We start from the raw sequence: 144,179 nt of genomic DNA on the forward strand, positions 1-144,179 counted from the left end.
ATCCAATGCCGCGTAAACAACCAAACTTTCATAACATTTTTTATTTCATACACACAATTCATTTGCATCAAGTTCCATTTTTATAATTTAAGAGTCTATGACGTACAACAACTAAAAATGCACTTATAGAATAATGAATAAGTTTCATAAAATGTTACTTTATATTCATAAGTTTTTTTGATGGACATTTAAATCTCTTTTAAAATCACATATATTTCGATATTTCGATCACATATTACATTTTCAGAGTTAATTTAATTAATGCATGGCTTTTTTGGACTTTTGTTTCTAGAAGGATAGGGATTGCCTAATCTTTTGATTAGTGATTAGAACCCTTATAGTTTAGATATGCCTATCTAATAATATATTTGCCATGCATTCAAGCTATTTGATATCAATAAAGGGATTAATGTCTTCGCGCTAATTCAATTCAGCGCGTCTTTATTTGTAACTAAACAAGTTTAGTTTTGTAATATAAATATGATTGATTTTTAATTTGGGTAAATTATTAACTCCCTAATAATTTCAGCTTGGGAAAAATGTTGCGGCTGCGTCGTGACCTTGCTCTGTCCGTGAAGCGGGCTGTGGCAACACAACGGACAGCCACTGTAGCGGCTGCAGCTCCTTCCACAGCTGCCTTTGGCAAGCAGAATGACCAACTCGTGTTCCTTATTCCTTCAAGATCAATGTCAAGTGCCCCCAAGCTAAAGTAAGTAAAAAAAAACTATTTATTTCAGACTATTAATTTTTGCTGAGTGTATAATAAATAAATATTTCGTAAAAAAATACTAATGATGTGCTTTTTGATGTTTAATTGAATTTTTACTTTGCCGTATCTGTAGTAAAGTTGTAGAAGCCAATTATTTACCATTCATGTTTGTATTTAAGGTATATTTTGTTGTTGTTGTAAAGGTTTATGTATATAACAAACCTAGAGACATGTATTGATGTTGAAATTTAGGAACACAATGAGCCCAGAAGAGATCCGTGCAAAACTGTTGACTCCAGCCTTCCCTATCTCTAAACTTACAGAGCTTCTTGATCATGACAACCATCAGATGAGACAAGACTTCAGGTAGTCTTAAAATTTTTGTTCTCTTTTCATCGACAGAAATTATTACGTTAACAGTTAAAGGGGGGGGGGGGGCACAGTGGTCTATTTTGGCCTTTTGGTGGACATTTCACCTACCTCTACTCAAAGTCAATTTTCTCAGCTTGTAGTTGATAGAATCGTTCAAAATAAAAAGCATGCGCCTTATTATTACCCAATACAACTCGTATGTGCATCTAGAGAAGAAAAACAAAAGCCAATTGGTCTAGAAAATACTTTGAAACTTTCTTTTTTCTTGGGTCGTAGAGAGCCTAAATTCGATGTTTTAAAGCAAAAAAAACATTTAAAAACCTTAAAGCATTAATAAATATTACTCTAGAAATGATTATATAAGTTTTATACACATGTTATCTTGTTTGTTGGCCCAAAAACTTTGGGTACTTTTTATTTAATTTGATTGGTTGGTTCCAAACTAGAAGTGTTCAAATTGGTTTACCAATAATAAAGGGATAATTTGTTTAGGGATGGATATCATTATCAATTAATCATTCATTGTCTTATCCCTTTAGATTACTTATGCAATAGTACTTTAATTGGAAGAAAAAGGATTAAATTTGATGACTGAAAAGTCTGAGGCATTGTTCCTTAGATGCCATGTCTTTGACGAAAATAAAAGTTCCAAGTGGTTTTTAGTCTAGCAATGGATTTATTATTACTTGAATGTTACACCAGATTTTTATGTTGTCAAATAAAGGGAAACTCCCACCGGACTAAAATAACGGTACCCCCCCCCCCCCATAACCCTCCTTTACCCCATCCCATCTCCTACTCGATAACTGAACTGACCAATAAACAAGTGCCATGTTTTAGAAAACTCGCAGCGGACTGAAATAACGATACCCCCAAATCCACCTTCTTCTAGCCCATACCCTCTCCTACTTGATAAATGAACTGACCAATAAACGAGTTCCAAGTTAGCAAGCTAAATTGATGACAATTTTTTCCCTGTCATAATATCCACGTATTCTATATCTATTAGTCTAGCTGGAAACCGCGGCTATAGCAAAAAGGGTAATGCGATTGCTAGTTTTTTTTGTGTAAAACGTATTCATCTAGAGACGTTAAAAAAGGCTGCAGCTTTGTTAGGCACGTTACTTTTAGAGTATAGACATTGTATTGCCCTTGAATTGATAAATGTAACAAGACATTTTTTATTGATATTATACCTACTAGTTTAACAAAAATCAAATTATAGTTAGAAAAACTGTTTTAGATATCTTACATAACAAACAAACAAATTGAAATATTAATGATATTATGTTATTAATAAGAAATAAGTTAAAAGGCATTAGGAATAAAAATTAACAAAGAAAAGAAAAAAAATAAAAGTTTTTTCTTTCATCTATTGCAATTTTAGAGTTTACCCTCTAAAGTTAAAGTTAAAATTTGAAATAAACCGGGCCCCGTAACAACCTAAACTAAACATCAAACTATGGCATTATACCTGTATATTAAGAATAATATATGGTTTGGTATGTTACGGGGCCCGGTTTTTGGTGAAAACCTTAAAAAACTGAAAATTATTGCCAAATTTTTTTGCAAAAATATTTAGGAAATGACATAATTTTTTTTAAAAAACAACAATAAAATGGATTAAAAAAGTAAAAAAAAATTCTAAAACACCAGTTTCCTAATATATCATGTAATATTATGAATATAAATATGTGAAGAAACTTCATTGTATCAATGTAACACTGAAAAAAATTATTTTTTCCAAAGATGGTGAAAATTCAAAAGGTAAAATTCATGACGTAAAAATAATCCTTAACCTTCATGTTTCAAAGTTCATCATTCATCAACCATTGGTTGAAAAGACAGAAACTCTTCAGTTTTATGTGAGATAGGGTATATATTTTCAAAATAAATTATTAATTATGAGGAATTCCAATGTTGATTTTTGGCGAAATGTCCGGCCTTAGACCACTGTGGGGGGGGGGGGGGATGTGGTGACTCGTGCCACGACATACCAGCAATTTTATTTTGGGTGCTACTCCCTTAGTTTTAGAGATAATTGGATGAAATCTTTTGGGCTGGGTCAGTAATTACCCCAACTATTGGTATCTTTCAAAAAAAAACAGCGGCGGGACCGCCGCTTCGCCGTCCACCGCCATTTTCCATTTTATTTAAAAAAACATATTTATAGGAAGATAACATTTTGTAACTAGAAATTTATATATTCATGTTTTAGAAAATTTATCTCTGAGCCAGTCATGGTTCCCAGATACAACATTTCCCTGGAAGAGGAGAGAGACCTTGCTCTGCGCAGGCTCCAGCGCATTTGTGACAACAAGTTTATCTCCGTCCTTGACTTCTGGCACAATCCTCTCCGCATTTTCGCCGCTCATGAGTTGGCAGCCATTATTGATCCTGCTATGACCACAAAGATGACCGTACAGTTCAATCTCTTTGGCGGTACCGTGCTCAAGCTGGGAACTGAGAGACATCACAAAGAGCTGTTGGAAGGAATTGATAACCTGAACGATGTTGGCTGTTTTGGATTGACTGAACTTGGTTATGGCAACAATGCTGTTGAAATGGAAACTACCGCTATCTACGACGAAAAAACAAAGGAATTTATTGTCAACACACCCAACCCACTCGCGCAAAAGTATTGGATTACCAATGGTGCCATTCATGCTAAGCACGTTGTAGTCATGGCTCAGCTTATTGTCAAGGGCAAGAACGAAGGTATTCATGCAGTTCTGGTCAGAATGCGTGACAATGACATGAAGACTATACCAGGCGTTACCATCGAGGATATGGGATACAAGATGGGTCTAAATGGTGTCGATAATGCCAAGCTTTCTTTTGATAATGTGCGTGTGCCCAGAGAAGCCTTGCTGAACAAATGGTCTGATGTAGCCGAGGATGGAACTTTCACCTCTAAAATAGGTGGAGGTCGCCAGAGGTTCTTGACTGTTGCTGATCAGCTTCTATCTGGAAGAATTTGTATTGCCAGCATGTCATTAGGTAACACTTTTGATTCTAGATAATTTCCATTTGTTTTTATTTCTATATTTTTTATTGCTTAATTAATTTTTTTTCTCTTTGATAGGTGGCGCAAAAGCTTGTATTTCAATTGCTGTAAGATACGCAGCTACAAGACTGACTGTTGGACCCACTGGCAAATCTGATACTCCAATCCTGGTATATCAACTCCAACAGAGAGCTCTCATGCCTCTGCTTTCAAGAATTATTGCCGTCAACTTTGGTAAGCATTTTCTCATTATTTGACCTTTATTATTAATTTGATATATTTGTTATATTTATTTACTTCATTAGGTGATTTTTCTTTGTTGATTTTAAGATTGGTATTTGATTTTCAGGACCAATGCACATATAGTCAACATATTCATTTTTTTCCGTGCTTCCATTTTGTTAAGGTTAAAAAAATAATTGTAAAGGTGGTTTTCTTTACAGTATTTCGACAGGATAACTGGTATTTCATGCGAAGACTCATGTTTAAAATAATATTTTATCTGTCAAAGGCCTGGATTACGTGAAGGACAGATGGGCTTTCCAGAAGGAGGATGGTTCTGAACACAAGGAGATTGTGACAATGTGTTGTGCCATCAAACCTACAGCTTCCTGGCTTCTTGAGGAAACTGTTTCTATTACCAGGTTGGTATACTTCTGATTAAAGATTAAAATTGTGCTATTATCTCTCTTGATTTGTCTATGAAACACCATCATCAATACTCAGTTACTGTTTAGAATTTTTTATTTATAGGTTATCAAATGCCTACTATTCCAAGAAAAGTCTAAAAATACACAAATTTAGTTGATTAACAATAAGTTGTAGGGTAAGGCGGGGGAAGTTTCGGTAAGGGGCTATTTTCGGTAATTTCGACCTACCTTCATTAAATGACTTTTTCTCCATGTTCCTTTCAAATGACAGAAAAAAACATAAAAGCAAATTTGTTCCTTATTAAATTGCCTACAAAAAAGTATAAAATGAATTTTTTGTGAGATGAATATTAAGGGTACTTATTGGGTCTCAAAGTCGGACGAAAAATTTTTTTTTTCAAAAATTTTTTAGTAGGTGTGTAAAGATCGACGTACACAAAAATTGGTAAGACCTAGAGCTGATCCGTAAAAACCTTTTGAACTAAGAATTGCCCGCTCTTTCCAAATCTGTTGAGAGCTTATAAATCGGGGTAATATTTTTTTCAAAAATGACCAAAGTTGGCGCCGGGGGAAATTCCGGTAATTTCAAAAGAAATTAAAATTCAACTTTTAAGGTCATGTTTTCATGTTTTCTTTTGTCAAATCTATTATTTCATATGGACTTTTTAAGAATTAGGCCTAAAAATGAATAGAACAGATAAAAAACAAAAAAAATTAATTTTGTTTTTTGAAGCAAATTTTTGCGAGGATAAAATCAAAATTTCTGGTCCTTTGAAAAAAAATATTTTTGACATAAGAGGAATAGTCCGATCTTTATGAATTTTTTTTGTGGTTAATCCCAATAACCTATACTAATTATGATTTATTACGCTTGTTTGGTCGTTTGGCCTTTTTTCATCGATTTTTTTAAGGTTAAAATGTAGTCAAGATTTTTTGCAAAGATGACACTTTTGCTTCAAATTCGATTATTGAGGTCAATTTTTAATCAATTTTCATGTTTTTTTGGTCTAAATCTATAGTTCAATGTGAACTTTTTTAGGATCAGGCCTAAAAAGTAATAAAATACGTTTTTTTCTTATATTAATTTTAAGTTTAAAAAAAAAAAATTTCGAGAAAAAAAAATCGAAAATTCGCGTCTTTTAAAAAAATTCATTTTTAACATAGAAGGAATAGTTCGATCATTAAATAGTTCGATCATTATGAATTTTTTTGTGGATAATCCCTAAAACCTATACTAATTATGATTATTTATGTTCGACTGGCCGTTTGGCCGTTTTTCATCGATTTTTTTTAGGTTGAAAAAAATTACCGAAAATTCCCCCGCTGGTGGGGAATTTTCGGTAACTTTTTTGCGGTCAATTTCGGCAAACTCCTAAAAGTCCTAGGATAACGTCCTTTTAGGACCTGATAGTCCTTTCCATAAGCTTTCTACCGGTCTTGGTTTAATTTGAAAATATTAATATTTACCCCATTTTTTTCAAAAAAAAACGAAAAAATACCGAAATTTCCCCCCCTTACCCTATTTTATATTTTATTTCTGTATATTATAGGGAAAGATGTGGTGGACAGGGCTACCTTTCTTGCAACAGATTTGGAACCTTCCTCGGACTTGCCCACGCCGCCATGACCGCTGAGGGTGATAATAGTGTCCTCATGCAAAAGGTTGCCAAGGAGAGACTTGGAACTCTGGCCAAGAACCCACCTAAGCTGGAGAAGCCCAGCAGTACAAACCTGAAGGATACCAACTATCTGGTCTACTTGCTCAAGGCCAGAGAATTGAACTTGTTCAACGAACTAGGTTTGTAAAAGTATATTTTATAGAAGAAAGTTAAAACGTTTACGCTGTTATAAGATTTTTTAAATGGCATGTAAACAAAATAATACCTAACATTCTAAAAGCTTTTTAAAAAGATTTTATATTCTTGTGAAAGATTCAATAAAATCTGATAAGTGTAATCTATTTAATATTGTATCAATAAAGGTTGCATTGAGAAAAGCAAAAAAGGCATGGAAAACATTTTATTCATATATGAATTTCTGTTTGAATGATTTTCTTATTGAATTTATAACTAAGACTTAATCAGCATGTGCTTTCATTGTAAATTAAGTTGCAGTTGATTTAAGTTTATAAAGAAGTAAACTATTAATTAATTGCTAGGAATGAAGATGCAGAAGGCCGGCAAAGCTGGAACATATGATTCCTGGATGTTTGAAGAATCAGACCTTATTCAGCATGCATCTAAGTAAGAATTTCATTAACAAATAAAGAACATTATTTTAATTCTTAGAAGCGCGGCTAATCTCAAGTTACAGTATATTTAACTGTTAACTAGACAAAATAAAAAACAAAACCTCTTTGCTAAACTTTATATAATGGCCTTAACAAAAATGTTCCTATTTTTTTCTTCAAATTGCTATTTACCTAATGAATTTGTAAAATATTTTCCACATTATTATTGTACTAGTTACTGTTTTATATTTCGAGTATTTACTTATTGTTGTTTCGCTACAAAAAAAGCATAATTTTTCCTTTTTTTTAAACGTGTTAAGTAATAATATATTTGTGTTCAGAGCTTTTGCGGACAGTTTGATTGCTGAGAGATTTGTTGAAACTGTTAAAACTTGTGATTCTAGTCTTTCACCAGTTTTGTCTCAGGTTTAATATATTTTGTTTCTTTACGGTGGCTAGAACTTGTCAATAATTTCTGATTATTTGCTTTGTATATGCTTGTGGGCCTACAAGTACAAATGTTTCCCTTTTCATACCTTTTGATACATATCTACGATTAATTTTTGTTAGTGAGTAAGTCTAAATGTAAAACTGCTTAGAAGTTCAATGTTAAGTTATAAATGACTTAAATCATTTAATTTTCGTACATGTATGTAGGTACTAGGGTTGGGCCGGATATCCGGCCATTTTCAATATCCGGCCGGATACCGGATATTGAAACTATCCGGCCGGATATCCGGCTCTATAATTTTTTATACTTTACACCAAAAATCTCTGCTTTTTAAAATCTGAAATGGCTATAATTTTCTTATTATTGAAGCTAGAAGAACATTTTTTCTGAATAAGTTTAACTTTATGTAAATTTATATAAGATTTCTAAAGAAAATTTTTTTTTACTACTTTAATATCTGGTAATTTGGCCGGTTATCCGGCCGGATATACGGTAATTTGGCCGGATAGCCGGATATTTGCCGTATATCCGGCCGGTTACCGGATATCCGGCATTTGAAATCAGCCGGATATCTGGTATCCGGCCAAAAAAGTATCCGGCCCAACCCTAGAGGGACTCGATTAGTAACATTATTTATTGTTAAACATTTTATGTTTTATAATTCATTAGTATTTTATTTCAGGTTTTGGATCTGTATTTGACAACAATAGTTGAAAAGAACCTTGGCTGGTTTGTAATCTCTGGAATCCTGCAGCCCCAAGATGTTTCTACTGTGCGCGCCAACGGTGCTGAGCTGTGCGCCCTGCTGGGTCCCCAGGCTCTTGCTCTCTGTGAAAGCTTCGGCATCACCGACACCATGCTCTCCGCCCCCATTGCCCTTGACTGGGTCGGATATAATACTTATGATAACCAAGGTGAGATCATGTCAGAGAAGGAGTGGAATGAAACTGTCAGAGGCAAGAAATAAGATGAAAGGAATGATTTTAATTTGTATGTTGTACACTTATTTTACCAGGTTTTAGACCGCATTTTATTTTTTATTTCATACAATTTTAAAATATTGATACAAACTAAATGAATATCTAAATGCTTTAAAGCACCATGCTCTATAATTTTATTTAATAAATGTAAATCACATTCAATGTACAATAAGAATATCAACATTATATAAAGTATATTATTTATTGTAGTTCATAATTCAACGTCTAATTTACACATATGTCATTTAAAATTTAGATAAATATATTTATATACTTATACCATTATTATAGTGATTTTAAATACCCCAAGATTTCAGATATGCTATAATATGAGAAGCACAATGTTTAATAAAATGTTATCGTGTCGGCTCGAGCTAAATGTGTATAGGATAAGTTTGAGGACATTTTGTACGGATCAAAAACAATCCTTTTCTGTGATATCTTTCTATAAGTTTAAGAAAATTCTAGAACCCAAGGAGCTTGTTGAAACTTTGAGACCTTGTCTCAAAGAAATAGATGTGAAAGGTAGAATTTATATTAACACTGTCGGAATAAACAGTCAAATATGTCTTCCAAGTGGCAAAACTGATGACATGAAAAAGTTGTTTGCAGATTACTTCAGCAAAAATATAAATTACAAAGTTCATTACTCCAACTTCCAAGTTTTCAATAGACTCAGGGATTTAAAGATAATTATTTACCTAATTGAAAAAAACAATTAAAAAAATTTTCTTACGCCTAACCAATGCGGAAGGCTCTAAACCTGCGGTGCTAATACCCTTTTGACTACCCGGTATCCGTAATAAACAATCAAACAAAAAAATTATCACCACCTCCCTCTTCCTTATTTTCAATTAATTTAAAAATGATGGGGGGGAGGGTTTCCTGTGCTTTACAGGTAAAGTTCCTTTTTTAAATTTTAACTCTGAAACTTGTAAATCTACCTATTCATATTGAAGATTTCTTATGTCTTCACTCTTTTTAGATTATGGTAATAAATATCTTAAATTTGATATAAATCTAAAAATATTTATCTTTATACCTAAAGATTGTCGAATAAGAAACTGGTTGATGGAATGGATGACAATTTTAACCCGGAAAAGGTTTCCCAAATTTTATTTTTATGTTTCACAATTATCATTGTTACCTAAGGTTTTCAAGTAATTGATTATATTCTTTGACGTTTGCTATTCTTGCTAATAAGGCAAGATTAAGGTGTCAACGGATATGCTTTATCTACAAATTCTGATTTAATCTGATAAATTTTCGAGATATATAGTAACTTCAATTAAGGGGGGGGGGGGGTTTAATGCAACCATCTCGTAATCAATGTATAAATGGCACTTAGAATTCGGATTTTGATCTGAAATTTTGCATGAGTAATCCTTGGTAGGTCTATTTTCCCTAAATCGAACAAAAAGTTGGAAAAGTAACGGCTGGCGGCTCATCCGATTAGCCATTTGTTGGGTATTTTCTAGCGAAATCCATCACGAAACCTCTCTCCACATAATGCTCTTTTCCGATCCAAAACGTTTTCAAACGGTTCTAGCCGGTAGTTGCTGATACTAGAAATCTAAAAAATGTTTTTTTTGTATCATTTCACATGATTTAAAGCAAAAATATGTTTCAAAAAGTTGATTTCTACGTAATTTATTACGGATTTGCCCTAAAAATAGCCAAAAAACGGCTAAACGGCTGAGCCGTTAGCCGTTACTTTTTCAACTTTTTTTCGTTTAGGGAAAATAGACCTACCAAGGATTACTCATGCAAAATTTCAGATCAAAATTCGAATTTTAAGTGCCATTTATACATTGATTACGATATGGTTGCATTAACCCCCCCCCCCCTTACTTGTTTCTTTTATCACATCCAATTCAAGAGAAAGGAAGAGAAAGGACATTGGGCTGTTTATTACACTAGTCCCCATGGGTTTATAGTAAGTTTTTTTATTCGTTGGATTAACAACTTTGGGGACATTTTTGCGTTTGTTCATTAAGTTAAGTGTCTAAACGTTTCAACCACTAATTGTTATCTACAGGAGGGGGGATGTACATCAATTTATCGGCCATTGTCTTATCCTTTTAGATCCCTGCAAACTATAGCTGATAAACCTAGCATGACAGTAACAGATATAAGACATCCTTATTTTTCTGAGAGCATAAATATTATTTGGAATAAGGATGACGTTTCCTTTCAAGGTCGGGAAGCACTTGACCCCCTCAGAGTGGAACAAGACCCTGGATGATGCAGAGCAAGACAAGCCGTTGGTACTGGATATAAGAAATTATTATGAATGGCAAATTGGAAGGTTCAAGGACAGCCAACAACAAAAGTTAAGAACTTTTAATGAGGAATGCAAGACTTGTAATTTCAATGTTTTTTTTTGTTAATATTATTTCTGGTTAAAAGTGAAGTAAAAAGATTCCCCTCCCTTATTTAAAAAAAATGCTTAACCATTCTTAGCTGCACCAGGCACTTTAAGGGACAACGCTGGTTTTTCAATATTCTAGGTGGAAAGTCGGAGTCAAATAGATTTTTCTTTTAAACAAAATAAGATAATAATATTTTTATGTAAACAAGGATGACAACATCCATAAAAGCGAAGCACTGAAACGGTAGGACAAACGGACATTAACACTTGTATAGTATCTGAACTGAAAAATCGGAACATAAATGTATAAATGTCGAACCAAAATTGTAGGTAAATTTGTTGAAAAACTGCTTAAAAACAGGATACTGTTTATGGACATACTTACATTTTTGGACTTGATTATAGAGTTGCTTCGCTTATAATATTGTTCATTGTTGTCCCAGGAATCAATATACCAAAAATCCGATCAAACGGATAATTAAAACACTTGAAAATTTGTTGTTAAAAAAGTAGAAAAATCAACATGTTTAAAATGGACGTACGGACATTCTGGTAATGATTATAGAGTTGCTACGCTTTTTAAATCGTACCCAACTACTACAGGAATCATCATGCAAAGTTTGAAATCGATAGGACAATTCTAACATGCCTAAATTAACGAATAAAAGCTATCTATCTCGGACGGACGGACCGACCCTAATTATAGAAAAGCTTCGCTTTTAAAAAGGAAATAAGTTTTGTTGCATGTTCACTAGTTTGATGATTATGCGGATGAAATAGAAAACTCTGTGGAGAAAGATAGGAAAATTATGATGTACTGTACAGGTGGAATTAGGTCAGTTCTAGATATCTTAAATGCAAAGTACTGGGATGTCAGTCTGTATGAAGCTATATATTTGAGAAACGGCCCTCTGGCATTAATTTTTTTAAATCTAAAAAAAAATAACTACGTTTATTTACGTTTAAAATGATTTCTATATATCTTTCTTATTAAACCTAAAATCTTCAGGTTAACGCTCATATAGCTAATATAGACCATAAACATATCCGGTAATTGCATTAAATGACACTATAACGACTAGGTAGTATAGCTGAATATATTCACTTATTAAAGAGCTGTTTATAAAGATTTCCTATGGTTGTACTTTTTTGTTCTACTTCCGTTTTATGTTCTAAAGGAAGATTTAGTATTTAATGATTTAAATAACGGTTCGAAAACTTTTGATAGTTTTCTATTTAAAGATTACCCACTAAAACACATTGTTCTTTCAATTTGCAGGTGTGAATTGTTTTCTGCCAAGTTGAAAGAGAGGGGCTTCAAAGATGTTAACCAGCTGGATGGAGGAATAATCAAGTACGGCCTTCAGCCTGATACACACAACTGGGAGGGAAACCTGTTTGTATTCGACGATAGACTTGTAGTTCCCGTGGACGGAGTTACAGACAGCCCGAAGAAAGAAATCATTACATGTTGCCGCCACTGTGGAAGACAAGTAGAAACTCACTATAATTGCGCAAACACAAAATGTAATAATGTATTTGCAGCTTGCGATGTCTGTGCTGTTAAGTTTATAGCGTGTTGTTCGGAAAAGTGTAGCACAGATCAAAATAATTATATTAGGCGCAACTCTAAGCAGGTCAACCTAAAGCGGTCAATAGGAAAAGGGGAACACTTTAGATTAATGCTTGATCAGCTGTCTTGATATTTCAGATAAAATGGTGAGCTCGGCTGTTTTAAACGCAGCCACTCCGCTCAAGTCTGGCATACAGACCTTGAAAAATATTACTGGTAATCATAATGTTAAATTATTTCTTAAAACTAGTTTTTAATAGCGCTGCATTCTATAACTTGGGTTAAGGACAGTTAGCCCAATTGACTTACAACAGGTCAGAAAAAAAACATGCGCTTCCCCTGTACTTACGTTAAAATGAGATATTTTTTAAAACTGTGTAATGAGTTACTGTTCTTATTTTATCTAAAATTATACTATTTTATTTGTTCCCCTTCAAAGATTACATCAGACTCAAAAAGTAAAATAAATAATTTGAGAATAGGGGCGTAAAAGTTATAATGTTTTCCTTGCCAACCAAATTACTTTTAGCTTTCCCTAGACAAGCACCAAATCTAAGTAATGTTTTAGGCAAAGTTAAGACTAAAATTTTCTTTGATATAAAGTTTTTTTTTACAGGCGCAGACGATCTGTTTTCAAGTCCAGGAAGTCGATCAAATGTGAGTTATGGACCCTCGGTTAATTCTAGCAGTACCACTATCCTATCACAAGTAGATTATTACCTGAATGGTCCAACCATTAAAATAAAATGTAACGACCTGACCTACATCCTTGACCATTGTCCCCAGCGGGAGCTGGCGGCCGTTTATCAGAAGATTCTAGACAAGGTCTTTGATGTTAGAAATGGCGGCCGTGGGTTCAATGTCGGCTATGTCTGGCGGTCACGCGAACCCGAAGACTTTCGGGCACTGCATAATTTTCTTGGATGTACGGGACCAATGTTGAGGACTAGTGCAAAGCTTCTCTCTGATCCATATCTCAGGTTTGATTTCCCAATATCCTTGTTGTCCTCATTCACACAGCATCAGATAGAAACTATGACGGCTACCCAGTTCATAGCATCAAAGTTATCACCCCACAATGCTGGAAACCTATTGCTGAACTCGTTCGAATACTACATGTTTACCTTTGCCACTTACCTAGTAAAGCCCTACACCGTGGATAATAAGATCCAGACAGGTGACTCTTTGTACACAACATTGGCTGAAGAATACCTGGCATATTTTCTTCCCTGTGATGGAACTACCCCACCTCTTCTTCCCTCCTCGGTCAATATCAACTCCTCTTCTCCAACTGCTACCTCCCCTATACTAGAAAGAAGCACTGTTAACTCGACTATCTCAACCCCGAGTACTCCAGGAAGAAAATCCTTGTTGCGCAATGCAGGAAACTCGTTTCTTTCCTCTCCATCCTCTAACAAGACCACGAATCCAACCTACACCAGCCCCGAGCCATCTTCACAGCACCAGCTGGCAAGCGGACAACAAGTCTACAGATCGGAATCTATGATTTATACATTTTTCGAATTATGGCTATCGCCTTTTTGCCAAGCAACCAAGAGCCGCAGTGACAGTCCGCTCAGTCAAAAATCAAGCGACATACTCATTCCTGTCAGTGACACATTGCGCATTATTCGCATGTTGATTAAACACATGCACTACTTTGTCAACTCTGGGGGTCCCCTGGATGTGAGTCACCTGTGCCAACTGAAGCGGACAATTCTGCCTAATGTAAAGGGAAGAGTTTACTCTTTGTTCAAGTTTATATTCCTTCACTGGCCACATGACATGTCCTTCCGACTTGTGCTGGAAACCTGGCTGTCATATATCCAGCCGTGGAGATACACGGATTCTGCTGCTAATAACAGGAATTTGTTCAAGATTGTAATACCTACCTTAACGAATATTTTATTTGAAAAAACATGCCTGTTCAGTTTTCTATTATGAGTATTGACACGCTAAACTAAGTGACATGAAACTGTGAGTATTGAATTAGAAATTCAGTTTGATGTTAGCTGACATATTATTTTATTGTATTAACCCTCGTAAAATTCATTAGGAAAGAAATGTTGTAAAAATAAAAAAAATCTTGAACCAATAAAAACTATTAGGTTTAGCGATGAAGTGAACAGTGTCGTAGAAGTTGACAGCAAATGGCAGCAATTTGTTGCTGATAACATTCTCTTCTACACCCAAACATTGCGGCTCCTGTTGCCGCGCTTCTTCCGCATGGACTTAACCGCCAGCAAGAATGCGCTTATGCTGTTTCGGATCGCCAAGATTTTCTCGCAGAACGGGTTGAAACAGTTGATACGCAATTCGGAAAGTGGACTGGAGCGTCTGGGCGCGGTCACTACTGGCTTTGGCAGTCTAGATTATCTAGATGGCATGCCTTCTCTTCTCAATATTACAGAGGTAGAAATATATTAAATAGAAATATATTAAATAGAAATATCAATCTTTTATACCTATTTCAAGGAAAATTAAATGTATTTCCCTTTTTGTATGAAAATTGGTTATGACAATGATACTTTATAACATAGGACTTTTCTTAGGTTTTTAACCAATAGTATATTTTAAATTCTTATTTCCTTTTTTTTAGGTGAGTGAGTCCGTAGTTACGGCTTCTCGCCAATGTGTGATAGAGCTTGAAGGAACTGCGTTCAAGTACGAACCAATATTCGGGAACCTATTCCGACAGACTGTGTCGGACATACTGTGCCTGGCTGCACGGGCTTTAGCGGTTGCCGATGATACTATTGCAGACTCTACGAGGGTAAGATTTATGCATGTATTTGTCAATCAAATATACTTTGTCCTTCCAGTTTGTCAGTCATTCAGTCTGTAACGCTGTGGAGGAAATGTTATTTTGTCGCCTGATCTTCTTTTATAAACACCTCTAACCAAAGAGCATTCAGTATACAGCTTATTTGGTCCGCCGGTCTGTAGGTTATACTACAAAAGACATGAATATTTACTGTTTAAAAGGCTTCGCTACTTGTTGTCATCCTTTTTTTCTATCATGTACCTACCTAACAAATACATTTTAACTTTAGTCAACCCCAGCCCCAGAAACCGGATCTTGGGATTGGATAATGTCAACAATATTGGGCACAACTAAACCAGTTCAGGACTCTCCAGAGGTGAATACCAACAAAATTTTATTTGTGCTTTATCCTTAAAAATCAACAATAGGTCATAATTATTTTGCAAAATTTAATACTATTTGAAAGTATTCTTCTTTATTTAGCAGTATTAATAAAAATATTTTAGGTTGAAGATTTCAAAAAGACCGTCAACTATCTAAATCAATCCCTCAACTCTCTCTCAAACTTCTTTGACCTGCGTGTGCCAGAATCTCCCAGCCGCCGCAGCAAGGGTCGCACAGAGTCAGGGTCCCTCCGCCACTCCAACACGCCGGAGACGGTGCCTGAGCACGGGACTGGGTGTCGGGTTCTAACCCCACACGGGAGATGGCAGGTTCTGCAAGGAGTGGCCAAGACTGAGTGCAGGTTTATCTTGTGTTTATTAATAAAAAATTAAAACAAATAGCTATTACAAATTTAGTATAAAGTTGTTAATGTAGCATTGACTATGGTGTTCTCGTGTATAGGGATTACATACGACAATAGGATGTAGAGATGTTATTGATGTGGGTTCTAGTTAAAAAATATGATTTTGAATTTTGATAAAAAATTACATTAAAGCTTCCAAATGCTTTTTATATAAAACTATTTATGTCTAGGTTGTTTTACACTTTTTCACTTCATTGTCACGTACCATAAGGAAAGATAATTTTTAAAAGTTAGATCACTAGCTCCGTTTTTTAATTGACAGGTACGAGGGTGATCCAGACCTTCTACCTATAGGAGAGAGTGAACTTGTATGGCTTGTACGGCTGCTCTATCAACTGGCATCAAAACTTAACTCAAAGTATGGAGATAAAATTGAGAGATTGTATCTTGAAGACAGTGTACCTGGCGAAATGGCAAGGTAACAACTTTATGCTGTTTCATTTCAAGTAGAAATATTTTGATAAATTCCTTTTCTTCATAATTATTTGAAAAATATTTCCGTGAATATGGCAGGCACCCTCTTCAGTCTTAATGACATAAATCATATTAATTTAACTTACATATTGAAAGATAATAAAGATAAAAAAGTAACAAATATTAAGGCAGAAAATGTTACTTGAAAGGGAATCGTTCGCATTAACGATTGTACTGTACGATATTTCAATTTTACAGGGAAGCGTTATTTAAGTTGTTCTTGGGTAATCTTTTGGGCATTGTTTAAGATAAAGTAATATGAAAACCTAAACACTAAAAATGTACTGAATTTTTTTGTATAGAATGTTGTTAGAAGAGCCATGTAGTTTCTACCAAGTGCAGAAGCGTGTAGATGGAGGTCCTCCAGCCAGAGTTTATCAAACCCACAAACCAAGAATATCGTTGAGGTAACAACTATTCCAACTTCCAAGATTTTGCATGCCTAAAGAAGGGATCAAGTTGCTTTGATTGATTTTTATAAATCTATTTGCATTTACTTTGCAAACTGACTGGACACAATAACCGCCGTTGGGCAAACATACTTCAAAGTTCAAAGAATACATTCTTGTGTTGATTAATATTGTAATAATCATAATGCTAGATTCTTTGCATTTCTTACCTAAAAGTTTCTTTTATCTTACACAGGAGCAATACAATACAGAAAATCCTTAAAGACAGAAAGTGATTTAATCCAAGCGTTATATGAATATTTTGGAGAGACATACAGTAGGATTGTTAGGTACATTAAAGTAAAAGAATAGAGGGAGCATGATCTATATGTAACTCTCCCCTCAGGGCAGGGACCTTGTCCCGATTTTGTATGAAGTCTTTTAGATCAGCTAAAAGCGTCAGAAATATAAACACAGGCGAGTCCCTTCAAAAGAACAAAAAGCATTATGCAAGCAGATGAAAGGGTCTCCGCCACTATGGGTAGGTAGTTATTGTATTAAGGTTTATTTTTAAGGTTTATGGGAAGCTGGAGGTTTCTGGTTTACCTGACCTTCTCAATGTTTCTGGTTTCTCTTATCTTCAGATCAAGTTTCCTAGGAGCTCTGCCCATGATTATCATCATTGGTTCAGTGATGCTGGCTTTCACAGGCACTGCTAGACATGTATTTAAGAAGACAAATCCTAAGCCTGTGTTAGACCTTGATGTTTCCTTGGATCATTCTAAGATTGATTAATCATAGCTTCTCATTGTACTGCTAAATGACAAATTTAATGAAAAACTTAAGATAATTTAATATTTTTTCTTTTCAATTATTTTAACTTTCTTAACAGAAATGTTTAATATGTATTCGTTTTTTACATCTTCAATTTTAAGTCCCAAAATTATTTCGGAAACATTTTTTTTATTTTTATAAGCTGTGAATTTTTTTGGTGACATTTTTTATATCTACATTTTCATGTAAATTATTTTGTTATTTCGTATTTATTATTACCAAAAATGATCTCTTTTCTTGTTTCCAGTAAAAAATGTCATTACTTCGAGGATTAAGTTTGAGCCTAAATAATTTTCGGGCCTCGGTGAGACCATTTACTGTTAGCTCCACTGTAAAATCTGAACAATTATCAAAATACAGGTATTACGATTTTTTCACCATACATGAAAATGGATTCTTGTACACACCCCCCCCCCCCAAAATTATTTTCAATTTAATAAAAATCTTTCTAAATGCGGGGCCATCAACCTGCGGGATATTATCCCTGCGGTGGCGTGCTCATCCATCCTATTCCTGAACCTTTAAATTAGCATCAACAATACATTTTTTGGTCCATACGCGACAATATGATAAAAAAAAAAAACATTTAGGTTCTATTCAGCGTAGCTGATCCCAATGCAAGGGAAGCGGCTAGAGAGAAAAGATTTACTATGTTAAATTAAAAAGATGCTATTCTGATTTTACGTTAAAAAGTTTTCAAAGGGATATTTGCATGAAGTTCATTTCAGAAAAAAATATTTCAAGCATAAGTTACAAGTATAGCATCAATCATATGTAATTTTGTATTACAATAAATAACGAACAATTAGACATCACTAGATTAGTCGTCATGCTGTTTTTGTGAAAAAAAGGCAGCTATATAGAGGCATATATCACAAGAATACGATTTTCAAGTCTTGATATTTTTAAATTTACTTGGTAGAAAATTTTAATTCTTCCAAATGTATGCCCTATAAATGTAAGTTAAACCATTGAACAGGAAAAAATATGCAGTTCACTAAGTTCAAGTTTAAATGGATTTCGTGCAACTACCCCTTTTGTGTTCATATAAAAGTTTCTCGGCTATTCCATTTCTTTATTATTTAAGTAAGTTATAAACTTTCTATTAAGTAAAAATTTAAAATTAATGTGCTAATCTTGTAGGGATCATAGTAATAAAATAACATTGATGATCATTAAATGTTCAGGGAGGAAGGGATCTGTACTAATACAACTGGTGACATAATATGTGCCTGGCATCCTAAACCAAAGTTTCCTTATGAATTGTCACAGCCTATTCCAAGGTATTTATTTATTATTATTAGAGTAATAAAGGAGAACTATTTGAGGAAGGGACATTTCATTTAGAGAAAAAAATTTCTTAGTGTTACAATCTGAACTCAGAGACAAATATTGTTGACATTCTGCCTTTTTGGCGACAATAGTATTTTGAACTTGGCGAAAAGTTTAATTTAATATTTTGCCCCTAAATCACGAAAAAATTAAATATTTTTTCAAATTAATTCAGTTGTTGGTTACAGCTGGATGCATAGTACAAAAAAATTAATCTTCAATTAAAAATGAAATTTTTTTTGACGATTTTCCTTAATTGTTTCATAAATTATTTTTTTTAATAATTTTAACAGCGAAATTATACTAATTATTTTTTTTAACAGTAAAATATATATATAAATGTTAAAGTATTTTGAAAGATAAATGAAAAGCTTTAAAAATAATGAGACCGTTTTCCTTATCTATTGATTGATTGGTCCACGCGCGGAATGCCGCGTTCTATATGCAACTCCATTTTTCTGAAAGGCAGACGGACAAGAAGAGAGAGATTTGCTAAGAAATAGCACAGCACACATCTTTTTCATCAGCTGACATGAAAACTCACCATTGTAATTATATTTCATTTATGTTTTTAACTTAAATAAATGTTGACTAATATTAAGGAGTGAAGGTGTCGCTACTAATTCTATGCTTAAAGTTCAACATGTTCAGGGAATGAAGGTATCAAATTATTTTTTTTGTGTAATATTGAACCTATTGAGAGCGATTTGTACTTAAATAGAAATTATTCTTTCTCTCGGTTAATTTGACTTTCTTATAGGCTTATAAGTTTAATTATGAAAAATTATTGTATATTTAACTAAATAGATTCGATGTATTGAATAAATCTAGTCTATATAGTTAAATTTAAATTATTTAAATTGCTTTTCTTTAAATTTTGTAAAATAAATGGTAATATCCTCTTAGAATTTTTTTTTTAAATTTTGAAAATTTCTATTGTCACTTTTAATACTTACTTTAAGTGTAAGGTATTAAATTTTTTTTTCATATTCAAATATTTTGATTTAAGACATAATATGACTGTCTTGTATATTATGACAATTTTATTGTGCCATTACAAAACATTGAAAGAAACTATTCCCCTTAACTTTATTTTGCTTATAATAAAGAATAGAATTGAAATCCTAAAGAAATCAATTAAATTGGAACAAGATTAATTTGATAAATATTATTCCTTTATTAGTTTGTCTTAATTGCGTAAAGATCTATGATCAATTCCTGATAAACATAAAAACTTAATTCAGGATCTGTATCATCATAAAGCAGAAAGATTTCAACGTAGAGAACTTATGAGATTAACATGGACAACCAAGCATAGGTAAGAAAACATAATAATAATATCTAGACTGATACATAGGTAATCATTACTAATGTTTAGATTAGGATTGATGGAATCGGACCATCCTTAAATACCTTTATTAATGGCTAGTAGCCAAACTGGGTTTTTTTTCGGCACAATAAGGCAATACAGCTACAAATAATCTGTAATGATCATGACTATAATGAAATGTTATTTCAGGGGTGTATATTCTACATGGGATCCCCTGCTCAGGGGGGGGGGGGAAATAAAAAATAAGTGGTTGGAGGGGAAAAAATGTAAAAATTAAGAAAACTGAAAACATTTTTTCTATTTCCCCCCCTCCTTGGTGAAAAAAACTTTAAAAAATGTGTGGTAGGAGGGATAAAATAAATAAAATATAGAGTTTTTTAAATATTTTTCCATTTTCCCCCTACTTGGTGAGAAAAAACTTGGGGGGGAAGAAAAATAAAAAATTTTGTAGCAGGGGAAAAAAAATAAATCTTGTGCAGAATATACACCCCTGTGTTATTTAGACCTACATGTATTATTCTGCATCAAAATGAAATTCATTATTATTGTCAATATATGTTTTTGTTGACGTTTGTATGTATATTTGTTCTTTTTTTCAGGTGGTTCCCTAACTTTGGTCGTCGTGAGAGATTGAAAATGGCTGCTAAGAATTTACCAAGAGAAAAGGAATACCTATAAATTATTATTGATGAATTATTATAGCTAGTATCTTGTTACTTTAAGTTGGTTATAATTTGTCCATTAAAATTTGAGATGACAACTATTGTAATTTAACACTTGAAGAAATTTTGATAAATTTTCAGAAAAGATGTTGTCTCGCTGTGTTATGCGTGGCCTGCAAGGCAACAAGAGCACTGCCATGTGCCTGGTCAGACTTAACAGCGATGTGGCTGCTTCTGGTCAGAGGGACCTGGTCAATTTCCCCCAAAGGTAAATGGATTTTTTTATTTTATACACTTTGAACCAATTCCATATTATTATTGATTCGCAAAAGTAACGTTACTCCTCCGGACGTTATCGGGAAGTTGATGAGTTGGAGCCTATCAAAGATTTGGTCCAGAAATACTTAAATGCATTGTAAATGATTTTTAAGATACATCGAAAAATAGTATTTCATAAAAAGGACGCGCACCAACTATCCCGTTCCCCAACAAGGACGAAAAATCAACACATGAGGGTCCGAACATTTTCGTTTATTAGGAAGCATAAAGTTTATCAGGGTCTAAAATCATATTAAAAATTTGTACATGAAAGTATAGGCATGTCGAGCCAAGGCTCAACATACAAAAATAAGATATGTTTATACACAATACCATAACAAATCTTAAGAAAAATGGTCAAAATCTTAAGCAACAAGGACAATTATCGAAAAATAGTTTATGCGCCTTTAACATAAAAAAAGACCAAAAATGTTCTCATTTAGTATTTTAATTATTACAAATTGTAGACTTCTTAATCCTAGCCTTCGCTCTTAGTCATAACAAAAAGTTCTTTATGATATTATTAAGGACCCCAATTTTTTCTAACCTTAATTATTAAACAGTAAAATATCTTTGATACCTAATATATATGTAGATATTGATATTGTATATTTTTAGAGTACGTCCCATTGACCCAGCTCCAGTGAGAATGGGCATCTTTCCCGAGGAGTGGTTCCAGGCATTTTACAACAAGACTGGTGTGTCCGGACCCTACATGGCTCTCTTCTCCATTGGTACCTTTCTTACCAGCAAAGAATACTTTGTTGTTGAGCACGACTTCTTTGTTGGTATTGGCATTGCTGTTGTTTTGGCAGGTTAGTCTTGTTTTATAATAATAATAGATATATGAAAGATGTCAACCTTTTCCTTCCTGTAAATTCTATTTAAATAACTCGTGTTAGAACATTAAACATCTAATGTTCCAGAGTTAGAAAAAAAACTTTATATTATAAAATTTGCCACAAAAGGAATTCGACCCAAAAAAGTTAAAATAAAGCTACACCGTACGTAAATTATATCACTACTCTTAGCTAGTTTTTTGACCATAAACATGGATAATCTTTAAGGTATTATAAAGTCCACTGGCCCCGGTGTTGACGCTATGCTTGAGAAGGAAATCACAGCCGACGAAGAGGCCCTTAAGTCCATCAGACAGAATGAGATTGATTTCCTTGCAATGAGTATTGCTGACGAGAAGGAGTCTCAAGCCGATGCCATCGTGTGGGAGGATATTATTGCCGCCAAGAAGGAAGCTGTTGGTCTGCAGCTTGAGGCTGCCTACAGACAGAGACTTCAGGATGCTTATGTTCAGGTAATACACAAAGAGTAAACATAGGGGGACAATGTACGAATGAGAGTAAGTGCTTTTATGCACCTCCCAGTAGTGATTCAAATTATTTTTTTTGTGAATATACTAGGTTTCTGTTTAATACCTATAGTATATTAACCTAAAAAGGGAGGGGGGCGGAAGTGACACTTTTTGAAACCAAAACTAAATGTCAAAGGAACTCAACTTAATAAAGAGTTACAGATCCTAAATTTGGCATGGCAGTTGCTTTAGAGAGGTACAATATGGAACTGTGAAGAAACGGCGGTGAAGCTGCCGAAAACCGCAGTTTCCCGCCGAATTATTTTCTGCCTTTTCTAGCCAAATTAGAAAATTTTCAATCATCTGAGATAAGCATTTTTATCCCTTATATTTTCACTTGACATTAGTAATATTCAAACATGTCAATATTAAAAAAAAAAGTGTCAAGTGCAAATATATTAAACGGCATCATACTTCTACTAAAACCACACTTCTCTTCTCCTGCAATAGCAGCCTTTGACTTTCCTGTCGTTCCTTAATCTTATATTTGAATTTTGCGAGAAAACGCAAAAAAATTCGGCAGGAAACGGCGGTTTTCAAAGGGAGCGGCGGTTCCGGAGCCATTTCTTCTCAGTTCGTCCATTTTGTACCTCTTTAAAGCAACTGCCAAGTCAAATTTCAGAGCTATAACTCTTTATTTAGTTGAGTTCCTTTGACTCTTAGTTTTAGTTATAAAAAGTGTCACTTCCGCCTCCCCCCTTTGTACATGTGAAGAGTTGATTTTAAGATTTTTGTGAGATTTTGTTTTATTATATCGGCTGATTTTCTTCTTCCCCACTCAATATTTGTGCGGGAAGGATGCTATATCCCCCTTGAGGCTTAAGACTTACAGACAGGGTAGTTATAGAGCAGCTTTAGCAAAATGTTCTACCTGTGACTGCAATGCAGGGAAGGATCAAATTACCACAAGAATCCAGAGGTATCCAGGGGATGCGCGGGGCCAGACGGGAGGGACTGTTGGGATCTCCAGGTGGGCCTTGGTGCATTTATGGATGGTCTGTAATTTGTGGAAGTGTTGATGTTTAGGCCTAAACAAATAGAGTTACATTTTGGGAAATTTGGTGGAAACCTAAACTTCACCCGGCCTAAGCTATTGTCCTATCCTCCCCCCAATTACATTATTTGTTAATAGGGAAAGGTGGAAAGGTTAATGATTTGAAGAACTAAGCTGTACCTGGATGTTAATTCTGGACAGCTTAGTTTTCCAAAGAGCCGGCAGACATTATAATTAGGCGGTCTGAAAAATGAAAATCTTTTATTTGCTGTTTGCAACCGCGAAATTAGAATGTCTGCCGCAGTGAGCCGCAGGCAACCCGTTGTTCTTCTCAGTGGACTGGTGGCCTGAAAGTGTACATACATTAGTGTACATGACACTCCCGGCAAGAAAAAGAAGAACATAGGGGTGCGGGTTGATCACTGCAGTTTACAGAAGATAGGAAGAACGATACGCCCAGCAGCAATAGCCTTTAATGTGTTTTTTTTTTTTTTTTTTTTTTTTTTTTTATGGGGCGTATCGTTTACAATGGGTTAAAATAAATAAATAAATAACTATTTTGTAAACAATTTTAAATTTGCAATATATGATTAATACTAATCCAGGTTTGCTTCGGCTGGAATCAATCCTCGTAAGTGGGGTAAACTTCTTGGGGTAATCAATCATTTAATAATAAGATTATTAAAGACATTAGGCAGCATCTACTTGTTGTAAGATAACATTTAATAATGAGATTATTAAAGTTATTAAAGGGAGTGTAAACCTTTAAGCAGGATTTTTCTTTCGTAGTAATTGAATATTTAATAATGACATTATTAAAATCAATGTGCAGGATTATGTAGTGTAATGAGGTAGGGTTTTTTATCTTCGGCACTTACAGCCTTTATTAATAGCAGAGTTGAATTTTGGACATGCATAACATCGTAATGCGTGTCGGTTAAGTTAAATTATTTCGGCAATTACAGCCTTTATTAGTAGCAGATTTGAAATTGGAAACGCAAAACATCGTAATGCGTGTCCGTGAGGTTAATTATTATCTTCGGCAAATTCAGCCTATGGCAAATTCAGCCAAAGTTTAACGGGTGTAACTCATTTGCGACGCATTGTGTTAACCCGTTTCAGGAACGGTTTTATTAGGTTTTTTGCTCTGAAGCGTATGACTCGTCACACTTGGAGGCTGCGGACCTGATTTGGTCAACTAGTGCGAGCTCGTCCTCGGAGAACAGGATGGCGATGTGCCGGACACTCCTTCTGGTCTCATGAAATTCTTCCTTCCAGTGTTTCCGCCAACGGATAACTACCTGACGGACAATACCATCATCAGAAGTGATGAGGTGTAGGACCTGACCAAGGCGCCAGAGTTGATCGCCAATCAACTCATCTGGGGACCGGAGGAAAACGACGATATCCATCTCCTTTGGTTGTGGACCTGTTTTGCCAAATTTCTTTGGTCTTGGGATGTAATCTGGAAGGCGTTCATATAGCCAGATCTGCCACCATGATTGGTAGAGGGTTTCATCTGTTCCAAAAGGCGGGAGGGTTGTTCTACCCTCATTGGTCCAGTGGGGGCACGCCTGTTATTTCTGCCGTGTATCAGACGGTTCGGCGTGATAAGGTCTGCGTGACCTACATCCTCCGTTCTGGATACCATGCAGATCGGCATGTTGTTGATCTCATTTGCTATATATGAATAGGCAGTCTCAAATGACATGACATCCAGTTTGAGACCGTTAAATGTTGCATGGAACAAGGTTTTGATTTCTTTGATTGAGCGTTCCACACAACCTTGATAGTTGTGAGCAGCAGTGGGACCGACCTCGTACTCTATGCTGCAACTTTTTCCATTGAGCGTTTTAGTGATGTCAGCCATGGAAAACTCCGATTTTGCTACGCCTTTTATGAGCTGTGCTCCTGGGTCGATGAAGACCTTTTTAGGGTAGCAATAACGATGAACGAATCGTTGGAATGCTTGGAGAAAGGCGTCTGTGTTATACTTAGTCATAACATAACACGCTGTTGCGGATGAGGCTGGGTCTCTACAGACTAGACCCCAAACCTTGACTGTGGACCTGTGGTTGTGTTCACAGTGAGCCAAGAACGGACCCATAAGGTCAAGTTGGCAGTAGTAGAACGGGGGAGCAATGGTCAATCTGTTTTGGTGGATTGGTCCCATTTCAGCTTCTAGAAGCTTGGCCTTGAACCTACGACAATGTGGGCAAGCTGCTCTAATCTCTTTGGAGAGGTCTCTGCCATGGAGGATATAGGCGATGTGCCTAGATTCTAAGAGTGTTGCATTTACATTCCTGTGTAGTGCAAGCTCTTGGTGGGCGTATAGCATAACGGAGTATGCTATCAAGCTATACCGATCAACTATCGGTCTAACAAAGTGGAGGGGAGACAAATCAGGCATGATATTGTCAACGTCTTCAATGCTGGTGCCCTCGACAATACGACCATTGTATTTGATAATGCCGTCGTCAGTGACAACATTGTTGCCGTGGGCCTTAGAGTTGGAGAATTTAAGCACTTCTTTAGTGGCGAGCCTAAAGTAGTATTTCTCCGCCTTCTGAACTTCCTCGTCCAAGAGTTGGACAACCCGAGGAGTGGGTTGTGGAAGTGATGCCTTGTTGTGACGGTATGATTTAAAGTCGAAAAAGCAGAATTTTCGAACGATGGCCATGACCCGGAGAGATTTTGGCCATGACCGTTTACACGGGTCGTAGAGATAACTCGAGAACTTGGTTATCTCTGCCGTTCTTTCTTGGGGTGATTTCGTATCACCATGGAGGATTTTGACCTCTTGGGCAGCGGCCTGTTTCGCTTCCATTGTTAGTTTAAGATCTTGGAAGGATTGGGCTGGCATGTCCTGGTAATCAAGATACATCCAGGGTTTGCCATTTTGCCATTCAGATTTGGCGTCGATGTCCTTAATAGTGGCAAGGAACCGGTTGCCAAGATCCGCGATGTTGTTTTCTGACTCAACATGACGCCATTGATCCGGGGATGAGAACCGTCGAATTTCGATGACGCAGCTACGTACGCCCAGAGAAAGAGGACGTGCGTCTTGGTGAAGCCATGACAACACAACAGTAGAGTCTGTGAAATAGGTGACTTTGTCGACCTTGTCTTTGAGATTCTTGGCAACGGTTGTTGCAAGAATGGTGCCTACAACGGCTGCCCTTAGCTCTGCTCGAGGGATAGTGCTGCCAGTCACGATCTTTGACTTGGCAGCGGCCAATCGGACAGTGACCTCCCCCGAGAGAGATGTTGACCTAACATGCACACACACGATTGCCATGTTTTGGCTAGCATCAACGGATACTAGCAGATCAACTTTGGGTTGGGAGTTTGCCGGGATTACCGACCGTGGACAGGAAACTGACGCGAGTTGTTGCATCGTTTCAATGTTGGTCACCCATGTTGGAAGCAGTTTGGTTGGGAGCCCATCGTCCCAACCAGTAGCGTAAGAGAGGAGATCGTGATAGTCTGCTTTGAATTTAGCAGTCACGGGGGTGCAGAATCCGAGAAGGTCGAAGTTTTAGGCAACTTGCGACAGGATGGTTCTTTTCGTGAAACTGAGTAGAAGAGCCTCTTCAAGACTGCCTTCTACTGGCGGGGGTCTTTTCCCTCGTTTTGTTTTGCCAAACGACAGGGGTTTGACATCCAAGCTGAGAGTGTCAGCTAGTGGGGCCCAGCGATAGCCGAGGTAGCTAACATGTGTGCCGTCGTTGGACACGGTGTCTTCAGGTACAGCTGAAGATTTGACAAAGCTTTTGACGCTCATGCCTGCCAAGTCAAGAGTAAATTTGACTCCCGCAATGAGTTTGTCTAGTTCAGTTGCGGAGTCTGTTGAATCAGAAGTATCATCAACATAAGTTTTGGTTCTGAGAACCTGGGCACCTGCGGTATGTTCAGGGTGGTTGTCCATGACATACTGAGCTACCTGTTCAAGGCCTTCTGCAGTTTGATTGCCAGAAGGTTTGACCCCATAAATGATGGTACGCATGATGCGCGTTCTGACAGTGCCACCAGGGGTAAGGCTATCAACCCACAAGTACTTGTGCCAGCGGAAATCAGATGGATCCAACTTGATCTGGTTGTACGCCATCCGTATGTCGCATGCGAAAGCATGTGGTCCTGCTCTGAAGTTGATGTCCAGAGCTAAGATTTTTTCGAGCCTGTTTGTGCCCTTTGCTAGGACATCGTTCAGACTTTTACCTGAGGAGGTAGTTGCAGACGCATCAAAGACAACTCTAACTGGAGTGGAGAGAGAATTTTCTTTAGTGACGAAGCGCCAAGGGAGGTAGTATTCTCCTGGCAGATTGTCTACTAAGGCTCGTTCCTCAGGGGACAGGTCATCAATGTCACATGAATAGCCGTTTAGTGCCAACTTGTCATGTGATGCCATAACTTGCAGTTTGGCCTCTGAATCTTTCTGCAGTTTTCGCAGCTGTGATTCCAGAACTTTGAGGGCCCTATTTTTGTTTGGTTGTAACTCCTTGACCGGATCAGCAATGAAGGGAAGAGATGCTACGATCCGGCGTTCGTCAGGTAGGAATTTGACGGACTTTTTTATTAGGAGTTGTTCGGCCTCTTCTCTGAGAGAAGTTGCATCCAGAATGTCTCCGTTTTTGCAATCATTGCATCCACGGCATGCTATGCAACGGTAAGGTGCTTGAGTGCCTATGTCTTCACTCTCAAGATACTTCCGTTCATGTCGTTTGACGTGTTGAATATCGGAGCTGTATGTATGAACATCCAGCGAAGTGTCCTCCTCTGTTTTTTCCTCAACAGTGATTGGATGGAGGTATGGAAAGGTGTCGGTTAAGGAATCCGCGCACCAATTCCTACCACTGTTCAGAAGTGTTTCAGTGGTATAGCGGTAAGCAGACAACTCGTTGGTGAAAAAGAGAGCAGCACCAACAAAGTTTACAGTCTCGGCTGCTTTGGCCCAAGCCTTGTGGGGACCACCGAGTACACCTGTGTGGCCATCAATGCCCTTGAGTGGGCTTCTGTATAAGGATAAGCCACAGGGCAGTGAGCAGATACGCATTGGGAACAAGTAGTTGTACTTGATCCCCAAGATTATGTCGACTTGGCCTCCGCCAATGACATCTGGTACAGTAGGGAGAAGCTCGTGGCCTTTGTAGTGATTTGCGAGGTCACCATAAGGCTCTGTGAGTTCCCAACGAGGAAATGGGGCCGTCAGTGTGTCCATTTTTGCAGCAATTATAGTTGCGGACATGGCACTGTCGACTAATGGCAGTGTGAACTTGTCACTGCCATAGGGAAGATGGACGACTTTACCACCTGCTACATTCATGAGGGTGGGTCCAGGGCGGTGTTCTGTGGCATTTAGTCTAGCCGCTGCAGAAGCTGAAACTGCGGCTGTACCACAACCGCTGTCGTAAAAGACAAACAGCGGATTGCCGGAAAGATCAGGGACGTTTTGGCACATGAAGATGCCTGGGGCAGCAACATCAGGGAAGGTGTTGGGGTCGGAAACGTCAGGTGTGGTGTCAGAGGTTTGGAGATTCATGGTAATATTATCCATGAACAGAAGGTTGCCAGATGTTATAGGAACATCCTTGGGCAATGACTTGCGGAAATCGTCTAACCTCTTTTTATTCTGCTCGACATGAATAGAGCAGGCGAGGATATGCTTTTGCACGCGATGAGCAGACGCGTACTGGCAATTGTCAGCTTGACAGTAAAAGGTGGTGCGACAGTCGTTTTTGTGGTTGTTCCACCATTCGTCAATATTGTCGAAATTGACGCTGGCGTCCATTCTGAGGCACCTGTGACAGGCTTTTGTCTTGCCATGGAGTTGACGTTTCTCCTTATGTGGTGTATTGATGTACACCTGGCATTGGAACAAATATGTGTGTTTGTTCTGACAAAGCGCGCAATCAGTTGGTACAGGCTTAGAAGCAGCGCCTGTGTATGTTAAAAGTGGAATGGGTGTCTTAGCGGACTTATCAGAGGCCCTGCCTTTAGGGCGTTGTTTTGGGTCCTCTGAGGCCGAGAAAGTGGAGGCTGTGTAAGTTTGAGAGGCTGGTTTACTCCGGTTCGAGTTTTTCTGACCAGGGTTGTTACCAGTCTGGTTGGACTGTCTATTGCCGGAGTTGCCGCTGCTCAAGTTGGTATTGTTACCACCAGAGGATGCGGTACCAGTATGGAGGGATGCTCCTTCATGCTGGTTAAGTTGGTATTGGAGCTGACGTAGTTCCCAATCCAAGAAGAGGAGAAGTTGCTCATAGCAGTACTGGCCATCTTCCTCCCCATTTTCGTCTGCGCTAAGCAGGAATTTTTTAGACATCTCCTTAAAGTAGTCCCCTTTAAGAAGGTTCAGAGTAGTACAGAGTTGGCGATGTCCGTTTTGCCGTGGTACAAGGCTTGCTCTGCATCATTCTCTTTTGCAAATTCTTGGGTATCAGCAAGTAATGAACGGAGTTTTACCATCCATGTGATCTGCTGTTCCCAGTTGTATTTAGGGCATGGTCCCAGTTCCATGATTTTAGCCTTACGTTTGGCTATGATGCTGGTTTTGCTGCCGTAGTGGAACGACAGCTGCTTCATACAAGCCTTAATAGATTTTTCGGCTGAGCACAACATCTGCGCATTGCCCTGGAGACAGTTTTCTTTCAGGATTTCCAATGCTTCGACTTCTGCTATAGACGGCATTGAGTCGATATAAATCTGGAACTTCTTTTGAAATGTAAAGAGGTCAAGTTTATCTGTCTTGGCCCCGGAGAAGTGAGGGATAGGGATGTTGGAAGAGCGCTGATTGAAGGAGTGCCCTGAGATAGGTACTCCGAAACGATCCCTCAAGCGTTCAACGTAAGATTCCACGCTGGATATTTCCGTTTCAAGCGTGGTGGACTGGGCATCTAGTGCTGTTGCATCTTGCTCCATGTCCGTAAGCATTGCGTCCTCACACAAGGTTTTGGCTTTATGTAAGGTGCGCTGTGCCTTATCAAGTAGCTCTTTAAATTGAGCATTGAGCTTATTGAATTGACCTAACTGCTTAACTTCGGTTGCTTTAATATCGCCGAACTTTTCGCAGAGGTCATCAAGCTCCACAAGCATGGGGTCCCTTTTTTGTTTTACCCTTGCTTGTTTTACCGCGTATGTCGTAGTGTTTGTGCGGTTGGGGATGGGAGCTGTTTGCTGGAGCATAGTTGCAGCAGGAACAGCTGTGGCCTGAGTCGTAACTGCTGGAGGCACAATTACTTGGCCATCACATGGTAAGGTACCTGCCTCGGATCCGACTGCTGAAGTGGTAGTCGAGTCGTCAGAGCAAGTAGAGAGAGGTACTGCTGGAGCAGCAGTCGTCGTAATCGGTTGAGCTTTCAAACGTGATGTACGATGGTCATGAATGAACTCGATTTTTGAGCGCATGGCTATACGTAGCTGTAACGCTTTGTTCATGTCAGCTTCGGTGACCCTTGGGTCTGGGCTGTTGCGAAAGAAAGCTATGATGTGGCGAATTGACGAGGCTTTTTCTTCCAACAATGATAGACTATTGTCTAGCTTTTCAATGCTAAACCTGTCAGGGTTATTTATGATGCTCTGACAGTCTTCGTCTATCATCATGCACTCATCGCATTCGATGATGAGTTTGGTTGCCTCATCAGTCATGGTTGGGGTTTGTGCTGTAACAAGCGCAGATAGATCGACACTAATATTGTGTGTCGATGTGGAAGCGTTAGAAGCGGAGCCTGGGAGGTGGTCGTGTAATGGGAACTGTTCAGGGTTATAAAAAACCTCGTCCTGAACCTCTTTCTGTAAATCTTCAGAATAGAGTTGTTCCAAAGCTTCTTCAAGAATTGAAGCTGATTTTTGGAAGGATGGTATGGGGGAATAATTATCCCAATCTAGTTGCTGTGGGGCTAGCTCAAACTCTTCAGTATCTGTAGGGGTTGTGGGGGTTTGTGGTGAAAGGCCGTTATACGGATGTATAACGGGAAAAGTTACCAGTGGATCAACAGGTGAGGAGGGTAAGTGGGGGGCTGCAAGTGGTTGGGGAGCTGCAGGGGGTGTAGGGAATCCTCGGATAGGTGACGGGGATGGGCTACGGTGGTGGCTGTTTTGGCCTGGAGGGGTGCGACTAACGCTGGGCCTGCGTGAGGAAATGACGGGCCTAGAGTTGCGGTCAACCGGTTTTTGCCGTTGAAGTAGCGCTTTTTTTGTTTTAAGGAGTTTTTTGGCGCATAATTCAAACGGGGTGTTGAGTTTATGTTTTTTGGCTAAAACTCTGACGGTTTTAGGCCGACGACTCGCAACAGTCGCAGAGTCGGATTGTGAACGTTTGGTATGAGAAGGGGTGGGGTGTGAGTTAGATGGATGATAGAGGGTGTTATGCCTTGAGCGTGTAATTGCTCCGGGCGGTTTAGTGAGGAAAATCTCCTTCATTGACCACTGAATGCTATTGTTAATTTATTTATTTAAATTATAACCTCTCTTTAGCTTATATTTTTTTTTTTGGTGTTTTTATATTTTTGTGTTTTTACAACAAATAAATGATGAGGGGAGAACCTTCACCGAATTTTTGTTGTCTTTAATATGGCGCAGTATGGGAGGGACCGCAAGCTATCAGGGAGATGAAAAGGGGTAGGGGGGAAAACAGGTTCGGATTATTTAACAGCTATATTGTTAAATAAGAGGACAAGGAGTTGTCCTATGGGTAGGGAGAAAAACAGGTTTGGATTACTTAACAGTTATTGTTAAATAAGAGGACAAGGAGTTGTCCTATGGGTGGGTGGCACTTAGTTGTAAAGCACCTCAGCAGCTGTACAGGATTAACAGTCTGTAAACATCAATGTGCGGGAAGGATGCTATATCCCCCTTGAGGCTTAAGACTTACAGACAGGGTAGTTATAGAGCAGCTTTAGCAAAATGTTCTACCTGTGACTGCAATGCAGGGAAGGATCAAATTACCACAAGAATCCAGAGGTATCCAGGGGATGCGCGGGGCCAGACGGGAGGGACTGTTGGGATCTCCAGGTGGGCCTTGGTGCATTTATGGATGGTCTGTAATTTGTGGAAGTGTTGATGTTTAGGCCTAAACAAATAGAGTTACATTTTGGGAAATTTGGTGGAAACCTAAACTTCACCCGGCCTAAGCTATTGTCCTATCCTCCCCCCAATTACATTATTTGTTAATAGGGAAAGGTGGAAAGGTTAATGATTTGAAGAACTAAGCTGTACCTGGATGTTAATTCTGGACAGCTTAGTTTTCCAAAGAGCCGGCAGACATTATAATTAGGCGGTCTGAAAAATGAAAATCTTTTATTTGCTGTTTGCAACCGCGAAATTAGAATGTCTGCCGCAGTGAGCCGCAGGCAACCCGTTGTTCTTCTCAGTGGACTGGTGGCCTGAAAGTGTACATACATTAGTGTACATGACAATATTTGTAATTAATAAGTTCTTAACAGAAAAAAACTTAACTATTTCTTTTGTAGAAAAAACAATTATAGACTTAATTAACTACCTACTAACTAAACAAAAGAATGTCAATCTAAGTTGATTATGAAGTTCTTTCCTAAAACAAGCATTTATGTTTTTTTGGGGGATTTTAGGTGGTATTTTTAGTAGCGAAGCTACTCTATAATTTGAAATATCCGTATGTCCGTCTGTCCGTCTTAGTTTGGGGGAAACGTGATTTTCTCGGCTCCTATAAAAGATAAAAGGCTGAAAATTTTTGACAACATTCCCATTATCAAGGAGCACAATTAACTATAAAACATCAATGGCGATAGAACCGCTTTTTAGCAGGTTTTAGGCTATTTTTGTATTTTTCACATTTTCTCCATATCTTTGGTGTTTATGGTCCGATTTCCAATTTTTTTTCAGTTATAGAATCAAAATTAAATTTCCTGTCGTTTTAAGAAAACAAGTATGACGGTCAGACTGCCTTTAAGCAGGTTTAAGGCTATTTTTGTATTTTTCACATTTTTCTCCATACCTTTGGTGTTTATGGCCCAATTTCCAAAGTTTTTCAGTTATAGATATCAAAATTAAATTTCCTTTCGTTTCAAGAACACATCAATGGTGGTCAGACTGCCTTTTTGAAGGTTTTTGGCTATTTTTATATTTTTCACATTTTTCTTCATATCTTTGGAGTTTATGGTCCGTTTTTTTTTAATTTTTGTAGTTAAAAATATCAAAATTAAATTTCCCGTTGTTCTGAGCATCCAGTATGTAATTTACTTTGACCGTCAGTCTGTTAGTCATAGTACTGAAATATAAATAAATATTAAGAAATTAAAAACAAATGTTGAAAAGGTTTCGTGATTTTTTCCTAATATACATGCTTTTGTCAACTAATATCTAAATTCTTATTTAATTGTTTATGCTTCGCTACTTATGGATGTTGTCATCCTTGTTTTTAGGATGTTTATCTAATATTTGAAACATAGAACAAATTATGTTGATACATATTGTTTCAGAAGAAAAATAAAAAGTATCAAGCATCATGCATTTGTGTAATAATTTTTGTATTCTGTTCAGGTTAAGAAGCGCCTGGATTACCAGCTTGAGGTGTCCAATGTTGTGAGGAGGATGGAACAGAAACACATGGTTGACTGGATCATTAACAATGTCAAGTAAGTTCATATATTGTATTGAATAATGTATATGCCTGCCTGTACTTTTTTACAAGGAAAGGATAATGGAAGCTTATTATGTAATATAATCTTCCATTCAATAACAAAATAATAATTAAAATGTAAAACAGCACCTCTTGTGATAGTATGTGGGGAGGAGGGGGGGGGGGGGGGGGGAGTTGATATCCTTCTGTGTGCGATTTCTCTTGGAAGGGATAAGTCAAAAAAAAATTTATGTAACATTACTGGTAAAGAGAACACAATGGGACAGACTGTTAACGAGATCTTTCGTTTTAGTATACACAGATATGGAAAAGACATGCGAACATCCTATCTTTTTAGGATATAAAAGAATATATTAAACGATGATTAAATGTTATTTTTATTTTAGGAGCTCTATCACCCCCGCCCAGGAGCAGGCTGCTCTCAAGAAGTGTGTCGCCGACCTCAAGGCTTTGGCTTAAACCATCAATATTAAACCTACCTGTTTTAGACTTTGCAGTTATCAATAAATGTTAAATCTTTTTTCTTTGTATTTACTGATGCTAATCAATTTATAATACATATATTATGTTAGAACGGTGCGTTATTTATAATAAAAATATTAAAACACATTTTTCTTTACAACTTAGTCATGATGTACGTACAGCAAATAAAGATTTGGGGGTGATTTTCATTTAAAGAAAAACTATTGCGACTAAAACTATTTCGACTAACTTTTTCCCTAAGCCATATTAAGACACGCAGAAAATAAGGCATGCTAGTTTTTCTTTAGACGAAAAATTCCACCTTATAGATCTTTAAACATTATTTTTATTTAAAAGATTTCAGAGAAAAAAACCTAAAACATGGATGCTCGTGAGAGAGTAGAACAATGCCTGGCACTGAAGGTGATGAGACTGACCCGGCCAACGCCTGGTCAGGCGTCTCTGCCAAGCTCAGATACTACAGATATCTCACAGTAAGTAAACCCACACCAGGGTAGTTGCAACAATGTATGAATGGTTAAGTAGGAATGATAAAAACAGAGGTCCTAGTTTTCGAACGAAATATTTGGATATAATTTCTAGAAGGCTAACTTTATTCGTAGTAAGTCAGCTATTCATTGCTAACTTAAAGGTTTTGTCATGTGTTTCGTGCTATTCTATGAAATAAATTTTTACACGATATGATTTACCAAAGAAAAGCTTCATCTTTAGTAATGCGACAATTTTAAGCTGACTCATTGGGTATTTTTGATTTGAACAACCTCTGAGATTCAGTGATACATTTTTTTCTTGATTATAAGTATAGCTAAAGGTGATAAGAAAATCCAAGTTTCAAGTATATAAAAAATGCTTCCTAGTTAAGTTATACTATTTAAAATGTTTATAGAACAAGTATTTAGAGTAGGTACTTAATTTAGTTAAATTTGTAAATTTTTTGTCTTTTGTTAGGGAGTGTTTAGAAAGCACTCTTCAAAAGATTGATGGAATTTTACATCCCCTTTTAAATTGCTTTGGTTCGTTCTTGGTAACAAGAATGTATATAGAATATGCGTATATTGTGACTGGAGAACTTTACGTTGTTAGTTTAGGTTTCTAATATAGTCCTCCGAAATTGGTCAATAAGTTCCTCCATGGTCAGGGAGGGGATTGGGTAAAATCAATAGGAGGGGGGGGGGGGTATCCTTAATCTTATATTAAATTGACCAGCTAGGAAAAACATTTTTGAGGGTATGCAAGAATCTCTCAAAATATTCAGGAATTCCATATCCATTGTTGTAAGAATATTGAAATGCTTAATTTTTAGGGATATGTTAAAGATGAAGCTAAAAGAAGATGTCAACTCTCTGGAGAATCTTGAGGAATTGTCATTGGGGAAACTATTAATATTGCCCCAAGCTTTTGGGTAAGTTATCACTTACATGTCAGAAATATTGTAATGTGCCAAAGGGGTAGTTGCACGAAATGCATTTGAACTTAATTTAGCGAACCGCATATTTTTTCCTAGTTAATGAGTTAAACTACATTTATAAGAGGATAAATATTTGAAAGAATTTAAATTTTCTACCAAATAGTTTTAAAATATCAAGACTTGAAAATCGTCTTTTTAAATATATGCCATATAAATGTAGTTTACTCCATTAACCAGGAAAAATTATGCGGTTCACTAAATAAAGTTCAAATGCATTTCGTGCAATTACCCCTTTCTTTTTTTTATTTCCTTTTCCCACTTTGGGGGCGACAATTACATGACTCTTTAAACCATGACGCCTGCAAGAAATACCATGCTTTAACTGCTGAAAGACTGCTACAAGTAGACCCAATACCCCAAATTTAAAGCCTTCAGCTTCAATAACAAAAAAGTTCTAGGCATTTCAAAATAGCATTTTATGTACAATGAACATTTTGAAAGATTTCCAATGATCATAAAAGAAAAAACAATATTAAATTACGTCGCCTAGACACAAAATTATAACCTTATCTTTGTCAGAAATTTAGATTGCCGGTAACTGATTACATTTTTACAATAAAAACACCACATTTCATAGTCAAAATCTATGGAAAAAAATTCGATTTCAATTGCATTTATAAACGAAAATCATAGCAGAAACAAAGGGGAAAACGAATACAAGCTCAGCTGTGATTGGTTGCTTATCTGATTCAGCCTTCTGATTGGCTACAGTACACTCGGTACAACGCAAGTTAAACTTAATTTTTTTTAATGATTTTGACTATAAAAATGGGTATTTTTATTGTAAAAATATAATTAGTTACTGGCAACCTAAATTTATGACAAAAAAAAGCTTATAATTTTGTTTCTAGGCCACGTAGTTTAATTTCAAAATTTCTAACATTAACATTCTTTCAAAATTTTCATTGTACATAAAATTTCCTTTTAAAATGCTCAGAACTTTTTTGTTATAGAAGCTGAAGGCTTCAAATTTGGGGTATTGGGTCTACTTGTGGCAGTCTTTCAGCAGTTAAAGCGTGGTATTTCTTGCAGGCTTCCTTTAAAGAAAGATTTATAATCTAAATATCTATGAAAATTCTACCAGACAACTTTTTTAGGAGTATTTATCTTGGAGAAACCTTTTCTAGCTACATTTGTATTCACAATGACAGCACGGAGGCTTGCAGGTAATTATCTTTAATTAGGTAGCTATCTAGCTTTTATTTGTTTATATTATTTATATACTTTATCGCTACAGGATGAATTTTGAACACTCTATTCTTTAGTGTTTCCTCACCTAGCAGTTTTTCTGATAATAAAATTAAATTGATTACAGAAAGATAACTTTAAAAGCTGATCTGCAGACAAGCACACAAAGAATCTCCTTGGTGACTGGACAGGTAATTCACATACCACAGTTCTGAATACCTTTCTTCTTTACATTTAGGGAACTATGCAACAAAAGAGAGCCATCTCAATACCATGCACTGTTAAGATTTCCCATAACGTTCGTGAAATCAATAGTTTGGTTGTCTGTTGAGTGTGTTTAGAGTATCGCATCCCATAAACTAAATATGTGCAAGAGGTCACTTACTCTCGCCCGTTAAATCTTTTTTGGCATATTTATCAAACCCATTAAAGTTTTATAGGTAATTATAATACTTTTGTCCATGTTTGTTCATCTCCTATTAGAATTTAAAACACTTCGGTATAAATTGACGACATTGAAAGCTAACAGAATTATAATTTGTACTTACATTAAAATTTCTTGGAAAGGTTTTATTGCATAGGATGAACAGCAGCTGAGTCCGGGCGAGACAATTGATCACGTAATCCAACATGAGGTCAAAGAACTGGGCAGCCATATTCTGGTCTGTGACGTTACATATTCATCACAATCAGCTGATAAATTGAACTTTAGAAAATTTTTCAAGTTTCAGGTTAGACTTTTAAAAATTAGAGGATGAGGGTGGGATTTAAAGGACTTTTAAAAACATATTAGTAAACCATTTAAGTAAAGAATCATTGTATAATAAGTAGGTATGGGAATCCGTCGAATTTTTGGGCCGGATTCGAATTCCGGATTCTGAAGGAATCGTCAAAAAAAGTGACGGATTCTTGCGGATTCCGGATTCTTATTTTTGGCGGATTCCGGATTCTAGCAGTATTTTAAAAGGCCGTCCGTCACAGAGGGATAGCTTTTTTTTATTAATTTAACACTATGTTACTTGGTTGAAGCCTTGATTTGTTTAAAGTGTTAAAGTGTTAAACATTTACATCACGTTAGTAATTATTAAAATTTGTTATGTACAAAAAAAAGGGGACTATCCACGAACCAGAGCAAGTCATTCTAAGCATCTTCCAGCATTGACCCATAGTATTTTTTTAGTGAATATACTATGTTTATGTTTAATATTTGCTTTATCGACTAAAAAGTTAGGTTTCACCGTGGTTTTATATGAAAAAAACTTTGAAATGTAAAGCAATTTTTAAAGCAATATCACTAAATGCTTTGTTGAGTTTAAAGGACAAAATAAAATAACACTGCAGAAAAGCATCAAATGTTGTAAGTTGCAAAAGTACATTAATTAAACTGTTTACAAGTTACCAACCCTTTTTCTAAATATACATTAATCACAATAATATACTTTTGTGTCAAAGCTTTTAAACAACAGTTTGAACTCATCAAAACGTTCGATGATATTGCACCGAACAATGCTTAACATTCCAAAGTTTTTTCATATAAAACCATGGTAAAACCTAATTTTTTAGTCGATAAAGCAAATATTAAACATAAACCTAGTTTATTCACTAAAAAAATACTATGGGTCAATGCTGGAAGATGCTTAGAATCACTTGCAGACTGGCCAGAGTGTACGTTTTGTACGTTTTGTACGTTACGCATCGAATCTGTGTACGTTCTGGACGTTATTTTGATATGTGTACGTAACGTATTTTGAAATTTGTATTTTTGTACGTTTTACGTTTTTTTTTAAATAATAAGAATCAAATATTAGCAGAAAAGTAAGGGGGGGGGTTTTTAATGCAACCATCTCGTAATCAGTGATTAAATGGCACTTAGAATTCGAATTTTGATCTGAAATTTTGCATGAATAATCCTTGGTAGGTCTATTTTCCCTAAATCGAACAAAAAGTTGGAAAAGTAACGGCTGGCGGCTGGCAGCTCAGCCGTTTAGCCGTTTTTTGCCTATTTTCAGGGCAAATTCATCATTAATTACGTAAGAATCAACTTTTAAAAACTTATTTTTGGTTTAATTCATGGTAAATGATAGCAATAACCATTTTTTAAATTTCTAGTACCAGCTGCTAAACGGCTAGAACCGGCTGAAAACGGCTGGGAGCTGCCAAGAGTATGAAGGGTAGATATGGCTTGTGACGTGTCTATGGGTAGGTTTTTATGGCTGCTGAGCTCAAAAATACTTCTAAAAATAGTGGCGGCTCATCCATATGGCAGCTGGGTAACAGCTCAGCTGGGAGCGGCCAAGAGTAGAATGAGTATATAGGGCTTGTGACGTGTCTAGGGGTAGGTTTTTATGGGTGCTAAGCTCAAAAATACTACCAAAAATAGTGGCGGCCCATCCATATGGCAGCTGGGTAACAGCTGCAGGTCAGCTGGGAGCGGCCAAGAGTAGAATGAGTAGATAGGGCATGTGATGTGTCTAGAGGTAGGTTTTTATGCTACATAAAAACTTATTTTTGGTTTAATTCATGGTAAATGATAGCAATAAACATTTTTAAAATTTCTAGTACCAGCTGCTAAACAGCTAGAACCGGCTGAAAACGGCTGGGAGCTGTTAAGAGTATGAAGGGTAGATATGGCTTGTGACGTGTCTAGGGGTAGGTTTTTATGGCTGCTGAGCTCAAAAATACTTCCAAAAATAGTGGCGGCTCATCCATATGGCAGCTGGGTAACAGCTGCAGCTCAGCTGGGAGCGGACAAGAGTAGAATGAGTACATAGGGCTTGTGACATGTCTAGGGTTAGGTTTTTATGGGTGCTGAGCTCAAATATGCTACCTAAAATAGTTGCGGCCCATCCATATGGCAGCTGGGTAACAGCGGCAGTTCAGCTGGGAGACCATGAGTAAAATGAGTATATAAGGCTTGTGACGTGTCTAGAGGAAGGTTTTTATGGCTGCTGAGCTCAAAAATACTTCCAAAAATAGTGGCGGCTCATCCATATGGCAGCTGGGTAACAGCTGCAACTCAGCTGGGAGCGGCCAAAAGTAGAATGAGTAGATAGGGCTTGTGACGTGTCTAGGGGTAGTTTTATATCAAAATTATTACCAAAAATAGAGGTGGTCCATCCATATGGTTGCTGGGTAACAGGGGTAGGTCTGAGCTCAAAAATACTACCAAAAATAGTGGCTGCCCATCCATATTACAGCTTGGTGGTAACAGCTGGGAGCAGCCAAGAGTAAAATGAGTACATAGGGCTTGTGACGTGTGAAGAATATCAAAAAATATACCTATTATTTCAGTAGAATTAAACTTCTCCTAATTAACATTATAACTTTATTTCATGGACATATTACTAGTAACACTTTTTAAATTCTGAAAACAGTTATCAACAGCCAAAAGTATATGTTGTAGATATAGCATGTGACATTTCTAGGGGTAGGTTTTTAACTTTTTATGGGGGTGTTGAGCTCTAAAATACTACCAATAATAGTGAGGCCCATCCATATGGCCGCTGGGTAACAGCTACAGCTGAGCAGAAGCCGTTACCCTGATGCATATGGATGGGCCTTACTATTTTTGGGGAGTTTTAATATGCTTGACACCTATAAAAATTTACCCCACACATCACTAGCTACCTATGTCTTAAACTTTTACTTTTATTTGTTGATAACTGTTCTTAGCCAATTTCAGCTGTTTAACAACTAAATCAATACTGAAATATTCAATATTTGGTTATCCTTTAATAGTCCCAAAAAGTGCTAACAGCTGAGTCTTAAACAACGGTTTACTGCACAGCTGCAGCTGTTACCCAGCAACCATATGGATGGGCCACCACTATTTTTGGTAGTTTTTTTTTGAGCTTAGCACCCATTAAAACCTACCCCTTGACACGTCACAAGCCCTATGTACTCATTTTATTCTTGGCTGCTCCCAGCTGAGCTGCAGCTGTTACCAAGCTGCAATATGGATTATGGATGGGCCGCCACTATTTTTAATAGTATTTTTGAGCCCAGACATACCCCTGTTACCCAGCAACCATATGGATAGACCACCACTATTTTTGGTAGTAATTTGAGCTCAGCATTCATAAAAACCTACCCAGACACATCACAAGCCCTATCTATTCATTCTACCTTTGGCCACTCCCAGCTGAGCTGCAGCTGTTACCCGGCTGCCATATGGATGGGCCACCACTATTTTTGGTAGTTTTTTTTGAGCTTGGCGCTTATAAAAACCTACCCATAGACACCTCACAATCCTTATCTATTCTTTCTACTCTTGGCTGCTTCCAGCTGCCATATGGATGGGCCGTTACTATTTTTGGTAGTATTTTTGAGCTCAGCACCCATAAAAACCTACCTCTAGACACGTCACAGGCCCTATGTACTCATTCTACTCTTGGCCGCTCCCAGCTGACCTGCAGCTGTTACCCAGCCGCCATATGGATGGGCCGCCACTATTTTTGGTAGTATTTTTGAGCTTAGCACCCATAAAAACCTACCCCTAGACACGTCACAAGCCCTATCTACTCATCTACTCTTGGCCGCTCCCAGCTGAGCTGCAGCTGTTACCCAGCTGCCATATGGATGGGCTGCCACTATTTTTGGTAGTATTTTTGAGCTCAGCACCCTTAAAAACCTACCCCTAGACACGTCACAAGTCCTATCTACTCATTCTACTCTTGGCCGCTCCCAGCTGAGCTGCAGCTGTTACCCAGCTGCCATATGGATGGGCCGCCACTATTTTTGGTAGTATTTTTGAGCTCAGCAGCCATAAAAACCTACCCCTAGATACGTCACAACCCATATCTACCCTTCATACTCTTGGCAGCTCCCAGCCGTTTTCAGCCGGTTCTAGCCGTTTAGCAGCTGGTACTAGAAATTTAAAAAATGGTTATTGCTATCATTTACCATGAATTAAACCAAAAATAAGTTTTTAAAAGTTGATTCCTACGTAATTAATGATGAATTTGCCCTGAAAATAGGCAAAAAACGGCTAAACGGCTGAGCTGCCAGCCGCCAGCCGTTACTTTTCCAACTTTTTGTTCGATTTAGGGAAAATAGACCTACCAAGGATTACTCATGCAAAATTTCAGATCGAAATTCGAATTCTAAGTGCCATTTAATCACTGATTACGAGATGGTTGCATTAAAAACCCCCCCCTTTGTATGTTTTGTATGAAAATTTTAACAAAAACTATAGGTGTATTATATTAAATAAATTCAATATTATCTTAAATTTTTATAGAACAAAAATATGTAGGTAAATTATGCATATATGTTATTAGAACTTACAGTTTAAATTTATGGATTTGAAATATATGTCCTATAGATTTAGTTTAAACTATTGAACAGAAAGAGATATGCAGTTGACTAAATTCAAGTTTAAATGCATTTCATGGAACTACCCCTTTAATAGATTTTACGATAATTTTTTTCAAATTCTTTATATACTTTTCCGAGATATCATATGGTGCTCAGTTTAGGATTAAGAAGTCTTATTTTTTGGTATCTTCAGTTTTTAAAGAATAAGAATAAAATATAAGTATAAAAGTATTTGTATATTTATTTATATTTGTACAAAAAGTATTACAAAAATAGTATATTATCTATAATACAAAGTAGAATGATGTCTGTCCGTCTGCTTGTCCGTCTGTATATCAGAAGCTTAATATCTCAGTAACAACTGAACCTATTGGGCTCTACTCTTCATGGAATATACCTAATAGTCCTGGGATGGTTTTTTGCTTTTTTTTCTTTGGGGGAGGGACACTTAAAGCTTTTTACTTTCTACTAGGATTAGAGGCTTCGCCCCTAGCCTCTAGAGGCTTCGTCCCCTCTTTTATAGAATCGTTTGTTGGAAATTTGTCCAAAAAAAATATAAAAAAAGATTGTGATTATTTTTTTCATTTAGGCTTCGCCCCAGGGTGCGGTGGGGGTTCCCCCACCCCGCTGATTTGCATTAGTTTATAAAAATAAATTGAGGGGTGGTTGATTTTTTTTGGAGGGTGGGTTTCCCATACTCTAAGAAAATAGCCTAAAACTTCCACAGGACCAGTAGATATATTCCCTGATGATTAGAACCCAATCTGTTCAGTGGTTACCAAGATCTTAAGCTTTAGACAGACAGGCACTGATTTACTTTGTATCAAAGACTAGTATTTTCTGAGATCTTTAGCAATAGACAAAATAACCCTATATCCTATTATATATTTATCCTATAAATCCTTTTTTTCTGTAACGAAGAATCTCGCTAACTGCTGAACCGACATGATCATTGTGAGGTTGTAGGCTATTTTCTCTGTCTTTCCATATCCCTTCAAGAACCTGTATTCAAAATGGTAGAAAAATAGCCTAAAACCATCTCGGTAACTGTATGAAGTAGTTATGAAAATCTTAAGCATCAGACAAAAAACTTACTACTTTATTTAATAGAATATACTTAGTACGTAATAACAGGATGTATGTCTCTCTGTCAGTTTATTTGTACCGAAGGTTCTCCTTAACCGCTAAACCGATATGGTTCTCCTTTTCAGGGTAGCTTCTCATAGGTCCTGGGAGAGATTACAACCACCCTCCCAAGAGAAATTACTCTTAGAAAAAAATCACCACCCTTCCCCTAATTTCTCTTTCTTTTTAAAATTGAAATCAGAAATGGGGGTGGTCTACTCCCCCCTCCCTCACTAAAATATTTATTAGCGAAGCTAATCTATAATCACTTTGTCAGTCCGTTATGCTATCGGAGAAACGTGATTTTCTCGGCTCCTGTTTTTTGATTGAATAAGTTCACATTCTAATATTTTCATTGAGATTTGCCTTTTGGTTGGGGTGCTAGAAGATCTATTCCTAGATTTTCTTTTTTTTCATGGTTTTCTCGACTTCTATTCAAGATAGACGGCTGAAATTTTCAGGGAATAAATAAATTCACATTCTACATATTTTCAAAAAGTTTCTTTAAGGTTTGTGTATTTGTTGCAGTGCTAGATCGAATCCTAGATGTATAGGTTTTTGTGATTTTCTCTACTCATATTCCTGATAGACGGTTGTAATTTTCAGGGATTGTATTAGTTTTCATTCTTAATACTTCCACTAAATTTCATTGAGATTTGCTTATTGGTTGAGGGGCTGAATTTATTTCTAGATTTTCACGTTATTATATATTTTTAAAAGGTTTTGTGATTTATTTAAATAAGTTAAATGCTTATTTTTTACGACACTACTCTATAGTTTATATAGTTCCCAGATTTCCATTCATAACTTTTGAGCTTTGCTACTTAAGGATGTTGTCATCCTTGTTTTTTACTTTTTATTTTTAAATAAAAAAAATTGGTTTTTAATTCAACTCCCCCCTCCCCCCTAATCAAGTTCCTCTAGAGGCCTCTAAGGGCGTAGTCGCTGGTCCTTATAATAGGATATACTTTGTACATAATAACAGGATGTCTGTTTGTTTGTACCAAAGTGATCTCGCTAACCACGGAACCGATATGGTTCTCCTTAACAGGATAGCTTCTCATAGGTTTTTGGAAGTTTTATAACTATTTTGGGGAAGAGTGTCACCATCCACCCTCCCAAGAGAAATTGACTTTAGAAAAAAAACTATCTCCTCCCCCCAAAAATGAATTTTAATTGCTAATTGATTTTAAGTAAATTTTTTTCCAGATGTCTTAGGTCTATAAATAACTTTTGAGCTTCGCTACTTATGTATGTTGTCATCCATGTTTTTTTATTGAATTCAACTCTCCCCTCCTCAAGTGCCCCTAGAGGCCTTTAGGAGCGTAGACGCTAGTTCTTTTAAATAGAGTAAGAGGATATCTTGTGTCTGTCAGTTCGCTATGGTTCTCCTTTACAGGTAGCTGCTAGTAGACTTAAATGTATTGATAATAGGTAACTAGGAAATTATTTAACTTATTTTTATTAGGAATGTACGTTTTTATACGTTTTTTTACTTTTTTTATGTACGTAACGTATTTTTTTGTGTACGTTATGTACGTTTTTTATTTTCAAAATTGGCTGGCCAGTCTGCACTTGCTCTTGTTCGTGGATAGTCCTCTTTAAGAGGGAGTTGTAAGAAAAAACTCAAGACGGTAATTTTAGCCTACCAATTTAGAATCCGGAATCCGCTATAAAAAACGGATTCCGGATCCGGATTCGGATTCCAAAATAGGCCGAAAATTGGGCGGATTCCGGATTCGGATTCCGGATCCGGATTCCCATCACTAATAATAAGACAGAATTGATAAAAGTTAACTTCCACTTGCTGCTATTTTTACAATCATATGCTTTGCTGTAGAAAAATTTCATCTGTGTCCTGTATAGACCTGTTTATAGGAAGCTATAAATTTTTGTTTTCTGTTATAGGTAGGTATTTGTTTTTGTTGAAATTTGTAAGAATTTTTTTAATGTTTTAGGTATAAAAAGCACAAAAATAGATAAAAAATTAGAGGTGACTCTAAAATTAGATAAAGGTAGGTATTCATTAAAATATAATCTAAAAGATACTAATTTTTTACAGGTAATGAAACCACTTGATGTAAAAACCAAGTTCTACAATGCTGAGAGGGACGAGGTCTACCTGGAGGCCCAGGTTCAGAACATCACACAGGGTATCATTACTCTAGAAAGGGTCAGTCTAGAGCCATCTAATGTATTTACAGGTAATCCTGTTTTTAAAAAATATTTTAGATGGATAGGGAGAGGTATATTGTGAGGTAATGCTAAAGTTATAATTTTTGGTTACCTTAATTTAGACAATTTATTTTTATTTATTAAAAAAATAATTAAGTCTGTTGTGAAGTTGATATCTTTGAAAACATAGGGCATTTTAGTCTTAATTTTATTATTTTTTCTTCATATTCTTGAAATTGTTCGATTTGAATTTGAATCAGATACCTACCATTTAAAATTGAAGTTTTGTTACAAATAATAAGTCAAACTAATTTTTAGTAAAGAATCTTTGTGTTGAGGATAGTGATGAAAATGACTGTGGTATATTTTCAAATGGTACTGCACTTCAACCACAGGTACAAACTACAAATGATGAGGAAACATATCTTTTTATTAGAATACAAATGTAGCCAAATTATCTGACCATTTGATGTACGTAAAGTAAACTAATTTGAGCAGGTATAAAATAAATAAGCTACACATTAGGATATATAAGTTGAAAGAATTTTAATGTATATAGGTATTAGATTTAAAATCTGCAAAAATTTTAATTATTTTTTTATATAATTCTTTATTTAAAAGCGCAAATACAATTTAAGTAAATTAATTTTGACCAATAGGATAGGTGGATTGGAAACTACCTGCGCTCTAATTTGTTGAATGATGTGCGACACTTAAGCTTCTCCTATCAGAGCGAAGATAATTTTCAATCCACCAATCACAAATGTCAAAATTAATTAACTAAAATTGTATTTCCGCTTTTAGATGAAGAATTATACAAAAAACGAATTTTATAAAAAAAATCCTTAAAAGGGGGGGGGGGGGCGAAAGTGACACTTTTTGAAACCAAAACTAAAAGTCAAAGGAACTCAACTAAAAAAAGAGTTACAGGTCTGAGATTTTGCATGGCAGTTGCTTTATAGGGGTACAATGTGGAACTGTGAAGAAACGGCGGCGCAACCGCCGAGAAAAGGCAAAAAAAAATTCGGCGGGAAACGGCGGTTTTCGGCGGTTGCGCCGCCGTTTCTTCACAGTTCCATATTGTACCCCTATAAAGCAACTGCAATGCGAAATCTCAGACCTGTAACTCTTTTTTTAGTTGAGTTCCTTTGTTGACTTTTAGTTTTGGTTTCAAAAAGTGTCACTTTCGCCCCCCCCTCTTTAATGCAGATTTCAAATCTCCCTCTAACATTAAAATTCTGTCCAACTTATATATCTTACTACACATCTATGACACATATGTATAACAATCAAGAAACTGGTATTACGAAGCCGAATTAAAATAAAAAACTATACATATCTCATTCTTAAAGTATATTTGCATTTAATGATTTGGATAGATTTTAAAAATCTTGACTGAAAAAGAAAAGTAAATTTATCAAATTTTAAGTTCAATTTAGCTACCTAATAATTATTTTTATAGTGAGTAAGGCATAAAATCTCCGTTTTTTTAAAAGATGTTTTAGTGTTATTTATTACGAGTTTAATTCAATTAGGTTTCATTGAGAAAAAAATTAATGAAACTTGTTGAGGGTACATCACATATGTATTATATAATCCGAACTAGTATTTAAGACCATACAAAAATTGCTTTACCCTGTTCCCACTTATTTAACCACTACAAAAAATGACAAGTAAACTAATTTAGGCTTCTTATTCTTTTAGGACAGTTGGCAGTATTTATTTTGTCTGAGCCCAAAACCAGGACTTGGAAGTGACAAGCTAGTGAAGAGTATCACCAGTATTGGAAAACTTGACATCGTTTGGAGAACAGCTCACGGAGATAAGGTTGGGTATAAATTAATAAAAATGGTAATATCCTCTTAGAAATTTTTTTTTATAATTTTGAAAATTTAAGTCCACCCCTCCTCCTCCCGACAGAACTCTATGATTTCTGGCCGCAGCGTTCGGCTCCTTATCCTGCCTAGCCGCAGCGCTCGGCCCCCTTGCCTGCCTAGCCGCAGCGCTCAGCTCCCAAGCCTATAACCTAACCTAACCTAAAATAGTTGTTCTCTGTCGGGGGGGAGGGGGGGCCAATTAAATTATTTTGGATAGTGAATACAATATAATAAGGAATAATAGGTTGATTGTAGACTGTCTACTAAAATCACAAAGAAACGAATCTAAACAAACATGATGAAAAAAACCTAAGCCCATTCCATAAACACACACAAAAAAGAATTAAGATTGTTCCTTATAATATTATAAATTTTTATTACTTGGAGTATTTCTTTTACTCGCTTTTAGTCTCTGCTATCGGAGACGTTTCCTTTATGTCCTAAATAGGTTTTTTTATAAATTGCTTAATGACTGGTAGATTTAAAGTGTTTTTCTAAGAAATAACACAGAATTTTTGATATTTTTTAGTTTTTAGTATTAGCTAGGAATAACATTACATGATTATCAATTATTTCTGAAGGGCCGACTGCAGACCTCTCAGCTGCAGCGTCAACCTCCAGTTTGCGGAGAACTTTCTCTCACAGTTGTCTCTGCTCCATCTATTGCTGTTCTTCATAAACCATTTGAGCTTCTATTAAAGTAAGTTCTAAAAAAAACATTAAATTTTATAATTTATGATCACTGCAACACTCCTTATTGTGGCTAGCTTTTTTTTACACATTCTTTTTTACCAATTGAATTTATCAATTGTAATTATTGCCTCCAAAATGTGCAATGCAAAAATTTTTGGGGTCTAAAAGTATCAAAAACGGATTTCTTAGTGCTTCCATTGTTCTTGTCTGTTCTTGTCTGTGCACCAATTTTTGTAAAATCTGCAATTTATCATAAATAAAATGATAATTTGATTTCCAGTGTCTTAAAACCGATTAATATCCGGTGGATTAGAACCGGTTCTCAGCCATACTGAAAAATTATGTACAGCATCGTATTATAAAAACGAATATAAAAATGTACCTTCGGCTTCTCGGGGCTATAAAAACTGGTTTTACCCAATCTTATAACTGTTCATTTTTCTATCCGCGAAAAGCTAATTATAAGAAGATGCAATAAATAACTATTTTTTTAGGTATTTTGTTTTCTTTTGCTCTAGAAATATTTATTTCAGTATCACAAATAACAGTGAGAGAACAGTGGAGCTTCAATTAAATTTAGAGAATCAAGCTTATACCAACTTTATGTTCACTGGTGTGGTTAATACTATGCTTGGACTCCTTGAGCCTGGAGGATTTACCAAGGTATTACAAAATTTATTTTTAACAAAATAATAGTTACAAGTGTATTAATAATCGGATAGACAAAAGAAGCATTTTCTAAAATTTGAAAAATGTTACCAATACTTCTATTTTAAAAGTTGATTTTGGATTTGTAATATTTATGAGATTATTCTGATCTCATTGAAGAAAGAAATCCTTGTCTTTTGAATTCTGTCCTTCAAGCTAAACAAATGTTCAGGACATTTTCTGTCAGTAAGAAACATATTATACCTAGATGCCATAACCACTTTACTTGCAATAATAACCATAATAGATACCTATTTAAAATCTTGACATATATGTTTGCACACATGTAAGCATTGGGTTTAGATTATCAATGTTTTTTGTAAGTAGTGGAATTTTTACAAGAACTAGAAAGATTTAGCAATCACAACAAAGATTGGGTTTTTAATTTTTTGAGATTTTAATGTTTATACGCACTATTGAGTTTTAGGGATTCCCATTAATATAATGTTTTCGATGTATTTTATCCAGGTTCATTTTGTTTTTAAAAGTTTTACAATGTTTAAATATTAAGAAAAGGTCTTCAAACTGAAAAAAATAGAGAAAAAAACTTCAATGAAAACATCCAATAATGATTACGATAGTCTTTATAGTGCTCAGTGTAAAAATCAAATAATACATAATCTTGTTTTAGATTAAGCTAGATGTTATCCCAGAATCTACAGGTTTACAATACATTTCTGCCATCAGAATCAAGGATCTTCTTCTAGGAAGGTAAGATCAGTAACATTTATTTTATAGACCTTTCTGGAATATAATGGCTTCGCCTCTAGCCTCTAAGGGAGTCCCGCCTCCTATATAGACATCGTTTTTAAGCTTTAGAGATATCCAAAAGTCCTCTAATTAAAGTTACTCTCTGGCACAATTTGGGGCGTGTTTTTAATTTTTTCTCAGAGGGGCTTCGTCCCAGTGTGTGATGGGGTTTTCCCCACCACCTTAATATGTCTTAAATTCTTGGAGAGGAGGGTTTTTTTGGGGGGTGGGGGGGGGGAATAGGGTTGTACACCTCCTAAGAAAATAGCTGAAAACCAATACAGGACCAGTAGCTATATTCCCTGAAGAGAATAGTCCATACGGTTCAGCAGTTATAGTTATCTTATACTTCAGACGGACAGACATAGTTCTATTTTGTATTATAGATACCTATATACTTAATTGTTATAGTTAAATTGTTTTTTTCTATAGGGATTATGTGTATAATGACCAAGTACAAGTATTTACCGTAGCAGATGAAGATCTTATTAATGTGGTTCATCTTGGAGCTAACAAAAATGAAGGAGCATAAAACAAAAATATTTCTGTGATAATTTTATATTTCATCATTGTTCTGCATTTTATTTATGATTTAAGAGTTTTGGACGCAAGGAAATTTTATTTAATCACTTAATGTCACGTAATTAATCACTGCTCTACCTACCAATCAATTTTTCTAATTTTTCACTTCACCTAATGTTAGTTTGATTATTAATACAAGTTGTTACTTCATTCCATTATAGAAAAGAAAATGATTCTTGAAATTCATACTAAATAGTCACCAAACCTCTTACATTAGAAATAATATAAGGTGGGCAACAGTTGATTCTTATATCTGATAATAGTCAGATATCGCTTTGTGTAATAGACAGCTTTCCGCAGATATCAAAATAAAAATCATAAGATTAAAACCAGTTTTGTTTAGCCCTGAGGGGCCGAAGACCCAGCCTAACAACGGAAATTAATTTTAAGATTTTTATTTTAATATTCGTGGAAAATTGTCTTTAATACGTGATTTTTTTCAGTATTGCGGAGAACTGGTACTAATCCAGCGGATATTTATCGGTTTCGAAGCCATACTGGAAAAAAAGATATACCTTGATTTGCCAAAATTTCACCCATTTCATAACTATGTAAGGTATTGTATTTATCTGGTTCAAATATTTTAATTTGCATTTTGAATAAATTTTAAAAATTGAGTATTTAATTTTAATTCTTATTAGGCATTTGAGGATAAATTAAACCGACCGTTATTAACAGTAATAGCTTCAAAAAAAAACTTTGGCCGACAGTAAAATGTGGTAACTCAAAGTTGTTTTTGTAAAATATTAAACCCTTATCATTTAAGTCTGGCCTTGAGACTTGGTAAAACGGTATTTTTTAAGAAAAATTTAATGTCTCTGCTCCCTTGTTCCCGAAAACAAAGAAATTTTGTAATGTACGAGTATAATTATTATCCTTAAAGACATTCAAGTAACTTAAAACGCTCTTTTGTTCTTCATAGAAAATTAAATAGAAAGTATGTAGGTTGTAAAGTGTTTAAAGTTGTCTCAACCATGACACTTTGGTTGAGCTTGACTTCCGAATTAGCGGGAAGTTCACGAGATCAGTTGGCGAACATACAAACCCCCAATACCAGGAACCATCAAGTTTCAACAGCAGGTTTGAATATAGATTTATTGATGAAATTATTTCAAAGACCTGAAATTACAATATCAATTAGTTCATAATTCCAGTTATTTATAACCACGTAATCTTATTTGCTTTTTAAAAATCATTTTTCTCTACGGTAAAAAATCTTTGGAAACTTTGGCTTTAAAGGAAAATTATTTGGTTTAATAAATCATTGTTAAATGCAACAATAATGCACATAAAAATTACTAAAACATATATTAATCATAATTAAGTTTCATGCTTAGCTGGCTAAAGCCTTTTTAAAACTACATATAATCGTCCTATACACCATTCTTCCTTATAAAATTAACAAATTCTACCTGAAGCTCTTATGGTTTCAAATCCCTGGTATACTAGGGTCGTTCACACACTATGAGACCAATGATAGGCCCAATTTTGTTCTCCGAAATCTTCACACTCTCATATCTCATTCAAAAGTGAAAAACGTGGGCGCATATAAACAATCCATGCTGCGTCACTTTATGAAGGGAAAGTCAAAAAAGACGACATTTGCGCTTAATTCTAGGATTAATGATAAGGAATTAATTTTGCACTTGATAAACACAAAGCTTCCTCGAAAAGAGGTTAAGACACACCCCCCGTTTGAAAGTCAAATTAACTTCCTTAACGAGATTCAAGGTTTTTTTTTCGCGCTGAGCATTAGCAACATTTCTCACTAAACTCAACTCACCATAATCACATGAGAATGGCCACATCCCGAAAACGTGACAATTTTGCTCCTAACTAAATGAAACCCCGTGAAATGCATACACAATATTATACTCCTCACTAGGACTCATAATACCTCACATTTTAGGATAGAAGGATGAGGATTGGTTTGTACCATACAACATTCCATGCACATGACAATCACAAGATCACATACACAAATCCTAAAATAGATAATCCTATTAATCATGATGTTGTAAATATAACAACTATACTAAATAATAATCATTTCATAATCAATAGGTAATAAATCATTATTAATAAATCAATAAGTACCTACGAAATCAGGTTGAAATGTAAATGTAAACAATAATGGTAAAAATAAAACGAAATAAATCTTAGACAAGAAAATTAAGATTTATAGGTACTTAAAACTAAATTTGTTAAGCATCAAAAAGAGTAGTAAGAAAAAATTTTTCAAAATCCTTGGGCAGAAAGTTTTTCAAACCTAATGAATAAGAACTGTAATATCTTAATCAACAATAAAACTTTTTAATACTTAAAGAATAGCAAATAATAATATCTTCGTTAGAATTTTCATTGAAATTATGAAAAAAATACCAATTTTTCTTTGTAAAAAAATATGAGACTTTAAATATGAATTTTCAATCATTCCTTGATCTGAATAAAATGTTTTACTTGATTGAAATTCATATATAATTTTAAAAAAATCTGCTAAAAAAATACTTGATTTTTTTCTTAGAATAAATATCGAATCACGCAACCTCGACACATTTATTCCTTTTTGTTAAACTTTTCAGGTAAGTTTTATAATGAATTGTACTTTTGAAAAGAAATTAAACTCAATAAAATTAAATTTGAGCATATGAAATAGAATAAAATTTTATCGCATTTCATTTGATTCTTATTTTAGGCATAAAAATAGGCATATGAAAATGTAGCTTTTTACTAAAAAAATGTTCTTAGTTTTCATAAAATAAGAATCAATTATTAATCATAATTTTTAATAACCGCTTTTATTTTAATATCTGCGATAAAAATGAAGGAAAGGTTAATTTAAAATATGCATAGTTTATCTTAAATTAATTCTGTGATATTCATATAAATAATAATCAATAATTTAATAATATCATACATCGTGTTCATTATTATAAATGCTTATCTCATATAAAATAGAGTTTATATTTAAACATGAACGAAAATATATGTACCTAGGAAATAATTGCTATAAAATACTTCTCAAGGTTTAAAATTGCCCTGTCCGAAATCGCTAGGTACATATATTACTACGAATCTCTGCTCTCGGAATGAAGAAAAATCTTTACGCGTGGATTATTAGGAATCCTTGCCTCCGGAGTGAAAGAAAAAACTTTATTTGCTTACAAATTAAAACAAATATCTTGATTTTTTGCGATAATCTTTTTAAAATAATAATAAGAAATATTTTAAACATTATCATAATAATTTTACATGTTGTGTTCTTTACTTTAATGCATTATCTCATACGAGAATCTGAGAAATAACATTTTTTAAGCAAACGTGAACCATGAAAAAAAAATACCTCGAAAAATAATTCTTAAAATCTATTTTTCTCAATCTAAAAAAAAATCTGCAAAATCATTTGGTAGTTAATACACACAGACTTTTGCTTTTCGAAGTCATACTTAAATAAACAAAATCTTTTAAAATCTGCTTTAAAAGTCTAAACAATTTTGTAGAATTTTTGTGCTTAAATATGAACAATAAAATTAGTTGAATAATGAATACTTATTCTTTACAGAACCTTTTTAGGTTCCCTTCACAAGCTTAATATATAACTTGTATTATTTTTTTCTTTAGAAGATCATTTTCACACATAAATAGTTTATGTTGTAAATTAGATTTGTGGGTTGGTAGACTTTCAATAACTTTCTGGCGGCAACACCCGCCATATTGCAGGCCCTTTACCCTGTGTCGGGCGGCCAGCTTGGCAGCAGCCAGGTCGATTCTTGATTCACAACAGCACCAACCTCTATATCAGAACCGGCTGCAACACAACCAATTTCAGCATCATCATTGTGAACGGCTACAGCCTCACCTGCCGTAGCAATGTTATCAACAGCTACGGCAGTATCTTTAACATCAGATTTGACTGCAACACAAACAACAGCGTCAACTGCAGAAATAACAGGTTTCTCAATAACATCATCACAAGCAGAACCAACAGGTTCATCATTAACAGCTACGGCAGACCCAACCGGTTCATTATCAACAGCTACGGCAGTACCAACCGGCTCATTATCAACAGCTACGGCAGTACCAACCGGTTCATTATCAACAGCTACGGCAGTACCAACCGGCTCATTATCAACAGCTACGGCAGTACCAACCGGTTCATTATCAACAGCTACGGCAGTACCAACCGGCTCATTATCAACAGCTACGACAGAACCAACCGGTTCATTATCAACAGCTACGGCAGTACCAACCGGCTCATTATCAACAGCTACGGCAGTACCAACCGGCTCATTATCAACAGCTACGGCAGTACCAACCGGCTCATTATCAACAGCTACGGCAGTACCAACCGGCTCATTATCAACAGCTACGGCAGTACCAACCGGCTCATTATCAACAGCTACGGCAGCTTTATACGCAGATTTCTGCTGACCAGCTCCATAGTCAGCACTTGTACAGATAAAACCACTACCAAAAATGGTTCGCCACAACATAGACTGGCCCACTTTCTGGTAGGTTGATGGAAACACGTCAGGATGTGTATTTCCAATGATGATATCTAAGCCTCCACTAATATATGTAAATCTTTCTGGCGGCATCTTAAATATTTCGGCGGCGGTTTCCGGATGGACCGAGCGCATCTCGTTGCCACCTCCGAGGTTAGGCATAACAGCTGCCTCAAATTCTCTCAAGTTACCATCCCTGTCCTTCAGATAGAACACCACATTGCGGCAGGATGATTCACTACCGTCAGCAACAGAAATGTTTGTATATCTGCCGGTAGATTTCAGCTTCAACTTGCTGGACAACTTCTCAGACACAAGTGATAGATTTGCACCAGAATCAAACCTGACAGCGGCATGGCAGGCGCCGCCGCCAGGTGCTACAACTGGAACTATTTGCAGCAGAAAGGTACATGTGCTAGGCGCAGAACTTGATTTGTAGACTGTATTCACACTAGCACTAGCCTCATGCAACATACGACTATGATAACTGTCGTAATTATTGGTGCCACAGACACCAAGCTTATCCGAGTTAGATGAACGACGTTCCATCTCTCTAAGCCTTCGGTACATATCACGTACTTCTTGGCGCAACTCCATGGAAATTTTAAGCACTCCCATGTCCATCCTCACCTTCTCAACGACGTCGAGGTTCCTGGCGACAGTGCTCGACCTCACGTCGTCTGAATCATTGTCAAGCCAGTGCAGAATTTTCGTACACTGCTCCAACGACGCATAAACTTTATCTGCAACAGTTTTCTGTTCACTAGCTTCATCCAAATCACGCTTGAACTTGCGCATCTCACTAGTCTCCACGGCAGATTTTAGACTTTTTATTAGGTCAGATTGGTCCTTGACCTCACTAAAAATGTCACGAATTGATTTTAAATTCACATTTTCACATGAACTAAAACTTTGGCAGGCTTTTAGATTTTCATAAAACACTTTTATCTGTTCGTCAAACACCTCTAGCCTTTCATTGCCAATAGCGATAGCTCGCTCAATTTTCTGCTTTTTAGTGAGCACCATATTGATTCACTAGGTAATTATTTCACAGAAAAATTGTCAATGTTTTTTTGCATCAATACACTATATGCTATTGATTTATTGAAGAATGCTAACGCCTATTCTTCAGATTCTTTGAAGAATGCTAATGCCTATTCTTCAGAACCATTTGAAATTGCTTGTGCAGCGCCTTCAACCATCAGGTTATTTGAAACTCGCTTGTGCAGCTCCTTCAAACTCCATTCATTTGAAATTGCTTGTGCAGCTCCTTCAAACATCAGGCTATTGAAATTTGCTAATGCCTAAACTTCAAGTCCTTTGAAATTGTCTCAACCATGACACTTTGGTTGAGCTTGACTTCCGAATTAGCGGGAAGTTCACGAGATCAGTTGGCGAACATACAAACCCCCAATACCAGGAACCATCAAGTTTCAACAGCAGGTTTGAATATAGATTTATTGATGAAATTATTTCAAAGACCTGAAATTACAATATCAATTAGTTCATAATTCCAGTTATTTATAACCACGTAATCTTATTTGCTTTTTAAAAATCATTTTTCTCTACGGTAAAAAAATCTTTGGAAACTTTGGCTTTAAAGGAAAATTATTTGGTTTAATAAATCATTGTTAAATGCAACAATAATGCACATAAAAATTACTAAAACATATATTAATCATAATTAAGTTTCATGCTTAGCTGGCTAAAGCCTTTTTAAAACTACATATAATCGTCCTATACACCATTCTTCCTTATAAAATTAACAAATTCTACCTGAAGCTCTTATGGTTTCAAATCCCTGGTATACTAGGGTCGTTCACACACTATGAGACCAATGATAGGCCCAATTTTGTTCTCCGAAATCTTCACACTCTCATATCTCATTCAAAAGTGAAAAACGTGGGCGCATATAAACAATCCATGCTGCGTCACTTTATGAAGGGAAAGTCAAAAAAGACGACATTTGCGCTTAATTCTAGGATTAATGATAAGGAATTAATTTTGCACTTGATAAACACAAAGCTTCCTCGAAAAGAGGTTAAGACAAAAGTGTTGGATATACCTGTCAAAGCTTAACAAAAAAGCTACTAAATATACACTTGATATAGTCACCCATTTTTTAGTTAGTCTATCTCAAGTACATTTTGTAATGTGATTTTGTCGTATTAAAATCCCCGAGAAGTTAATGTTCATCCGTCTACCTATTCTAATATTTTCCTGAATGGCTTTTTCCTAATTATCCAGTACTAATGACGGTTATAATTAGTTTAATAACTTAAAACTATGTTCATTAGCTTCATTACTAATATTTAAAATTACGCAAATAGAATAGTGACTTCTTTCATAAACTTCAGCCTGATAGAAAATGATTCCGTTGTAAACAAGGACAATTGTGCCTACTATTAGTGTTTTAATTTATAGAGTGGCTGCGCTACTTAAAATAAAAAATCAACCATCCTATTAAATAAAGTTCGAAGGGTTTCTTTGTCTGCAGATTAAGATTTTAATGATTGACTAAATTAATTGAGTACTCCTTAATAGGGAAGCTTCACGTTTGTTCCAGGATGGTTTAAGGCTATTTAGATTTTAGTTTTAATCCTTGGTAATAATTTAGGCTATTTTTTCTACCCCTTTAAATTCAGAGTCCCCTAGATGCTTGGGGAGCAGCCTGCAAAATTCTTCAAGAATTTCTAATTTTTAAACAAGTTTGTTGTTAATGGCTTTATCAGTGCACTGCACATACATCGATCAATATTTACATTGAAGCGCAGCAAAAAAAACGCTTGGATATTTCTATCTACACGTCAGTGTATATGAATAAGAGATAGATATTCATTTTTCTGTTGCTCTTAAAATTTACTGCTAAAAAAAAGTCTCCTTGTCAAAATACTAGCTATATTATTGAATGTATATAATGGGTTTCCTAATATTTTAGGAAAATAAGGGGAAAAAGGATATTTCTTACTAAATCTGAAAACCGTTTTAAAAAAAACTGTCAGCAGCCTTTCAACTCAATTATCAATAATAATATTTCTCGTGTTCATTCGAATCCGGTGGATAGGAACCGGTTCTCATCCATACGAAAAAACTATGTCTAGCATCGTATTATATCCAGCTTTCTACGAATATAGAAATGTACAATCATAAGATTAAAACTAGTTTTTTTAGCCGGTGACTTCGTCACCTCGGGGCTAAAAAAACTAGTTTTAATCTCATAATTGTACATTCTATATCCGCGGAAAGCCGTTTATAATACGATGGAGAAATAACTATTATCATTTTTTTGTTTATAAAATCCATGAAACAGTACATGAAGTAAAACTAAATTTTGTTATTTTTATTTTATCCACATTTCTTACTTTGCTACAGATCATTGAGTTCAAAGATAAATGTCTTAAATCTTGTAGAATAAATTCCAACATTTTTTCACTTGTACACTTTTTTAAAGATAGAAATAGTATTCAATGCAAAAACGTACAAGATAAATCTTTTTACACTTGTTATCCATAGTAGGCGCATTTTAGTTGTACAGAAACTCTATGACTAATGTTTGTCTCTCGACTCTACAGATTATTAAAAGATTCTTTGCGCAAAGGAAACAAAATGTGTATACATAAACTTTATTATTATTAGGTCATTGTTGCTGCGCTTATTCTTGAAAGCAAATAGGAAAAAAAATTAATTCAGGCACAATCTGTATTGCAAAGTAATAATTTTCTTTCCTTTATCAAATCTTAATGATAGATTATAATTTTCGAGGGGCAATTCAAACGACTGTATAACTGTAAATTTTATTTTATTTTGTGGGAGGGGGGTAAAATTAGGAGTTTTTAATGTTAGAGAGGGGGGGGGGGGTTGGATAATCGAATATAATTTAAAGATAATGGGATTTACGGCACCCCTACTTTTTTGAGTGGGGGGGGGGGGGGGGTGGTACACACATACTTTTACCAACCTTCCTTGGGCGTCACTGACAATGTCAATTTTATTTAACATGTGAGTTTTAAATAATTGAATATTTTTTTAAAAAATAATTGCAGAAGTAACTTTTATTGTTGTGCAATAATAATTCTTACTGTTATTCTAGAAATAAACAAAAATTAAACGCACCACTCCAAAGTTTAACACTATCCTAATAAAATTAGATTGAAAAAATCTTTTAATCCAACCAAAAACCCATCTGAACTTTGTTTAATCAAAATGTGGAGTGGTGGCGTGTATAAAACCTGTGGATTTGGATACCAATAAGGGCTCGGCACCTGTTCCATTGCGAGGAAGGCTCGAATAAGGCTATATTATTACTATGGATGTTATACTTATTGTAGGCAAAAAAAAATGTCGGCTACGGTTGATTTTACTAATGACTACGACTGCAGATTGTACAAAAATGGTAAGGCTTTGATTATGAGTTTTCCAAAACTTTAAAGTTCGTCTCTGGAATTTAAAAAAGGTTGCTGAAACCAGCTACAACTGCCAAGCTCTGATACAAATAAATTTAAAATTAAATTTGTTTTCTCTCCCCACACAGAAATATATATTTTTTTCAAACAATAACCTGTAGACCAGAATTAGATTGAATCTAGGGTAAATACAAACAAAGTCTGTATTTTTATATTAAATGGAAAAGTCTGATTCGACACGTTTAGAAATAAAATTGATAAAAATTTTAAGAATGATAGTTTAAAATATTATATTGCCATTAAAAAAGTATATTTTTAAACAAAACATAATAATGTTAGCAACTATTAAATGCGTAATTAAGATCTTAAAAATGGCTAAATCAACAGTATCATTCCTTAGTCAATTATTATCAAGGATAATGTATTTATTGCAAGCCTAGCAATATGCCTTATGGTTACAGTCATCTATACAAATCAGTAGCATATAAAGTCGAACTATATTTGTTTGTACGGATGAAGGTTAAGATCAACTACTAACCACTGGACCGATTGGTTAATACACCAATGGTGTAAGCTATTTTCCTGGGTAGTTGGACACCTTTAATCTTTAAAAAAGGCACCCATGGAAACTCAAAATTTATTCAGATGCTAGGGTCAATTCCACCCTTATCTTCTATAGCAGCTAAGTAAATCCAACTTTGCTAACATACTTTTACAGACGTACAAATAATGAAATTTGCTGGTTTTAACAGAAAAAAAAAAAAATGCTGAACCACCCACCCTAAGTTTACCAAACTATTGAGAATATTGATTTCTCTCAAGTTTGACACATTTAATACATATTACAATATTAGAATCTAAGTTTTGATATAAATATGGGGTGTGTCCCCTCCCACTCCCCCCGAAATCAATATTTAACAGAGTGAAATACAATTTTACTATTCCAGATGTATAAGGCTAGTTTAAGATTTATATAGGTTACATATTTTCACTCAAGAGGCTTCACCATAGCCTTCCCGGATTTCTGGATTCTGAAATATAACCAACTTTAATCTTCTTGAAAGGAAAATAGGGCGTTGCTACAAAATACCAACTCTACAAAAGACCAACGCCTACAAAAGACCAACTAGACGGTTCTACAAAAGACCAACGCCTACAAAAGACCAACATTCAAAAAATCGTAATGCTAGAAGTTCATAGCCGCAGAGCTCGGCCCCCTAGCCTGCCTAGCCGCGGGCGCTCGGCCCCCTTGCCTATAACCTAACCTAACCTAACCTATACTATGTATGAATGTTTAATGTACATTAATTTATTTATAGTTTAGAATGTCGTGGATTTTACAAAAAGTGGTTGGTAGATTTTTTTCAAATTTTTAATATTTTTTATAATATTTAGGTAAGTTTAGGTTAGGTTATAGGCAAGGGGGCCGAGCGCCTGCGGCTAGGCAGGCCAGGGGGCCGAGCGCTGCGGCCATGTATTGATTATGTAATACATTATTAATAAATTTAATGTTTATATAACAATATATAGGTGTTGGTCTTTTGTAGGCGTTGGTCTTTTGTAGAGTTGGTCTTTTGTAGGCGTTGGTCTTTTGTAGAGTTGGTCTTTTGAAGGCGTTGGTCTTTTGTAGCAACGCCGAAAATAGAAATTCACTAGTTTATGAAAATTAGTTTTATAACGATTATGATGTAATAATTTATTAAAATTGTTTCGGCTTATTGGAAGGATATAGTATTTATTTGCAGAACGCCGTGTTAGAGGTCTTTAATGTTATGCTTTAAAAAACTAAGAAATTTTGTCTTAAAACAAAGCTAATTATTAATTATTTCAAAACTTGTAAATGATACTGAACTCCATATCTGTTTTACATTGTATGCATGTGTAGAGTATATATTTATTTATGTAACAAACACAACTTTATTTTAGTAAAATTACAGTCTTTGTCTCTCAAGAGACCTCAGTGGAAAAAGGATAAGAGGAAGAACACCCATTCCTTTTTAAAACATAAGCTTTTTTATTAATTGGGTCGGTCTGCCCATCCGGAAGGTTTTGCTCTTTTCGTTAATTTAGACATTTTAAAATTTTCCTATCGATTTCAAACTTTGCATGATGTGTTTCCTGAAACAGTATTATGTATTTAGCAGTTTTGCTTAGTTTTTACAAATGTTGTTATCCTTGTTAATTATAAGTGCTGTACATTCCCATATTAACAAGGATGACAACATCCGTAAATAGAAGTAAAAAGTCATAGTTGGACAAACGGACAGAGTGAATTATAGGGATGTCATAAAAATGAGAGAAATAACACTGGATAAATTGAAAACTTGCATATACAGAAATATATCTGTTTTTTGTAGCATTACAGACAGACAAACGGAAAATGTAAAGTATATACTGGGTGCTCTTTGATAGGTAAGCATAGGTAAATGTTAATGATTGCCCCACAGGGTTAGGGTTCCATGCAGGTGCTAGAAATAGGAGAAAAGCTACTGTGAACATACGACGAAACCCGCTACTTCGTTTTCTTTCAATGCTTTAGTAAATCTCTTGTATTATCTTCTCTATGACAGTGACGGATCTCCCCCTTTCTTTATGACACCTTGTTGGATATATATAAAATTTATATAAAGTAACAAAATATAGAAACAATGCATCAAAACTCAGTAAAGCAAAATGGAATCCATCTGTTTGAAGATGGAAAGTAATATTTTCTTTATATATTCCTTCATTAGACCTGTTCAATTATTTTAACTTTCATTGCGTTTAACAATTCATAATTAAAACTTTTAGGATCTTTTAAGTTGTACAAAATCCTCATTATACAATCATAATCGCAATCCTAATTTTTTTGTTTTAGTAAAATAATTGCAGGAATACTCTTTCCGATTAGTTCTTTGTAATAAAACAAGCAGCTTTGTCCTCAGCCCCTAGTGCAACTATCTATAATACAAAGCAGCTTAAGATCTCAGTAACCACTAAACCGACCGGATTCTACTCTTCAGGGTATATACCTATTGGACCTGTGGTGGTTTTAAGCTATTTTCTTGGGGGGTGGAAGTTAGTTCACATAAAACTTCTGGCAGCACCAGTAGTACTGAAATTTTTAAATTTTAAATTTTTTTTTTAATTAGCTCTTGGGGCAAAGCCCCTAGAAGCCACTAGTATTTTTTAAAGAATAAATAAAAACCTACACGAGACCAACATAAAGCTTTCTTAGAATTAAAAAGTCAATTGGTACAGTTATTAGCTGGGTCTGAACGGATACACAAAGAAAATATTACTTAATATTATAAGTTGCGCCCCAAGCAGCTAGGGGCCAAATATAAGAAAGGGTTTAAAGATGGCAGAAAAATGGCCTTAAACCATCTCGTAAATAAAGTAGAACTTTCTTAGAATCAAGAACTTATTCGGTTCATTAATTTTCGATACTTAAACGGACAAACAAAAAATCCTCACTACTTTATGTACTTAGTCAGACAGGTATGTTCACAATCTTAAAAGGTCATAAATTTTTTTTTTCTTTTTGGCTGCAAAGAAATTATTTCTAACAGATTTAGCAAAATTTAATTGATGTAAATAATATACAAAGAAAATGTTTAAATTTGAGGATCTACTGCAGTTCACGGTAAAATATTGCTGGTAACGCATATTGCCAAAAATCTATGAATTTTAAGGGCTGCTAGCTGCCAAACGGCTTAACCCTCAGATCATACTCGCACACCATTTTAAGCGGTATAAAAAGGCCTACAAATAATCTGGAATAGCCAAGATCCAATGATGCACAGGGAAAGCGTCACTGAAGAAAAAACGCGTAAAATATGTCTTTTTCGCGCATTTCTCTGCACTGCGAGATAATTATACATTATTGATTTATGGCTATTCCAGATTATTTGTAGGCCTTCTTATGCTGCTTAAAACAGTGTGCGGGCATGATCTGTACGTTCAGCCGTTTGGCAGCTAGCAGCCTTTAAAATTCATAGGTTTTTGGCAATATTCGTTACCAGCAATATTTTACCGTGAACTGCAGTAGATCCAAATTTAAAATGAGGGAAAGAAATAGCCTTAGTTTACATACATGCTGTAAAAACATTCTATGAACTAATGAAAATTTGGAATACTGAACAGGCCTATCCATGATGTCTCAGGATGAAATGTGAGAGATCAAACATAGAAAACCAAGGCTCTGTAGCCGTTATTAAATCAACCTTTTTAATATTTTTGATTCCGTAAAGTGCCAAAAAGTTGTGTATCCTCCCACCCCTGGCAAAATTGAGTGGAATGGATACACCCTAAGATTGACAACCCGATGAATATCTTATTACATCCCTCTTGGATTCTTTGTTACGCCCCTCTCGATTGGTTGTCTAAATTTTCGGCTAAGATTCGCAAACCTCTTGAGATGAACCTATATACGCCGCTGATTTGAATGAGATGCCATGTCCTGTTTTATGTATATCTAAAAACTGAACACCAAGTAATAATATTTTAACAGTACCAAATTTGCAGCTGGTTTGCGGTCACTAATCCCTGCAGGAAATTGTCAATAGAAAGTCTACTTAGTGTTCTGAATTTTAAATCTATACAAGATTGTAGGCACTCACCTTTTTAAATCAACAAAGCAACTTAAAATTTTCCTTTTCCGTTGGTTTTGAGTTAAAAAAAAACAATTTGTTAGTAATATTGATTAGCAATAACCGTTTGACTATTCTCTATGGCATTTTTTTGCGATTTAAAAAAGATCTTCTTTTTTAAAGAGCCAAGCGCTTTTATATGCAATCCATGAATTGTAACAATTTAGAAATTTGAATAGTTATTAATCGCATCGTATTATAGACAACTTTCTGAGGATAATGAAATAAAGTATTGCCTGTAATACGATAAAATAAATGATTTTTCAGTATGGCTGAGAGCCGGTTCTAATCCAGCGGATATTAATCGGTATCGAAACCATACTTGAAATTAATTTACGTAGCTTGCATAAGTATCATATTTAATGTTACCTTGACTTCAGCATAACATTTAATATAACAATTAGGCACAAATCATCATTTTTCTACAGACAAAACAAAACCTGCAAACAAGAGAATTGGAAAAGACATATTAACTAATTCTTGTCTGTAACTGATCGATTATGTTAAATAGCTGCTAAGCTTTCTAAAAATAAATTAACAAAATATACAGACAAGCATTCTAAAGTTAGAGAAATAAGAAAGCAGAGAGTTCTAAAAAAAATGGACATGATTTCAAAAATTAAACTTGTTGAATCCCAACATATAGAATGACAGACACAAAAAAAACTTATTGAGCAGCTACTAAAAACTCCAGAGTAAAAGCCTTTGTAATAACATTTGCATAATCTTACTTACATATGTACACCTCATCCCAAGACAGCAAGTGCACTCTTTTCACAGCTATGTTTTGAAGGAGCAAAGCTGTATTCAATGCTACCTTTCGGCCAGTCTTTAATTCTCAAATACTTATACTATGACACGAATGCTATTCTTTATTCTAATCACAAATCAGTGGTTTTCCAAATATCGAGTATTTTTTTTTGTCTGAAGCTTAAAATTTCAGTAACTGCTAAGCTGATTGTGTTATTCTTTTCAGGGATGCTTCACATAGGTCCTGGGACGGCTCTATATAATACCCTTTTGATGATTTTGGCCTCCCTTCTCATTTTACCCTAGATAATGGGGGCGAAGCCGCTAGTTTAAAAAAGGGTTGAATAGTTTCTGTTGCTACGGTTAAAGATATTTTTGAAAGCATGTTCAATATCTTTTTATCAAACTCTTTAATCATCGAATATGGAATGACCTTTTAAATCTTCGCGAATTTATCTTATTTAGTAGAAGAAAAAAAATAAGTAAAAATATGTATTAACTATATCTATATACAATATACATTGTACAATTCTTTTAACTTGAAACAAAGGACGAAAATAAATTAATTACAACATGGAAGAGATGTTTTATTAAAGAAGATGAAAGGTAGAATTATGATTAGAAAGAGAGAATATGTTTTAATCTGAATATGATGATATGGAATATGGATTAGGGTTGGGCCGGATGCATATTTGGCCGGATACCGTATAACAGGATATTGAAGTAGCAAAAAAAAGTTTTCGGTTATATTAATGAAGTGTTATTTACTTATTGCTATAGTACCAAGGATTTAAGAAATAATGCTTGTGACTGTTTGTTAACAGGGTTTTATGTTGTATAATATAAAAGATTATATTGCTGTATATCCGGCCGGATAGGTTTAAATATCCGGCCAATCCCTGTATATGCTGAAATCCCATTCATTGCAAATGAAAGGAGATGGATTTTTTTTCTCTCACAATTCCAGCTTCTTTTAGTGATATGGCGGGCAATCTCTTTTGGGTTCAACGTTTTTATACAAAGCTTTACACAGGTATCAGGATGGTTTTAGGCTATAATATATTGAAATATAGGTCTTGAGATGGTTATAGCCACGACCTACCCCTTAGAATCCAATGCTATCCAATGCACTGGTAGCATTTGTCGATATTCAATTTATGGAATATATTGACATTAGTAAAAATGTTTATGGCTAAGATTTTATCGTCATGACGACATTGTATGGCATTTGACTGTTGAAATGATGACTATTCACAATAGTTTTAAAAGGCACTTTCAACCTTCTCATTGTTTTTAAAATTGTAGGTTTTAAAAATCTCTGTATGATTTATATATAATCAGGTACAAATTCATTTTTTGATTACTGATATATTATTTAGCAATTTATATAATGAAAGCTGCATTTAAAGCAAGAACATTTCTTTGTTTCAAAACAATTCAGTTAGCTTTCTTTTATTAGATTTTGTTTAATTGTTCAATCCCACTTTTTGGAAATATCATTCTTGTTTTGATAAACTATTAACCAAAGTTTGTCCAAGATGAGACATTTTCTTTTTTCCTGTTTTTTTTCCTGTTGAGAAGTTTATCTGGATCATGGAAAGAAAACAAAGTCATTCCTAATTAGGACAGAAGTCACTGGAAATTGATCTAAGGAAGGCTACTTATGTCCTTCATCTAACATAATCTAACTTAAGGGAGGTGACTTATGTCCTTTGTCTGACAAATTCTTACATTAGGAAGGCTGCTAATGTCCTTCATCTTGCAAAACATAGCAAATTCTTGCAAAACATAGCAAATTCTTGGAAAACTTAGCTTTTATGTCCTTCACATAGCTAATTCTTGCAAAACATAGCAAATTCTTACAAAACATAGCAAATTCTTACAAAACATAGCAAATTCTTGCAAAACATAGCAAATTCTTGCAAAACATAGCAAATTCTTACAAAACATAGCAAATTCTTGCAAAACATAGCAAATTCTTACAAAACATAGCAAATTCTTGCAAAACATAGCAAATTCTTACAAAACATAGCAAATTCTTGCAAAAAATTGCAAATTCCTACAAAACAGAGCAAATTCTTGCAAAACATAGCAAATTATTGGAAAACTTAGCTTTTCTGTCCTTCACATAGCAAATTCTTGCAAAACATAGCAAATTCTTACAAAAAATAGCAAATTCTTGCAAAACATAGCAAATTCTTACAAAACATAGCAAATTCTTGCAAAACATAGCAAATTCTTACAAAACATAGCAAATTCTTGGAAAACTTAGCTTTTCTGTCCTTCACATAGCTAATTCTTGCAAAACATAGCAAATTCTTGCAAAACATAGCAAATTCTTACAAAACATAGCAAATTCTTGCAAAACATTGCAAATTCTTACAAAACATAGCAAATTCTTGCAAAACATTGCAAATTCTTACAAAACATAGCAAATTCTTGCAAAACATAGCAAATTCTTACAAAACATAGCAAATTCTTGCAAAACATAGCAAATTCTTACAAAACATAGCAAATTCTTGCAAAACATAGCAAATTCTTACAAAACATAGCAAATTCTTGCAAAACATAGCAAATTCTTACAAAACATAGCAAATTCATGGAAAACTTAGCTTTTCTGTCCTTCACATAGCTAATTCTTGCAAAACATAGCAAATTCTTACAAAACATAGCAAATTCTTGCAAAACATAGCAAATTCTTACAAAACATAGCAAATTCTTGCAAAACATAGCAAATTCTTACAAAACATAGCAAATTCATGGAAAACTTAGCTTTTCTGTCCTTCACATAGCTAATTCTTGCAAAACATAGCAAATTCTTACAAAACATAGCAAATTCTTGCAAAACATAGCAAATTCTTACAAAACATAGCAAATTCTTGCAAAACATAGCAAATTCTTACAAAACATAGCAAATTATTGCAAAACATAGCAAATTCTTACAAAACATAGCAAATTCTTGCAAAACATAGCAAATTCTTGCAAAACATAGCAAATTCTTGCAAAACATAGCAAATTCTTACAAAACATAGCAAATTCTTGGAAAACTTAGCTTTTCTGTCCTTCACATAGCTAATTCTTGCAAAACGTAGCAAATTCTTACAAAACATAGCAAATTCTTACAAAACATAGCAAATTCTTGCAAAACATAGCAAATTCTTACAAAACATAGCAAATTCTTGCAAAACATAGCAAATTCTTACAAAACATAGCAAATTCTTACAAAACATAGCAAATTCTTACAAAACATAGCAAATTCTTGCAAAACATAGCAAATTCTTGCAAAACAGAGCAAATTCTTACAAAACATAGCAAATTCTTGCAAAACATAGCAAATTCTTACAAAACATAGCAAATTCTTGCAAAAAATTGCATATTCTTACAAAACATAGCAAATTCTTGCAAAACATTGCAAATTCTTACAAAACATAGCAAATTCTTGCAAAACATAGCAAATTCTTACAAAACATAGCAAATTCTTGCAAAACATAGCAAATTCTTACAAAACATAGCAAATTCTTGCAAAACATAGCAAATTCTTACAAAACATAGCTAATTCTTGCAAAACACTTAGCTTTTCTGTCCTTCATATAGCTAATTCTTGCAAAACATAGCAAATTCTTACAAAACATAGCAAATTCTTGCAAAACATAGCAAATTCTTACAAAACATAGCAAATTCTTGCAAAACATAGCAAATTCTTACAAAACATAGCAAATTCTTGCAAAACATAGCAAATTCTTACAAAACATAGCAAATTCTTGCAAAACATAGCAATTTCTTACAAAACATAGCAAATTCTTGCAAAAAATAACAAATTCTTACAAAACATAGCAAATTCTTGGAAAACTTAGCTTTTCTGTCCTTCACATAGCTAATTCTTGCAAAATATAGCAAATTCTTGCAAAACATAGCAAATTCTTACAAAACATAGCAAATTCTTGCAAAACATTGCAAATTCTTACAAAACATAGCAAATTCTTGCAAAACATTGCAAATTCTTACAAAACATAGCAAATTCTTGCAAAACATAGCAAATTCTTACAAAACATAGCAAATTCTTGCAAAACATAGCAAATTCTTACAAAACATAGCAAATTCTTGCAAAACATAGCAAATTCTTACAAAACATAGCAAATTCTTGCAAAACATAGCAAATTCTTACAAAACATAGCAAATTCTTGCAAAACATAGCAAATTCTTACAAAACATAGCAAATTCTTGCAAAACATAGCAATTTCTTACAAAACATAGCAAATTCTTGCAAAAAATAACAAATTCTTACAAAACATAGCAAATTCTTGCAATGTTTTGCAAGAATTTGCTATGTTTTGTAAGAATTTGCAATGTTTTGCAAGAATTTGCTATGTTTTGCAAGAATTAGCTATGTGAAGGACAGAAAAGCTAAGTTTTCCAAGAATTTGCTATGTTTTGTAAGAATTTGTTATTTTTTGCAAGAATTTGCTATGTTTTGTAAGAAATTGCTATGTTTTGCAAGAATTTGCTATGTTTTGTAAGAATTTGCTATGTTTTGCAAGAATTTGCTATGTTTTGTAAGAATTTGCTATGTTTTGCAAGAATTTGCTATGTTTTGTAAGAATTTGCTATGTTTTGCAAGAATTTGCTATTTTTTGTAAGAATTTGCTATGTTTTGTAAGAATTTGCAATGTTTTGCAAGAATTTGCTATGTTTTGTAAGAATTTGCAATGTTTTGCAAGAATTTGCTATGTTTTGTAAGAATTTGCAATGTTTTGCAAGAATTTGCTATGTTTTGCAAGAATTAGCTATGTGAAGGACAGAAAAGCTAAGTTTTCCAAGAATTAGCTATGTGAAGGACAGAAAAGCTTTTGTAAGAATTTGCAATGTTTTGCAAGAATTTGCTATGTTTTGCAAGAATTTGCTATGTTTTGTAAGATTTTGCTATGTTTTGCAAGAATTTGCTATGTTTTATAAGAATTTGCTATGTTTTGCAAGAATTTGCTATGTTTTGTAAGAATTTGCAATGTTTTGCAAGAATTTGCTATGTTTTGTAAGAATTTGCAATGTTTTGCAAGAATTTGCTATGTTTTGTAAGAATTTGCAATGTTTTGCAAGAATTTGCTATGTTTTGCAAGAATTAGCTATGTGAAGGACAGAAAAGCTAAGTTTTCCAAGAATTAGCTATGTGAAGGACAGAAAAGCTTTTGTAAGAATTTGCAATGTTTTGCAAGAATTTGCTATGTTTTGCAAGAATTTGCTATGTTTTGTAAGATTTTGCTATGTTTTGCAAGAATTTGCTATGTTTTATAAGAATTTGCTATGTTTTGCAAGAATTTGCTATGTTTTGTAAGAAATTGCTATGTTTTGCAAGAATTTGCTATGTTTTGTAAGAATTTGCTATGTTTTGCAAGAATTTGCTATGTTTTGTAAGAATTTGCTGTGTTTTGCAAGAATTTGCTATGTTTTGTAAGAATTTGCTATGTTTTGCAAGAATTTGCTATGTTTTGTAAGAATTTGCTATGTTTTGCAAGAATTTGCTATGTTTTGCAAGAATTAGCTATGTGAAGGACAGAAAAGCTAAGTTTTCCAATATTTTGCTATGTGATGGACCAAAAACCAATTTTATGCAAGATTTTGCTATGTGAAGGATCAAAAAGCTAGGTTTTGTGAGGTGAAGGAAGGCTACTTATGTCCTCAATCTTGCAAAATCTTTGTTCAGGGAGGCATGTTATGCCCTTCATCTAACAAATTCTCACTTGAGGAAGGCTACTTATGTCCTTCCTAGGAAGGTGACTTCTGTCCTAATTTAGGAATGACTTTGTTTTCTTTCCATGATCCGTTTATCTTAATTTAATTTTGTGAAGGTAAATGTTGAATAGGACGACACGTTACTATCAAGAGAATAGAGACAAGTTTTATTCAGAAACATATTATCTGAGCAATATATAGGTAGATCTATCTATTGTCAAATATGTAAGACTATTTAATGTCTTTAAGTCGACATAAATAACATGGCATGTTGTAAATATATAAGCTGCACATGGTTATATGGTGAAACGTCCAACATTTTGATTGCACGACCTTTGTCTGGATATTCCTAACTGTGCATAAATTACATGTTGGCAGAATAACTCTATAGACGTTCATGGAAGAGAGGGTTAAAGGGTTGTTTACCCCCTCAAACCACCCATTTTGCCACCACAAAATTTTAAAATACCCACTTTAAACTTTGAAAACCCTTTATTTTACCCCTATCTCCCCTCAAAAAAAGCTTTGACGTCCTTGCTCTTAGGATATAAAATATGTTTAAATTTATTACGAAAAAAGGCGGTAAATCCTATTAAAATAAGTTTTCACATAGAATTATATACATTTTTGATAAAAATAAATAGTAGAACGAAATGATAAAAGCCTACCTAACTAATTACTTTTTTTAAGATTAAAAAAAAAACTACATTTTGTTCGAGATAACTGTGTACATTTACATATTCTTTTTATTCTCCTGAGTCTTTAGATAAAAGTAAATCTTTTAAAATACAAAAAGCATCTCATATTTTTTTATTATTCGCATAAAAATAGCCTAAAACCATATTATAAATTTAAAGCTTTCCCACTAAGTACAAAACAATTAGTCTTTACACACAAAACATTAACACCTAAAGGAAATATAATTGTTAAATGTTAAATCTATGTTTTGAAGTATGTAAGAATATATTAATAAGAGGGGTGATGAGATTATATTTTTTTTAATAGTAAAAAAGAAGTCTTAGAGGGGTCATTATTTTTTAGGGGCGTTTTTTTGGTAAGGTTGGTAGTATCCTCCCCCAAAATAATTATAAACCTTCCCAGGACCTATGACAAGCTGCAGTGTAGAAGGAACGTATCGGTTCAGTGATTAGCGAGATCATTCGGTACACACAGACAAACATCGTGTTACTTTTATATAATGATAAATTAACTAACCTAAATCTTTTCTGCTTGTTGACTTTCTAATTATTACGTGAATAATCTATTAATTTGTAGCATAAATTAAACTAACCACCACCACTACTACCACGCAACCAGGTAGGGGACATTGTTTATTACACTAGTCCACAAAGTTTTATAGTGTTTTCTAACTCGTTGGCTTAACAACTTTGGGGACGTTAGTCAATTTTGATTGTTTGGTTAATCAATTTGAGTGTTCCAACGATTTAATTACTAATTTTAATTTACAATAGGGTTAATTTGTGTATAATCATTGTGGTTGTACTGTACATCCATTGTCTTATCCCTTAAGATCCCTGTTGAGCAACACGCACAGATACATCTTAAGTTTATTTCCCTCTGAATATATTATATACAGTGTGGTTCATAAAAAAAGATTTTTACCAGTAAAATTGATATATTTCAAAACCGCCGACAAGATTGGGATAGCGTACCACCTTTTCAGTGCAAAGCTTCTCTATATTAACTTTTTATGTCCGTCCGTAACGCTATGGGGGCATTGAGATTTGATGGGAGCTAATAAAGCTAGAACCTTGATTTTTTGTGAACATCCCCATCATCATTTTTTTTTAAAATTGATGATATTGTCATTCTCATTTTACCAATTTGACCTTAAAAATTGCAGATTTTTATTCTATTTTTGAGAGTAAAACTAGGATCATGGGAGAAAAACGAAGTAGTGGGTTTCGTCATATTTTCACAGTAGCTTTTGATAGGTTATTGTAGGTTAGGTAAATGTTAATGATTGCCTCGTAGGGTTAGGAAATTGGCCCAGCAGTGAAAATACGACGAAACCCGCTACTTCGTTTTCTTTCCTTAATCTGAAAACTAATAAGACTAACTTTACATGCAAGGCTTGTTCTAAAAAGCTTAATTTCCCTCTATGTGTCTATACTGTAAATATATTTCTGTCGTTTTGGTCATCTTTGCAAGCTATAACCGTTTATTCTCTTGTTTTTATGCATAAAGGTAAATACGCTCTATACCTGTAAAAACCGTCCTAATTTTGGGTCATACTGTGTATGTGTACTAAGCTGCTTTTCATGTGAAGTAATGAAATTATACTGATGTTGTTATGTGTTTAGTGGATATACATACAAATATAGGAATATCAATATTATATTAAGAGCAAGGATTCATATACTTTAATAAACCCTTTTTAGGATTTTTTCCCCAACTAATAATAATACTTGATGTAATATAAGTATTCTGATCAATTTTTATATTAAAACAAGACAAAATTAATTAGAGAGAAAGGGTTTAAATTTTATTTATCTGAAAATTTTGACCACTAATAATTTAAATGTTTTTTTTTATGACGACTATATGGCAATAGAAATGACTGGTTATGACTGACATATTACTTATTAACGCCATACTAATAAATATGACCTTGTGAGTACAGTGTGTTGTTATCAAAGTAAAGTATAAAAGTTTATTTTGTTTATTATAAACTGACTAAGACTGGTGAGAATCTTTCTAAAATTTTATATATGTCTATGTAGCCATATTATTGTATAGTAGTAACCTAATGTCTGTATAGCTTCTCATAGGTCCAGGAAAGGTTTATAACTATTTTTGAGAGTGTACTACCACCCTCCCAAGAGAAATCTTCCCTAGAAAAATATCCTTCCTCCCCTCCCTGAAGCTAGAATTAATCAAGGATGGCAATATTAGTAATGAAGCATAAATATTTAGGATGGACAACGGACAAACTGATTTATAAAGCATATGCGACTGACGTCTTTTGAAGAATGGCTGACAGACCGACGGACCATGCTAATTAGTGAATCTTAACTTAATATTCAGCTGTCTTCTATCATTAATAGCTACCAAGAAAATCACAATTCACCCATAGCATATCGGACGGACGGACAACGAATTATATAGTAGCTTAGCAAATAATAAGGGATACAATTACAAAAAACAATCGACTACTTGGTTATTTAAGATTTCTTTTTATTATCTACTAATGGACATTCTCTTATTTCCATGAATATAATATGCTTAGGGGGCGTCAAGTATTCATTTCTAATGTTAATATGCTGGCAATACCATTATCTTAGATTATATTACAATGAATTATGCACACAAATACATACATGTTTATAATGGTATAAAAAAGGAAATATAAATCCTTTTTTTACATAAACCATTTATGTAAATATGTGTTTAAGCTTTTCTATAATAAAAGACTGTACGTCCGTTTGTAAAACACAGTTAGCTGTTTTCGTTATTTTATGCATAAAAAACTATCCTATTGATTTAAAATTTCGGATGATGATTCCTGTAACAATTAGGTAAGAGTTTGAAAGCGTTGCAACTCTAGAAACGTAACCAGAAAGGCCGTACGTCAGTTTAAACAATGCTATTTTTGACAATTTTTTTATGGTATGATTCCTAGGACTTTTTAGTGAACCATTTTTATAATTAAGTCCAAAATTGTAAGTTATTCTTTAAACAAAACCCTGTATTTAAGAAATTTTGCAACAAATTAATATAAATTTTTGTTTATACTTTTTTACTAATATTCTTCTTATTAAGTGTTGACATTCTACAAGTTTCTGTGTTCGTTTGATCTACCGTTTGATTTCAGAGCTTCGCTATAATAGATATATTCCTTCCTTGGACCTATTAGAAGCTTTACTGTAAAGAAGAACCATATTGGTAAGATCCACAAACATAATGTTACTTTTATAAAAATAATTTTACTAAATTAAAAAGCAATTCAAGGTCCATACCGAAGTATACAATATAGTCATTATATTTGTGTTTTTCAAGTTTTGTCAAAATATTATCCCATTTAGGAACTTTTATGCATTATGCCTGACTAACAAAGTATGTGCAAAATATCACTACATTTTTACCGGTGGGGTTATAAAGAAACATAAAAATCGAAAACATTGACAAATATTAGTGAAAATTTATCTGGGAATTTTCTATTTTTCTGAAAAAAAAAGATGATTGTGAGATTGATATCTGGAAAACTACAAAACATTTTTTTGCATTTGGGGCTTGCGGAAAGGGGTTTTGTAGACAACCCCCTCACTAATCTATAAAAAAAGGGAATTTCCACATATCCTTGAGTTTGTCCAAGTTCATTCCTTTATTTCAAATACCATCAATGTTTAAATAGATTAGTAAATTTTTAATAATCACTTACTTTCAAATCAGGGAAAATCTACAGACCTTCTTAAATTGGCCTGAATGCCTTAACCAGGCGCGTGCACAGAAATTTGCAAGTCAGGTATGACCCTTCAGAAGGTGTATTAAAATGCAGACCTGCCCAATTATTTACTCCTAAGGAGTAGTACGCCCATAATCCATGTTGAACTCAAGTTTTTAACCATTTGCCTTCAATAATATTCGTTCCTTTCCTTGCAAAAAATGTTACTGATGAAAGGGGGTAGGGGGGGTATAAAGGTTGTTTAGGGGGTGTTTGTGCAAACTTGTAAACTTAAGATTGCCTTTAAACATAATTTTAACGCACCATTGAGTACAGTGCATCCATGATATTTAATAGCAAAATAGTAACACACATACAAACACACACAAACAAACACACACAAAAAAAACAATCACACACCTATGTCATACTACATTTTTATGGTAACAAAAGGAAAAATGTTATGTTATAATAAAAAGCTTATAATTTAGACCTTCAAGGTTTTCTTTGATTAACTATTGAGTTAACAATTGTTCTTGGGCTATTTTTGAGCTTATTTTTGCCCCTCCAATATAATCATTTATTTTACACTAGATAGGATTGCACTTCGAATCTTGGCTTTGCATTGTATTTGTGAGGGGAGTGGGGGGATAAAAGCCTTAAACTGACCCCAAGACTTAATATAGCCTTATACAATCACCCTTGGAGGCGGGAGCATAAATAGTTCAGCGTTTAGCAAGATCTTAACGGAAAAAAAACAACAATAATTGATAGGTATTTTTATTGTGCACGTTTCTTATTAAGGATTTACTTTTCAACATACAACACCAACTAATTGCGTTAAACTGCTTTAATACATAGTTCTATAGATATGTATAGAACATAAATGTTTCATGGTTGAAATATTATATTAAACAGATAATTTGATGCATTCTCCCCATGAAATATAGGAATACTTTTAGGATAATATATACTTTATTTACATCAAACATACCTTCACTGCACATAAATAATTACTTTTAGGTTGGTTTTGGTTAAATTTGTTTATGATTATATAATTGTGATGTAGTGATGATTTTGTATATGATGATTCCTATAATAGTTAGGTACGACTTAGAAATCGTATCAATTCTTAAACTGTTACCAGAAAGTCCGACAACACATTTTGTATGATATTATAATATGATAAGCGATGCATCTCTTTAATCAAATCCTAAAAATGAAAGTATGTCCTTTTACTGTATCCTGTATTTAGGCAATTTTGCAAAAAATATTTATACAATTTCATTTGGACTTACAAATTAATGTTCTGCTTATTAAGCTTTGACACTCTACAAGAATTATTGTTCATTTATCCTTTCTTCTGATTTTAGAGCTTCGCTTTTATGGATGTTGCCATCCTTGTTAATTTAAGGAGCAAGGTAACCGAGTGGAATGTTATGAATGACATGTCTGACTACCAACTAACAGAATCCTGACCCATCCAAATTATCCCAATACTACTTTTGCCCGTGAGCTCTCATTAGTTAATGATTTTATTTAAATTTCTTTAGAAATGAAATACCAAATATTAAGAATAAACCATCACATTTATATTTAATATATAATTTCTTAAATATATGACATTAAACAATTCATTCTTTTAATGTATTAGATCTATAGTACACATGTATATACAGATAATTACCTGCCTCCATTTTCCAATGGTCTTTTTAGACTGCTAGCAAATTGTTTTCTGCGACTTGGCTGTGTTAATATTCCCGACACCATTAGTTGATTTTCAAGACCCAATTGAGAGTCAGCACAAGGTCATTGGGATGGGGAGGTGCAACTATTTAACCCCTTCAACCTCTAGTGTTTTACTCTAATTTTTATGTTAAATATGAATCCAATATTTACAATTTTCTCTATTAGCCTTTCCATGTAATAACCCTGTGTAAACACAATTTCAAAATTGTGCATTAAATCCTGGATACACAGATATGTTAATGGACTTTTTTTCAACCTTTTATCAATTAAGTTTATAGTAACATGTCAAAAAAAACATGTTATTTTATGATTCTTTTTTTAATATTTGTAATTTTATTTGTCACGAATGATTTTTCAATATGGCTGAAACTGGTTATAATCCACCGGATATTAATCGGTTTCGAAGACATACTGGAATAATTATTAATTATTTATCGCATCGTATTATATATAGCTTTCCGCGGATATAAAAGTTTACGATGCTATACATAATTTTTTAGTATTGCTGAAAAACGGTTCTAATCCACCGGATATTTATCGGTTACGAAGCCATACTGTAAAAAAATGTTGTAAACATTATTTGAAACACTTCACATACAATAATTTTACTTTACACAGTTAGGGAGTTGAATCCATTTTTTGTCTCTGAGTGTTATGCTCGTATACGGTCGGATTTTGTTTATTTTCAACCTGTTACTTGTGTTTATTTTATAACTTATAGGTGATTGTAAATAAATTTAATGTGATATAAAATTTGTTGTCGACAATTTGGTGTATCTATGTTTACTTAGCTTTCACATGTAACAGTTAGGGAGTTGAATCTATTTTTATAGAAGCAGAAATATAATCTATGATTATGGTTTGGACCCTCTAAAACTGTAATCTACCCTTCCACTTTCCCCTCTCTTGGTAAAGATATCTTCAACGCCGATACGATTTTTGAAATGTAAGATTCCACTTTCCCCTCTCTTGGTGAAGATATCTTCAACGCCGATACGATTTTTGAAATTTAAGATTCCACTTTTGCCTCTCTTGGTGAAGATATCTTCAACAAGAGAGACAAAAGTGGAATCTTATATTTCAAAAATAGTATCGGCGTTGAAGATATCTTTACCAAGAGAGGGGAAAGTGGAAGGGTAGATTACAGTTTTAGAAAGTCCAAACCATAATCATAGATTATATTTCTGCTTCTATAAAAATAGATTCAACTCCCTAACTGTTACATGTGAAAGCTAAGTAAACATAGATACACCAAATTGTCGACAACAAATTTTATATCACATTAAATTTATTTACAATCACCTATAAGTTATAAAATAAACACAAGTAACAGGTTGAAAATAAACAAAATCCGACCGTATACGAGCATAACACTCAGAGACAAAATAGATACAATATATATAAAGACAAGATAACCTCCCCACCCTCACATGCAAAGTTTAGCCGCGAGTGAATATCAAAGACGCTGATGGCTGGAACTTTTTTTGTTATTTCTTGGTAAATTTGTTTATAAGAGATTTTAAAAAGAAATTCAAATTATAGTTTTATTGAAATTATCTTTTTCGTCTTCTAGCAAAAATTTTTCTGCTACGTGGCTTTGTTAATATTCCCTTTACCATTGTTTGATTTTCAAAGACCCAATTGAGAGTCTACACAAGGACATTGCGATAGGGAAATACAGTTATTTAACCCTTTCTCTCTCTAGTGTTTTACGCTAATGAAACAATACAAGGCGCTAGTATCAGAAAGAGTTTTTTAAAATTGCTTATCAATCTCCTCAGATATTTCTGTAAAAAGTTTTCTCGTATTCATTCGAATCCGGTGGATAGGAACCGGTTCTCATCCATACGAAAAAACTATGTCTAGCATCGTATTATATCCAGCTTTCTACGAATATAGAAATGTACAATCATAAGATTAAAACTAGTTTTTTTAGCCGGTGACTTCGTCACCTCGGGGCTAAAAAAACTAGTTTTAATCTCATAATTGTACATTCTATATCCGCGGAAAGCCGTTTATAATACGATGCGAGAAATAACTATTCTCGTATTCATTCGAATCCGGTGGATAGGAACCGGTTCTCATCCATACGAAAAAACTATGTCTAGCATCGTATTATAAACGGCTTTCTACGAATATAAAAATGTACAATCATAAAGTTAAAACCAGTTTTTTTAGCCCGTGCCTTCGGCACCTCGGGGCTAAAAAACTGGTTTTAATCTTATAATTGTACATTCTATATCTGCGGAAAGCCGTTTATAATACGATACGAGAAATAACTATTCTCGTATTCATTCGAATCCGGTGGATAGGAACCGGTTCTCATCCATACGAAAAAACTATGTCTACCATCGTATTATATCCAGCTTTCTACGAATATAAAAATGTACCATCATAAGATTAGAACCAGTTTTTTAGCCCGTGCCTTTGGCACCTCGGGGCTAAAAACTGGTTTTAATCTTAGGATTGTACATTTTATATCCGTGGAAAGCCGTTTATAATACGATGAATGAAATAACTATTAAAATATTTAATATTTTCAGCCGTTTGCAAGAACCTTCAGACAAATGTTGTTTATATCAGAATTAGAAGAAATATTGAATATATCTAATTCTAAACATCACATGTAAGTATTTATTATGTAGATAATATAACAAAACATTTGTAATTTAGCACAGTCACATTCTTGTAGAACTGTTATGCTGTTATTATATCAACATATGACTATATTCTTAAAATCATAAAGTCCGTTTGTTTTTAATATGTTTGATCATGTATATGGCTATAACTCTGTCAAAATAGACCCCTTTTTGACCTAATTTTCCATGAAACAGAAAGATATTTCAAAACTGATTACTTGGGCTTGTAAATAAACTGTTTCTGTATCTTAGGTTAAAAGGTCTGTTTTGTAAGCATTTTTGACAGAGATTGACATGATCAAACATATAAAATTCAAACAGTATCTGTGGATATGATAGGTATAATTCTAGAAGTAGAGAATAAGTAATTTTTTCTAATCACATATAAAGTCAATAATACAAAAATCATAACCACTTTTCTAGAATGGCTTCGTAACTGATTTATATTTGCTGGATTAGAACCGGTTCTTAATCATACTTAAAAATTATGTATCGAATCGTATTATAGATCAGTTTTTAACCTCCACAGGGGAAATAGTGTTATAATTTTTCGTTTAACTATCCGCGGAAAGCTGTCTATATTACGATGCGTAAATAACAATTATCAAATAGTTTAGTCGACAAAAACCTATAAGACTAAAAGTCAACGCAATGCATCTTAATTTAACCGGGTATAAGTAAATAGTATTTGTGTTATTCCATTATTTTTGTAAGGCATGATCTTAGCTAATCTTATTAGGTAATGTTGTTAGCTGAGGTTTACAATTCAGACATTTACTATTTCTTTTCATACATACAATATTATTATACAGGGAGGAAGTTACTATTTCTTTTCATACATACAATATTATTATACAGGGAGGAAGTTACTATTTCTTTTCATACATACAATATTATTATACAGGGAGGAAGTTACTATTTCTTTTCATACATACAATATTATTATACAGGGAGGAAGTTACTATTTCTTTTCATACATACAATATTATTATACAGGGAGGAAGTTACTATTTCTTTTCATACATACAATATTATTATACAGGGAGGAAGTTACTATTTCTTTTCATACATACAATATTATTATACAGGGAGGAAGTTACTATTTCTTTTCATACATACAATATTATTATACAGGGAGGAAGTTACTATTTCTTTTCATACATACAATATTATTATACAGGGAGGAAGTTACTATTTCTTTTCATACATACAATATTATTATACAGGGAGGAAGTTACTATTTCTTTTCATACATACAATATTATTATACAGGGAGGAAGGGCACATTTAGCTGTTTATTACACTAGTCCCCAAAGTTTTATAATAACGTTTTCTTATTCGTTGGCTTAACAACTTTGGTGAATTTGGATTGATTGGTTCATTAACTTGAGTATTTAAACGCTTAAAACACTAATTGTAATCTACAGAATGGTTAATTCGTTATATCATCATTTGGGATGTTTAACATTTTATTGGCAATTATCTTATCTCTTTAAATCCCGGATTATAATACCAGTTGCACAGGGAAAGACAAAAACTTACATGGTTTTTTTAGGGGGGGGGGGGGAGATTAAAAATATTCAAAATTGGGTTATTCAACAATAATAACAATTCAAGGGAAGTGGTTGGGGATAAATTGTCGCGTGGAGTTCGACAAAATAATATTTCAATCATACCCTGCAGACAAGGATGTCCAGTCCATGCTATTTTTTTTCACACATCCTATTACATAAATAGTAAGTTTTTTTTGTCTTAACTCTTACTTCTTTGAATACAGAGCCCCTAGATGCAAAGGGCGTATCCATTAGTATGTATATATAATTGTATTTGTTATTTTACAATACACGTCTCTTTAAATTTAATTGTTACAGATTTTGTTAAACACTTAACTTTTAATTAAAACTGAACTAATTTTGGTAACAAGAGAATTTGGAAATATCCCATAATTCTACAGAGATACTATAGATTTCCTCTTCACTAATAGATTTGCAGGGAGCGGTGGGACATTAGACTTTTTATTATATTTGTACTCAAAGTTTTATAACCACGATTTATATTCCGTTGGCTCAAAAACTTTGGATACTTTTGATTTTAGTTTCAAATGTAAATAAATGTTTAAAAAAAGCAGTATGTCTGTGTGTCTGTCTCTGTGTACCGAAGGATCTCGCTAACCACTGAACCGATATAATTCTCCTTTATCATTTTTTTTCTCATTTTTTCTTCTGAAAAGGTTTGTAATCGATCCTAGAAAAATAGTTAATTCCAACCCCCCCCCCCCGCAAAAGAAAAATTTTTCTTTTTAAAAACTGAAATTAAAAATCTGAGGGGGGCACTCACCTCAGGTGCCTAGATGCCTTTAGGGGCGTATCTACTAGTCTTGAATAATTTTTGAATAATTATTCTATATACTTCCATCCATGTGCAATTTTTATGTTTTAACTTTTTATTAAATTATTATGGACTATATGATCCTTGTTTAGACATAATTAGACATAAAAGATTGGAAATAAGAAACAAATGAAATTGATTAACATAATTGAAACTTAAGCTTGTTAATACGAAACTAGAATCTGATTCTAATTGATAAGTGAGTGAATTAGATCAAATATAATCCTATTTTAGATTTAATGAGGTTAATCTATTCATCTTTTGTATCGAAGATTCATTGTTTCAACTCATAGATTAGTAAAAATATAATGAAAAGTAATTGAGATCTTTATTGTAGGGAAGACACAAATAAGGTTCTTAGATGGTTTTAGGCTGTTTTTTTTATAATTTAAGTCGAGTGATGGTTTACCCAAAAGAAAATAAAACTATAAGCGAAGCTTTTCAATAATTAGGGTGGATCGGTCCGTCCGTAACGGATAGTTTTTTTTTATCAATAAAGACATGTTAGAATAGTCCTATTGTTTTCAAACTTTGCATGATGATTGATGATTCCTATAACAGTTACATATGATTGAAAAAGCGTAGCAACTCTATAAACATTTCTAGAAAGTCACTACGTCTATTTAAAACATGTTAATTTTAACCTTGTTGGCAAAATTTTTTTATGTGATAAAATTATCTTATTCATCTAATTTTTTTAATACTGATATCTATTACAACAAGGTACAATATTAAAAACGTAGCATTTCAATCCTAGATTTGTAAGCAAGCCCTTAAACAGTATTCTAATAAATGTACAAATTTGCTTATTTGTTTCTGCTTATTGAGTTATGACACTTGTTAATGTTCGTTTGTCCTACCGTTTAAAGCTTAGCTTTTATGGATGTTTTCATCCTTGTTTGAATTTAATCCCTAAATTTTACAAGCTATCGAGGTCACTTGATTTCTATTTCGAAAAGATAAAGACCAATTTTTAGTAGCTCTGCAATACTGAAAATAAATTTGAGTACATTGTTACACACAAGATATTGTGAGAATTGGATATGAATAATTCTGGCAGAATACTTTACAAAAGAACTCAAATCTTGACTAATATCCTTCCTTCTTTTTGCAGAAGATTAATTAGTTCAGAAAGTGGAATTGCTGTGTCTTCTTTACAAGGCTCGGCAGCCGCAACCGAATAGTTAAGTTTACCGCAACCATCGTCCATTAACAAAAATCTTAGCTAAAGCCATAGACGCCAAGAGGTTAATAATTCGCAGCTAAACTTATATTATTATGTATCTGTTGCTGCAACCATAAAGCATGTTGACAGCTGGTAGCTTCAAGCTGAAACTTATATGCAGCAACCACAGTAAATCTAAAATCAGCCGTCTTTTTTTTCAACACTCCGAAGCCGCCGAGCCCTAATTCTCAGACTTAACGAGAATATAAGAGGCTTCTTCTTTTTCAACCCCCCCCCCTCCCCCACCACCCTCTCCACATTTGTTCAATTTAGAGATTATACTTTGAAGAGAAGGATAAGAACTTGCAATGAGCAAGAAAGAACTAAGAAGTGGTTTTATATTTGCTCAGAAGGGACCAACACAATTTAATTTATCATATTAAATATCTTTCTTCAAGTTTTTTTCCCTTCTTTTTATAATTCATTTTCTCAGAAATAGGATACAATTTATTTATTTCATAATACAGATATGAATTATATTTTTTTTTAAATATCAGCTTTTCTATAATACTTGTTTGATTGTCACAACAAGAACTGTTTATGGTACAATACTATTTAAAAAGTATTAAGCGTTTTTTTGTCTGTAGCTTACCACTGAAACGAATGAGTTCTAAACTTTATGAAAGCTTCACATAGGTCCTGGGATGGGTTTAGGCTATTTTATTTTAGATTCAAGTCTTGGTATGGTTTTAAGCTGTTTTTTTCTGACCAACCATTCCTATTATGATACGCAGCACCTCGAAGCTAAGGGCGCAGCCACTAGTTTTCTATAATTTAAAAAAGAAGGTGCTCTGTAAGTATAAGAATCAGTACATCTATTTTTAGAAAAGCCTTTTTTAAATGCAATTTTGACGCAATGGAATTTTCACACTTATTTTAGAACTAGTAGATGCAATGTCAAATCTAGAAATTGTTGTTATTATTGACCTAATTAAACTAATCACTTAGATTTTAAAGTGTTTTTTTTTTCAAAACCATGTTGTAAATCACGAAGAATTGGTGGATATATCATTACTTGGCTCTTACATATTTCTAATAAAGTAAAACTTGCAGCGGGATAGAGTAACGATTCACCTCTTCAATCACCCTTACCCCATCCCCTCCTATCCTACTGAGTGAACGAATAGACCAATAAACGAGTTTCAAGCAATTGCTAAGTTAAGTATTTACGACAATTCTTTCCACGTAATATCCACGCATAAGGAAAAAGGATAAGAGAATGAATACTCACCCCTTTTTCATGGTAAAATACTACTTCCCCATCCTTAAATTTAGAAGCAGACGAAAATAAAAAACCGCCCAGGGCTTTTTGTAAGTCAATCATAAATAATAATGTGAATAAAAAGAAAAGCGATATTTAGCAAACAGCCGTGGGCGGTCAGAATCAGCTGAATGTTCATTATGAAAAAAATTTCTCCCTTTTTAGAAATAGAAGGATTCATCTTTCATGAACAAATTTTTTTAAATAAAAATAAAATTCTATGTAATTTTTAATTAAAACATTAAAACGAAAATATCTAATCTAATATTCTTGCCCTAAATATGGAAATAGTAAAAAGTAAAAAAAATATTTTTTAAATAATTTTTATTCCTCCCATTTGAATATTAGCGGCAACAGCGCTAAGTAGGCCTCTAGGCCCACTGCCTATTTTCGTCTTCTAGTTGCTTCGATTCCTCTCTTTTATTTTTTTCTCTATGTATCCACGTAAGTCGCAAAAAAAGAATTGCGCAGACGCTGTTAAAGACTAAGGGTTTTAATTTTGAAAACAAAAGCTTTTTATTTGTTATGGGAGAACATAACTTCGCTATCCCAAAATAAATCACAATCATAAAAAATTTACCCCACCCCCCAGTATTTTTTTTTTAAATTTAAAACTATTTTTTCAACCTCCTCCCTCCACACACCTTCTCTTTATAGTGCCCCTATAAGGTCTCTAGGGAAGGTCTCTAGTTCCATTTCAAAATAAAAACTTTTCACATGTTTAAAATCAATTTATTTATTTACAAGAAATTCACATTAAAAATTCTGTATTCTGTTGAATTTTCCAAATAGAATATCATTAATATATACAACATTTTTATTTCTGACATTACTGCATTTTCTAACCAAGGAAAAAAGGGATAGAACTACTAAAGATGATTAATAATTTAACAAGGATGACATCCACCATAAAAGCGAAGTTCTGAAAGTGAAGGACAGACGAACATAAACAATTGTAGAGTGTAAGAACTGAATTAGCACAATATTAATTCATAAATCAAACCAAATTATAAGAAAATAAAAAAAATATAACATCCAAAAATTTGTTGTCGAAAAAGTGAAAAAAATCAGCATGTTTTAAATGGACGTGCGGACTTTCTGGTAACGATTAAAGAGTTGCTACGCTTCCTAAATCGTACCTAATTGCTATAGAAATCACCATGCAAGGTTTAAAATCTATAGGAAAATTCTAACGTTTTAAAAATTAAGGGAAAGTGCTAACAGTCTCGGAAGGACGGACTGACCCTAATTATAGAAAAGCTTCCCTTCAAAGTCGACGTTGGTAAATAGAAAATTTGCTTTTGATTAAGAAAATGTCAGCAATGATCAATTTTGATAAATGCCACGTACTAGACAAAAATTGAATAACGATAATAGTTATTTCTCGCATCATATTATAAACGGCTTTCCGTGGATATAGAAGGTACAATTACGAGATTAAAACCAGCTGGATATAATTCGATGCTAGACATAGTTTTTTTCTTATGGATGAGAACCGGTTCCTACCCACCGGATTCGAATGAATACGAGAAAATTATTGAAGATTTTATTATCTTTGACTAATTCTTACCGAACTGAAAGATTTTTTCAGATGCTATAACCTTCCATCCCTGTAAGTAACCTTAAAGATACATTAAGCACTTTTAAGAAGCAAAGATTTTCTGTATTTAGCTTTAGGGTAGATCTGTCTGTTTGTCCGTCCGTAACAGGAAGCGACCTTAATATAGAGCTTAGTATTTTATAGCTGTGCCTTAGGATTCCTGTGACATTTAGATATGATATATCAAGCATATAATCATAAATAAAAAGTACATACATACATCTACCTACATAGTTTATGTATATATGCAGAATTAAATATAAAGCTTTTTCTGGAAACAACTTTTATAACATGATTTGATTATACCGTTAACTTGATTTTTGTGTAGCGATTCCTATGTCGATTAAGCACAGTTTTGTAGGCGAAACATTACAAGTATTATTTTGATCTATTTTTGTTAATGTGCGTTTCTTCATCTTTCTGATTTGATGAGTTAGCTTTTATGGATATTGTCATCTTTGTGTAATAATAAACATTTTGACTTTGTTTTCAAAGAAAAATTAACTATACATGCATTTTTATGCCAAATTTGAATACGAGGTAAAAATAATCTTTTGGTTATTGTTATAAATAATTAATGAAATAAAAAGGTAGTACTCCATTTTTTATTAATTTATATTATTTACATTAACTATTTTTTTAACGAAACTAAAAATCAAATGAATAAAAAAGAATTTATGATCGACATATTACAGTATGTATATACCAACGGTTACGCCCCTAGTCGACTACCCCATTATTTTCAATTTTAGTTTCAAAAAAATACATATTAAATTTCTTTTTATGGAGTCGAGTGGGGGGTTATTTTTTTTTGGGGGGGGGGGCGATTCCTCTTGGGAGGGCGTTGGTAGTTATAAACCTCCCAAGGACCCATGAGAAGCTTCCAAAAATGAAGATCTCAATAGATTTAGTAGTTTTCGAAATCTGGAGCTACAGACAAAATACTTTAGTACGACAAACCCCAAACTGTCCCAGTTTTGAGCAAGACGATTTCAGTTACGTCATATACGTTTCGGGAAAGAAAAAGGGTAGGGGGAAAGCTCTTCAAAAGAGATGGGAGAAAAGGGAAGAGATTTTCTTCCAACCTTCCCTTTTTATATGACGTCACATGAATCGTCTTGCTCAAAACTGGGACAGTTTGGGGTTTGTCGTACTAGACAAACCCCATTATTTTGTCTGTAGCTCCAGATTTCGAAAACTACTAAACCTATTGAGATCTTCATTATAATAGGATAATATGAAAATAGTGTGATGCCAAGAAGATAGGGACGCAGCTAGTAGAAACTAAATAGAAGATTAAACTTATTTATGAGCCAGCCTATTTGCAATACATATTTCAGACGGTAAGATATCACTTCCACAGAAAGTCTAAATTTTTATCATACCAGCGGTTACGTCCCTAGAGGACTCTAGGGACACTTGAGTATTTGAAGGGGGCGGGAGTCGACCCTCCACTATTAATTTTAGTTTTAAAATGACAAATGAAAATATATTTATAGGGGTAAGGGTATTTTTATCTAGGCGCGCTTTCTCCTGGAGAGTTGATGGTACTTTCCCCCTAAAAAAAACTAAAAACTAAATCGGTCTAGTGGCTGGCAAGATCTTAAGCTACAGACTGACACATAGACATTCTGTTACTTTGATATAAGGATTGTCTAAAGTCATCCATTCCTCAAAATATGCTCAGAACACAAACTGTCCCTAAACTTTTAAAGTTTTCAACTTCCTGTCTTTTTCATTTGCATTTTTGCGGCTACGCTCCTTTAAGCCTCTATGGCCTTTAATGTGTGGGTTGGGGTAGGGAGGGGATTCGACCCCCTTATTTTAAATTTAAGTTTTAACAAGAAAAATTTAAGGAATTTTTTGTGATGGGTGCCAATTTTGGGGGATGATTGAGGCACCCTACCCCAAAATTGTTTAAACCTTCACTGAACTTATAACAGGATTCACTGTGATGGAGAACCATATTGGTTCAGTGGTCAGCAAGATCCTTTGCTACAGACCAAAAAGCTTACTACTTTATATAATATTATTATATGTATAAACACATTTAATTTTTTTTAACTATTTATTGGTGGAATACATATGTTTCTCTATAAAAATAGATCATCAGTTCCAATTAAGATGTATAAAATAAGAGTTAAAAAGATATATGTCCATGCATTTTGAATCCTTTTTAAAGACTAAATGAGAAAGAAGTGTTAGAAAATTGTGCCCCCTGCGGGGTTTTTTACTGCCTATATCCTCTTGGGGTTGGGGGGGAATTAGCATCTTTATATAAAAAGGGGGAGGTGTTTAAAGGGAATCTTTAAATAGACAAAAATAGGTCATATTTATCATTTGCAGTTTTACAAATTAATACATATTATATAAAAAATACTGCTTTGAATATGTTTCACGTCATGCACTTTGAAAGAAGGAACTTTTCTCTGTGTGGACACTTGCTGAAGATTTCATTTCTGGTGTTTAAAGTTTGTATGTTAGATTTGAAAGCTTTTATTATTTCGAAGCTTTCTGTCAAGCAAAGATTGCATTTTTTGGAATTTTGATTGTAAGGGTTTGCTAGTTTTTCAATTGACCATTCAATTTTATAGTTTGTGTTTTTCTGTCTTTGTGTTTTGATGAAATCAGATAGCTTTGTGCAAGCTGTGTCTCGTGCGAAAGAGGTTTTGTGCCTACTATATCTTTGCTTGAAAGTTGCAGAGGTTAGGCCAATATATTGATGTTGGCTCTGGTCTGAATCTAGTGTCACAGTGGCTTTATAGACCATGTTTGAAGTTTTGCATTTACCATCCAATGGGCATGTTTGGGGTTGTCTACAGTTGCATCCTTCAATTGTAGGTATTTTGGAATCGCCAAGGATGCGTTTATTGTGAGTAGAAATTATACTCTGCATGTTTGGCATTGTGCTGTAAGAAATCTTGATGGTGTTTCTATTGTAATACTTGTGTAGTTCTGAGCCTGGAGGAAAGTGCTTATCTACTAGTTTTAAAAACTCTTTGGCTATGTTTGTTTTAACTGCAGCATTGTAGGGAATGGTGAACCAATTAACTTTTCTTTTGCGTTTTTTTCTCGCTGTGTTGGTTGTGTGTTGTGCTTGTTGTTTGTATTGTATGTTGTGCTTGTAGCCTGCTGTTTTCAAGGCCGTATTATACAGGTTTTTTTTCTTCATTATAAAGGTTTTCATTACTAGACAGATCAGAAATTCCTTTTTTTAATCATTAATGGTAATTGCTTAATGATTTTTGGTGGGTGGCAGGATTTTGTGTTGATATAACAAGGTAAATTTGTTTCCTTTCTAAATGGTTTGAAGCAGCCTGTAGTTAGGTTAAGGGTGACATCTAGAAAATTTACAATTTTGATGTTTGTATTGGTTGTGATTTGTAGATTGTGTGTTTTGAAGAATTTTGTTATATCTTTTCTCAATCTTTCAATTCTTGGACCTGGTAAATTTATTGCAGCCAGTCCATCATCCCTGTAAAGGCCAATGTGTGTTTTAGGGACGAGTTTTTCTTGACCATTTAGAATGAATAGACCTACAAGTTCGGAAATTTCAGCAGAGTCAAATCCTCCCATTGGGACATCAAAATCTTCACTGTTGTTTTTGACCCAGGCTTCGTTTGAAGAGAATAAGAAAGTTTTTCTGGCATGCATAATAATGTTGATATCATCTTCAGTAATTTGTGTAAATTGTTGAGCAAAGTTAATTGCTTGGTTTACCAGTTCTTTTGTAATGCTTGGGTAGAATGATTCAATGTCAAATTGTAGGAATGTTAGCTGGTGTTTGTTTTTAAGTCCTTTGAACCAGTCTAATGCTTGGTAGGTGTTTTGCCATTGGTTTGAACCTGTTTTTGATTTGACAGTTTTGTTTATTTTGTCAAGAATAGTTTTGCTGATTTTTCCAATTTCCGTTTTGGATGGGTTTATGAGTCTGCATTCAACACGCCCTGGAAAATTTGGTTTGTGGTCTTTGATAGTAATAAAACAAGGTGAGTCTGATAAAATTTCTGCCTTTTCTGCTACATTAAGTTTCTTAGCTATTTGTGCTGCCTCCTTGTTTGTTTGATTGACTTTGTTATTGCTTGACTTTTTATAGTTTTTTGTTATGTTGTTTCTCAGGTGTGTTTTATATGTCTCAACAGGTATGCCATACATATTGGAAGTTTTATCTGCATTGACAATAACTTCTTTGGATTGTTTGGTTCTATTACAGTCTTCAATTAGTTTTTTTTGGAAGTCATTAGCATGTGGGCGGTATTTAATGTTGGCAACTAATTTGACTAAGTCTTTCTTGAAAGGTTCAAGTTTATGGTAGTTAGTGTAGTATGGTACCTTGTTAGTCTTGAAGCCGAAGGATGTTGACTCATTTGTGCTGTCATTTCTTTCCTTGCATTTGAAGTAAAAATCCCAATTTAATCTGTTATAGCCATTGTTAAGTTTGTGTATTACTTCTTTCTCGTACAGGTGACGTGGTGGGATAGGAATGTTTTTTAATGAATAAGGAAAATTGAATTTATTCATTGCTTTGGTTGTGTTTATTGTTTCCTTGAAGAAGAGAGAGCTCTACCACACAGTGAACTGTAGATGGGAGCAGTGTTTATTTTTTAATTTATCCATCTATTGTACGATGGACTTTTTAATAGGATTATAAAACTCCTAATAGTCATGATATATTAACGGAAGTTATTGCACAACGTTTCAGACATGGAACATATTTTACATTCTGGAAATGTTGTAATAAGAATGATAAATGGTTCTATCAGATGCGTGCACAGGATTTTGATAAAGTGGTGTGCATAATGTTTCAACCTTCATAAATATGAAAAAATTATAAATGTGAGCAGAAGTTTCATTATCTTTCTTGAGTGTAAGAAAATAAACGTTAAATAATTTTAAACACATATCTCTTATTTTAGGGGGGGGGGGGGGATAATTCACCCTCCTGTACACCCCTCACAGACGCCCAAGGTTCTGATTTATGAGAAAGTAGATTTTAAAAGCTATACACTGTAGCCTTTTGGACCATAAACAAAAATATACATACATAAAGAAAACTTTTATAACCTAGGAAATACTAAATTCATATAATAATTTATTGGCCATCTAATATTTTATCAAACACTTTGTTGAAGTCTAAATACAAACTGCACTGTCAACAATAGAATCTAACAAGATTTGAAGACTTTTTTATTCTGTTACATGTGAATAAAGATAAAAATACTTTTAAGAAAACGAGCTTTGATCAATAAAAAGAATGTTAAAATGATTTTTTGTTGGTATGTGTGTAAATTTAGCGGGGAATATAAGAAAATTTAATTTTACATTCTATTCAGATTGATTCAGTGTTTGATGGTAGAATTATTTTTATGTAACCAAAAAAATTCACAACCCTCTCAAACTATTAGAAATAACTTTTAATAGCCTTTTGTGAGACTCTCCTTCTCTCCTTTAAAGTAATACTAGCGGTTACGCCCATAGCATCTAATGCAGAATAGAGCTTGCAAAATAGCTTAAAACCATATCAAGACTTAAATCTGAAAATAAAATAGCCTAAAACCATCACAAAACGAATTTGAAACTTACCTAAAATCCAATCGATTCAGTAGTTATTGATATCTTAAGCTTCAGACAAAAAAAACCTTACTACATTATAGAATAGGATTTGTAGCCAAATCAACGTGAATTTTGTTCAAAAATAGTTTTTTTTCCATAATCTGGACAGCAGTTAGTGAGACTTAAAATGAAATGAAATATTTATTTTATGCCGCATACAAAAAGATATATACATAACGTGGTATAATCACAAACAAACAATAAAATTGATTATGATTACTTACAGTTTAAACACAAATGGGCAACAAATTATTTTTGTACTCATACATAAATTTTAGTATGAAGTAATGTGCTATTCGAAGATTCAAAGGGTAAAATATTGAGATTTTTAAATAAAGGACTAGAATGGCTATAGTAAGTATGCCAGTAAGATTTGTGGGTGATGCACATGAATAGATAAGAATTCCATAAACTAAATGACAATGAAAAATAGTGTACTATAGAGCTTTTTCAGTTAGTTGACTTTGACATTTTCGGAGATAAAATAATGATTTTGAGAGTTTTTTGTTTAATTTATTTATATGAACTCTAAAATTCAAGGCTGGATCCAGATAATTAAATTTTATACCTGGAATATCATTTTCATGGTTGACAAAGTCAATTCTATGTCAAAGTAAAGGGTTATATAATAGCAATGAACTTTTCTAGAATTTTTTTTAAAAATAAGAAGAGAAATTGGCCAGTAACCATTAAGATTAAAAGGTTCTCCGCCTTTTTTGAAAACAGCTGTTACTTTAGCAATTTTAAATTGATCAGGTATAGAACCCAGTTCAAGGTTGAAACGGACAGATATCGTTTTACTTTGTATTATAGTTAGGATGAATAGAGGAAAGATAAACAGTAAAATTTACCAGGAAGAGAGGGCACAATGGGCTGTTTATTGAACTAGTCCCCAAAGTTTTATAATAACGTTTTCTTATTCGTTAGCTTAACAACTTTAGGGACTTTTATTGTATTTTGATTGGTTGGTTCATAATGTTGAGTGTGCAAACGTTTCAACCACAATTTGTAATCTACAGACGGGGTAACTTTGTATATCATCATTGGGATCTACATCAGTTTATTGGCCACTGTCTTATCCCTTGAGATCCCTGAAAATTTGCAAATATCTATTATACATAGTTATGTCTATAATCACATTAGGTGAAATAGTATGTCATAAAATTAAATACATTTCTTAGCCTTAAATATATCCTTTACTTTATCACTGTCTGCTCTGTGGCATAGCTTTTATACAAATTATACTATCCTTCCAATTCTAGTCTGCTCTACTGTACAATCGCCCCTAGCTCTCCTCCCCCCCCCCCACAACAAAAATGGGGGAAGGTATAACTTTTTTTGGGGAAATTTCTCTTGGAAGGGCGAAGGTACCGTTCTGCAAAATAGTCATAAACCTTCCCTGGTCCTTCAGAAGAAGCTTTACTATAAATGAGAACTATATCGGTGCAGTGGTTAGCGAGATCCTTCACCACAAACAGACACATACAAAATCATCCTGTTACTTTTATTTAATGCTAAGAAATGATGTTTTTGTGTCTGTATAACATACTACTTTTTATTTTTTTCTGAGGGGGATAGGACAACCCTCCCTAGAAAAATAGACAATGTATTAATTTGTTTACAATTTTTAGCAAATTACTTGTGTGCCTTTTTCTAGGGCAAAGGAACTAGGTGATGGTGGCGAAGCCACTAAATGTTGAATATTGAAAAGCACGGATTTTCAATTAGGCAAATCAATAAATCTCTGTGAAACTTGAAGCTGTTTGAGTCTACAAATATTCTAAACATTGACAAAATCATTTCTCATTCACAAGCATGTACAACCCAGCTTTTTTTACGTTTTTTCATTTCTTTTCACTGTTTGGAAAACATAATAAATGACATAAAAATGGGGAGATGTATCTTTATGTTTAAAAGCTATTTTTCTGCAACGTTTATGCCATTTAGAGTTTTAAAAATTTTCTAAGATAAAAATATTTTTTTCGTGTATTAAAGTTAAACATTTTTATTTTTATGGTATGGGTGTCCCACCCGTCAAGAAAATAGGTTTAACCGCGGTATAAACTAAAAAGCAGAGCCATTTGGTTCAGCGGTTACCGAGTTCTTAAGCTTTAGAAAGACACACTGACTGAAATATATATTAGGATAGACTAACGTAAAAACAGACCTTCATACAGACAGACAGAGACAGACAGAGACTGACAGATGTACAGACAGACAGACAGACAATAGTCCACTTTATATTACTTTAATTGTTTTCTTATTCATTAAACAGATTTTCTTATAATAAGATATAGTTTTAAAAATTTTATTTGAACTTCTTAAAGAAATACATATTTAAATTCCACTATTTAAATTGTGTCAGCATTAACATGAACATTTTGGGGGGAGGTAAAATATGCAATGAATTTTAGATTTGCTGATACCCAGCTCAATATACAGTAACAGTACAATGTATGTACATTATTATAACTTGTTCCCTCGATTTATTTTCAATCTTAAAAAAGGTGTACTTTAAAAACTTTCGTCTGACTTTCGTTGATGTAAGTTTGGGCAGCGAATTTGATAAAAATACCGTGACTTGCTATAAGCTGTTTTTTGTGTGTATATTTTGGCAGCTGAAAAGCAGAAAATGGCGGTTGGCCGAGCTGAGGTTTGAAAAAGTAAGCCGTAAGTACAATTGCAAATTAAGCTCGCGACTTCGCAATTGCGTGTACTGCAAGATTGCTAAACATTATCGAGTCTCCTCGATATTGAATAGATAATGGTGTACGAATGTTTGGTCTCTAATAGGCTTTTAAATTGCCAAAAAAATTGCTAAGTATTACCAAATAATTTAACATAAAATAGTTTTTTTTTGGCACAATATTTAACAACTTCCAAACGCTCTTTTTGCTTAATTCACAGAAACTTTGTTTATGTTATAACCTGTACCCAGGGATCTATAGGGATAAAACATTAACCTATAAATTGATGTACATCCCCAATGATTATACACAAAATTACACCTTCTGTAGATTACAATAAGTAGTTGAAACGTTTGGACACCCAACTAAATGAACCAACAAATCAAAATTTAATAAAAAGTCCCCAACGAATAAGAAAACGTTATTATAAGACTTTGGAGACTGGTGTAATAAACAGCTAAATATCCCCTTTCTCCCTGACCTGTACCACTGTGTATTACTACAATAATGTTGAACATATTATTTTGTTTTTAGCCCGGAGTGGGATCTTCGTGATAAAGTCCATTTATTTCACATTAACTCTTTATTTCCTACAATTTGCAGTAATTGATTTATCTTTAATATTAACACCATATAAACTATTATGTTTAGTATATATATAACAATATAATATAAAATTTATGTCTAAAGTTTTTTATGCTTTTTTCAGGTTTAAAAAATCATTAATTGTATGAATTACTAAAGCTGATAAATTTCGTTTTAATCGCCCTCTCGGTCACTTGGATAAAGAGAAGGCCACGTAAAACCCTTGTTTTTGTGTTTGTTTTCTCTTAGTCGTAAAAATCACTTAGCCCGAGAGGGGGGAGGTGTTAAGGGGGGGGGGGGGGTTGTCAAATTTAAATAGAAAAGGTCCGCCTTTCCTTCTTTTTCACGTCCTCAGAATTTGCACCCCATTGACAGAACCCTGTGAACGCCATTGAAAAATAAAAACCCTTAAAAGCAGAGCTTATAAATAAAACGCTGTTAATGTAATAAACAGAATATTAAGTCTGAAAAAAAATCTATCAATGGTTAGCGTTATTTGGTAATATTAATGGAAGAAAATGGTAGAATGCATATCATGGTCTATTTACCTGTTATGACTATTAAAGCATTGTTAAACTTATAACAGCATCTCCTGTTAAACTCGAAACATTTACAAAGTTTGAAATTCTTAGAACATTTCTAACAAGTCTAAACTTACTATCCGAACGTATAAAAACATGTAGAAGCATATTAATTGTAGAATAGCTATTTATCGCATCGAATTATTGACAGTTTCCGTAGATATCAAAATAAAAGTTTTACTTTTTACTAGGTATACTTTTGTTATTTTTGGGAGAAATTCGATACGATACATGATTTTTCCACATGACAAAAACTAGTTTTCCAGTGACTATGAATCGAATTCGTAGGAATACTAGAAAAACTTTTGAATAACCAGCTATTTATAAACTAAAAAGTTATACCAAATTATTATAACTATTATACAAGTATAATGTAATGATGGAGTATAATATTTGATAATGTGTGTGTAAGTATTTCTCCCATGAGAACAATAAACACTACGGCTAATTACACTTTTACACTGCCTGGCACTTCAATGGACTCTTCTGATCTTGTTCGAATAACCTGGAGTTTGGGTATTCACAAAGTCTTTTTTTGAGTACCTGAACAAAAATCTTAATTTATAAAGTGTCTGACAGAACAAAAGTTCTGCAGGCAAAAGAAAGTTTAATTTACAACCTTTGTCTTGAAGTCCTAATTGGGCATACTTTTGGTTGATGTGGGTTGACCGGACGCGCTGGCTTATACAATTAAAATTACAACCAGTATGTTTGCATTAGCAGAAAAAATTACAACCAATTCTCTAAAAATTATAAGATGATTTTTAAGGCACTAGTCATATGAAGATATTTTACCCATATTTTGGACTTTTGGATTTTAAAAGCTATGCTACCTTTGGACGTAATTGTCACAGCTAAAGCACTTATTATTGTAAGAGATAATTCATATTATCCGAACGAGCTGACAGAATCTTGTTTGAAAGCCCCACTGTTTTATACACTTAACAAACAATATCAATAATCTTTAGTATTCCCTGCAACATCAAAACATCAATTACAAAGTTTTACCTATTATCCATTATTTAGGAAAATATAACTTTTAAATAATTCGCCCCTTCCCTTTCATATCTTAGTTCAGTTGTCAAAATTTGACTGTATTCCAAATGTTGGTCGACATTATCATAAGGAAATTGACAGGTCGATAGTATGCTAGCCATGACCACATTTATTAATTGTAATATCCAAGTGTAAATAGTATTAAGTTTTTTTTGTCTGAATGTTTGAATGACTACTTAACTGATTGCATTCTCCTTTTTTATGTCAACTTCACAAAGGCCCCAGGATGGTTTTAAGATATTGTTATATCCCTTTATTACTTACTCCTTTGTATATAGCGCCCTTAGATGCTAGGGGAGCATTATTGAAAATGTATTTAGAGTTGAGACTCTCGGCAGGCAGTGCCACCATTAGCTGAATGGCTTATAAAGCCTCACAATTTAGCCGCTTGACCAATTAAACCTTAGACTGAGCCTTCAAATTTAATTAAGCTACTCGGCAGCCGCGTGGTATATAAGCTTCCAAATAAGCCTCACTGTCAGCTGCAAGGTTTCTAAGCTACTTTGGAAACCACCACCAGCTTCGCTGTTTTATTCTAAAATCAAGAGCCGCAATCAAAATCATCTGTGCAGCTTAGACCAAACAGACCGCTGGTTCGAAAAAGCTTGGTAACATGGAGGAATAAACAGCTATCCTAAATCACATCCTGTTAATGCCACGCTCAGTCATTCCCTGCCACAGTGAACCGCAGCTGCAAATTTGTATTCAAACGCAGTCTCAGCAAGAGTAACCCTTAGCCACACCCCGAAGCCGAATACAGCCACATCCGCCCCCTATGAAGAATGACACATTATTTCTCCTAATTAGAGTTTTTAAAAATTTAGTTGTCCAAGCTTGTTTTTTTCTGGTTCGATTTCTGGATATTATTTTTTTTATGTTTTGTTTATCCTTTTCTATTTTGGACCATTAATGCTGATGTGAAAATCATAATTCTCGTGATTTTTAAATGTAACAAGGATGACAACATCCATAAAAGCGAAGCCCTGGAACGGTAGGACAAACTAACATTAACACTTGTAGAGTGTCAGATCTGAATAAGCATGTTTAAGGATATATACTTTCATTTTTCAGGACTTGATTATAGAAATGCTACGCATCCTAAATCGTACCTAATTGTTAAAGAAATCATCATGCAAAGTTTAAAATCGAAAGGACAATTCTAACCTTTTTAAATTAATAAAAAGAACAAACTGTCACAGGCGGACGTACGGGCGGACTGAACTTAGTTATAGAAAAGCTTCGTTTTAGAAATGTAAGTCAAAATAATTGTATAATAAGAGATAAAAAGTTGATGCTTTGTAATTCTCGTTTTTTGTTTGAATTTTTGACACTTTATATTGACTAAACTGTCGATATGTACCAATTATACTGTCTGATATTATATCCAGTGGAGATACAAAAATACATTGTAAAAAATATAATTTTTACTTTTAATGCTTATAAACACAAACAGATGTTTTTCTGTTGGACCTAAAAGAAAAATCCTTCAAATTATTAACTTATTTACCAGACAATCAAATCTATCTAAGTGGATGTTTTTAATTTCTATTTATTTTGATATTTCTATGCAAGTATTTATTTTTATTCTGAAAAATACATTAATATTTGTTATTTTGTATCAACATCTATAAAAGTGTATGGGAATTTTTATTCTATATACAAATCATACACAAGCACTTTTTGTATTCTTGTAGTTTACAGTTGGAATGTTGAAAATGCTGAATTAGATAGTGAAAAATCATGTATCGTATCTTATTATAGACAATTTTTCGCATATTGTGTAATAAAATCTTAAATTTATTACCTTCGAACAAAACTGAAATCAATCTTTTATTCTTAAATTAAAAGCGAAAAAGCTGTCTATATTACGATGTAATAAATAACTATTCCAGTATGACTTCAAAACCATTTTAATTTCGGCTTCTATAGAAAAAAAAAACGAAAATCTAGATGTTTTAGAGTTACTTTTGTGTACCTTGTTTCAACTCCTTAAGTATTAATATAATTTTTTATAGATAAAATCTATTTGAAATTATTGAACTTTGTGCACTGATTACTGGATTGTTTTTATGAAAAATTAGCCGATCTTTAAATTTCACAATCCGTCGGTTGGTTGAATTTTTTGGTTAGTTTTCAGCAAGAGTGCAATCAACTCACGTGACTTTGCATATAATATTAAACACACACACAATTTTTCAGTAATCTTTCATGTTTTCTTTGCAAGCAAGCCTAAAAATGTAAGAACGTCTACATTTATCTAAGTAATTTTGTGATATATATATTTCCCCAAGGTTTTGTTCAGATTTTCAAATCATAGTCAGCTCTTTCAATACCAGAAAGGTATCAATCTATATTTGTTAATGTTCGTTTGTCCGACTGTTTGATTTCTTAAGCTTCACTTTTTAATGTTGTCATTTTTGTTTTGCTTTAAACTAAAAAAAGACAAAATAAGATGGAAAATTTAAGAGGATGATGATTCGTTGCTTTTTAAATTAAAACTCGTCACTTCTTGTAAAAGTTAAATGTTTTCTTTTTCAGTAGTTTCACATCTGCTCCATAAGTGCTTTACCATTTTCTCTAAGCTTTTCAGGGAATTTCCACATTTGTAGCAATGCTCTTGTTAAACCATTGTCATGGAAAATAGTAAATAATCTTTTATTTAAATCATTACATAAAACTTTAGGATCATCTGGGATTTGAAACAATCTGTTTTTCCTGTTTTGCTTTTATTGGATGTTTTCATCCTTTTTAAAAGCGAAGCTTTTCTATAATTAGGCTCGGTCCGCATGTTCGTACGTCCGTTACAGTTAGCTCTTTTCGTTAATTTAAACAGGTTAGAATTGTCCTATCGATTTCAAACTTTGCATGCTGATTCCTATAACAGTTAGGAACGAATTAGAAAGCACAGCAACTCTATATTCGTTACCAAAAAGTCCGCACGTCCATTTAAAACAAGCTGGTTATTTACTTTTTGACAACAAATTTTTGAATGTCAAATTTATCCTATTCATCTAATTTTTTGAATACAGATTCCTATTACAACAAGGTATTGTGTTATAGGCGAAGCATCTCTATAGTCAAGTCCTAAAAACGTAAGTATGTCCTTAAGCAGTAACATGTATTTAATCAGCTTTGCAACACATTTGCTTACAATTTTGTAGAGACATTTGCATTAGTATACAGTTTATTCAGTCCAGACACTCTACAAGTGTTAATGATCGGTTAGTCCTTCCCCTTCAGAGCTTCGCTTTTATGGATGTTGTCATCCTTGTTATATCAAAAATAATGTATAAGTCATCTATTTGACAATAAAACTTAGAAAACCCTCTAATTCTTTATAGATACATACTCTTTGAACTTTATAAACTGTCATTTCATATCTAACGTTTTAGTTATTACGAGTTTCGAACCTATCGAGCGGATGATTTATATGGTGTGTATGTGCAACTGAGTATGTTTGCTTGTGTATGATTATTTCTTTCTTTTTTGTGTGTATCTGTGTGCTGCTCTACTAATGGACATTATTATCCTTGCAGATGCAAAAATATATCATTTAAAAACTTTCTATATGAGTTGCAGTTAATAGAAAATCATAAAAGAAGTGTACAATGTACAGATGTCTAAAATAATACCACAATATCACCCTACCTTTCTCTTTGAGCTATAACAAGAAAGAAAGACATGCAAAGGAGGTCATTGTAATACACCTAAATCCACATAGAAAGAATCAAGACATTAAATATGATTAGAAGTATTATTTTAGGCCAAAGGAACACTTTTTTCCACAAATAACCAATTATCAATATCTTATGTCAGGTAGGTGTTCTTTTACTGAGCAGGTTGGTCCCTCCATCCTTTAAGAAAAGACACTGACAAAATGGAAAATAAGTGGATTGGTAGTTTTTTTTTCTGTAGGCTTGTACTTGCGGTGTCATATCCCTGCGGGGCTACGCTGTACCCAATATAACCTAACCAAATTAAATCTTCTAAATAAAACTCTCAAATAAACGAAAAACTAACCCTCCCCCCCCTCATAAGTTTAAATTTACCTCAAATTGTTCGCTAGCCAACTTGAGGTAAGCTAACATTTATTTTTTTATCCTAATTTTAAGTTGATTGTAAATACCATGTATTAAGTCGTTGAATACCAAAATATACAACTTTTAACGTAAATCCAAGACTCTAGAATAGCGTGCTGCGCTTCCATTAGATTTAAGTGTGAAGTGAAGTGCTTATCATGAAGTGTAGGATTTGGAAGAAAAAAAAATCTTTGAGATGGGAGACATGGTTGGTTAGGAAGACACATTAAAATTGCACATACACCCACACACACACACACACACACACACACACAAACCTACACAGACCCACACACAAACCTACACAGACCCACACACACACACATCTACAAACACACACTAACATGCACACACATTCAAGTGATTTCTTTTCTTTTTTGCACATCTTCATTTTATATTTTCTCTTCCCATAATTCATTTTATCTGCAGCAGTTAGACAGATGCAATTTCAAAATATTTTACAAGTGACAATTTTGTTTTAAGACAATGCCAGAAATGGCGGCTGCTTCGCGGCTGTAGAGTAGACTTGAGGGGACATAATTAGGATTGAGCTAATTTATCAATTGAATTCACCGTATAAGAGAATGTTGGGATCCCATTTTTAAAAGATTAATTAAAAAAATAGTTTACGTATATTAATGTAAAAAAAACTCTAAAACCCGCCGATTGCTTTCGTTCAAATTTCATTGCCTTTAAGACTAATTACTTTTATACGCCTCTAGTTATAATAACAAGGATAACAAGGAAAACAATATCCATAATTATGAATGGACAAACGAACAAAGTGAGTTATAGAGCATATTGTTAGTGATCCAAAAAGAAAGGTAGAAATGAAGAGATAAACATAATAAAAAATATGTAGTATGACTGATAGACCGACTCACCAAGTAAGTGTACATTGGATGCTTTTTAGTAAGGGATATCATCATAAAAATAATCAAAAATTGCAGCCTAGAAAATCACATTTCAGCTATAGCTGCCATACTGACAAACCAACGGACTGTTGGACAAGGTGAATTATAGAATGATTCTAAAAAAAATCGCCAAAAAATTCTTAAAACTTTGCAACGTTAAAAATTTCCACATACTTCTTTTTTTCACTCCAAATAAAATATAAAAATCAAGAGCAACTTTTATTAAAAGGGAAGCTTTTCATCAATTAGGATTCGCTTGTCCGTAACGCGTAAATCGTTATTCTATAAATGCATGGTAAAATTATCCAATCGATTTTAAAAATTTGCATGATTATTGAACATTTTTGAAATTTTGAAAGCGTAGCCACTTTAAAATCAATACCAGAAAGTCTGTAAATCCATCCTGAACATGATTTGATATATTTTAACAGTAATTTTACATGTTATAATTGCCCTATTTTCTTTTTTAAAGTGATGATTCATAGGACTATTAGGCACCTTCAAGTTTAAAATGTAGATGCGGCTTTATTAAAGGTTCTATTTTTAGATATTCCCTTTCTTTAATGTAAAAGCTTGGTCACTTTTTGTTTCTTGGTCAGTTTAATTTGATAAGCTTCGCTTTTATGGATGTTGTATTCCTTATTTCAATAGAATTTTCTATTTAGACTTGATTGATTGACATTGAAATCCTAGTCGGAATTTTTAAATTATATAAAAAATATATTTAGCAGTTTTCACAATTTTTTGGTATACAAATAAAAAAAGTTATTTTTTAGAATATAAAATTGTAGGCGAATTCAATTTATATTATACAAACGGCTAGAGGCCTCTAGGTGCACTCGAGGGAAGTGGGAAAAGCGTCAACTTTTAATTTTAATTAAATGAGGGGATTTTTTAGAGAGGTTGTACCCTCCCTGAAATATTTACAATTCTTCCCTGGTAGACCTATGAGAACTTTTACAAAAAGAACCATATCGTTTAAGCAGTCAGTGAGATCCTTCGGGACGCACAGACAGACAGAAAACATGTTACTTTTTGTTTTGTTTTTATATAATTTATTTCGATTTAAACATGAAACAAACTATATGAATTTATGTATTTTTAAATGTTTACAATAGATAAATTACGAATAAAAGGATATAAATCATGTACATTTGAAGTTACCTTTATGTAAGGGTTACATAAATATGAATACATTGTTGAAAAAGAATTCTTAAGTTTCCAATTTAATTAATATTTCTTTCTTGTAAAAAAATCCGTCAATAAACAAGGATGAAACTTACGAACATAAGTTAATAGATATGTACCATGTAATCGATGAGGGGTTAAAAGATACAAATTATAAAATAGTCAATTTTCCCTCGTATAAAGTAGATATATGATTTTTTCAAAATGCATTATGGCCTATGTAAAATTATATTAATTAAAATTTGGCACTATATTTTGTTCTGTGCCAAAATGGTTGTATGAAAATAATATTAATCTAGTACACCTGCAAACTTATTAGCAGACATATTCAACCAGCAAAGATGAGTCAGCACTTTTATAACTAACATTTAATCAAAACATTGATTCCAGATTTTCTTTTTCGTCATGTTTGAAAAGTGGTCGCGGATAATTATATTTCTATTGAAACACAATAGAAATATAATTTGGTCAGTGGTTTCATATCACAATTTTTTCTTTTTGTTTTGTAAAGAAATTGAGTTTTAGTTCCTTGTAAAGATTTAGAGTAGTGTGATTATTCCTACACCGGATGGACGAGACAAGAGAAATCTTTCCCTCGAAGGGGAGAGAAAGCTGTTGTACGGGGGAAGATTGGCAAATTTTCTATTTTTGAAGAGAAGGTGTCGCGCTGAGCAGGTGCGGGGGAGGCATGGAGCTAAAAATTGAGTCGGACGTAAGTAAGTGAGTGAGTGAGTGAGGTTCCCCTAGTAAAAGTACCCCGTTACTTAAATATCCCACCCCCCACTCTTCTTTATGTCACCAATCTTTCCCCTCGACTCTCCGTAACCCGGTCCCTTTAAGGAAACTGCGGGGAAGTGAGTAGGAGAATTGAAAGAGTTTTGTTCAGTCACCGCGAGGAGTCCGGCTTATAAAGAGGACGCTGATAACCCAATTCTCGTTATAGAAACACCAACAAATAATGATCCTCAGTGTTTATCATTTTTAACTTGTCAAACTTTAAATACAGAACAGTCAACTAATGTTATAATGTGTTATTAGTAAATAAGAAGAATCTTGTGTTCAAATCAAAGAAATTGTTTGCAGACTTTTATTTAAACAGGTGAGATGATTATAATAATGGGTTATTTTTTGTTAAGCATTTTCAATTATCAAACATAATACAACATAGAACATTTTTATTTTTAAATACTTAATATATTATACATTATATTGAATATAATTATATATATGTTTGTATATAAACACCATAACACACTTAATCCTATATTCCGAAGGGAGAGGAAAAGTATGTAGTATTAGGAGACACTTTTTTTACTCTTAAACTTAGAGGGAGAGTACAAGAGAAAATGAAAGAGAGAAAATGTGTGTGTGTGTGTGTGTGTGTGTGTGTGTGTAGGTGTGTGTGTGTGTGTGATCACATGAGGCAAGAGTGGGATAAATTGTGGACCACGGAGGATGCCAGCATCGACTGAACAGAACATCGCCAATATAAAATAAGCAAGTCTTCATATATAATATATTTATATAAATATATGGTTATAGATAGATACATATTTGTATATATTACATATTATACCACCCCTTTTAACCTTCTCTTTGGGGGGTAATCAAAGTAATATCTTTTTCTTCTTAGTTTTGTCTCCCTTTCTCTCTCTCTCTCTTTCTTTCTTTCTTTCTCGTTTTCATGCTCTTTACATTTCTTTCTTCTGATATTTTTAGTTGAAGATATTACTGTAAAGTGTTAAGGTATAATATATACATATATATATGCAAATATTAATAAAAGTAAACCTTATTTATTTTTTTGCATGTTCCTTTTCTTATTTATGTATTATTGAGACAAAATAATGTGAAATCTAAAATGTCATATTTAAAACAAAAGATTATTTCTTTGATTTTGGTTATAATAAACTTGACTTTTATATTTAAATATATAGAAAACAAACTTTTCCATTGTTTAACATTCTTACCAGGAGATTACATTAATCTTTCCATTAAGTTTCTTCATTTTATTTGAATAAAAGAATACCTTACATATTTCTTTTTTTGAAACAAAAAGTTTTATTTAATCACAATCTAAAAATTACAAAATTAAGTCTATAATCGCAAATAAAGGTTTATTAGGATCATATTATTATTTCTTACTAATTTTAGATTAGGATGATGGGCTAATTCATTGTTTGATTTCGTACAGGATATATTTTCTCTCTGTAATCGCTGAGTAGCTTTGCTAAGATTGTTTTAAATGTCTTAAGTACGTAATAACGTACAAACCTAATTATAAAAAAAACTTGGATGAAAAATAAGGTAATAAAAAGAAACATTAAGATTGTAGGTGTGAGTAATTTAAAGAAATACGCACATGATATTATTCTTATTTTAATCCACATACAACCATTTCTCCCCCATTTCTGCAATGAGCTGAAGCGGATTCTTAAAAAAAAATAACTTATGTAAAGAGAATAAACTAAAGTATCATAGAAAATGTTAAATCAAAAAAGTGTTATGTCAAAATTATCAAATGGCTGCAAACCTGCGTTATCATACAATGCAATGTTTGTAGATTTTTTATTTCTACTGGAAGATTTTTAAAATAAATAACTAAATGATTATCTTTTTTTAAAGACCCACCTCTTAAGAAACTTAATTACCTTAATTTATCTGCTTGCTTAATTTTAAATTTATAATTGCTAGTAACATTTCAACTTAAGTTTTCAGCATCATATTTTAGCACTTAATTAGTAATGCGGCCACTCAAGGACTATCATCCTTACAAATAATAATTATAAATTATGCATACCGATCTACGTTGACAGTTAAACCTTTTTTGAAAGAAAATATACCTGAATTTTTATTCCATTATTCTGAAAATTATAATTATTAAAATAAAACAAAAGATGGATTTCAAAATAGGATTATTCATTGATACAAATTAGATTTTAAACCCCACTAGCTAATGATACTTTATTATGTTACCTAACTTAATTTTTGTATAACTATCTCCTTTTCTTGGTATACCTATATTATAAAAAGATACTTATCTATGATTTATTCTCATATCCTAATATGAAAAGTAGTAATGTTTTTTTTTTGTCTAAAGCTTAAGTCCTCGATAACTACTGAACCTACTGGGTTATCTATTTAGTTAAACTTCACATAGGATCTTTATAGTTTAAGGCTATTTATTTTAAGTTTTGAGTATACAGAGCCCCTAGATGCTAGATGTAGACAAATTACAAGTGAAACAAATTGAGCAAAAACGACAAAATTGGTCCTATTTGAACTTGTTTTGCCTGCAGAGATATAAGTGCCACTATAAGTGTAGGGCTTCTATAAATTGAGTTATATTCTCAAGGTTCGTGTAAATAGTGATGAAAATATTGCACAAATCTGCAAAAGTAATGGAAAACCATTTCCGTGGGATAAAAGGATTTTAAACTAGTTTTTCAGGTTGGGTTATTTGTACAGCTGAGTAGGATTTTTGTTCAATAATATGTATCTTAGATTTAGCAGGGTGTAGTTTGTAAGGAACTAATTATAATTATAATCTACATATACCTATTGTCAATATTTTAAACATAATCTCCAACAATTTTTTTTTAATAACTGATCCTTGGAAATAGATACATATATTACCCTGGATTGTCTATAAGACATAATAATCAATCCAACTTAAAAAAGGAATTTCTAGCAAAAGAAGATTTTTTATCTTTTGTAATTTTTTTTCGTATGAAAGTCTACTATATATCGCTGACTTTTATAAATACAAATGAAATTTTAAAATAGTCTTTCAAATAAAAATGTGAACCAATTATGTGGTTGGATTGTTCCTACAATGTGGTCCTGTTGGTCCAATTAATGGTTTTAATAAAAAAAAGATAGGTCTTCCTCTGGCTCTAAAGAGAGCAGAAAAGTCTTAAAGATTTCATGGGCAATATAAAATGTAGTTTATTTTTCTGCTGATTTTTACGGGTTTTAAAGTGTTCCTTTAAAGTTTCGGGGAATATTAAATCTCTTTTTCTATTTCTAATTTCATTAACAAACTTTTTGTTTGAAATTTTTTTTTCAAATTAAATTTCTTTACAGTTTGTGTTTATGTATGTTATTTCTGTTTCCTTGATGCTTCAATGTTAAAACTTTGCCAGAAAAGATTTAGAATTTCACCATTACTTGGCATTTAGCTTCCATTGCATAAATTAATGACAAAAACAACACATTTGCGACAGTCATTTTTAGATTTCGTAATATATATTATAGCGTTTTAAATTAAAAATTCAAACTGTTCTATGTATAAAAACACACTTGACTACATTAAAAAATTTGCATAAAATTGTTGTCCATTGAGTTTGTTTAGTACCTAGGGAATAAAGTGGTACTAGGGTATATTCTTTAAAAAAAACAAGTGAATAAAACATCATTATTTAAGAAAATCCACCAAAATGAAAATATATCCTAAAAACAACTATCGATTTTTGTTTTGAAAATTTTAGAATTTTAAACAAATTAATCCAAAGATTCTGCGATTTTTTTAAGGATTGAACTCTGGTCTACAAGACTTGAAACTCTCAAAGGAATTAGAAATATATTTGTTACAAATGAAAATTACAATTACTTCATATACTTATCTTAACAAGATTTAAAGTTTAAACGAATATGTTCTTATTTTTTTTCATTTAGTATGATTAGATTTATTTTGATTTTTTTTTTTCATAAGAAGACTTTTTGTATTTAATCTTGGCATCAATTTAATATTTCATTATGATGTAACATCGTTTAATATATTTTATGTGTCATTTAATGTAATATAAAAAATGAAATCTTGTTTACATTAGGTTTATTTTTACTATAATTTTCTCAGTGAAGTATGTGTAATAGTCTAAGTAGCTGACTTTGTAAGTAAGATTAAATAGTAATTAAGAAACACATCTGCCTATTGCAGCTGGTATAGCTTATGAAGGGCGTAATTTATATAATAGGGCAGCTAGTTTATTAAAATCTTTTGAAAAATAACCATATAAATATAAATATATGATAACAAAATATTTTTCTTATAAGAAAAGAATCTTAAAAGATTTTGATGATTTGCTCAAAACTGAGGTTCTTCTTCACAATTAAATAACGTTCATAGGCCTTACTGTAAATAATTCAACATTTTGAAATGTAAGAGAACAGCAGTTCCCTGATAGTAAATAATTCAATATATGTAAAATGTAAATAAATGGATAAGCACACAGAGTATCAAAGGGGATTTTTATTTTACCTAAAATTTTATTCCAGCCAAACCAAAACTTCCCCCCCACATCGATACACTTCAACTAAATCAATTTTTTCTCCTCTTCAATACATAAAAGTACATATTTTTAGCATCAACTGGTGCTAACTAAATAAATAAGACATAAATTTTAAAGTTGATTTAAATTCAAACCTTCTCTAATCCTTGATCAAAAACAAAGATGTATAAGGCTAATTAAAATATACATTGAAATAAAGATTTTAAAATTTATCTGATAAAATTAAATTTCTTAGTTATTTAATTTGAAATGTTCGATTTCTGAAACATTTCAACGTGAACTGTACTAGAACCAAACAATTGATAAAGTAGCCGAAAATTTTTCTACTTATTTCATTGAGGATAAAATTGTCCATTATTGTTTTAATATAAAACTTAATATAATTCTTTCTTTTTGTCGCAGACGGGTAAATGGCCAATAAAAGAATAGGACAAAAAAGAGAAAAAAATAGTTGCTAAAGAATTGTGAATTTTAGGCTAGAAATTCGGGTGATAAGTTATGATTTTGTTTGAATTATGCTGTTATTAAGACATGTATGCAATTAGTCAGTAGTGACTACTTTTATTGAATGCATGTAGTCAGCAAAACCTTTTCAAAAATACTATACGTTTAACATCGATCAAATTATTAATTCTTATCGATTATTTCAAATTAATGAGGAATTTCATATAAAATTCTATTATATGATAAAACAAATAAAAATATTTGAATAGCATAAAAGAAAAAGTTTCGCCTCTTCAGCATTCCCTGTTTCTTCAGGGATATTAAGGGATAGACTAGAAAGTTATCAAGACTATTTTCCACTCTGTAGATTAAAATTATTGGTTGTTAAGTTTAGAACCTGCTAGTTATAACCAACCATTCAAGCTTTGATTAAAGTGTTTAAGCCAACGAATGAGATAACTTGATGAGAAAAATTTATGTAAATTGTAATTTCTAGCCCACTGCCCTATCCCTCCCTGCTATGGCTCTCTCTCTCTCTCTCTCTGTCTATCTGAAGAACCAATTCATTTTCTGCTGACATATACACAACAAATGTTAAAAATTATCACAGATTTTTAAAAAGGAAAAGTTTTCCCCCCCTTGTGAGATTGTCCGTTCGTCAGTCCAAAGGTCTTTTCTGTATGCTAGAATCATATTTTCTCTGTATTAAATAAAGTCTTACAATTAAAGTTCATTATAACCAACCCTTAATTAATCAAATGTTTATGCTCTAATTTTAATGTTACCTCAATCGACTGTCTGTATAGTTTTTCTTTTATGAACGTTGTCATCCTTGTTTAAAATAGAAATATTAAAAAAAAGTCCATTTGGAAAGTGAAGCAAATGCTTACAAAGCTGCTCTACAACTTACAAGTCCTTCTTTATAAGCAGCTTAATATGTTTAAACATTTAAAACTGACAGGTAAATTTGATTAAAAAGGGTCTTTTTAATTATAGGGAGGAAGGGGGCAGTAAATTTTAAATGAAGCAGGATCCATAAATCTTTGAGGATTTACATCTTGATTGAGTGGTACAATTTAGAAGTTTACAAACTTTAACACTAATTATTTAACTAATAATTTTGTTTTTCATAATTACAATGTATCAATTACCATTATGTGATTATTTGCATAAAACAGAGTGGTGTTATAATATCTTTAAATATTCGGCCATCGCTAACGTAATCGTTCTTGTTTTTTTTCTGTGTTAATTGTTAGTCCAGCCTAGCTTCATTTACCACGATAATTGAAGTTGTGGTCGTCTAAAAGAAATGCATATCAAATAATTAGAATTAAAACAAGGATCACAACATCTATAAGCAGCAAAGCACATGTTTGTAAATTGACAGTATGTGCAAACAATCTTAAAAAGCTTTGTCTTTTAAGAATGACCGACAGACTGACGGATCAAGTAAATCATATACTGGATGCTTATTGGTACAGAGAATCATCACCCAATTATTCGTCTATTAAATAGTAGCAGAGAAAATCTTATTTTCTCCTTAGAGTTACAGACGGACGGATAATCAAAGTGAATTATAAAGTATCCTCGCTACTAAAAATATTAATAAATATGTATATTAAATAATTTTTAATTTTGGTCAAGTATTCATTGAAAATTTGATCACGAATTTAGGAGAAATTATTACTTACTGCACAGAGCATTGTCGAATTTTATAATAATTTTACATATATGTTTCTTATCTGCGGTGCTACTATATAAACCGATCATATTTGTTCAGTATTTGTGGATATTATATAAATGATTGATTCTAAAGGTTTGGGGAAGGTAATATAGTGTATTTTAAAAAAAACTTTAATGCCTTATATTTGTTTGGAGGGGGGGGGGAACCTTTTACCCCCTCCTCGCCCCCTTGGAGGTTCTTGCTATTTTTTCTCCTATCATTTAAAAAAGTCATTCAAAATATATGTAGATACTTTAGTTGGTTTGATTTTGATTGGTCTGTTTTAAGACCCTGCAGTTTTCTTATCAAATGATAAGAATATAAAAATAACTTTTTAAGCTTAAAAAATGTTTATATTTGTCTCACGTAGAATAAAGTAAATGTGTTTATACCCTTGGGACTTCATTATTAATGTACTCATGTTAAAAAAAACACACAAAAATAGCAACGTGGAAAATTTATGCTTTTAAACCATCATTTTAGTACTAATGTGCTCAAATTTATGACTTACAAGGACAATTATATTCATTAGTGTAAAAAAAAGAAAAAGGAACCTATATAGCAAAGTTTTGGTAGGTTTTGTCAATATTCAATTTGGTTTATTTGATGACAAAAAATAATTTGTATTCGAAAATGATTTACTATTAAAGATTGGTTTAGCTAAAATAGAACATTTACATGGAGGAAATGTACAATGGAGGTGGGATTAATTTACATCCGTTTCTTCATAGGAATAACATATCATAACATTTAATTCAACTTAATGCATATAATGATAATAATAATCAATTTTAACACAAAACTAAGGAAGTCAACTATCCTTTATTTTGTATCAAAAATCATTTAATACTTCGAGCTGTTGATAGTTAAAGGTAGTCAAAATTGCGCACATAACAACATCCCTGTATCCGTGACTGTTTGTATGTTGTAGTGAGTATAGATATTGGATATGACCAAAGAATTTAGCAAAAACTATATTGGTCTGCTCCGACAACATACCAACTTACAAACATACACTCCAAAAAAAATCTTTTCCAAAACAACTTAGTTTAATTTATGTACAATAACTGCCAAAAGATAAACTGTGTTTTCTTTTTTTCATCCAACCTTCTTTATCTTCTAATGGCTTTGTTACTTTTTGACATAACTGTCCTCGTTTAATCAAATATTGTGAAAGTTTCATAAAGAGGAAGGTCATTTTCTAGTAAATCCCGTAAAGGTGTGTGTTATAAGGCCTAAAAATAGTAGTAGAACGATAAGGTGCTCTATATATTTGTATTCCCTATTGAATAGAACAATAGGGAAATTTTTTTTTTTTTTTTGATAACCGTACCTGGAATATCTTTAAAAAATACGAAATTTTTATCAAACGCTTTGTTTGGCTCAAACTGACAAAAATTAAAAAAAATATAATTATAATAATAATGTTTTCTATAGGTACAAGGTAAAGGTTAAGAACAATCTATACCATTAAACGAAGGAAGAAGCCATTCTTTACAGGTTGATCTATTATAATCATATTTTTTTTAATTTTTGTCAGTTTGAGCCAAACAAAGCGTTTGATAGAAATTTCTTATTTTTTAAAGATATTCCAGGTACGGTTATCAAAAAAAAAAAAAAAAATTTCTTCCCTATTGTTCTATTCAATAGGGAATACAAATATATAGAGCACCTTATCGTTCTACTACTATTTTTAGGCCTTATAACACACACCTTTACGGGATTTACTAGAAAATGACCTCCCTCTTTATAGTCAGTTAATTATTTATATATATATTTTTTTAAATTTCATGCTTTGGGAATATTTTTAAGAGTGGACGAAACTCTCTTTACAACATAAGATATTGAAAATGTGTCTGAATGGCTATCACATCCCCCTGAGCAGTTATGCGTACACAAATGTGTGTTTTCTTATACCCGGGGGACATCTTCTACACTACATAGTTCACGCTGGTCAAATACATACTTTTTACTATCTATTTACAATATGTTTAATAGCTTTTGTATCAAACACGTTTTTGTTTTAAGTTTTTTTATTTGGGGGGGGGGGGGGGAAATTTTGAAATTTTATTTTGGGGGTGCATACGGCACCCCCAAGCTCATTTTGGGGGGGTAATCTTTATTTCATAGAGGCATTTTTTTATTTGGAGGGGGGGGAATTGAAAATTGAAAATTTTTTGGGGGGGGGTAATCACCCCTCCCCTTTTGGACGTCTATGGTCTGTTGGGCCAGGTTTATCAATGGGTTTTTTAAATGATGATAGAGATAGGATAATCAAAGTTAAAATTTTAATGACTCCATTTTCCCCCAAAAGATCCAGTTCCAGTGAGGGATTTGTGTGCTCCAAATGGGCACTTTTAGGGACACCTCCTTATTTCCTTTGATTGCAAATAAATAAAAACACTTATAAATAAACCTAAACTAAACAACCAATCTAGATAAATTGAAGAAAAAATTGTTTTAGTTTTACTTTAATTTGCAAAACATTACAAACAGATTTTGATCATTGGAAGATGCATAAATTTTTTTCTCTTACGGCTCTGAAATCATTTTTCCACCGGACTCAAAACATGCTGGGAAACTAGAAAATACTTTTATTATTTACGTGTTGGCGGTCAAGTATCTATAACATCATCTTAGAAATTCTTGACCTGCAGATTTTTGTACATTAGATTTATTCTGTCCTTTAAAAATTAAGTTTTAGTTTGAAGTTTTGTTTGATGTGAATAAAAATTATTGTCTTGGCATTAAATGATAAATATAAATGTCACAGAATAAAAATAAATATCCCTAAATATTTTATTTCCTACAAAAGTTGTCCAAATTTTGCTTGTTTAACTCTAGAACAATTTATTTTAAAGAATCATAAAATCATTTTTATAGGCAATTCTGTTTATATCCCTAGGAATATATTTTACGATATGTTTACACGGTAATTTGTCTAAATTGGTCATAATGTCATCATGTTTTCTTTTTTACTCAATTCTAATTCTCCCCCCTTTCACAATATGTATATTTTGCTCCTGTAAGCTTCGTAAGTGTGCGCCTATGCATGTCTATGCATTATCCCCCCCCCTCACTCTATATCTAAATTCCCCCCCCCACCCTATCCAAATCCCTTCTAAGCTTTTTGCAAAAGCATAAAATCTCGTCATAAAAGTTTGCGAGACATCAAATAAGATTTTAGCTTGGTGAGCTCAGGTTCAGTTTACATGGTTTCTTCTTTTCCATAATTTTTTTTTGTAGGAATTCATAGGGGAACGGTAGGTAAAACGTGAGCGTTTACAAAACCAAAAAATATAGATTACATATAAAGATCCTCTCCCATTGAGATTTACTTTATTGGAAACCTAAATTAAAACTTTATTTTTCTGGAAAGGACAATTATGTGCTTAAGTGGAAGGCTTAAGAAAAAAATACATTAAGGGTAAAATGTATAACAAGAAAAGTTATGCCATGTTGCAGGACTTACGGACATACAATGGTATAGAGTAGGTGCACTTCTATTAATACTCAGAAAATGACATCAACTAAAATGAACTTCCAAATTTCTTGGAATTGGGTGCAAGAGAATCTGACAATTCCAAAAAAAATGTATAAAACTGTTTACTATTTAGTGGATATTGTACAACGTAGTTGAAAAGTTTATGATTTCATCAGTTTACCATCAAACAAAAGGTTGTATTGTTGATGCACTAATAATGGTGTTCTCATACCTTGCAATTTTGCTCTATTTGCAGTTTGCACAACTATTAGATACATAAGCTTGCCAATATCTGGAAATATTTTTGGCACAATCCATATTTATAGCCCTCTGCACATGTAGTTTCATACCTTGTTTACTTGTAGAATACATATTACACATTTGTTGGGGAATAACTTTAAAATAATTCCTTAATTTATATTTTCTATAAGGACAAAGCACCTAAAGAAAACTATTTTGAATGTAATTTATCCCCCAGTGGAAATTTTTAGCTTCTAAATTAATCAAGTTTGACCGACAGAAAAGTTGGAGGCAAAATATTTTTTCTTTGGGTGCAATATCTCAGTTGTTACTATTATAACAGAATATTTTTTAATTTAAATCTAATTTGTGTAAAAAGATTTTAAGTTTTAGAAAAATAAACAACAATTCTAGCTTTTAATGTAAACGCAACAAAGTTAATGAAAAATTGAGTCAACTGTTCAAAGTCATGTTGACCTTTTTTTAAGAGCGAGACTTTATAACGAGGTTTTATCCATATGTCTTCCATGTGTTCTAAATTGTTAGCAAGAATATATATGCAACTTCCTTGTATAGTACAAAAAATGTTAACAGTTTAAATGAATAAATTACTGTGCTGTGTTATGTAAAGAGAACTAAAGCGGGTTGTCAATGCTACCTATGGATATTTTCCTTGTTTGAGACATCGCGAGGACAACAACGAAATAATTTGCACAGAAAAAAATACTTTCAGGAGTAAAAAAGGGTAACAAGGGGTTAGTTGATAAGAAAGAGGGGGAAGGATGTGAAGGTGTATGAGAATGATTGTCATATATATCAGTGCTGTGCTTCTTTTTCTGACCTCACTAAGGCATTTGTACTTGAACTTGCATCTCATATACAATTTCCTTATTTATTACATCTTTTTAAAATCTTATTTTAACTTAATTTTAACTATAATTAACAAATTTAATAAATTTTGGTAGTAGAAATACGCCAACAAAATTTAGAAAAGAACAGTAAACTGGAAAATAGTAAGAAAATATAAATCTAAAAGACAAAGAAATAAGCGTTGTGTGTGGAAAAAGTTTGAATACTAATTGCGAATTATTTTATTGATTTATTTGTCAAGAACACATTGTACCAGAAATCTGATGACTCATTCATTAAATAACATTATAATGTATTAATAACCCATATGATAGTTGGAATGTTAAGTATACCTGGTTAGAATAGCTTGCTTATATAATTAAATATCCAAAGTATGTAACAATTGAAGGGGTAGTAAAATTTCACCCTCCCCTTTTTGTTTTAAAATGCTAAACAATTGACCTAAAACCTGTCAAAGACCAATAATAAGCTCCTAATTTTTTTTTGAAACAATCAGTTCAGCTGTTTACGAGATCATATTTGATTTACATTCACAACTGTCTGCTGTCCTGGCTCTATATTTATAAAAGAAATATCCTCAGAGAAATATCAAAAGAGTTCTATTATGTGTAAAGTGTATAAATCATAAGGGAATTATAAAGAAAAACTTACAAAAAATTTCTTGTTGCAAAGAGGCTTTTTAACTATTTTTATTTATTATTTTAACAAACATAAAATTATTAGAATACTGCTCTGTTTTACACACGATCACTTCTGCATCCCAACTGGATATAATAAGGCCTAAAAGGGTTCTCATCTTCGTATAATTATAGCCAACACAATACTTAATCTTTCATAATCCATAATTGATTAGTCAACACTGTATATTGTAGCCATTATTCAACAATTCCCTTATTACAATATTGCCAGGGATCTAAAGGGATAAGACAATAGCCAATAAATTTATAAACATCCCCAATTTTAATACACGAAATTACCCATTCTATAGATTGCGTTAATAGTTTAAACGTTTTGACACTGAACTTAATAAAATAACCTATCAAAATTCACTAAAGTCCCCAAAGACCCAACGAATAAGAAAACGTTATTTTAAAAATTTGGGGACTAGTGTATTAAAAGCACGTTACGCCATATCTCTTTGCAATATTGCCCCTCATACAGGGAAAGGGCAACCGGAAAAAATTCAGAGTAAATAATTCCAGTGAGATAAAGGGAATTCGAACTGAATAATCAACAATTTTCTGGGAAGCTTAGTGTTGATCCAGGACAGGGCTTGGGCTTTTTGCTTGGAGAGGGAAGTTTTTTCAGTACCATATTTATTTTTATCCCAGGGTGAAGACAAACACTAATAAATCATATTTCTTATTAATGAATAATTGGAAATTAAGCCGAGGAAATAAAAATTAGTTTATAATTTAATTTTTACTTAATGAATTGATCATTTTTTTGATCAATATCTAAACAAATTGTTTTTGCTTTAAATAATTACAATAGACTGATTAATATGTAGTTGGTTATTAATAAAAATATTTTTTTTACAATAAAATAATAATTTATATTTGTAATGATACCATTTATAATAAAAATTAATTTGCTGTAATTTTTCATAGGATATATTTAGGTGTATTTAGGTATATTTAAGTGCCTTGTTAAGCAAATAACCCCCCCCCCCCCCCTAAAAAAAATCTTGAATAAACCTCACCATTCATAATTTATTTTTAAATAATTGGAGGGCCCAGGGGGTTTCAGTGCTCGAAAGACACTTTTTATTCCTAAATTTAAAAAATCATAATTATGATAATTCTATCTTTATATAGCGTAGAAAGAAATCTTCTATCTGCTAATATCCATGTAGCCCTGACAGTTTACTACTCATCCCAACTTCCTTATTTGTGTCCTTACTTCACGCGAAATTTGATTTTGTGAATTGTTTGCGGATTGAGGCAATCCATTTCAGTCATGACACTTTCAGACACACAATACAAAGCAAGAAATTGAGAAGAAAATAGCTCTGTGAAAGACACAAGCGTTGCACAGTTAGGGAAATGAAATTTGGATTCTTATAATAGAAAGACAAAGGATATTAATATCTTTTTTAAATCAGCATTAAAATGTATATACCTACATTTACCTTCTTAATTTAAAAATCATATTTTGATGTTATGCTTATTGATTGGGGTAGAGAAAAATCAGGAAAAAATGTGTTATATTTTTGTTCTTAAATGCATTTTTATTGGTTGACTTAGAAAGCTTGAAAATAAATTAACTTTTTCTGATATCATTTTGATTAGGTATATCAGTCTATCTATTTTATCACACGACTTTCCTAGTCCTCACTGAACGTATTGAGAAGATAATCCTGAACCTGAGAGCTAGGGTTCCGTCAAGGGAAAGGTAGACATGAATGTAAAATGATGATTGATCACCAGGCCACAAATGAGAAAATATTGCAAATGGAAAATAAAAATATTTTCTGGACAAGATATAGATTGTTATTAAAGAGGATAGGATGTGCGTTTTAGTCTGTATGTTCCTTAAAATCTTATACAAATAATAGATAGAGTAGGTTTCCATTTTACGGTAAGCATCTTAATGTTTTTATCGAATTAGAGTAAGGAAATTCCCCAAAGAAAAAAAATTTTTCGTATAACGTATTATAGGACTAAAGAAGTAAGAATCGCTTTAAAAATTCCTAAAGTATATAATTTTATAAATCATATTTTAAATAATTAAGAAAGAAGCCTTACTACAGAAAGGATTCAAAAGATAAAAAATATACTACATGTTTTATATAAAAAAAATAGTAAATCCTTTTTTTTGATAAAAACAAAACTAAAAGTTTGCCTATATCTTTATAACTGAAAAGTATTGGAAACCGAAATAATTTGGCCAAAAGAAGAAGATAAGATTCTATAATTGAACTTAATAATCTTATTGGATGTTCAATATGAAACATTATAGGGCAGTTTATTCCCACCAGATTTGCAACAAGAATTATTAGGTCCAAAAGTAAGAGAATTTGAGTATTCTTCTTAATGTATGATGAAGATGATACTTTAGAGCTTTAGTAGTAATTTTATAGACAGCCAGATTGACTGACCAACCACTTTTTGTTTGAGTGTTTTAAACCATAAATAATTTTGACATAATAAAAGCATTTCTAGATAATACATTTTTAGTTTACAAGAAAGAAGTCATCCATAAGTTACATAAATATGATTAGTTTATTTTTTATGCTTAAAATTATTCATACAGTTATATAAGGTCCATTACTAAACAAAATAGCCTTGGTTATTATAATCTCCACAAAAAAGGATGTTTTAACACTCTAAAAAGTAGGTTTCATGTACTGTAAAAGGCGTTTGAACCCACAAACTTACAGTGTATAAGATAAAGAAGCTACGCTGTTATAAATAAGAAATTAAAGTTGACATTTGAATGTAGTTTGTTGTTGTAGTACTCATAACAAGAATTAAGAGGGATTTCAAATAAAATATTCATAAACAATATTTACACCAAAGACAAACATAATAGCACTCAGTTTTTATACACACACACTCACACACACACACACACACACACACATACAGAATATCATGTTTATATTTTATTAATAGGCAAGTTAACAAAACTGAAAACAAAGTTTATCAAAAGAATCATTTTCTTTTTTTTGTAAAGCATAGCAATTAATGCTATAGAAGAATCACAGAAAGATAAAACTTCATATTTATGTAATAAAAAATGTTAATTACAGAAATACCGTTGGTTTTGAACGATCAAATTTTTTTTATTTAAATAGGCCTTTAATACCTTTTCTAGATAGTGCCCTTTATATCTTTATTACGTGATTTCTACATATAATCATTCATCCATAAAATCTTTCCAATGTAATTGTTGTTTATGAAACCAATAAAGAATTCGAAGTTTAGATTTAAACTTAAGTTAGCCATGACCTTACATTCTTGACTTCTATTTCAAAATGAATGAGAAACCAAACCTACATACTCCAGTATTTGGATGGATGTTTAAGGCCTGTAAGTCTTACATTTAACTTAGGATCTCCAGACAAAAAGAAGCTTGATTATAGGACTATAATTTTTAGGGAAGCTTTCTATTCGTCCAGACCAGAGTTGAATCAGCTATAAAATTGGTAGCCAAATCACCAAAATTATTTTTGTAAAAAAAATCTTCCAAAATTCTATTAAAAATTTAATAATAGTTATTTCTCGCATCGTATTATAAGCAGCTTTCCGCAGATATAGAAAGTACAATCATAAGATTAAAACTAGTTTTTTGGCCCGTGCCTTCGGCACATCGGGGCTAAAAAACCTGGTTTTAATCTTATGATTGTACATTTTTATATTCGTAGAAAGCTGGTTATAATACGATGCTAGACATAGTTTTTTGGTATGGATGAGAACCGGTTCCTATCCACCGGATTCGAATGAATACGAGAAAACCTAATATTGGCAACCCTTCCCTGAGTTTAGAATATTTTTCATTCATAGGTTTTGTACGAAATAAAATTTGGTTATCTGGCTACCATAGCCGATTCAGCGGAACTTGTTTTTTTAAGAACCCCCCTCAGATGCTTAAAAACCTTAACCCTTAACAGTCGGGCCCCTTGCCGCACCTTAAACTGTTTTTAAACTATTTTTGAATGGTGGGTCAAAAATATACTAGGACACCTATAGAATCAGACTGCAGAGCCCAAATTTGAATTAAGTCCCCAATAAACTTTTTTTGGGGGATTTAAAAATTAATTTTTACTGTTGCTCTGGTCATTTTTACCAGATCAAAGGGTCTTTTTTTACTTCGTGTAATATTGTAACTTAGTGAACAATTTTATATAATTCACTTTATACTGATACAATAAAAAAAACATTACTCTGTTCAATGGACATATTTTTTTTTCTAAAACAATTAATTTCATTGAAAAATCTGACATAATACAATAAAAAACATAATGCTGAATTTAAACCAATTAGAAATTAGAATTTCCGAAAGAGTGTTTTCACAAAGTGACTTATTTCAAACGTAGTTAAATAATTTTATTTAATAAAAATGAAAAGAATGAAAACCCTACTCATAAAAGATACATACTTTTTAAAAATATTTTTAAAAATATGTTTGAATAATCTTATTCTATATCATATTTGTATATGTGACAAAAATAAATTTGTTGTATTGCATAAACATTTGTTGTCATCTTAATTTATATAACCCTTTACAGCCAATTTTTATGTGTTTTAATGTATAATAAACATGAAACATTTTTATGTTAATTCATTGATATATTGTAAAGAATTAATTTTTAATTAGTATTGATAGATAAAATCAAAAGACCTAACTTTACTGTATACTAGTATACAATATTTACGAAGCAAGACACTCTAAAAGCTGAGTATTTTACCTACAAAGGGAAGAAACATCACGATTCAGTAAAAATTATTTAATCCATAGTAAAAAATAAACTTTAAAATCCTAATAAAAATTGATGTGGGCAATTGTTCTCATTTTTGGCTTTGCAGTATGATTCTATAGATGTCAAAGTATATTTTTAATATACCTTTTAAAAATAGTTTAAAAACAGTTTAATCAGTCGGGGGGGGGGGGCGTTCAACGCCCCCCCTCATTATCTCAGTTCCTATTAGAGCTAGAGGGCTAAAATTTTTTGTGCAAGTCCCATGTGTTATGGTGAATTTCCGACCTTAAGTAAGTCAAGGTCAATTTCCGCTTCCTTCACCCTTTTATTTAACAACCTTTGTTTTTAGGTCCTTTTTTACTTAAAAATTTCAAACGGCTGTAATTTTTTTATTTTTAAAGCTAGAAGAAAATTTTTTTGCAGAAAATGTTTATTTTATTTAAATTTTATATTTGAAATATCAAAACATAAGTTTCAGCGGCCGCAGCTGTACTTGGCAGCTGCCAGCCGCCGCAGTCGGCGGTCGGCGGGAAAACGGCGGCGGATCTTTATGAAATTTTAATACATTATGTATACATGTAAGAAAAGCTTAAGTTTAAAATTTGAAGACTCTAAGTCAAAAATTGCGGCCACAGGAGCATTTTAAAGATTTCTAGAGACCTGGAGGATCAGGACCTGCAGGATCATACCTGGAACCTGAAATTGACTTGAACACCTGTATTTAATATGGGGATGTACTACTAGAGGATATTTTAGTATTTTGGTAAGATAAAATGCTTTGTTTAAATCAAAAACAAATTTTTGTTCTTTACCTGGATGACCCTGCCAGGTTTGCTGGCATCCTGTGCCCGCCAGGATGGAGATATTCAAAAAATTCCAACTCTCAGTTATGTGTCATACCCATACTTAAAAAGTCAAGCAGTTTGGGCTCTTTATCTTTCACACACAGAAAATGAGATAGAAAAAACCGGATGGGGGGGCGTTCAACGCCCCCCCCCGACCGTTAAGGGTTAAAGTTATCTTTTTAGCCATTCAAATATTTTTATATCACTATTAAAACGACATGGAACAAAAAACAAAATTTAGAGAATCTTAAGAAAAAAATGAAAAAGGAAAAAAGAAATTGACCTGGACATAAATGATTGTAGGCCTGAAATATGAGCATTAATGCATAGTTAGGGGAATATACAAGCATCTATTAGCGGAACACAAATACTTTTTAATTGCACAGCTGCTCCTTTATTAGGATATGTCCATGTGTATGTACGAAACTTGTATTAAAATACGACGGCTTTCTGACAACATTAAAAGAAAAATCAATCTAACTCTATCTACTGTTTTCTCACTTATTAACATCTAAATAAATATATTCTAGTTTCAGTCTAATTTATACAATAAAATTCACTAGGTATTGGAGAAAAGGGGGAATTTAATCAATTTTATTCAGATTTTAATATTTTTGAGGGAAGGGTGCTAAATGAATATTTATAAAAGATTTTGGGTCTGAAGGTGGAAAAAGAAAAGATTTTGTACACCTATTGGACTAGGTCTAGAAGTTTCCGAGATTTTTAGCAAATTTAGTTCACATGACTTTGCCACAGTGCCTTCGAAGGTGCTTTGACTTTAGTGTCCTAAATTGGGACATAGTGCATTTCATTACCCTAGGTTAGGTAACGTCATTTCACTTTTCAATAAAATCTAAAATGCAGCGGTTTTTGAGAAAATTAGATTAAAAAATTTCAAGTTAAATTTTCACCCACTAGGAGTTACGGCATAATCATGACAAGAAAAGCAAAGATTATTTATTTAAAATTTTTAACAACTTTGCTTTTAGTCATAAAACCTCTCTATATATGAGATATTTAAGGCTGAATTTCCGTGACCTTAGCAAAGCAATTGATAAAAATGGCCATTAATTAACTCACTTCAGGAGTGGTTTAATGAAGAACTTTATAAAAGCAAAGTTGTTCAAAATTTTATATAAATAATCTTTGCTTTTCTTGTCATGATTATGCGGTAACTCCTAGTGGGTGAAAATTGAGCTTGAAATTTTCAAATTTAATTTTCTGAAAAACCGCTGCATTTTAGATTTTATTGAAAAGTGAAATGAAGTTACCTAACCTAGGGTAATGAAATGCACTATGTCCCAATTTAGGTTCTGACACAAAAGTCAAAGCACCTTCAAACGAACTGTGTTGCCATTTTCGAGATATTTTGCTCCAACAAAAAAACCTTAATACTCATAATATGGTCTAAGATGAAAGAAATTGTATTTTGAAAATTTTAAAGATATTATGAAAATCGAAGTTGTTTATTAAATTTAAAAGGAAATACATCATTTAAATTCAGCTTCTTTTATTAAGATGAAGTGTAATAATATTCTGTGCATAAACTGTAGATAAGCCCCAATTTTCGGACAAAATTTCGGCATTCCGAGGCTTTAAGATAAACACTCCATCCTTTGCATAATAGACAGGAGCGGGGCACGGATAGATCAACTTAGAAAACTTAATTTGTAAACATGAATACTTATTTTTAGATTTTAGGGACAAGTCAATTTTGATATAAGATAGATAAAAACCTGTTCGGGATTGCTCTGACATTAAGAACTTAATATTCCAGCTGTGAGCAAGATCTTAAAGAACAAATCAAAAATCTTGCTACTCATAGTGGTTTTTTGTCGACACATTCAAATATAAAATACAGTTTTTTTTTAACTGAATGTACTTAACCTAACTAAAATAATAGGCATCTTTAGGCAAGATTTTCATAAAAAAATATAATTTTGAGGTATTTATATGTATGTAAAACAAGGAGGATTTAAATAAATGTGAAGTTTACTATTCCTGTCTGACAATACTAATGTTAGACATACAGATCCATTTCACCTAATTTTGTTGTCTTTTCCTTTTAAATATTTGACATTTGCCTCATAAATTCCCTGTTTTTACTTCCTCAGATTCAATAACAATACTTCCCCCCAGCCCCCCCCCGCACACACACACTCTTTTACCCTCCAGACTATCCAGGAAGGGAATGGAGGTTGACGTGTTTAATTATTCTACTTTCCCTGTTCCCTCCAATATTAGCAAGCAATCAAAAGCAGAATTTTATAATTGTGAATTATGTGATGATAAATATTCTTCCTATCCCTGGGTTTCTGAGCCTTTCCCAATATATGAGTAATGCTTTAGATATAAGACGTCTTTAGTTTTTGCTAAACATTTTGTTTTTCCTAAATTTAAATAACAAATAATGTGAATTCTTAAAAGTTAAATTTATATTGAAATTTTTTTTAGATTTGACAACTCTTTAAAATGATAAATATTTTAAAATATGTCATCACATTTTTTTATTGGAAAAGGTTAACTTAATAAAATATTGTTAAGATTAATTATCATTTAAGTAATTTTGTGCAAAATTAATTAATCTTCATTGCAGTTTGTTTGTCAAATTAAATTAAAGTGTATAACTAGCCAGAGAGAGAGAGAGGGGAAAATAAGCTGTTTATTACACTAGTCCCCAAAGTTTTATAATAACGTTTTCTTATTTGTTAGCTCAACGACTTTGGGGACTTTATTTGTGATTTGTTAGTTCATGAAGTCCAAACGATTCAACCACTAATTGTAATCTACAGAAGGGGTAATTTTGTGTATTAACATTGGGGATGTACATCAATTTATCGACCATTGTCTTATCCCTTTATATCCCTGATAACTAGTTGTGAATGAGGTTTAGCATGCGGCGGCAACTATCACATGAATTCGTGCATTTTTATTCACCTTCACCAAAGTATCTGGAGTTTGAGTAAGAAATTTATTAGAGTTACATGTTATTAAAGGCTTACACAAAAAATGCCAATGTTGGCGATTTTTTTTAACCAAGAACTGGCACTAAATTACATTATGATAATAAACCTTTTAACTAAAGTAACAGACTTAATCTTAAAATTAGATGTTGAGTTTTTAGTGTTCAAAAGTGCGCATTTTAAGAAAATAGCTTTTATTTTAACAACTTTGATCATCAGGTCTAGGTCGTATTTTTTTGGAGAATCCGCGTCAAGGTGGAAATAAAAAATGGTTAAACAATAATGTCTAGCTGTAATATTGCATTCACAGTTCAGTTTTTTTTTCTTATCCTTCTCACAGATTAATTCACATACATACCTCTTTATATATTTGAATTTGGTGTTTTGACAAGGACATATATGTATCACAGTAGCGCAGCAAGAACATTAACCAATTTAAAGGTATAAATTACTAAATATTAGTAGCCTGTTTAATTTTAGACCATTCATGTTTTATTTTGTTTTCATTAATCAACCTATAAACAAGGAAAAACAGTCAATTTTTTACGATCGAACATCGGATGGTAAAAGAGAAGTGGTGCTTCTAAAAAAATAACTTTCAATATTACATTTTTTTTCCAAAAATATGTAAATTCTAAGTAGCTGACGGGTAATTAATATAATTTAACTTAAATGTGAAGAACAAATATGGTAATTATTTTAACCTTTGGGGAATACCACGGCGCCATGTTTACAAAATACTGTTTGTGTCTAGATAAATACACTCACAGGTAGACAGGTTCAATATTTTGATTTTGTCATTTTTTTCTCAATGATTTTTGAAGATGAATATAAGTACTAAGCTTTGTGTTTGTTTATCCTTTAAGATCTCCATAACCACTGAACGTATTGAGTTCTTTATTTAAGGGAAGCTTTATACAGGTCATGGGATTGTTTATTTATAATTCAGTTTAAATTCAAATCTTGGTATGGTTTTAGGCTATTTTTCTCCCCTCCCCCCAATACAGGGTCTCTAGGGGCACAGCTGCTAGTTTTTTTTTTTATAAAGTTGACATACTTAACTTTCATATCTTGTGCTTAAAATCAAGTAAGTTGTAACAGAACAAAATTTAGAATATTGAACCTGGCTACTGCAAAGTGCATTCTTATTGTTTATTTTTCATACAATTATCAGGAGACAAGGCTACTCAATAATAAAACCTTGTTTAGTTTAATATTAAAATGAGCTAAATTAAGGAATCACTCCCCACCCCCCCCCCCCCTCCCAAAAATATGCAATTTCTATAACTAGCGCAGCAATAACATATTAACAGCATCCTAAATGCAAATAGAATAGTGAAGAACTTAAAATAACCATAACGTTTTCATAATAATATGATCATAAAAGGGCGCGTGAAATTATAAGAGTAGTTTTAGTTATCAGGTATATGATAAAATAGTTAACGATGAAATTTCATTGAAAGGGCAATTAGTAAAACCATGCTCTTGTTAAAGAGAAGCTGCGCTATTTATAACCAACATATTTATGCTACTTCTTATGTTTTTATTCTTGTTTTCACACACATTAATATTCTGTGAAGAACAATATCTTAAAACTGAAATCTTATTGTTTCATATCTGATCTGAAATATAATGGCAAACAGTTTTTATATTTTTCAGTTTTTTGTGCGTTTAGAACATTTGATTCTCTTTTACTAAAGTAAAGCAGTACAAAGTAAACTCACGTATAACAGACTACATCTTTCTATCTTTTTTGGCGGAGTTTAAATATCCTAAAATTAAATAATTAAGTTGTCTAAAAATTGTCATACCTAGTCAATAAACTCAATATTTCCCTAACTTTTTGTTGTTACCTTGCAGTTGCTACTTTTAGTTATATTTGTTCTTGTTAAGAAGAAATAATTGCATGTGAGTAATCATATGCTTTTAGAAACTTAACCATTGTTAGTTTGGTGTTAAATTTGGTTAATTTCAGGCTTAATTCATCATTGTTTTATAGTGTAGTTTTCTAGTAGGCCGGAAGCAATAAAATGCAATAGTTAACAAGGATGATAATACCCTTATGAACGAAGTTAATTTTAGATTAAGATAACACAAGTAGACAACGGTTTAGAGAGGATGAAGCTTGGTAAAAAAGTCAAAAATCTTATAAAGCAGTCCATTTAATCTTATGTTTTCCATAACATTATGTACTCCATAATATTAAATATTAAAGTAAATATCTCATACAGCACCCAAATTTAATCACATTTCTCCAGATAGAGTGAGTTGTAGAGTAGCTTTGCTACTAAAAACAAGAAGAACAATGCGTAATCCTCAAGCAATAGGGTATTATTAAAAACACTCTCACCTTCAATTAAAGTGGGAAAATAAATAATGAGTTAAGGACACATTACCAGGGATCCAAAGGGATAGGGCAATGGACGATAAATTGATGTAGAATGTACATCCCTAATGATGATAATTAAAATTATTTCTTCTGTAGATTACAACTAGTTGTTGAAACGTCTGGACACCCATCTTAAAAAATAATTAAGGTCCCCAAAGTTGTTAAGCCGACAAATAAGAAAACGTTATTATAAAACTTTGGTAACTATTGAAAAGACAGCCCAATGTCCCCTCCCTCCCTGACATATTACACTGTAGAAATATTGTCCCATATACACCTAAATAACAATCTTATTATTGGCCCACTTAAAAAATATAAAGTTTAATATACAAAAATTATTATTATGAAATTGATAGTAAACATAAACTGTTACAGAAAAATATTAATTTTTTACAGTTTCCATCTAATTATGACATGAAAAGAGAAATTTTGATGCACTTAACTTCTTTTTATCTATTTATTAATATATAATTAAACCAGTATATCAACCCTCCTTGTCTGTCATCATGTCACACTGTAAAAAAATAATTGCCATATTGGTAATAATGCCTCACCTTAACAGTTTTAATTGTTCTATTTACACCGTGAACAAAATCAATTATTTAAAAGTACCAAAGTCTTTTTTAACCAAAAGTTAGTGTGAACAAAGCCAATTTCTTGAGTACGAAGTTCATTTAATAATTAAAATATACATATATAGTATTAGTTGAGGTAACCCGACTTTAGCAGGGGCAAGGGGTAAGAAGCGTCAAAAACTATTTTACCCCCCCCCCCACCTTGATTTTACCCTTTCCTCCATCCATTCTCGGGAACAAATGGAAGTAACTTAAAAAGTAATAGATTTTTATGAAGAACTTAGTTTTATAGTGTACAAATGGAGGGCTAAAAAACAATTAATTATCAATTTTGCAAAAATATAAAGAAAACAATAAAAATGAACAAGGTGCATTTGAAAAAAAGAAATTAACAATTCTTTGACCCTTTCTTTAGCTAAAATTTGCAACAAAAATATGTCGATTTTCTCATTAGTTAATAGACAAAATTAATATAAAAATTAATGCTTATTTTTAAATAATGATTTTACAAATTTTTAAGTATTTTCGTAAATTTAGATATAAAGTAAGGATTTTTTGTTTCATTATTGAATTTTTTGACAGGGGTCGTCAATAAATCAATCAATATTTATGGTAGGTAGCTGAATATACAATTATATAATAGCTACGATACCAAAAAGTTGTAAGAAGTATTTTTTGCTATTTCTATCTTCGCTTTCCAAAATGGCACACACACACACACTATGACAAAACAGTTGTTCTAAATGCTCCTCTATGGTTGCAACTTGCAAGTCACACTAAATATATATATGTACAGAGGTTGTTACTCTTCATGGGTTTTCCTAAAGGTTCGGCAGCCGCACATTTCTAGTACGGCTTTGGCTATGAATTTTGAAAAAAAGCTTCAATTCAGGTGAATTACAAATAAAAAGCTGGATAAACGGTATTTGTTACACAGCTGCTACTTAACGACGGAAAAGTTTAAGACTGTTTAGGCAAGGGCAACCATTTTTAAAATTATTTATTTCTTTGTCAAACCTGACAGGACTAGCAGCTCCAGATGCCCAGCCCTGGTTCTCCTAACCAAACATTTCCTCTCGTCACTCTCTCTCTCTCTCTCTCTCTCTCTCTCTCTCTCTCTCTCTCTCTCTCTCTCTCTCTCTCTCTCTCTCTCTCTCTCTCTCTCTGGTCTTATACAGATTAACAATGGACATGATGAACAAATTTTGTCTTTTCTATAATCATTCAAAATTTCACTTAAACACTGTCACGTCGCGTGTAACGCTATTTGATTAAGAATGTCATCTTAGGAATATAATTGGTCCAAGTAAGGCTCCTTGCTAATATCAGGGAGGGGGGGGGGGGGGGGTTGAGATCAGCCCCTTAATAAAAAATGTAGGGGGGGGGGGAGGGATACATAGGACAAAGCCACTTATCTAATTTAAAAAAATATCTATTTGAAAGACAAAATAACAGATTTGGTTTAATTGATTAAACTAAAAAAATGAATTAACTTGAATGCTTCACTGCAAAATATGATATTATCAATTATATCAGATAACAATTTGTATACAAATTAATTTTGATATACGTATGTGTGTGTGTGTTTCTGTCTGTCTGTCTGTGCGTTTTCTGACATTAGAAAGTGCATGCATGTATTATTTGTGTGTGCGTAGTATATAAAAATAGAAACTTATAACTTCTATTTTCCATACTTGACATCTGCTTATAATGGGAGTCCATCACAGCCGCAATCCGCCATAATATTTGCAGCAAAAAAAAGGACATAAAAAAGGGCCGAAATTAATGTCATGTGAGTATAGCAAAGGGGGTTGGGAAATTTATGCTGTATTAATAAGCAGCTCTCATGTGTAAAACATGTGCAGAAGACATTGCACAACTAAAATTATTTAGTTCATAAGAGAAAATTATTCAAAATTTATATTTTGATCAATTGACATTTAGAAAACATTAATTAATATTCCAGTATAGCCTGGAAACCGCTGGATTAGAACCGGTTATAAGCCATACTGAAAAATCATGTATAGTATTGAATCATAGACAATTTTCTACGAACAATAAAATACAAATCATAGCATTAACTTAGGTTTCTCTAACACGAGGCTTCAGCCCTTTGGGTCTAACAAAACAGGAATTAATCTTGATTTTTTTTTTCATTTTACTATCTGATTCTATAAAACGACGCGATAAATAACTATTTTATTTTTAAGAGAGAAAGCAAAAAAGCATTGATGTGGCCTTAAGTTAATTATCTATAATACAAAGTAGCTTGATGTCTGTCCGTCTGTCCCTTAAGATCTCGGTAACCACTGAACCGATCGGATTACACTTTTCAGGGAATATACCTACTGGTCCTGTGGTGGTTTTGGGCTATTTTCTTGGGGCATGTGACACCCCCAACCCCCCGAAAAATAAAAAAAATTCCCCCTTATTTTTTTTATTTTTTTATAATGTATATGATTAAGATGAAGATCCCATTTTTTTTTGGATAATGCATATGATGAAGATGCGGATCCACCACATGTACTACATTTTTTTAATTACCTTTTGGGGCAAAGTCACTAAAGGCTAGGGGCGAAGCCGCTAGTATATGTATATAACATTGCATTCTAAAATATCTTCACATTACGGACAACTTATTGTGATATAGTTGTTCCACTACTAAAGCTTATTGTAAAGAATTCAGGTTGTTAAAATTAGTAAAACTCTATTTTAATGGCATGAAAGATTGTTGTCAGATTTGCAATTATTTCCCAATATTTTTTGTTGTGCACCTACTCTATAATATAAATAGGATTGTACGTTAATTTGTCCATTAACAAAAGACTGTCATCGTTTTAAATCAGTGTTTAAAGTTTATTACAAAAACTGCTATGACAAGTAATTTAAAACATTTTGTGAATTTAGCCGTTTTTATGCGCTTGTCTTAGTAGAAATGAGGATCTTTACATCTCACCCACAAATGTTTAATTTTCTTAAAACTAGCTGCGCTATTTTTAAATATTAGTCCTTGTTGTTTGTTTGCTTTCTCTGTCCATTTTATGCACTTCCTTATTTTCAAGGTTGACGAGTTTCATACAAATCAGATGCACATCTCTTCATTTTTGTATTTAAAATTACAGTTTATATAAACATTATTTTATAAACATACAGGATGCAGCATTTCAAATAAAATAGCTTAAAACCATCTAAAGCCTGTCAAAGCTTCCTCATAAAGCACTTTTATATAGCAAAGCCTTGTTATTTTGATAATTCACTAAATTGATAATCTTAAAGTTAATTGACTCATGTCTAATTTGAGAAAATACTTCATATATATAAATTTATTTTTAAATTAGAAAAGGTTAAAATCTTGTTCGCTAATTTAAATTTTAAGAGCTTTTTCTTTTTACTTTTAAACGTTATTTATTTAAAATTACTCTTAAGCATTTTTTTAAAAATTAAAATGTTATGTAAGTTGTATTGATAAAATATTTTAAGTTGGCAACGGTGAAATTTTGCACGCTGCATTTAAATGTATTAAAACCCTTCCTGGAAATAATCCCTGAAATTGGCTTTCACCGATGACAAATAGCAACTCTCATTTGTCATCTTCCTTTCTTTTGAACTGACAACTTCAGATTCATTGTTTGTCTCCATGCTTATTATAAACAAGGGCAATTATATCCCCAGGTAGCCAAGTAATTGCAAGCTGGGAAAAGTCTTTCATTTTAAAACAATTTCTAAAATTTATTAGGTTCAAACAGTAAAATTAATTAATTAGTCTTGTCCTTCTATAAATAATTAAATAGTCTAGTTATAAGGTAGCTGCAATACTTAGATATAAAGCATTAATAATACTTAATTTTATAAGCTGCGGATAAGTCAATTTTATGTCACTGCTTGGTCATTATAAAGATTTTATTTAATTTATTTTCTTAATCTACTTTATAGTACACATTTATTGTCTCATAACGGTATGAATAAAATATTTTATTTGCATTATTTAATATATAAAATATTACTAATTCTTTCGAATAAAAAATAATTGATTTATAAACTAAATTGCCTTTATATGTATGTATATATATATATAAATATATAAACATTCAATCTAAAATAAATTAACATTTAATTAAAAATTTGTGATATAGAATAGCCACACCAGACTAACTAATACATAATTAACTAAACTGAATTAGTTTCTGGATTCTCATTAGCAATTAGTTTTTTATAAGAACTAAAAGAAAATGTTTACAAATGCTGAGTTGTTGAAATGAAATGAAATGAAATGAAATATTTATTTTATGACACATACAAAAAAATATATATACATTACATGGTATAATCACAAACAAACAATAAAATTGATCATGATTACTTATAGTTTAATAATAAAGATAATAGTATTCACATTCAAAATTCGTGTCAAAGGACTAATTAATCTCTCTCGAGGTAATATTAAGTAGCCTTTGCAGATAAGAAAAAAATGATAAAAAAATATATTAGATAACATGAAGCTTAATTATTTAAAATAAGAACTTACGCATTATATATGATGGGGATTATAATGTGGAATTGTAAGGAAGGGAATTGGAGGGGAAAGTAACATGATGTGTGTTTGTAATATTGACTAAAAACATTTATAATTAATATGAGGGGTAAATCAGTGAAGACTTGTAGAACAGACAGAATAAATGTTTTACATTCTTAGGTGGCAAGAACGGCAAAGAAGTCTATAACATGTTATGTCTATTTTTGCTAGAAGGCATTTTTTTAGCTTACTCTTAAATTGATTTAGGTTTAAGGCATTTTTTATATTATCACGGTCGTCAAAACTGTTCCATATCTTTGGAAATGAACAAATAGGAAGCCTCTCTACTAAGTTAATTCGAGAAAAGGGGATAGTTAAATTATTATTGTTTCTCAAAACGAAGTTACCATTTAATTCACCTCGTCTAGGCCACATATTATTAAAAGACCTTGGCAACAAATTATTTTTGTACTCATACATAAATTTTAGTTTGAAGTAATGAGCTAGAGATTCAAAGGGTAAAATATTGAGATTTTTAAATAAAGGACTAGAATGGCTATAGTAGGTTGCTTGCTTAATACATCTCACAGCCATTTTTTGTTTAGTGATTATGCCAGTAAGATTTGTGGGTGATGCACATGAGTAGATAAGGATTCCATAAACTAAATGACAATGAAAAATAGAGTAATATAGAGCTTTGAGAGCTTTTTCAGTAAGTAGACCTTGACATTTTCGGAGACAAAATAATGATTTAGAGAGCTTTTTGTTTAATTCATTTATATGAACCTTAAAATTCAAGGCTGGATCCAAATAAATACCCAAGAATTTTATAGCTGGAATATCACTTTCATGGTTGACAAAGTCAATTCTATGTCTAAGTAAAGGGTTAGGGTTAAGGGTATTTGGATCATTATCATCAAAATATAGATTGATTTCATTCCATGGAATAAGGGAGGGAGTAGGATAAAATATAGTGAATTTTGTTTTGTTGGGATGTAAAGACATTTGATTAGCCCTAAACCACTGGGAAATATTTTTGAGTTCTGCATTAACAAATTCAACAAGCTCATTTAGGTTTTTACCAGAGGCTAATATAGTAGTGTCATCACAGAAAAGTAGGACTTTTAAAAGTGTTGACTTAGGCAAGTCATTAAAAAATATAAGAAACAAAATAGGACCTAATATGCTACCTTGAGGCACTCCACTATCTATCTCTAATGGATCAGAGTCAAAAAGGCCAAATTTAACAAATTGATTTCTATCTGTTAAATATGATTCAAACCAATTAAGCAAGTTACCATTAATACCAAATTTCTGTAGCTTCATAAGAAGAGTATTTTTAGGCACACAATCAAATGCTTTGCGAATATCACAAAAAATTCCAATAGTATACTCCTTATTATTCATAGCTTTACTTACATGATTGAGTAAATGAATCATAGGATGATATGTTGAATTATTTGCCTGGAATCCAAATTGAAGTTCATCAATAAGATTATTATCAGAAAGATAAGCTTGCAAATTAATGGCAATGAACTTTTCTAGAATTTTTGAAAAAATAAGAAGTAGAGAAATTGGCCTGTAATCATTAAGATTGAAAGGATCTCCGCCTTTTTTGAAGACAGCTGTTACTTTAGCCATTTTGAATTGTTCAGGTACAGAGCCAAGTTCAATTGATTTATTGAAAATATGACATAAAGGATCTAGAATTTGTGAAACGACTTTTTTCAATAAAAAAGATGATATTCCAAGGTAGTCACAGGATTTTTTTAGGTCAAAATTATTAACAATTTCAGTTATAATTGCAGGTGTGATTGGGGGAATGTTAAATAGGTTGCCAGATTCTTCAAGATAAGAGTTAGGGGATCTCTCAGTAGGGGGTATAGCCTGTCGAATGTTAAAAGCAATGCTAGAAAAATGCCTATTAAATGCCTCTCCTATGTTCTTATCACCAATGATCTCATTACCATCAACAATAATCTTATTAGTTGAAAATTTTCTTTTTGAATTCAAACCAGCGACATCTTTAATAATTTGCCAACTCTTTTTAAGATTGTTTTGGTTGGAGACAAGTAGATTACTATAATATAACTTTTTTGCAGTTTTCAGAACTTTGTTATACACGTTTTTATATTTAGTATACAATTCCTTATTTTCAGTTGTTGGAACTTTTGCTAATCTAGATTGTAATTCAAATTTCTTATTCCTAGACCTTAATATGCCTTTGGTCATCCAATTTTGGATCATGTGGTAGTTTTTATTAAATCGAATTTCCTTAACAGGAATATTTCTCTCAAAAGAAGCTTGAAATAAATTTTGGAAGATAGCATAGCTTTCTGTGGGGTTATTTTTGGCATAGACTTCATTAAAAGACAAATTACTTAAGTCATCTTTAAAGCTTTCAATATTAACGTCAGAAAAATCTCTAGTGGAAATTACTTTTGGGTTTGTCTTATGTTTATTAGTGCTAATAAAATGAAAAGTTGAGAAATGGTCGCTCAAATAAGTAGTTATTACTCCAGAAACCATTTGATCCTTAATATCATTTGTCCAGATGTGGTCAATAAGCGTAGCTGTATTGTTATGGGCTGAGACTCTTGTAGGGTTAGAGATCAGCTGCAGGAAGCCAGCGCTAAAAAGCATGCTGACAAAATCAGCTGTATAATTATGTACATTGTAAGCAAACAAATCTAAATTAAAGTCTCCACAAAGAATTGCTTTACATTTTCGCTCCGTGATAGAGTCTAAAATGCCTTGAAAATGTTCCAAAAATAACTTGTTAAAATTAACAAGGTTGAAAACATAACAAGTAGCGTAGCAGATAAAAAATAGTTAGGTTGGAACTTTATCAGATGATTCTATCAGAAGGGTTATATTGGACATTCTTGAGTAAAGAAGGTGTCATAATTATATAAAGCCCTACTTTCCAAATTCCAAAGCTTCAAGAACTAGGAAAAAATCCATTTATAAATACGATTTTTATTATTGAAAAAGAAAAGAATGTCGAGTAAAATAAAAGTGTTGATATTTGTAATTATGTAAGCGTATACGCACTGACAGTACTTGATAAAATATTTCAACTAAGCATTTAGATTAAGTTTATAGAAAATAAGCTTTAGCTTTACTTAAAAGCGTAATGTTCATCAAATAAAGTTTAAGTTTAGAAATAAGAATTCAATAGCTTTTGGGAGTGTTCACCACAGCTTCTTAGAAATAGGGTTCCAGGACAAACGCAGGAGTGTTAAAATATTAATTTAATTAAATATTTCTATACAGATTATGTTAGGTTAAATAAGCCCCTTGGAGGGGTTAGGCATTAAGAAAAACTAAAAGAAGGTCTAAAATAGGTTAAGTTAGGTTAAGTGTCCACTCCTGCGTTTGGGACTCCTGCGTTTGTCGTAGGACCAGAAATAGATTAAAACCTGACCAAAATGAACCAGCAAAGCGTTTTTCAAATTCTGAAAGAAAATACAGAAACGAGTACATATTACCTCTTTAATATAAAAAATATAAATTGACCCAAATGATATAAGGAAGTATTGAGTCTGACCCAGGGAGGGAAGGGACATTTGACCGTAAATTATACTTGTCACTAATGATATTTGATTTGTTGTATTACAAAAATAATGTCTAAACTTTTCAACCGGTGATTTTAATTTACATAAGGGTAAAACTATTCATTGTGAATATAGGTTTATAAAAAAAATTTCCATCCATTAACATATCCCTTAAGATCCCTGAGTTTGACAGCAGCTATCCATCCATCTGTGGGACCAATATGTCGATATGTAATTATCATAGTGTAAGGAATCCTCTATACATGCATAATACTGATACATACCCGGCTAACTTTGGGGCGAGTATTATATCAACAATTTTATAATTAGAGGCTGCACCCCTTACATTTTTCATATTTATTTTTAGTTATTTTTTCTCGTGCTTTTTGTCGAACTTTCTTCATACCCCCCACACCCTAACACCAACGTTCCAATAGCCTAAAACCTTTCCTAGACCATTGGAAAACTTCCTATCGAACGGTTCACATACACATAGATAGACATCATGTTACTTTATTTGACATAAATGAACCAAATTGTATGTCAACACATGGCTACAAAGTTTGCCATGGAATATACCACCATACATACATACATACAAAACAAATGTTTAATGAAAATCCTTCTTGGCTCTAATACCCAGGACCTTCAAGGATAAGACAATGGACGAGATATTGATGTTCATCCCCAATGATGATTAATAAAATTACCCATTCTGTATATTAAAATTATTGAATAAAAAGTTTGAATTCTACCAGTCTGGAACCAGCCAATCACAATTCTATAAAAGTACCCAAAGTTTTGAGGCAACGAATAAGATAATTAGGTTATAAAACCTTGGGTACTATATTAATTATAGTACAATGTACCCTCTCTCCTTGTTAATACCATATTACAGGGAGGGATACATAATCTAAAAAAAATTTCCATGTTTTTTTTTTGAAATGTTAAATCTTTGTTGATAATAATAAAAGCATAATATTTACATACAAAAAAAAACTATTCAGTTAGAAATCTTTCTCAACCCAATTTAAAAGGAAAAAGTCTACTTCATCATTCCGAAATATATTTCAAGTAAAAAATACTCCTTATCTATCGCATCTCTTAATGAAGTGAATGAAGCAAAGTAAGCTTGGTCAGTTTAGTTTATTAAATTTATTCTTATTTTACAAAATTTGCATGGTTAAAGAAAATACCAAAATCATGTTAATGAATATACATTTTAGTTTTGACATTTGCTTGTAGGTAGAAATATTTATATATAAATAGGTAATATCCCTCAAATTGCCAGAAGAACACTTGTAACCCCTTTTAAAATTTGTTGTTTCTTGGGTTCAATATACTTGGGCAGAACTCACAGGGTCATATCTTCTGGTAAGGTCTGAAAACAAGTTAATCTAAATATTTAAATAAAGGCAGGGGAAGATGATATGTGCCCCACTTTTCAATAAGAGGGATTTTACCTAAAAAAAGGTATAAAACATGTATGTAGTTTAATGTATTTTACAAACTTATTTTTTTATACTTTCAACTCAATGTCTTTGTTCTTAATTAACTTAACAAAAACACAGTAAAACAAACATCTCAGATAATCACACTATGCTACTGGACCAACTAAGTTTTAAGTAGACGATATACTAAAAAATATAAGTTCTACGTCATTTTTAATGTGGAATTTTAAACACAGTAATAGTGTCTGACTGATTATGACGTAACAAAAAAATTAGCCAATGAGAGGCCACTATAAATTTTACCATTGGTAAATAACGGCCTCTCATTGGCTATTTTTTTTTGTTACGTCATAATCAGTCAGACACTATTACTGTGTTCTGGAATTTTAGTCTGTTTCAACGAATCTTATCTGGTCCTTCTTGCAAGATATTATTTTTTTCTACAAAACTTAAACTGAATTTTTCTCATCTAATTAGTGAGATAGACATTTTGATACTATTGATTTTTTCCTACAAATTTACTTTTATACAGTATTACTCCTAAACCTAATTTTATTTTATTTCAAGTTTTTAATGCCATCAAAGCAGTAGATGAAAAATACATAAAAGTAACATTTTTAGCTTTCTCTGATTTTAATTCGAAAACTCTATGATAAGGTTTTAATGAACCAAAAACAAGAAGAGAAAATTTTATCAAAGTATCCTGCAAATTACAGTCAGGTTTTCGTTTTAATAGATAATTATTCTACACCAGAAATGATTTTTTTACTTTTTTTTACAATAACCTTCATTTTGTCCAGTAGCACATCGTGTAATAAAAATACCCATGTTTTTAACCCTAACTGAACTTAAAGGGAACTTTAGTGTTTAATTACTATACATTAGAACACGCTTTAATGTATAAAATGCAAATTAAATGAAAACTGTTTTTGTTGAGTATTACTTATTTGTTTTTTTAGTCAATACAGATTTTTAAAGTTAAAACTAAATACAGTTTACATAGAAAATTAATTAAATTTTTAAAAATTTAATTAATTTTGTTTTTTTTCTTGATTTTAGTTCTATTGAAAATTTAATTTACACTATAGACTTGAATATATTAAAAGTATATGTATATTGCAGGGCCAGAACACACAACTACACAACATCACACCTGCATGCAGCCTAACAACAACAACAACAACCACACTAGCTACATCAACAAGTATAACACACTTGCATCAGCGGCGGGGCTAGAGACAGATTGTAAATAACCACAAAGCTAATGTTACATATGACCAGCGCATGTAAGTGAAAACACATTTATTTCCAGAAGGAGAAATTTTACAAAGTGGAGTCACGCTTTTTTGTGTTGCTAGCATCCTATGACACTCAACCTGTCGCCCTTTCCGCCCGTGGACATGACGCTGTACGAGGAGGACCTGGGAGGTCCTTTGTCCAAGCGGCCGAGAGTAGATTACAACACAAATTACGAAACCCTAGCGGGACATCCGTTCCTGTTGTCCCCGCAGTTTGTTGAGATCCAACTGGCCAAGAAGTCCGCCGTCGAGGAGACACCCAATCACGTTCTCTTGTACACAGTTCTTAATCCAGCTTTCCCTATCACCTGCGACGTTCTGCACACCATATCCAACCCGTTCGGCAAGGTGCTGCGCATTGTGATATTTAGAAAGAACGGTATTCAGGCCATGCTTGAGTTTGACAGTGTTGAGTCAGCACAGCGAGCCAAGGCTAATTTACATGGTTGTGATATCTACAGTGGTTGTTGTACACTTAAGATTGAATTTGCAAAACCTGCAAAACTGAATGTTTACAAAAATGACAGTGAAAGTTATGATTACACTAATCCCAACCTTGGCCTGACTAACGGGGCAGGTAGCCCCGGACTGGGAGGTGCCGGGTGCCCAGGGGGACCAGGTGCAGACCAAAACCTTGTTCCTGTGACCAACCAGCGGCCAGTGCTCTTGAAGGACCCCATGATGCAACCACAAGATCAGCTGGCTCTGGCAGCAGCAGTAGGTTTGCCGTCAGTTGCTCTTGCACTACGCCCCCACCACCATCAATTGTTTGCCGGCAACCCTGGACAAGTGTCAGTTACATTACCTCACGCTGGCACCCCGATAAACCTGAGTTCACTGTTCAGCCAGGCCCTACCCAGGCTTCCCAGTCCAACCAGCATTATGACCCAGCAGCAACAGGGTGCCACCAGCCCGCAGCATGTACCAGGCGGGAATCAGCTGACTCCAGTTTCAACAGCTGTTATACCTGTTTCAACTCACCAGCAACAGAACGTAAGCTCTGCTCTGTCTCCAACTGCAGCAGCAACTGTGGCTGCCGCAGCCGCTGCCGCCGTGGCAGCGTCTGCCAATTCGGCCATGGTTCAGCAAGCACAGGGTAGTGTGTGTATGGTTTACGGGTTGAATTGCAATAAAATGAACTGTACAAGACTGTTTAACCTGTTTTGTTTATACGGTAATGTTGTCAGAATAAAGTTTTTGAAAACCAAAGAGGGTTGTGCCATGGTTCAGATGGGCGACAACCTGGCTGTTGAGAGATGTGTGTCCAGCCTCAACAATGTCACCTTCTTTGACTCCAAGATGCAGCTTGGATTCTCCAAACAGGCTTTCCTTGCAGACGTTCAGCAGCCATATGAGCTGCACGACTCCTCGCCCTCCTTTATGGATTTCATGGGAAACAAGAACAACCGTTTCATTAATCCCGAAATGGCCTCAAAGAACAGAATTCAACCTCCGTCTAAAATTCTTCACTTTTTCAACACACCTCCCGGCCTTGAAGCTACTGATATTGAGGCCATCTTTACCAAGGCGGGTGCACCGAAGCCCAAGTGTGTTAAAATGTTTCCCTCAAAGACTGAGCGCAGTTCCAGTGGTCTCATTGAGTTTGGCAGCATAGGACATTCTCTGGAGGCCCTGGTTGTCACCAATCATGTTCCTGTTGACAATCCAAGTGGAAAATTTCCCTATATCATGAAGCTTTGCTTCTCCAGTAGTAAAGCTATTCCTGTCATTATTCATTAACCAGAGACAGACCACCACCAACCCGCAGGCCCAGTATTCATTCTTAAGTCCACATATATCTACAGTCATCATGGCAATAATTTATATTGATCTTAATTGATAGTTAAATTCCTGTATGAAGTCCCCCGTATCTGTGCACAGATCTCGCAATACACAAATCTAGTCATATTAAAGCAACAAAGAACTTTTAAGGAGCAAAAAATAAATAAAGTTAAAAGGAACATTTGGGTAAATTGGCTTTTCAGTTTTGATGTACATTCCAAGTGGCCTAGATATAAATGTGCATGCAATAAAATAAATGACATGGCTCATAGGTCAAAAGAGTGATAAATTAAATGTGCAGCAGGCGACAGCGGTCAGGCGGCCTGGCTCAGCAAGCGACAGCGGGTAGGCAGGCTTGGCGCTCAGAAGAAGTGGTCAAACGCGCGGAGGTAGTGAACACATCTGGAATTTAAATTATCCTCCTAACCTGGGTCACAATGCTGACTGGAATTCTATTTAAATTTGTAGACATATCTCATACATCAGTGAAAGTATTTAGGATATGCGAAATCTTTCTAAACCCCATATCCCCCCTCCTGCCCCTTCCCATAAAAATCCCCCTGATGCCCTAAAATTCTTAGTTAATCCACTCTTTTCTACACACATATAACACACAGACACGCAGATGTATATAGTAAGATACACAAAAAAGATGTTAACTCATTAAAATGAGCTTCTGTTGTTAAGTGTGTGTGCATTTTATCTAAAAACTTTCCCCCCTTTTTTCCTTATTGATGTAAGTATCCAACTCTTTACTTCCCTATTTTCTTAAACTTCCCTGCAATAAAGCCTACTCAATTCTAAAAATTCTCCTTACCCCTTTACAAACTGACCTCCCATATAAGTATCTGTTGTTGCAACTTAAGATTTTACAGAAAGAATCTTATGAAAGCAATAAATACACAGTTTGTTTGTGTGTGTGTGTGTGTGTGTGTTTGTGTGTAATGCTTCCGGTTACTTCATGTGCAGCAAAAATTATTGTGATATCCTCCATTTCTTCCCCCCCTATTTTATCCCCTCCCCTCCCAAACACCTCAATACTTTATGTAAATCTGGTGGGCGAGAAAATGTTCACCTAGAAATAAAAAAAAGTGAACTGGACATTAAATGGATTATATCAGAATGTCATCTGAGAAAATGCACAAAAAATTCCAAATCTCGGCTACAGATCTATCGAATTAGCCTTTTTTTTAAAGACAATTAACAAATTTAAATTCCATCAAATAAACAAGAATTAGAAAATGCAAAGACCAGCCATTTAATTTATTTTGAATTAGCCAATTAAGCCATGGTGGGGAATACAAGTAGACAGAATCATATCAAGCAAAGAAGTTAATAACAAAGCAATAATCATGCACAGCTGCTGAATATAAAACAAGAACCCGACAAATCCAAAGCTCCCAGAACTTCAAATACAGTGTACACACATGCATAGAACATAACACTCTTTTATATTTGTACTGAAATACAAATTATACCCATAGGTGAGTTAAAACATGTTTTTATGTACATATTTATTCTAAATTTGAATACACCTATTATAGTTTGACAAATGATTTAATTTAACATTTCAGACAATCTTAAACAAAACAGATTTTTAATTATTTCTTAAATAAAATTAGTTTTTCTAAGAACTTAATAGATTTTGTATAAATTGATCATTAGAACATATATACGTGGATTAATTAACAGGGGAAAATTTGTCGTCAATTAATCTTGCAAATATGAACCTCATTTAATGGTCAGTTCGTTCATCCAGTCGAGGAGATGGGGTAAAGTGAGTGGATAGGCGGTGTCGTTATTTTAGCTAGCTGCGAGTTATACTTTATCAGAGTACAGTTGGCCAGTTCGTTCAACATCCAAGAAATAATTTATCGATTATCTTCCAAATTGGTCCAAATCCTACAAAATTTGCTAGGCCTGCACAGGTGTTAGGGTTTCCTCAGTCTTATTATATAGATATAAAGAAATATGTAAGACTTAAGGAAACCTTAACTTCTAGGCTAGCCTAAGAAATTTTCTATGATTTTTCCCATTTTTTTTTTAAGTAAAACTTTTAGCATTATAATGGCTAATAAACTTTATAATGCTGTTATTTAAAAGATAACTTTTCAAATTTTTTAAGGACACCCTTTACAACACAATTACTTATCATCTAGAAAACTAAAAATAGTTATTTATAACTTTATAAAAAGTTTTAACCTGGTGGGAGGGTTTGCGGGAAGGTGGAGAGGGGGAGGGGGATGATTAAAGCAAACAACAAAGCAAAAGTGTTTATTACAATTATTACCATTATTCCCTATAATTACAAACTTTCATCAAATCTTTTTTTCTTATACTGTAAAAAAATGTATATAAAACGAAGTATTTTTTACGACTTTTGTTTTTGTAGCCAAAGAATTTAAAGAATTTGAAGATTGAAGAATGGTTTGCAAGTGAATTTAAACGCAATTGCTTCTCATTCACTGAAAAAAATGTCATAAATAGTTAAAAATTTCTTAGAGTGCATCATCATTCCCCACCCCTCATAAAATAAAACATAATTATTGTAGATGCAAAAGTAATAAGAAATTGAGTAAGTTGTAGAGCACGCCTTATTTGCCCTCCCTCGGTATCATGATATTTGCAACAATAAAATGATAAAATGCACAGGTGTTCTCCATTTACCGCAAAGATTTTCATTATTAAGTGAAAGACAAAATAGCAAAAAAAGGAGTAATGAAGTAAACTGGGGAGGTTATTGTTAATTATCTGCAGAAATAATTACTTTTGACTAAATATCGAGGACGATCACGTCAAATAGTAGCGAAAAAAAAACAGAGAGAAAAAAGAAAACAGAAAAATGGAAGGTTAGTAGTGAGGTGGGGGGAGGGGGGTGGGTAAAGTGAATTATCTGCACATTGAAATGAAGAAATCAGCAACTCTCTAACTTTTCATAAGTCCAAACAGACAGAAGGACAGATAGACATGTTATAGAGTTGCATCGCTTCTTAAAAAAAGAGTTTGTGCGGAAGTTGTGTTTAACCACATTGGTCCATTTAGCAAATATTGTCAAAGAGAAATATTATCAATTAAAATAATTTAATTGTAGTAGAAATAGATAAAAACCAAAAACAGTGGTATCTTTTTACAAATGAAAACAGCACACAAACAAATTTTTGTTGTTTCTAACAACATTTTTGCAATTTTGACGATGAAGCAGAAAATTTTCAAATTTGTATGGTTTCCATTTGGTTTCTTATGGCAGAATTAATCTGAATTTCAGTTCAACATGATAAAAAGTAAACAAAAATAAAACTTTTAACATTAAACAATTTTCTTAATTAAAAAAGTGAAATAGTTTAATAAAATGTAAGATATTTCTGCACCTAATTAGGTGTTTCCAGGGAAAAGGGGACATGTGACTGTTCATGACACTAGTACCCAAAGTTTTATGATAACGTATTCTTATTCTGAATTTTTATTGGTTGGTCTAAATAGTTAAGTTTTAACCACTAATTGTAGTCTACATAGGGAGTAATTCTGGGATGTACAATAATTTATCGGCTATTGTCTTATCCCTTTATATCCCCGGGTGTTACTTTCTTTTTAATTATATTTGGACTTTTTGTACTTGACCTCCTCACAGAAATATTTCCAGAGCTATCCCTTCACTCCATAAATCACTTAAAACCAGGGATAAAAAGGGATGGGACCATGGGCAATAAATTAATGTAACATAATAATAAAAAATGAAAATATGTATGTATTTAAATTGTGTACTATTTTACAACCTAGACCCCAAAGTTTTGAAGCCAAAGAATGGCAGAACATGGCAAAATCTACAGTCTAATGTCCTCTCCCTCCCTGCTTAAAACGGATTTTCTTAGCAGAGAAGGAAAGCTAGAAAATTTTTTGGACATTGAAATATAAATGCTATTTACCCAAAGTACTTTAGTTTTTTTTACAACATGACTTAAGCGTAGATTTTTGAGAAAAAAGGTTTATTTCGGAATTTTAAAAATATTAAACAAAGAGAATATGAGACAAAATAGTTATTTATCGCATCGTATTATATACAGATTTCCGCTGATATTAGATTAAAAAGTTATAAGATTAAAGCTAGTTTTGTTCGCCCCAAGGGACTACAGGCCCTGGCTAACAAAACTGGTATTAATTTTATGACTTTTACGTAAATATTTCTAGATAATTGTAAATAATGCGATGCTATACATGATTTTTCAGTATGGATAAGTACCGGTTAAAATCTAGCGGATAGCAATTGGTTTTGAAGCTATACTGTAAAAAATCCTTCTCTATAATTCTTGGTTTTGTATTTGGTAGCCCAGCTGTAAGATATTAGGAAGGGGAGGTTTTGGGATATTATTGATATATAGTGTATTCTTTTCGACTTATCTTGTAATCGAATTTTAAAAATTTCTAACTAACTTTTTTATTTCAGGTTGTCCATTGAGGTTGTAACTGCAAACAGAAATGCCTACCATGCAAGAATAAATTGATTTTAATAATATAATTTACACTTGTAATGTCAGAATTTATCATTTTATCTTACATATCTAATTTGTTTATCAAAAAATTGTGAAAAAAACATGCAAAAATTAGTGACCTTACTTTATACGTATCATAACAAAATTATTAGAAAATAAAAATCTTCAAGAATTTGAGAAGATAAGAAAAATTTGTCTCTTCCAATACTTTCATACTATTGTATAATATTAATATATACAGTATTGAAAAAAATGTATATTG

The 144,179-nt window shown here is 33.0% G+C and overlaps 7 protein-coding genes and 1 long non-coding RNA gene across 13 annotated transcripts in view; 7 read left to right on the forward strand and 1 right to left on the reverse strand.

Annotated features, from left to right (window-relative positions):
- The first annotated feature begins 489 nt into the window (after positions 1-489).
- LOC145316803 (uncharacterized) lies at positions 490-8,717 on the forward strand. Its single transcript, XM_080157543.1, has 9 exons — positions 490-709; positions 962-1,075; positions 3,300-4,081; positions 4,167-4,322; positions 4,600-4,732; positions 6,289-6,536; positions 6,897-6,981; positions 7,310-7,394; positions 8,102-8,717. Exons 1-9 carry the CDS (start codon positions 540-542, stop codon positions 8,384-8,386), a joined length of 2,058 nt encoding a protein of 685 aa, XP_080013669.1. The 5' UTR covers positions 490-539; the 3' UTR covers positions 8,387-8,717.
- Positions 8,695-12,487, forward strand: LOC145316805 (tRNA uridine(34) hydroxylase-like). Its single transcript, XM_080157545.1, has 5 exons — positions 8,695-9,076; positions 9,446-9,502; positions 10,598-10,748; positions 11,524-11,605; positions 12,050-12,487. Exons 1-5 carry the CDS (start codon positions 8,729-8,731, stop codon positions 12,471-12,473), a joined length of 1,062 nt encoding a protein of 353 aa, XP_080013671.1. The 5' UTR covers positions 8,695-8,728; the 3' UTR covers positions 12,474-12,487.
- Positions 12,376-17,856, forward strand: LOC145316809 (sphingomyelin phosphodiesterase 4). Its single transcript, XM_080157548.1, has 9 exons — positions 12,376-12,559; positions 12,960-14,214; positions 14,458-14,755; positions 14,943-15,116; positions 15,397-15,483; positions 15,614-15,852; positions 16,178-16,333; positions 16,692-16,796; positions 17,354-17,856. Exons 1-9 carry the CDS (start codon positions 12,487-12,489, stop codon positions 17,571-17,573), a joined length of 2,607 nt encoding a protein of 868 aa, XP_080013674.1. The 5' UTR covers positions 12,376-12,486; the 3' UTR covers positions 17,574-17,856.
- On the forward strand, positions 17,823-21,081 carry mRpL42 (mitochondrial ribosomal protein L42). The gene is made up of 5 exons (XM_080157547.1): positions 17,823-17,972; positions 18,800-18,895; positions 19,547-19,604; positions 20,189-20,262; positions 20,874-21,081. The coding sequence occupies exons 1-5, from the start codon at positions 17,866-17,868 to the stop codon at positions 20,950-20,952; spliced, it is 414 nt and encodes a 137-aa protein (XP_080013673.1). The 5' UTR covers positions 17,823-17,865; the 3' UTR covers positions 20,953-21,081.
- On the forward strand, positions 21,069-34,838 carry ATPsynB (ATP synthase subunit b, mitochondrial). The gene is made up of 5 exons (XM_080157546.1): positions 21,069-21,204; positions 21,873-22,069; positions 22,322-22,566; positions 34,130-34,224; positions 34,616-34,838. Exons 1-5 carry the CDS (start codon positions 21,083-21,085, stop codon positions 34,686-34,688), a joined length of 732 nt encoding a protein of 243 aa, XP_080013672.1. The 5' UTR covers positions 21,069-21,082; the 3' UTR covers positions 34,689-34,838.
- Positions 23,411-32,883, reverse strand: LOC145316808 (uncharacterized). 2 transcript variants are annotated; one of them, XR_013878711.1, is made up of 3 exons: positions 32,828-32,883; positions 32,525-32,681; positions 23,411-23,651 (listed from the first exon to the last, which is right to left on the reverse strand). It is a non-coding gene; the product is annotated as an uncharacterized LOC145316808 (long non-coding RNA). The 2 variants fall into 2 exon arrangements; XR_013878710.1 differs by lacking the exon at positions 32,828-32,883 and having other exon boundaries at positions 32,525-32,771.
- A 180-nt stretch (positions 34,839-35,018) lies between the features above and the next one.
- Positions 35,019-51,211, forward strand: LOC145316804 (trafficking protein particle complex subunit 13). 5 transcript variants are annotated; one of them, XR_013878704.1, is made up of 13 exons: positions 35,019-35,185; positions 36,016-36,114; positions 37,278-37,346; positions 37,496-37,559; positions 37,950-38,099; positions 45,872-46,013; positions 46,303-46,379; positions 47,689-47,811; positions 48,443-48,561; positions 49,088-49,217; positions 49,894-49,973; positions 50,445-50,856; positions 51,038-51,211. XR_013878704.1 is itself a non-coding variant. In XM_080157544.1 (12 exons), the coding sequence occupies exons 1-12, from the start codon at positions 35,073-35,075 to the stop codon at positions 50,542-50,544; spliced, it is 1,266 nt and encodes a 421-aa protein (XP_080013670.1). In that variant the 5' UTR covers positions 35,019-35,072; the 3' UTR covers positions 50,545-51,211. The 5 variants fall into 5 exon arrangements, 1 of the variants encoding a protein (XP_080013670.1); XR_013878705.1 differs by having other exon boundaries at positions 50,445-50,823; XR_013878707.1 differs by having other exon boundaries at positions 50,445-50,823; positions 51,087-51,211.
- Positions 51,212-103,440: 52,229 nt separating this feature from the next.
- Positions 103,441-144,179, forward strand: part of LOC145316810 (heterogeneous nuclear ribonucleoprotein L-like) — a 41,465-nt gene continuing 726 nt past the window's right edge. The window contains exons 1-3 of the mRNA XM_080157549.1: positions 103,441-103,679; positions 137,473-140,914; positions 143,872-144,179. The exon at positions 143,872-144,179 is cut by the window's right edge and continues 726 nt beyond it. Of these exons, the coding sequence (XP_080013675.1) occupies positions 137,715-139,388 (1,674 nt within the window). The 5' untranslated portion in view covers positions 103,441-103,679; positions 137,473-137,714 and the 3' untranslated portion in view covers positions 139,389-140,914; positions 143,872-144,179. The remainder of the gene's footprint in view (positions 103,680-137,472; positions 140,915-143,871) is intronic.

The sequence above is a fragment of the Acartia tonsa genome, chromosome 4 (genome assembly GCF_053477335.1).
Source record: "Acartia tonsa isolate MP-2025a chromosome 4, ASM5347733v1, whole genome shotgun sequence".
In the NCBI taxonomy this organism is placed as follows: domain Eukaryota; kingdom Metazoa; phylum Arthropoda; class Copepoda; order Calanoida; family Acartiidae; genus Acartia; species Acartia tonsa.

Excerpts from the sequence above, each read along its gene's own strand:
- LOC145316803 (XM_080157543.1), top strand. The coding sequence starts at position 540 with ATGTTGCGGCTGCGTCGTGACCTTGCTCTGTCCGTGAAGCGGGCTGTG. Across the intron at positions 1,076-3,299 it reads CAGATGAGACAAGACTTCAG|AAAATTTATCTCTGAGCCAG; the intron begins GTAGTCTTAAAA and ends TTCATGTTTTAG. Across the intron at positions 4,082-4,166 it reads TATTGCCAGCATGTCATTAG|GTGGCGCAAAAGCTTGTATT; the intron begins GTAACACTTTTG and ends TCTCTTTGATAG.
- LOC145316805 (XM_080157545.1), top strand. The coding sequence starts at position 8,729 with ATGAGAAGCACAATGTTTAATAAAATGTTATCGTGTCGGCTCGAGCTA. Across the intron at positions 10,749-11,523 it reads AAAGTTAAGAACTTTTAATG|AGTTTGATGATTATGCGGAT; the intron begins AGGAATGCAAGA and ends TGCATGTTCACT. Across the intron at positions 11,606-12,049 it reads TACTGTACAGGTGGAATTAG|GTGTGAATTGTTTTCTGCCA; the intron begins GTCAGTTCTAGA and ends TTCAATTTGCAG.
- LOC145316809 (XM_080157548.1), top strand. The coding sequence starts at position 12,487 with ATGGTGAGCTCGGCTGTTTTAAACGCAGCCACTCCGCTCAAGTCTGGC. Across the intron at positions 16,334-16,691 it reads GTACCTGGCGAAATGGCAAG|AATGTTGTTAGAAGAGCCAT; the intron begins GTAACAACTTTA and ends TTTTTTGTATAG. Across the intron at positions 16,797-17,353 it reads AAACCAAGAATATCGTTGAG|GTTTATGGGAAGCTGGAGGT; the intron begins GTAACAACTATT and ends TTTATTTTTAAG.
- mRpL42 (XM_080157547.1), top strand. The coding sequence starts at position 17,866 with ATGTCATTACTTCGAGGATTAAGTTTGAGCCTAAATAATTTTCGGGCC. Across the intron at positions 17,973-18,799 it reads GAACAATTATCAAAATACAG|GGAGGAAGGGATCTGTACTA; the intron begins GTATTACGATTT and ends TTAAATGTTCAG. Across the intron at positions 18,896-19,546 it reads TTGTCACAGCCTATTCCAAG|GAGTGAAGGTGTCGCTACTA; the intron begins GTATTTATTTAT and ends ACTAATATTAAG.
- ATPsynB (XM_080157546.1), top strand. The coding sequence starts at position 21,083 with ATGTTGTCTCGCTGTGTTATGCGTGGCCTGCAAGGCAACAAGAGCACT. Across the intron at positions 22,567-34,129 it reads TTCAGGATGCTTATGTTCAG|GTTAAGAAGCGCCTGGATTA; the intron begins GTAATACACAAA and ends TATTCTGTTCAG. Across the intron at positions 34,225-34,615 it reads TGGATCATTAACAATGTCAA|GAGCTCTATCACCCCCGCCC; the intron begins GTAAGTTCATAT and ends TTTTTATTTTAG.
- LOC145316804 (XM_080157544.1), top strand. The coding sequence starts at position 35,073 with ATGGATGCTCGTGAGAGAGTAGAACAATGCCTGGCACTGAAGGTGATG. Across the intron at positions 49,218-49,893 it reads AGCCTGGAGGATTTACCAAG|ATTAAGCTAGATGTTATCCC; the intron begins GTATTACAAAAT and ends ATCTTGTTTTAG. Across the intron at positions 49,974-50,444 it reads AAGGATCTTCTTCTAGGAAG|GGATTATGTGTATAATGACC; the intron begins GTAAGATCAGTA and ends TTTTTTCTATAG.